The 144,179-nt window shown below is 44.0% G+C and overlaps 1 protein-coding gene across 10 annotated transcripts; it reads left to right on the forward strand.

Annotated features, from left to right (window-relative positions):
- The first annotated feature begins 24,981 nt into the window (after positions 1-24,981).
- DCUN1D4 (defective in cullin neddylation 1 domain containing 4) lies at positions 24,982-111,401 on the forward strand. 10 transcript variants are annotated; one of them, XM_017337668.3, is made up of 12 exons: positions 24,982-25,081; positions 25,254-25,314; positions 62,908-62,978; positions 63,162-63,201; positions 71,383-71,497; positions 74,331-74,422; positions 83,506-83,576; positions 90,039-90,130; positions 95,522-95,630; positions 105,792-105,896; positions 107,820-107,922; positions 108,032-111,401. In XM_017337668.3, the coding sequence occupies exons 1-12, from the start codon at positions 25,076-25,078 to the stop codon at positions 108,085-108,087; spliced, it is 921 nt and encodes a 306-aa protein (XP_017193157.1). In that variant the 5' UTR covers positions 24,982-25,075; the 3' UTR covers positions 108,088-111,401. The 10 variants fall into 10 exon arrangements, 9 of the variants coding, with proteins under 9 accessions (XP_017193157.1, XP_051687563.1, XP_051687558.1 ...); XR_011386232.1 differs by lacking the exons at positions 24,982-25,081; positions 25,254-25,314 and adding exons at positions 37,677-37,860; positions 103,700-103,755; XM_051831603.2 differs by lacking the exons at positions 24,982-25,081; positions 25,254-25,314 and adding an exon at positions 37,239-37,261.
- Positions 111,402-144,179: the final 32,778 nt, after the last annotated feature.

Here is a 144,179-nt window from a genome sequence, read left to right on the forward strand (position 1 = left end):
CACAGTTCTTAGGCTGCTGGGCTAAGGCCTGGTAGCTTGTGAGGGTAGGAAGGTGCCATCCAGGGAACTGATGGGGACTGCTTTGATAAAGTGGTTGAACTTGAAATGGTTAGTAAACTGGTATAATCTGTGAACTCAGCACAATACAAAACATTCTTAGCTCTCCTTACTTTTAAGCTTTCTGAGGGAATCTATATGTTAGAAATTGAATCAATTCTATGGAAGCGTGCTGTGCTTGTTAATAGCAGCGCCAGAGTCACCAATGTTCTGTTGCTGGGCCCCGGATGACTGGGAGTTGTGGGGACCTCGTTCCCTTTGATTGCAGCTTATTCGAGGAGGAGCAAAGTGTTGGGGTCTAGCGGTTGCACTGCCCACCAATGGAGCAGAGCACTGAGTAAACACTTCTGATTTTTTTCACTATAGCAAACTTTCCAGCAATACCTCCATAGACATTCCCGAACATTCTGCCAGTTTTTCTTTCGTGGTGTTTCATTTCGTTCCCTCTCCTGTCTCTCTCCCTCTCTCTCTCTCTCTCTCTCTCTCTCTCTCTCTCTCTCCTTCTTTCCTTCCATATCTTCTTCCTTCCTTCCTTTTCTCTTTTTGAAATTTAGCTGTGCACTAAGATGTTAACTTTGGATGTCCCCCCTCTCTTTCTTCCCCCAATGCTCTTTTTTTTTTTTTAATTTTTTTTATTTTTGACAGGCAGAGTGGACAGACAGTGAGAGAGAGAGACAGAGAGAAAGGTCTTCCTTCCGTTGGTTCACCCTCCAATGGCTGCTATGGCTGGCGCGCTGTGCTGATCTGAAGCCAGGAGCCAGGTGCTTCCTCCTGGTCTCCCATGGGGTGCAGGGCCCAAGGACTTGGGCCATCCTCCATTGCCTTCCCAGGCCACAGCAGAGAGCTGGCCTGGAAGAGGAGCAACCGGGACAGAATCTGGCGCCCCGACCGGGGCTAGGATCTGGGTGCCGGCACCGCAGGCGGAGGATTAGCCTAGTGAGCCCCAGTGCTGGCCCCCAAATGCTCCTTCAAGCTAAGGCAAAAACACACACATTTCTTGAAAGCATCCTTATGATAGGTCTCCCAGCCCAGTGACTCTCAGCCTGGGGTGTTGTGGTCTATAGATGAGTAACGCAGGTTCCTGTGAGAAAATGGAACATCCAATCTCTCCCCGACATTTCTCTCAACAGTCCAGCTTTCCTCCTTTCTGGGGACCACGCCCTTCTGTTCTGCCCCACTTGCTCCTCAAACAGCGTCCACTTAGGGGAATCTGGCAATGCAGGAGGTGTTGTTTTCTGGCTTCCTACTTCTCACCCGTTTTTTGAAGCCAAGTAAGCTTTGTAGATGAAACAATGGATTCTGCAGATAATAGGCAAGATGAGGAAGTAGAAAAGTGGTATAATACTGAACTGTGAGGCCGGCACCGTGGCTCACTAGGCTAATCCTCCGCCTGCAGCGCTGGCACACCGGGTTCTAGTCCCGGTCGGGGCGCCGGATTCTGTCCCGGTTGCTCCTCTTCCAGGCCAGCTCTCTGCTGTGGCCAGGGAGTGCAGTGGAGGATGGCCCAAGTGCTTGGGCCCTGCACCCCATGGGAGACCAGGAGAAGCACCTGGCTCCTACCATCGGATCAGCGCGGTGCTCCGGCCGCAGCGGCCATTGGAGGGTGAACCAACGGCAAAGGAAGACCTTTCTCTCTGTCTCTCTCTCACTGTCCACTCTGCCTGTCAAGAAAATTAAAAAAAAAAAAAAACTGAACTGTGAATTCCTTCTTTCATCCAGTTGAATCCATGATTTCATTATCCATAGTTTCAGTTAACCCATAGTCGACCACATCCAAAACTATTAAATGGAAAATTGCAGAAATAAATAATTCCCATTCTAAAGAGTATGATGAAAGCTCATGCCTTCCTGTTCCATCGTGATTTACATCCAGGGGTGTGAACCATCCCTTGCCGTACGTATCCATACCGTATATGCTATCTGCACATTAAGTCACTTAGCAACCACTGCAGTTATCAAACCAACTGTTGAGGTGTTACAGTGCTTGTGCTCAAGTAACTATTAATTCACTTAATAATGACTCCAAAACACAACACCAGTGATGCTGACAATCTGGATATGCCAAAGGGAAGCGATCATCTCACATCATCACAAGAAGGTGACTACAGTAGAATAAGGCATTGTTAAAAAAGATGATTTATTTGAAAGAGGTAGAGCTACAGCTAGAGCGAGAGAGTGAGAGAGAGAGACAGAGAATCTTCCATCTGCTGGTTTACTCCCCAGATGGTCACAATGACCAGGGCTGGGTCAGGCCGAAGCCAGGAGCCAGGAGCTTCTTCCAGGTCTCCCACATGGGTAGCAAGAGCCCAAATACTTGGGCCATCTTTTGCTGCTTTCCTCAGGCCACTAGCAGGGAGCTGGATGGGAAGTGGAGCAGCCAAGACTCGAATCTGCACCCATATAGGATGCTCATACCACAGGCAGTGGTTTTACCTGCAGAAATGCTGGCCCCAGAATAAGACATTTTTGAAGGAGAATGAGAAAGCAGATTAGCCTAAGTTTTTATTACAGTACAAGGACACTCCACAAAGTTCTTGTGTAATGGAATTAAAAGATAAATTGTGGTGCAAAAATGTTTTGAAATCCATGCATAGTTTTTCTCATGATACACATTTTCCAAGAACTTTTTGAGGGCTCCTTATTTATACAATTACAAATTTGAGGGAGGCATCAAAATAAACTTGCCTTTTAATTCCATTGTTTCCCACAACCTTTTTGAAGTCCCCTTTATATTTTGGGGGTCAGTACTATGCATAGTTTTAGGTGCCCACTGCAGTTCTTAGAATGTATCCCATTCAGGCCAGGGGTACTGCTGTAGCTATTTATTCTCTTGGATTTGGGAAGCATTTGATTATCTTAGCTATAGGTTCCTATGAACTAATATCAATACAACTTTTCTCCCTCCACCCCCTTCCCCCATTTCTTTCTCTCTCAGTTAAAGTACCTTGATCTCTATTAAGGACCTCTGGAAGAGTTAATGTCTTGAGCTGCCTTCATTATGTGAGCAGCAAATTGGAGCAGCAGCATTGTTGGGTAATTTCTGAGTAATGACATTAAAGAAGACTTAGAATGGGAACCACTTAGTCAAACACTGATCTGGTTGAATATGTTTTATGAGGCTTTATAACAAAGCAGCTACTTGGAATTAGTGGTGGAATTTTTTTAAACTCTAAAATGTGGTATAATATATGCAATATTACAACCTATTTGAGATTCCACTGCCTGTGTTTTGGAATATTACTGTCATTAATACATTATTTCCATTGAAAAATGAATTTTATGCTTTGAACATGCAACTTATAAATTTGCTTTTGGAATACAATCTTATCAACAGTTTGGATTTCCTGAACTCCTAAGGCAAAAAAAAATTACTAAAGCATTTTGGAAATATTTTAAACAAGAAGCATTGATGAAATTTTCAGATAATTACAATACCATATTATGAATGTTTTTATTAGCAGAGTTTATGTCTTTAAAATGCTCTAAAGTGAAACAGAGAAGGAAAGAAATCATTGCTCCAAATTCATTAGACAAGTAAGTAGCTTAGTTTTACAGGATGTTCTTTTCTCAGCTGACTCAAAGCCCTCACTCTCATCAAAGTAAACAAGAACTTGAATATATTTCATTTAATCTCTCCAGTTGCAACAGGATGGTGATTGATTTTGCATCCTTCAACAGAGAGTAATGACAGATGTCACAATTAATTACAATTAATAATTGTGAACATCTCTGTTCAGAGACTACATCTATTCTTTGGTATAATATTGAAAATGCTGGCCGACACTGCGGCTCACTAGGCTAATCCTCCGCCTTGCGACGCTGGCACACCAGGTTCTAGTCCCGGTCAGGGCACCGGATTCTGTCCCGGTTGCCCCTCTTCCAGGCCAGCTCTCTGCTGTGGCCTGGGAGTGCAGTGGAGAATGGCCCAAGTGCTTGGGCTCTGCACCCGCATGGGAGACCAGGAGAAGCACCTGGCTCCTGGCTTCAGATCAGTGCAGTGCGCTGGCTGCAGCGCACCAGCCGCAGCGGCCATTGGAGGGTGAAACAACTGTAAAAGAAGACCTTTCTCTCTGTCTCTCTTTCACTGTCCATTCTGCCTGTCAAAAAAAATTAAAAAAAAAAAAAAAGAAAATGCATGTTGCTTTGTAGTCTAGTAGTCCTTTTCCATATACTGTTGTCCCTCAGTATCCAGGAGGCATTTATTCTAGGACCACTCTTGGATACCAAAATCCCTCGATGCCCAAGCCCATTATATAAAATGGCACAGTACTTGTCTATAACCTACAGAACCCTCCTGTATCATTTAAATCATGTCTAGATGATTAATAATGCCTAATACAATATAAATGTTATATAAATAGTTCCTACATTATATTGTTTAGGGAATAATAACAAGAAAATAGTTTCTGTATATTTTGTACTGACACAATTTTTCATTTATTAGGCTTTTATTTATTTGTTTGAAATGTAGTTATAGATAGATAGGGGTAGAGACAGAGAGAGAGAGAGAGATCGATCGACCTTCCATCTGCTGGTTCACTCCCTAAATGGCTGCAGTGGCCAGGGCTGTACTAGATTAATCCAGGAGCCTAGAACTCCACCAAGGTCTCCCATACAGGTGGCAGGGGCCCAAGAACTTGAGCCGTCGTCTGCTGCCTTCCCAGGTACATTAGCAGGGAGCTGGATTGGAAGTGAAACAGCCAGGACTTGAACCGGTGCTCCTATGGGATGCCAGCATTGCAGGCAACAGCTTAACTTGCTACGCAACATTGTGGGCTCCTGATTATACAATGTATTTTTGATTCACAATCTTTTTTGAAAGCTAGTGTTCTGGGTATCTACTGTTACATAATAAGCTCTATCTCATGATTTTGTGGGTTAGGAATTTGGGCAGACTTAGCCGGGCAATCAGTCCTGCTCTGTGAAAAACTGACTGGGGTCACTTGCTGATGTCTGGATGGTGGCTGGGCTGGGCTGTAAGGTCCAAGCTGGTCTCACCCACATGAAGATGACTAAAAGACTCAGCCCCAGCTGATTTCTTTATGTAGTTGGGCTTTATGTATGATGGCTCATGGCTCCAAAAACAGGTGTTCCAAGGGATAGAAAATGGAAGCTTCCAGAATAGTAAGACTCAGAAATTGGAACAATATTACTTCTGCTGTAGCCTAGTCACAAAATTAATTGCTAAATTCAAGGAGAAGGAACCAAGATCTCACATCTCAATAGACAAGGCATCAAACAGTGTGTGGCCATTTTTAACCCATTACAGCTAGACCTTAAGGGGCAATATGACTGTTTGCATTTTATAGATGAGGGAAATAAGACTAGGCTAATGAGACCACTTTCCCAGTATAGCCAACTTACTAAGTGGTGAAGGGGGGCACTATCCAAGGACTATTGACTCCAAAATCAGTGTATTTTCTTTTTAAATTTTGTTTAATTGAAAAGCAAAGAGAAAGAGACATATATCTATATATATATCTATATATATGTCTCTCTCTCTCTCCATATATATAGAATATATATATATATACACATATATATACATATATATATGGAGAGAGAGAGAAAGACAGACAGAGACAGGAGTATTTTCTTATATATATATATACATATATATATATATACATATATATATATGGAGAGAGAGAGAGAGACAGAGACAGAGACAGGAGTATTTTCTTCTATCCACTGGTTCACCCCCCACAATAGCCAGGGCTGGGCCAAGCTGAAGCCAGGACCCAGGAACTCCATCCAGGTTTCCTACATGGGTGGCAGGAACCCAAGTATTTGGGTCATTATATGCTACCTCCTAGGATGTACACTTGCAGGAAACTGGATAGGAAAGAGAGAAGCTGAGACTTGAACCAGCACTTCAATATTGGATGTCGGCATCCCAAGTGATGGCTTAACCCACTGAGCCACCATGCCCAGCTCACTAAACAGCATGATTAAATGCTTTTAATCACTGCACCAAATTCTCACCCCAAAACTCAATGTATTTTCCACCCTCCACTGGTATGCATTATGCTGGACACTGTGTTGGACCCAAATAGTTTCAGAAGAACATAACTTGATAATTATTATTTCTATTTTGCTCTTTGTCTTTTATAACTTACTGAGGACTTTAAGACAGGTGAGAGCCCAGATGGGCCCTTCTGCTGGCACACGCCCCAGTGTTTCTCTTTTCCCATTTGACTTACAGCTCGTTTTGGAGGTGGGATAGAGGTGACGGCCAAGAGGGGAAGAGGCCCTTTTCCTAAGGGTAAAGGGTTGGGATAATAGTAGCAATGCCAGAGGCTGTCTTTACTAGATGGAGGTGAGTGAGTTACTACCGAGTTCTGAGCAAGCAAGGGGCTCACCTGTGGAGGAAGCACCATTAATTTGAGATGAATGGAGATAGGAAAGTAGTCAGGAATTAAGTAGCCATGGGGTGAAGGAATACGTCTGAACCATTTTGTCGACAATATGAATCAGTCCTTTGGAATCTGATCTTAAATTGAGACATTGTCTAACAAGAGGGAGAGTGTGTTTCACAGCAGTTTTCTTGTACATTACAAATGACTTTTGGCAGAGCAGCTCCCGGCACATGACATTTGCTCTGTGGCTCAGATTTGGTTGCAGGAAATCCTGGGGCTATCTCTGGAAGATGGCACTTTGTCTTTGCTAATAAGCTATGTTTTCACTTTTTTTTCCCCTCAAAACTCCAAAAGATGTTTCCTTTCTCTTCCAGTGAAGCAGTGTCTAATGCCAACCCTTCCTTTTTTTCTTATTACAGTGGAATTTATTGCCAGCCTATCCCTTAGTTTAAATTCATGCTCTAAGTCTCCGCAAATACTGCCTCTCCTCTTTCAAAGTGCTGGGATTTGTTTTATTTACTGCCTGTAAACCTGCCCCAATTTTCACCATGAAGCAAACGCACTGTATACCCTGGCACTCTACATCACATGTGAGCAGGGAGACATTCCCTTCCAGGTGGTTCTGAGCGTAATCCATGCTGAACAGCGCATTGCTTATGCAGAGCCAGGACTTCAAAGTTACAGCAAAAGGAAAGTTCAATCAGTGTCATTCCCTTGGAACATTTTTGCTTTGTGGATTTCAAGTACCCCACGTACTTGTGATGACTAGAATTTCCATAAAAGGAACAACAGGAGTGCTCGATTGCATTACTTAAAACTGATGGTAGCTGTTATTACAAAGGGAGAAAATGAAGGTGGAGGAAAGATTATGGGAATAGAGTTAGCTGGAAATGAAAGGCAGAGTGCCTGAGCACTACAGGGAACATGAGTTGGCCTATGAGCTGTGCCCATTTGATGTGTCCCTCCTTTATCTGCTTTATTGGCTGTGTCTGAGGCTGGGAAACTTGTGTGGTCTGTGATGTGCCATCTAACTCGTCTCTGACCAGGAGAGCCAGTGTGGTGCTGTTGAGTGCAATGTTTTTCCAAAATGAGCCTCTCACTTCTAGGTCTGCATAAGATTATTATCTGGCATGTAGAAAAACCATTAATTAGAGTTACTATTTTATTCCATTGTATTTCAAATGTCTGTTTGGCGTTATGTTTATAGCAGTGCTATTCAAAGGAAATCCATCACAGGCAGCACCAGCATCACCCAGGGACTGGTTAGATAGGCAAATTCTTGGGTCCCATCTCAAATCTACTGACTGGCTCAAACTCAGGGGGTGGGGCTGATGAGATCTGTGCTAGAACAAACTCTCCAGACGATTCTGATCTTGTCAAAGTTGCAAGAGCAAACATATATGAGAAACAGGCCCTGAAGGCTTACTGATGGGCTATTCAAACAAAACAAGTCTGAAGATGATTCAGTAGTGGAGACTTGCTGACTCAGGAACCACACATTCTCTTCTCTGGTTTCCTCATTTTGCTATGTAACCCTGGGATCAAGATGGTTGTTTGCCGCTTTCACTTCCTGGGTAAGGTTAAGCAAATAACTTAAATCACCCTGAGAAATGAGAATACAATGAAATAGCACAAATTCCACGTGACTGTTGTGATGCCCACAGCATGCAGTGAGCCTTGAGCCCAAAACAGGTGCTTGGTTTCTCTTGTCTCGGGTAGCAGTGGACTCCACCACCAGGATAAATTCTTCTGCCTGTTAGGAAACATATTAGTCCTCAAATAAGTCACTGTGTTGTATGTGTGAAAGCCAAAGTCTCTTATGATCTGTTACAGCCTGATGTATCACATGTGGTGAAACCTTGACAATAAAGGCAGATGGGGTGAGCACTGTGCAAGGATGTTTGACATATATTTACGCTTTCCAAGAGCTGCATGTAATTTTCCATTAAACTCCAAGCTGCAGGAAATAGCAGCATATGATTCTGTAGATGACCAATATCACATTGTTGTAGGAACAACTAGGCAAGCCACACTACTGATTATCCTGCTGGAACAAGTATCTAGAGTCTGTCTTAGGCTGTGCCTGCTTTAGTCTTGCAGTTGGCAATAAATGAGTGCATTCATGGGAGATAATGAAGTGTTGGCCAAAGCTTTTCTCCAAGAGACCTGGGACAGGGCTCCTAACCTTTTCCATTCATAAGAATCACCTGGGGAGCTTGTGCAGTTGGCACATTTTGGGCCTCACTCTCAGAGCTTTTGATTCAAAATGTATGAAGTGGGCCTAAAAAACCTGCAAGCGTCACAGGTGATTCTGCTGCAAGTGGTTCACACAGAAGAGAATTTTTATGACTTGAGTCACAGATGTTTTAGAGGCAATAAGCACTTTTGAGCTCATTTGTAAGATTTCTTAACCTTTTTCCGTTCCTAAGAGCCAAAACGATTGCCATTAAGATAAATGCATGACACTTTCAAGTTAATATATTCAGGTTTGACAAAACCACAAATGTTAGAAAGGAAAAAAAAAAAAAAAAAGCCACAATATGAACAGTAGTAACTCATTGCAGAATGAGGCATAGGTAAGGTTGTCAGTGTGCTTTGCTCAATTCCCCACTGTTGAATTTAACATTACCTCTCAAGAAAACTTATCAGAATGCAAGGGAGAGAGAATAAGTGTTAACACAGGGATGACCTTGAATCCACTCATGTTTTTAAAATAGTTCATTAGTAATCTTGGACACTTGTAAAAAAGAGATTTTTTTTTTTTTAATTTGAAAGGTAGAATGACAGAGAGGGAGAAAGGGAAAGACGGGGGCGGGGGGAGGGAGCGAGGGAGAGGGAGAGGGAGAGAGGGAGAGGGAGAGGGAGAGAGAGAGAATGTTCCATCCACTGGTTCACTTCCCAAATGGTCTCAAATGTTGAGGCTGGGGCCGGCGCCACGGCTCACTAGGCTAATCCTCCGCCTTGTGGCGCCGGCACAACGGGTTCTAGTCCCAGTGGGGGCGCTGGATTCTGTCCCGGTTGCCCCTCTTCCAGGCCAGCTCTCTGCTGTGGCCAGGGAGTGCAGTGGAGGATGGTCCAAGTGCTTGGGCCCTGCACCCCATGGGAGACCAGGAGAAGCACCTGGCTCCTGCCATCGGATCAGCGTGGTGCGCTGGCCGCGGCGGCCATTGGAGGGTGAACCAACAGAAAAGGAAGACCTTTCTCTCTGTCTCTCTCTCTCACTGTCCACTCTGCATGTAAAAAAAAAAAAAAAAAAATTGAGGCTGGGCCAGGCTGAAGCTAGGAGCTTGGAACTCCATCTTGGTCTCCCATAGGGGTGGCATGGGCCATCTTTCACTGCTTTCCCAGGTGCATAGCAGGGAGCCGGATCACAAGCAGGGTAGCCTGGACTCAGATTGGCACTCTGATACTGGATGTGGGTGTCCCAAGTGGTGACTTAACCTGCTATGCCACAACAACAGCCCTGGACACTCTATTAGTATTAGATTACCTGGCGATATAAGGCACAACCGAGACAGCATTGTTCTGGAGTGCAGTAGTGGTTCCCAGATATTTCTTTTTCTCTTTGACTTATGTAAGTACCTCATTTTAACTAGGCATGTAGACACTCAGAATAAAAGACTGTTTTTCCCCCATCTCTTGCCACTAGGCATGGCCATGGGACTTTGCCAAAAGGATAAAGAGGAAATAGTGAGTGTGACTTCTAGAAAATGTTCTTAAAGAGAAGAACACGTTTTTTTCCTTTCTGCTGGAGGTGGAATGTGGAGGTGAAGCTACAGCAGCCATCTTGGACTATGATGAGGAACCTTTGTGTTAAAGCTGGCGAGGAAAGAACCACATAGAAGGAATCTGGGTTCCTGAAGATGCCGGAGCTGTCATGAGAGTCCTGGGTTGTTTATGTGTGGATTTCATTTTATCTTGCTTAAGCCACTGTTATTTCTGGCTTTTCATTTGATGTTGCAACTCTAATTTATTTTTTTTAAGTTTTTATTTGGGGCTGGCACTGTGGTGCAGTGGCTTAACGCCCTGGTCTGAAGAACCAGCATGCTATATGGGTGCCGGTTCGAGACCCGGCTGCTCCACTTCCGATCCAGCTCTCTGCTATGGCCTGGGAGACCAGTAGAAGATGGCCCAAGTCCTTGGGCCTCTGCACCTGCATGGGAGACCTGGAGGAGGCTCCTGGCTCCTGGCTTCGGATCGGTGCAGCTCCAGCCGTTGCGGCCAATAGGGAAGTGAACAGGAGGATGGAAGACCTCTCTCTCTCTGTCTCTCTCTGCCTCTCCTCTCTATATAACTCTGACTTTCAAATAAATAAATAAATATTGAGAAAAAGTTTTTATTTAATGAATGCATTTTTAATAGATACAACTTTAGGAATATAGCAGTTCTTTCCCCCATACCCTCCCTCCCACCCCAACTCCCATCCCACCTCCCTCTTCCTCTCCCATCTCCTTCTTTGTTATGGTTCATTTTTAGTTTGATTTTTATATACAAAGAACCAACTCCATGTTAAGCATAGATTTCAAGTTTGCACCCATGTACACACACACCATATTGTGTACATTGTGAGAAAAAGATTTGCAGTTGATTCTCACAGTACAACTCATTAAGGACTGAGGTCCTACATAGGGAGTAAGTGCACAGTGACTTCTGGTGTTCTTTAACAATTAACACTCTTATTTATGATGTCAGTGATCATCCAAGGCTCTTGCCATGGGCTGCCAAGGGTATGAAAGCCTTTTGTGACCATAGACTCCATCGGTATTTGATAAGCAAAGTGGGTGTTCTCTCCTCCCTTCAGAGAAGAGTACATCCTTCTTTGATGACCCTTTCTTTCCACTGAAGTCTCACAGAGTTCCTCCGTGTAGGATATTTTTTCCACAGAGTCTTGGCTTTCCATGCCTGAAATGCTCTCACAGACCTTTCAGCCCGACCAGGAAGCCTCAAGGGTTGATTCTGAGGTCAGAGTGTTATTTACAGTGAATGTCATTCTAGGAGTCTGCTGTATGGATTGCTTCCCATATTGGACTTTCCTTATTACCAGGCACTTGATGTTATTTATAGGATACACTTAAACCTATCTATATGTTGACTTTCACATTTAATATGATCATTTTAACAGTTAAGATGGCATTTATACCACTGATTTTTATGGATTTGGAGTCCCGTGTCAAGTTTTTAGGCTGTACCCTTAGAAGTAAGTCTGTAGGACTGTATGCAGAACTATACAGCTTTACAGTTACAGACTACCTCCTCCCTCTCTATTCCCCCTCTTATTTTTTTAACTGGGATCTTTTTCCAATTGACTTAAAATACATATGGTTAACTCTATGTTACATAAAGAGTTCAATGTATGGTATGAAGAAGAGAAAAGGAAAAGAAAGAAAACAGAGGATATATAAAATAAAAAGTAAAAATAATAAACTGTCCTTCGACAGCAGGTCAAGGACTATTCAAGTCATTGATTCCAAAAGTGTCAATTTCGCTTCTAATAGCTTTCAGGAGTGCTATTAATTCTCCCAAATCAGGAGAACATGTGGTATTTGCTTCTTTGGGACTGGGTTATTTCACTAAGTATGAGGTTTTCCAGCTTGCTCCATTTTGTTGCAAATGACCAGATTTCATCCCTTTTTACTTCTGTGTAGTATTCCATAGTGTACATATCCCACAATTTCTGCCTCTCTGTAACTCTGCCTTTCAATAAATAAATCTTACAAAAAAGAACAAAGCACATGGTCTCAAATGCTTATACATGAAAGCGTATGGCAATGGGGCTTGATAAAAATGAAGTTTTTTTTTAAGGTCAGCTCCCTTATAGTTTGGTTTAGTAGATCTTGATTTGGGCCTAGGTGATTCCGATGAAAGTGGTCCATAGATTTCACTTTTGAGAAACACTAGCGTGGTGGCATGGTAACAAACATCATGAGTTTCACTGTTAATGGGTCGAAGAAATAAGACGTTACAGGTATCTTTGAGACTTAGATAAAATAGATAATTGAACAAAGGCAATTGAGAGTAATACACCCTTCAAAATAAGCCAGTTGATAGAAGAGGGAGCAGAATGAATTTTGTATCTAAAAGTAGACAACTTGGAACAACCCACACATCTGTTGCAAAACACAGTGGTGAGCACTCTATTAGAAATTAAAATGAAGAGAAACAGAAGTACATCTTTATGGGAGTTCTGCAGATTACATGGTCTTGACATAGTGTGAGATATGTTAGTTGGTTATTTGTAGTAACAATGGAATGCCTATTTGAATGTTTCAGTTTTTAATTGAGGTGAAATTCACAGAATATCAAGTTAGCTATTTTAAAGTGATCAGTGGAATTGAGTCGATTCATAAAGTTGTGTAATAACCACCTCTGTCTAGTTCCAAAAATTCTTATCACCCCACAGTAAAAAACTGTACTCATTAAATAGTTACTTTCTACTCCCCAACTCCTGGCAACCACCAATCTGTTCTCTGTCTCTATGGATTTATAGGAATGTTTCCTATGAATGGAATCATACAATATGTGACCTTTTGTGTTTGGCTTCTTTCACTTAGCAAAATATTTCAAAGGCTCATCCACATGATATGTATCAGCACTCATTCCTTTTTATGACTAATGATATTCCATTACATTTACAGTACAATTTGTGTATTCATTCATCCCTCTGTGAACATTTGAGTAGTTTTCGTCTTTTGACTATTGTAAATAGTGCTACTGTGCTACTATTCTTATACAAGTATTTGCTTGAGTACCTGTTTTCAGTACTTTTTGGTACATACACCTTGGAATGGAATTGCTGGGTCAGATGGAAATTCTATGTTTGAGTTTTTGAGAAACTGGCCAGCTATTTTCTATAGTAGCTGAACCATTTTACATACACCAGAAATGGATTAGGGCTCCAATTTTTCCACATCCTTATTAACAATTGCTATTTTCTTTTTTTTTTCTTCACTGTAACCATGCTGGTGGGTATAAGCATCTCATTATGGTTTTGATTTGCCTGTGCCTAAAGACTAATGATGTTGAAAATGTCTTTATTTGTTTGTTGATCATTGTGTATCTTCTTTGGAGAAATATCTATTCCAGTTCTTTGACAGTTTTAAAATTTGGGTTGTTTTGTGGTGTTCAATTTTAAGAGTTCTTTATATATTTTGAAATGATTTTCAAATTTTTTTTTTTTTTTTTTTTTTTTTTACAGGCAGAGTGGACAGTGAGAGAGAGAGACAGAGAGAAAGGTCTTCCTTTGCCGTTGGTTCACCCTCCAATGGCCACTGCGGCCGGAGTGCTGCGGCCAGCGCACTGCACTGATCCGAAGGCAGGAGCCAGGTACTTCTCCTGGTTTCCCATGGGGTGCAGGGCCCAAGCACTTGGGCCATCCTCCACTGCACTCCCTGGCCACAGCAGAGAGCTGGCCTGGAAGAGGGGCAACCGGGACAGAATCCGGCGCCCCGACCGGGACTAGAACCTGGTGTGCTGGTGCCGCAAGGTGGAGGATTAGCCTAGTGAGCCGCGGCGCCGGCCCTTTTTTTTACTTGACAGGCAGAGTTAGACAGTGAGAGAGAGAGAAACAGAGAGAAAGGTCTTCCTTCTGATGGTTCATCCCCCAAATAGGTGCTATGGCCAGCATGCTGCGCCGATTCGAAGCCAGGACCCAGGTGCTTCTTCCTGGTCTCCCATGCAGGTGCAGGGGCCCAAGCACTTGGGCCATCCTCCACTGCCTTCCCGGGCCACAGCAGAGAGCTGGACTGGAAGAGGAGCAGCTGGGACTAGAACCCGGTGCCCATATGGGATGCCGGCACCGCAGGCGGAGGATTAGCCAAGTTAGCCATGGAGCCAGCCCTGAAATATTTTCTTTCATTCTATTTTTTCAAAATAAATTGGGCATATTCAAATTTATCTTTATATTAACATCAATTTCACTCCTTTGCGTTCTAATGTTCTTGAGTGGAAGACTTGCTTAGGGCCCTGAGCATATGAAAGCCTATATATTTATTGCCTCAGTCCTAACCTTAAGAAGTCTATGGAAACAAATGGCTGATAGGAACACCATTTTTCAAGTGTATGGTAGAAGAAAATGATTGAGAACTATTTTTCCAGGCCATGTATCCAGATTCAAAAATAGAAGTGTGTATTCCTGATTCCTGGATATCAGAAACTGGTACACAAATATGAAATAATAACAGTAGGAAACACCACCTCACGTACTGGTCTTCATTCTGTTCTATTATTTCCCTTAGCAACACTGAAGGAATTATATATTTATTTATAAAACTATTTTGTTTTCTATGTCTCCCATTGGAATATATGCTCCATGAGAGCATGGAGATTTTAATATTCATAGTGTTATTGAGATGTAATTAACATACTAAACAATGTATCTACTTAAAGTGAACAATTCAATAGGTTATAGTATAATCACAAGTTAGTCCAACTGTCATCACAATTTTAGATTATTTCATTTCTCTCTCTTCCCAAAACCCTTATTTCTGTTAGCAGTCACTTCTCCTTCTTCCTGTCCTCAGAAGTAATGAGGAGTCCACATTCTGTCTCTGTGGATTTGCCTATTCTGGACATTCCATGTAATTGGAATTATATAATATGTGTTCTTTATTGCTGGCTTCTCTCATTTTGTGTAGTCATTTTCAAGGTCTACGAGCTAGTAAACATTCATACTTTATTCTGTCTTATTAATAAGTAGTATTTTGTTGTACTGCTATAGCACATTTTATTTATCTATTCATCAATTAGACATGACTAGTGTGCCATGAACGTTCATGTGAAGTTTTGTGTGGGTGTATTTTTTCCGTATCTCTTGGATGTGAAACCTAGGAGAGGAATTACCAGGTTGTATGATAGCTATGTTTAAACTTATGAAAAGCTACCAACTGTTGTCCAAAGCTGTTATATGATTTTGCATTCTCAGTAGCAATGTATGTGGGTTCCAATTTCTCCAACACTTGCTGTTCACCACCACTTTTGTCAAGACTTGCTATTATTTAACTTTTTTATTATAGACATCCTAGTTGGTGTGAAAATCTATCTCATTAAGGTTTTGAATTACACTTTCCTCATAACTAAGATCTAAGTAATTTTCTCATGCGCTTATTGGAATTTGAAGATCTTCTTTGGTAAGACATTTATTCACATCTGTTGCCTGTTTTTAGATTGCTATTTGCTTTCTTATTATTGATGTGAGAGTTTTTTATATAGTCCAGATACAAGTAACTCCCTTTATGAGATACAGATACAGGATTTGAAAATACTTTCCCCATTCTATGGGTTGTCTTCTTACTTTGTTGCTGGCATCTTTCGAAGCAAACCTACCTCCCTGTAACTCTTTAAAATAAATAAAATCAACCTAGAAATAAAAGTTTTGGGATTGGTGCTGTGGCAAAGCAGGTAAAGCCACTGCCTGTGGTGCCAGCATCACATATAGGCACTGGCTCAAGTCCCTGCTGCTCCACTTCTGATCCAGCTCCCTACTTATGTCCTTGGGAAAGCAGTGGAGGATGGCCCAAGTGCTGGGACCCCTGAACCCATGTGGGAAACCCTGAAGAAGCTCCAGGCTCCTGGCTTCAGATAGGCCCAGCTCTGGCCATTGAGGCCATTTGGGGAGTGAACCAGCAGATGGAAGACCTCTCTCTCTCTCTGCCTCTGCCTCTGTGTAACTCTGCCTTTAAAATTAATTAATTAATTTTTAAAAAGTACAAAAGTTTTTAATTTTAATGAGATTTAATTTTTTTGCTTGTGCTTTTGGTATTACATCTAAGAAACTGTTGCCTAATTCAAGTTCACAAAGATTTATTATTATCTATACAAGTTTCACAGTTTTAGATTTTACACTTACCTGTGATCTGCTTTGAGTTAATTTTGCATATGGTGTGAGGTAGCAGCTCAGCTTTATCCTTTAGCCTGTGGGCACCCAGCACCATTTGTTGAAAAGACTGTCCTTTCACCATCAGGTTGTTTTGGCACCCTTAATGAAAATTAACTGCCCATAAATACTCATATTTTTATTTTAGTGCTCTTAATTCTATTCCATTGATCTATATGTCTACCATTATGCCAATGTTACATTGCCTTGATACTGTAGCTTTGTGATAAGTCTTAAAATCTGGAAGCGTGATGAATCTCCTTGGGTTTCCATATTTCAATTTTCATTTGTTTTTTTTAATTGCTGAATCCCTAGAGTAGCACAGTGCTTTGTACATGGTCAGTGCTAAGGAAGTATTATTTGAAGAATGAATAAATTCTCATAAAATAACCATAAAAATAATTATAAAATAGATGTCTTTTAAAAATTTTCCTGCTTAACATTCCTTCTCCCTGTTCTTCTGGAAATAGCACTCATGGTTTTTTGGGGGAAACTGCCCCTTCCTTACTAACTTCATATTGTTCTTTTGTACCCCTCAAGTCATGGTATCAAATACCCTAGCTCCAGAAGACAGCATATGATTCAGACCTGGACAATTCTCTTTCATCCCCTACCATATTGCTAGGCTGATACCAGCAAGTGATTTAAGCCCTGTCAAGCAGAGTTCTGTTCTGGGATTACACATATTTTTTAAACTTTTATTTAATAAATATAAATTTCCAAAGTACAGCTTTTGGATTACAGTGCCCCCCCCCCCCAAAACTTCCCTCCCACCCGCAACCCTCCCATCTCCCACTCCCTTGCCCATTCCATTCCCATCAAGATTCATTTTCAATTCTCTTTGTATACAGAAGAACAATTTAGTATATATTAAGTAAAGATTTCAACAGTTTGTACCCACATAGAAACACAAAGTGTAAAATTCTGTTTGAGTACTAGTTATAGCATTAATTCACATAGTACAACACATTAAAGACAGAGATCCGACATGGGGAGTAAGTGCACAGTGACTCCTGTTGTTGACTTAACAAATTGACACTCTTGTTTATGGTGTCAGTAATCACCCTAGGCTCTTGTCATGAGTTGCCGAGGCTATGGAGGCCTTTTGAGTTTGCCACCTCCAATCTTATTTAGACAAGGTCATAGTTTTTTTTTTTTTTTTTTTGACAGGCAGAGTGGATAGTGAGAGACAGAGAGAAAGGTCTTCCTTTGCCGTTGGTTCACCCTCCAATGGCCGCTGCAGCCGGCGCGCTATGGCCAGCACACCGCACTGATCCGATGGCAGGAGCCAGGTACTTCTCCTGGTCTCCCATGGGGTGTGGGGCCCAAGTACTTGGGCCATCCTCCACTGCACTCCCTGGCCACAGCAGAGAGCTGGCCTGGCAGAGGGGCAACTGGGACAGAATCCGGGGCTCTGACTGGGACTAGAACCCAGTGTGCTGGCGCCGCAAGGTGGAGGATTAGCCTAGTGAGCCGTGGCACTGGCCTAAGGTCATAGTCAAAATGGAAGTTCTCTCCTCCCTTCAGAGAAAGGTACCTCCTTCTTTGATGGCCCGTTCTTTCCACTGGGATCTCACTCACAGAGATCTTTAATTTAAGGTTTGTTTGTGGTGTTTTTTTTTTTTTTTTTTGGCAGAGTGTCTTGGCTTTCCATGCCTAAAATATTCTCATGGGCTCTTCAGCCAGATCCAAATGCCTTAAGGGCTGATTCTGAGGCCAGAGTGCTGTTTAGGACATCTGCCATTCTATGAGTCTGCTGTGTATTCTGCTTCCCATGTTGGATCATTCTCTCCTTTTTAATTCTACCAGTTAGTATTAGCAGACACTAGTCTTGTATATGTGATCCCTTTGACTCTTAATCCTATCACTATGATCAATTATGAACTGAAACTGATCACTTTGACTAGTGAGATGGCATTGGCACATGCCACCTTGATGGGACTGAATTAGAATCCCCTGGCACATTTCTAACTCTACTATTTGGGGCAAGTCCGATTGAGCATGTCCCAAACTGTACATCCCCTCCCTCTCTTATTCCCACTTTTATATTTAACAGGAATCACTTTTCAGTTAAATTTAAACACCTAAGAAAATTGTGTGTTAATTAAAGAGTTCAACCAATAGTATTAAGTAGATAAAAAAAATACTAAAAGGGATAAAGTATTAAGTTGTTCATCAACAGTCAGGACAAGGGCTGATCAAGTCACTGTTTCTCATAGTGTCCATTTCACTTTAACAGGTTTCCTTTTGGTGTTCAGTTAGTTGTCACCGATCAGGGAGAATATATGATATTTGTCCCTTTGGGACTGGCTTATTTCACTCAGCATGATGTTTTCCAGATTATTCCATTTTGTTGCAAGTGACAGGATTTCATTGTTTTTGACTGCTGTATAGTATTCTATAGAGTACATGTACCATAATTTCTTTATCTAGTCTACTGTTGATGGGCTTTTAGGTTGATTCCATGTCTTAGCTATTGTGAATTGAGCTGCAATAAACATTAAGGTGCAGACAGCTTTTTTTTATTCGCCAGTTTAATCTCCTTTGGGTAAATTCCAAGAAGTCAAACTCTCCCTCTTTGCAGATGATATGATTCTTTATTTAAGGGATCCAAATAACTCTACTAAGAGACTATTGGAACTCATAGAAGAGTTTGGCAAAGTAGCAGGATATAAAATCAATGCACAAAAATCAACAGCTTTTGTATACACAGGCAATGCCACAGCTGAGAAAGAACTTCTAAGATCAATCCCATTCACAATAGCCACAAAAACAATCAAATGCCTTGGAATAAACTTAACCAAGGATGTTAAAGATCTCTATGATGAGAATTACAAAATCTTAAAGAAAGAAATAGAAGAGGATACCAAAAAATGGAAAAATCTTCCATGCTCATGGATTGGAAGAATCAATATCATCAAAATGTCCATTCTCCCAAAAGCAATTTATAGATGCAATGCAATACAATCAAAATACCAAAGACATTCTTCTCATATCTGGAAAAAATGATGTTGAAATTCATATGGAGACACAGGAGACCTCGAATAGCCAAAGCAATCTTGTACAACAAAAACAAAGCCGGAGGCATCACAATACCAGATTTCAGGACATACTACAGGGCAGTTATAATCAAAACAGCATGGTGCTGTTACAGAAACAGATGGATAGACCAATGGAACAGAATAGGAACACCAGAAATCAATCCAAACATCTACAGCCAACTTATATTGGATTAAGGATCTAAAACCAATTCCTGGAGCAAGGACAGTCTATTCAATAAATGGTGCTGGGAAAACTGGATTTCCACGTGCAGAAGCATGAAGCAAGACTCCTACCTTGCATCTTACACAAAAATCCACTCAACATGGATTAAAGATCTAAATCTTTGACCCAACACCATCAAATTATTAGAGAACATTGGAGAAACCCTGCAAGATATAGGTACCGGCAAAGACTTCCTGGAAAAGACCCTGGAGGTACAGGCAGTCAAAGCCAAAATTAACAATTGGGATTGCATCAAATTGAGAAATTTCTGTACTTCAAAAGAAACAGGAAAGTGAAGAGGCAACTGACAGAATGGGAAAAAATATTTGCGAACTATGCAACTGATAAAGGATTAATAACCAGAATCTACAAAGAGATCAAGAAACTCCACAAAAACAAAACAAACAACCCACTGAAGAGATGGGCCAAGGACCTCAATAGACATTTTTCAAAAGAGGAAATCCCAATGGCCAACAGACACATAAAAAAATGTTCAGGATCACTAGCCATCAGGGAAATGCAAATCAAAACCACAATAAGGTTTCACCTCACCCCGGTTAGAATGGCTCACATACAGAAATCTACCAACAACAGATGCTGGCGAGGATGTGGGGTAAAAGGGACACTAACCCACTGTTGGTGGGAATGCAAACTGGTAAAGCCACTATGGAAGTCAGTCTGGAGATTCCTCAGAAACCTGAATATAACCCTACCATACAACCCAGCCATCCCACTCCTTGGAATTCACCCAAAGGAAATTAAATTGGGATTTCACATTTTAATGAATGAACTGGAACTACAAGATGAGAAATGTGGAAAACAACAAACAAAAAACATCACCACAACAAAATAAGTCAAAACATAGATGGAAGTAAATATGAAACGGAGGCCTGCTGAATTCTAGTTCCTGGAGCTAGTGGATCCTGAAGGTGTACTATCTCTCTGCTGAATGAGGCAGGATTCTTTGACTCCAGTTAAATTATGTGATGAGGAACTCAGTGGGAGAGAGTTGGGTACCTCACAGAATGCCTGGGGAGGCTGAAAAATCTAGTTCAAGCAAGAAACAAGCAAGTCAGAATCTAATCAAGGTCCTGCCATGTAGAAGTGTTCTGGGGGCTGGCGGCATGGCGCAGTAGGTTAATCCTCCGCCTGCAGCACTGGCATCCCATATGGGCACTGGTTTGAGACCTGGCTGCTCCTCTTCCAGTCCAACTCTCTGCTATGGCCTGGGAAAGCAGAAGATGGCCCAAGTCCTTGGCCCCTGCACCCACATGGGAAACCGGGAGGAAGCTCCTGGCTTTGGATCGGCACAGCATCGGCCATTGTGGCCATCTGGGGAGTGAACCAGTAGATGGAAGACCTTTCTCTCTGTCTCTCTCACTGTCTATAACTCTACTTCTCAAATAAAAAAAATAAAATTTAAAGTGTTCTGCTTAGGGTGTTGCTGTTGGCACCATGATTCCCAGACATTGCTGCACAATGACGGACTCTGCCATTCTTGAATTGTCTTTGCCACTGTGACTTTCTCTAATTCCCCTTACACCTTTGCACCACGCTCCGCAGGTGCAAAGTCCTGGGCAGGAACATCTGTTTTTTCTTCTGTGGCCTCAGGTCAGCTACCAGGCCTCCCTTCAATACCAGGTCCAGGGCTCAATAAACACATTTGCTTCACTATTAAACCTGCTTTAACTTGTTTTGATTTTGCGGTACAAAACAATCACATAAGCAAACATAACTTTCTTTAAACCTTAGCTATATTATAGCAAAAGATACAGAGTGAAAGGCAATAAAATTATAGGAACAGCTACCACAATTTATGGACTTTTACCAGGTCCTGGGATCAGTGCTTTACATACTGTGTTAGTTTCTTATGGCTGCTGTAACAAATCACCCAAAATTTAGTGAGTTGACATAGTACACATTTATTGATCATTTTAAAGGTGTTGAATCAGAAGTCTGATACGGGTCTCCCAGGGCCTGAAGTTAAGGTGCTGTCAGGACTCTGCCCCCTCTGGTGGCTCTGGAGGAATCCACTTCCTTGCCTGGTTCAGCTTCTAGAGGCTGACAGCTCACACGTGGATATCCTTAGGGACCATTATTCTGTCTGCCACGTGTATAGTATCTGTTTTAGCCTTCACACGCCTCCTGTGATGTAGGTGGCAGTATTGTCCCTGCTCTGGCTTGAATACATGCATCCCTTTCAAACTCCTACTCTGAAATCCCATCATCCCTGACCCCAACTGCTGGAATGCCATAGTACTAAGAGGAAAGGCCCTTAGGAGGTGAGTAAGTACTGTTGTTAAAGGGCTTGAAGGGTGGGGGATCCTGGATCCAGCTTCAAATGTGGATCCTGAGAGATAGTGAGTGATGGCTCCAATAGTTGGGTCCCTGCTTCCCACTTGGGAGATCTGGGTTGAGTTCTTGGCTTCTGGCTTTGGCCTTGGCCCAGCTCTGGCCATTGTGGGTACTTGGGCAGTGAACCAGCAGATGTTCTCTCTCACTCTGTGTGTGTGTGTATGTATGTGTGTCTCAAATGAATGAATAGAATTGTCAAGGGTGTGCGGTTACTGGCCAGGCCCACTTTGCCCTTCTGCTTTCCACCATTTGAGGTCACAGTGTTTGTCCTTCCTGCCTGTCTTCCTTCTGCCATGTGAGGACACAGCCAGAAGCCCCTCAGCAGACACTGAATGCCAGTGCCTTGATCTTAGACCCTCCCAGCTTCCAGAAAGGGAAGCAATCAATTTCTGTTCTTTATAAATAGTCTGTGGTGTTTTGTTACAGCAGCCGACATGGACTCAGAGACTCTTAAAGTTAAGGAATTTTGCGCAGGGAGGTCTGATGAGTGGACGAGCCAGAGTTCAACTCTTGACTGCTTCATTCCAAAAATATGAGAATGGAAACTTTTTGTAACTCCTCTACCTGACTGCAGCAGATCCTCTGGTTCTGCAGTTCTGGTGAAGAAAGTGTGGCTGGGATCTGACGGATGCATCGTCTTTGCATTCTCCTCTCATCTGATAAACTGGGGGGAAGAATGGCAGTCTTCTGAAACCCTTGGATGCCCGGAGCTGGTGAAGAAAAGCAACCTCATTCTGTGATTCTTATTCCCAAATGTTGGTGGATGCAGCAGCCCCCATAGGACAGTCTGGATCTCAAGCCAATCGTGTCTGGCTTATGAGAAAGGGACATGAGTTTCACAAAAGCCTCAAGTGCCAGCCTCTTTAACAAAATCAGTAGCAGCAGCAGCAGCAGCAGCAGCAGCGTGAGATGCAGTATGAAGTCCCGCAGTTGGGGAGATCTGCCCAGAACAGGGGCTGCCCTTAATGTGGGAATAACACAAAGACCAAAGAGAAAGCAGACTGATTTTTGCTGACAAAACCATAGAGGATTTCAAGTCGCCTGACACCCCCCCCCCCCAAGAAGGCCCTAACAGATACAAAGCACAGAGAGAAAACCAGCTTTACTATTCTGCTCTAGGCTTACAGATCGGATCGAGAAAGCCCCTCATCTTAAAGGCTGTCCACTGGCACTCAGCATGCTGAGTAAGAGCTGCTGACTCTCCTGCTATCATGAAATCAATCCTGGCCGGTGTCGCGGCTCACTAGGCTAATCCTCCGCCTTGCGGCACCGGCACACTGGGTTCTAGTCCCGGTCGGGGCGCCGGATTCTGTCCCGGTTGCCCCTCTTCCAGGCCAGCTCTCTGCTGTGGCCAGGGAGTGCAGTGGAGGATGGCCCAAGTGCTTAGGCCCTGCACCCCATGGGAGACCAGGATAAGTACCTGGCTCCTGCCATCGGATCAGCGCGGTGCGCTGGCCGCAGCGCGCCGGCCGTGGCGGCCAATGGAGGGTGAACCAACAGCAAAGGAAGACCTTTCTCTCTGTCTCTCTCTCTCTCACTGTCCACTCTGCCTGTCAAAAAAAAAAAAAAAAATCAATCCCTTTAGCAATCCATAGCCAAGTTTTAGACACATCAGAGCCACCCATTAACATGCGTATAAGCCCAAGCTTGCAAATGCTCAGGGACTGTAGAAACCCATGGGTGGTCTTGGTGGGTGATGAGAGTCATGGAAAAGGGCACCTTGTCCCTCCAGCCTTCACTACTTCACCCAGCTGTGGTGGACAAAATGAGCACTAGTACAGAGTCCGTCAATGCTTGATGTGTGAAATGCTTCCTGAGGATCTGTTATCTGCTGGAGACAGTGCTAAATCCCAAAGACAGAGCCTTTACTCTGAAGAAGAGGAGGTCACAGAGAGTAGGGGGTCCTGTCGTGAAAACATGGGGCCTGGCACAGATAATAGTGGGAGGAAGAACAGCTGGACAAGCTTTGCTCTCTGAGCCAGGACTCTCCCAGGGGTAGGTGACCAAACTCTCACGTGACCTACAGGCAAGGGTTATAATGGCTGCCATGAGACCAATCCTCTGGAAGGACAAAGGCTCAGCCAGGCTTCAGGAGCCACCAAAACTGGGGACTGGAGTGCCATCAAGACAGAGCTGTTGTATGGGTCGTGCCTTTGTCTGGCAAGCTCTTCCCTCCCACTTGGCTAATCTCGTACTCATTATTCATGAGACTCTAGTCACCGCCTCAGAGGAACCCCGCTCCCACCACTCATGTCCCTGACTGGATCACACCCAGAGTCCTGACTGGTCTAGTCAAGCCTTTGGGACAATTATAAGCTGAGCCCTTTGGGAAGACAGTGCCAGTGTGTGAAGAACAGCATGGCCCTTTTTCTGGACAAACACCTTCTCCCCAGGGCGCATGGGTTGGTGATAGAGTCTAAGTGGGCTTTCAGCTCCTTTCCCACCATGGTCTCTGCTCTTTTGTGCAGTGCACAAACTGTACAACAGAATACAGCTGCAGGGCCAGATTCCCAGCGCACCACGCCGATCCAAAGGCAGGAGCCAGGTGCTTCTCCTGCTCTCCCATGGGGTGCAGGGCCCAAGCACTTGAGCCATCCTCCACTGCACTCCCTTGCCACAGCAGAGAGCTGGCCTGGAAGAGGGGCAACCGGGACAGAATCCGATGCCCCGACCAGGACTAGAACCCAGTGTGCCGGTGCCACAAGGTGGAGGATTAGCCTAGTGAGCCGCGGCGCCAGCCGTTAATTCTTATTTTTAAAATGCCAGTGAAGGAGGTTAATTGGTCTGGCTGAGACCACATGCTTACTGGACAGGGAGGCCCTCTGAGTGGAACCCCTATCAAAGCTTTGTGTGATAAATGACATGGGTGAGCTGCTCCCCAAAAGAAGAGGGTGTCTTTCCCAGAGAGGACAGGACAAAGCAGAAACAACTCTGGGTGTCCCCCACACCCACACAGCCCCTCAATGTGCCATGGGCTGTCCCTTGGGTGTCTCTGTCCCCTCATCTGAGAAATGAAGGAATGTTCTGAGCTCACTCAGAGATTGTCCAGCCTCAAGATTCCACTCCTTGTTGTTCAGGTTCCGGTTCTCCTACCAAATTCCATTCCAGTGCTGGCAGCGGTCAGTGGACAAAGACATGACTGTGGGCAGCTTCAGTCAAGGAAGGCTTCATGGAGGTGAGCTTTCAAGGGAACTGAATGTGGAGGGGGAGGATAAGAGGCTTGGAAGAGTGGGAGTTTGGCTTGTGGAGTATGTTAAGTGTTAGTGTTGAGACATGTTGAGTCTTTTATTTTTCTGTACTGTACATACCTTTATAAGGGGTAATATCTATATTTTCTTCTCAATTAGCTTATCCAAGAACAGCAAGCTGGTCATCCAGAAGGATCTGAGGGAATGACACATTGGACAGGTACATTTTGATAAGGGCAAGTTAATCAAAATAGGTCCTGTTACACGGCATCTCTAGGGTCTATCCACCAGGCTGACCGTATTGGGTTCTAATCTTTGTATATGTGTGCTGGGGCCAAGGGGAATGGTACATGTGCTCCAGCAGCACAAACTGAGGGTGACTCGGGGAGGCAGGCAAGACAGAAGTATGTCCATTTCATGACACTAAACAGACATGATCCCTCTCATACACAAAAGGCTCCCAGCCTGTGGGGAGCGACTGGGAGCAACTCGGACTAGACTAAGTTACTGGAATTAAGACTTATTCTATGCATCTGCTTTCCCACAATATGGCGCTGAGAAGGGAGTAACAACTTCTACGCAGCTGCCTCCAGTTCAACCAATAAACTGTAGGACTTGCTCCTGATTGGAGGAGAGCAGCGTACTCGGCATGTGGGCAGCCGAGTTGGGATTGGCGGAAGAGGACTATAAAGGAGGAGAGAGACGGCATGCACCAGGAACATCTAAGGGGAACACCTGTGCAGCCCCCGAGAGAGCTGGCCGGCGGTGTGCCGCTCCCCTGCGGAAGTGGGGAGTGTGGCAGGGGGAACTGCCCTTCCACGGAGGTGGAAGGGACAGTAGCCAACCCGGGAAGAACCAGCAGCAAACCCGGGGAGGGCCGAGCAGACAAAAGAACAACGCAGGGTCCTGTGTCGTTCCTCCACGAAGAGGGGGAGCGACATAATGGTGCCGTGACTCGGATATGAAGCCTAGGCAGGGCTTAGTGTCGTTCCTCCACAAAGAGGGGGAGCGACACCAGCCTTCTCTATTAGTCAAGTTTTCATCACTACAACTAAATAACAGACACAGGATACTTATGAAGGATGTCTTTGGCTCATGGTTTGGGAGGTTCAAAGTCCAAGATTGGATGGTGTTTGATACAGGGGTGGAGGTGGCTGGCAGAATGTGTGTGCAGGAGAAGGATCACATGGTGAGGCAGGAAACAGAAAAAGTACCTGGGCCCATCTCGGGCTTACATAACCAACCCTCTCAAGTTAATTATCTTCAGAGGGTACCTTTCTGATGACCTAAGGACCTCCCACGAGGCCCACTTCCCAATCCCCATGGTTGGATCCAACTTGCCCATACACTACCCTGGGGCCCAGCCTTTAACACATGGGCCTTTGTAGAACACTGAAAGTAACATCCACACTATAATACCTTCCCGGAATCGCCAAGATACAGTAATTCTGGTGCCTGGCAGTTCCCTTTCCAACTCTTGAGGCTACCCACTCTGTGGCTTTCCTCAAGGATGCTGTTCAAGCTGATTTTAGTCGTGTTCAGCCTGTGACCAAGGTTAGGGAACGAACAGGTTTGCTTTCCCCTTCTGAGGACAGGCTTTATCCTGAAAATGAGAGCGGTCTGTCCTGGGCGGCCATCTACCAGGAGCCACGGTGAGGAGCCCTGGGCACCCAGAATGGAGAGCTGGAAGGGAAGAGAACTCTCACAAGGGAGATGTGGGAGGAGTAGCAGCAAGCGGCATATGTGTGACCCGTGTACCCTTCAATCCTTTGAAGCTACACTGCTTATGGCCTGTCACAACACTCTGCTACATTGGGCCCCTCTCTTACATACCCCAACATGTGGTCCTGTTTCTGGACCCCCTAATTCGTTTAACCAGGAATAGAATAAAGATCCATTCCCTGGAAGAGTGTTTCATGTTGCCGTTAATGATAAGCAGAGGGAACACAGAATTGCTTTGGCTTCTGAGGTCTGTGCTGAGTGCAGCTGCTCATTGGTGCTCGAAAAATAGGCACAGAGGCTACACTAAGGGACCTGTCTATGCGTCAGTCTCTTTATGTGCAAAATGGATTTTTACAGAAGTATCTACCTCATGGGACAACTGGGAGGGTTAACAGGATTTAGAACAGTACCTGGTACAAAGGGAGCAGCCCTAATTCTATCACCCAATTTGTTATCTATGAATTTGAAATGTTTCCCAGTGCTAAAGTTGTTAACATGTGAGTGGAGGTTTACAACAGACTCATGTTGTGAGAGAGTTTTGAAGTCAGAAGAAGTGATTATGAGATGAAGGCATGAAGAATAATACAGAAGTTAGAGGGCTCAAGTTTGGACTTGCAGGATACACTGACTGTGGGGGTGGGGCAGGGCAGCTGGGAGGCATAGAATGCCATGGGAGCTTCCAGTTCTGGGGCTCAAGGAGCTGACCAGAGCATCAGGTCAAGGGATGAGGGGATGAACCATTAGATGAGTGTCTTTGTCTGTTTTCTGTTGCTGTAACAGAATACCAGGGACTGTGTATTTTGATTTTATTTATAAAGGAAAGAATTTTATTTTGGCTCACAGTACCGTAGGCCAGGAAGTCCAAGACCATTGCGTCAGCATCTGCTTTGCTTCTGGTGAGGGCCTCGAGTCATCATAATACTGCAGAAAGCAGAAGGGTGAATGGTGCATGTGGAAAAAACGAAACACCGAGGAAGGGAACTTGCTTTCTAACAATATGCTCTCAGGGTAGCTACTCTAGTCCCAGGAGAATGGCATTAATCCCTCCTAACAACCTAGTCACTTCCTAAAGTTTATACCCCTCAACTCTCAACTTTCAACATAGCAATAGGAAAAGGCAAAGAGAGACTGTGGGTAAGTGAGACCCAGAGTCTGGGTGTGGGTAGCTGAGGAAGAAGCTGTTTTGACTTGAACCTCGTTTGGAAATGTAAGTGAATAAAATCTGGAAGGAGATGTTTATTCTCAGCATCTCCTCTCCAAAGAGCATGTCTCCCCTGCTCCATGTTTGATCACACTTCTTTAAAGATGCTGGCTCTGAGTCAAGTCTTCCCAGGAACTCCACCATTGTCCCACATTTTGAAACTGTTTGTCTTACCTGCCACTTCCCAAACAAAATTCAAGTTATTTGAGCACAGGCTCAGATGTCAGCCAGGCTCAGGAGGAAAGCTAACAAAATGGAGCTAATCTCTCACTAAAGAAATTATGGATGGCACCAACTATTCCCTAAAGTCCCCGAATGTTAAAAAGGAAATACCTATTTACACAGATGAAAGTCTACTCTTGAAATCCTTAATTTAGGGGATGGTAGAATGGGCATAGGTGGGTTTCAGGCTTTTGCTAGAGCAACATCATTTTCACTGATTCTTAAAGGGTTCTGTGACTCCAAAATAGAAGGGGAATTTGCTTTAACTTATATTGGCTAAGGCAGTGTAGCAAAGTAAAATATAGCATAAGCTGGAAGAAGAGATTTTTCAATTGGGTAAGCTAGTGATTTTTGTGTGTGTGTGTGCACACACACGTGCACAAAGGTAGGTCTGCATAGTAGCTAAATATGTAACTCCAAATTATTTTCTGTTTCAATTTTGAAACCATAGATTTTTCTTAAATGTTTGGATCTACTGCTTTTCCTCCCTCCAACATGGCTCCTGTAGTATTTTCAACTGGAAGTTCAGGTTTGAATGTTGGGAGGCACAGGGTGGCTAAGGCAGCTGTAGTAGAATCTGAAATCTGCTTAGTCATGGATTTTTGACATCCTACATACTCTTCCTTTCCAGAACAGGAAGTTCTTATTTCCATAGCGTGTTATGATCCCAAGGAAGTAAGCATGTATTTTCTACAGCTCCCACCCTCCTCTTCCCTCCCCTTCTTCCTGCCTTCTCCATCCTGCTATCTGCCTTCTCCATCCACTCTCCCAGAATGCTTCACTTTGGGATAATGAGATGCTCGGCTGCCTTGCAGCTACTGCCGTCTGGAGATGGATGGGGTCTCCTGTACTGCACAGAGAGAGATGTTAAAAAGACATTGTATTCATGGAAACGAGCTAGAGAAGTCGAGGAGAAACGAAGAGCCTGACAGCACACAGAAACCAATGTCTAAGTAAATGGTTATTCTTTCTGTCCATCCCCTGCTAGCTGAAGTAATTGAAGCTATGCTGTATTTATGGAAGACACCATAAAGGTCATTCATTGTTTAGAGTCAATTGGAAAATTATACCTTCTGAGATCGAATTAAATGCAGCATCATTAGGATTTGATTAGCTCAATGTGGAGTAAGGTGAAAATACCCAATTTTAAAAAGAATATGCAGTAATGAATGAGTACATTTTTATTCAAATACTGTTAATTCTCTAGGTAGGTATGATTTCCATAAAAGAAGAGGCCCTGAGTGAAAAAGGAAGAGTCAGTTTAAGCATTTTATAGCTGTGCTGGAGAAAAAGATCGGCAAAAAGACATGAACGCCATGCTGATAGTCATGTGTTCAGAAACCTTGGAAGTTAGAAATAGTTTTCAAAATAGATGAAATTTCCTTTATATCTAGGAGAGGCAAAAAAGATTCATTGTTAAATGAAATTTAAATTGAAACACTGATGTCAAATCTAAGTAAAAGTGGCAAATTCTTAGCTTTTCTGAGATCCTTAGGATGCCTACTTTCTTCAAGAAACAATGCAGAATTTTCTAGAAAATTTAAAAGTACAGATTCATTTTACTTGAAATCGTCCCTAAGCAGAAAAATTAGACAGGTGTCCCTCACATGATTGCAGTAGGTTCACAAGGAAACATGTGAAGGTGTCACATAATTGGTTCCCATGCATTCATTCCTGCTTCCCTCTTCTACTGTTGTACATGCTTTTACATATTTTATCTTGTTTAGCCCTTATTTATCCCTTGAAGATATTATTTCCATTTTTATAGATGAAGGAACTGAGGTCCAGATGAGTTTAATGCCCTGTTCACGAGTGTAAATGGTAGAGTCTGAATGTTAATCCAGGCTGGCCCAAGGGGAATACTTAAAAACATTGGCCTTCACCTCTGGTATAGCAGATGAAAAATGTTTTAAGTGAATAACCACGCTCTCAGGGAAGGGTAATATTACTTCAAAGTGCTAGGAAGAGAAATTATTCATTGTGGGAACACACTAGGTGTCTCTATTCACGTGGAGTCTGCTGTAATTTACTACCATCTGTTTACTTTTTAAGGACACCATCCTATAGTCACAGGAATTTTCTGTTTCCTTATTCATTTGAACTCTCAGTATCAATCAATTCTCATTAAGCTAGTTTTCAAGGAGTTTGAATGATGTAATATTACTGTTGGGTTTCTCTTTTTTTCTTTATTGTGTAAAGTTTCACATTTCAGCTTCCCCACTGGAGGCAGACGCCAGTGAAGGACGTTTTTACATTCTAACTCAATGTTGACCATAAACTCTAGGAGCCAGGGAAGAAGGAAGTCAAGTAATAAAACATAGCGAAAGCAGTTTTATATATCCTCAGGGAAGAAGAGGGGTTAGGTTGGAGGAAAAGCAAGATTTGGGGTGACAAACTGGATGCAATGGGACAGGGATGTGATGGTACTGTAGAGTGTCACAACACTGACACTAGCATTGTTTATTAGGCATTAGTTGAGCATTTCTATGTGCTGGGTATTTTTAAGAGCTTTACTTAGATTTATTCATTTAATCCTCACAACATCCCCTGAGGATATGTGGAAACTGAGGCACATAGCTATGAAGTAATTTCTTCTTCTTTAGTGGTAGAGGCACCAGAATTTTAAACTAGGCCATCTGGCTCCAGAAAATTTATGTTTGCTTCTGAAAAAATAGCAAACGTGCTCCCAAGGCTAAAATGTGCAGTGAAAAGTTGGTTCCCAAAGGTTCCCTGCCATTCTATCTCTTAAAGTTTTTTAATTTTGGGTGATACATTACAACATCAATGGAGGATGATTGGAGAAAAAAAAGAAAAAGAAAAAGGAAGTCTCTTGAAGTTGTATTGTAACTCCACATTTCAGGAGCCTGTCAACTGTATAAACTGTGGTGATTAGAAAGAAGTCACTTGCTTGTTTTTAAGGTTCAACTTTCTGCCCTCTAGAAGCTGATGCAAGAAAAAGTATATTAGGGCCAGCGCGGCGGCTCAATAGGCTAATCCTCCACCTAGCAGCGCCGGCACACCGGGTTCTAGTCCCGGTCGGGGCGCCGGATTCTGTCCCGGTTGCCCTCTTCCAGGCCAGCTCTCTGCTGTGGCCCGGGAGTGCAGTGGAGGATGGCCCAAGTCCTTGGGCCCTGCACCCCATGGGAGACCAGGATAAGTACCTGGCTCCTGCCGTTGGATCAGCGTGGTGTACTGGCCGCAGCGCGCTGCGGCGGCCATTGGAGGGTGAACCAAAGGAAAAGGAAGACCTTTCTCTCTGTCTCTCTCTCTCTCTCTCACTGTCTACTCTGCCTGTTAAAAAAAAATCAAAAAGTATATTAAAAGAAGACACATGACAAATATTATCCTTTCAGCTTGTCAGTCACTACCACTGTGAGGAGAGGATGTCCTCATTGGCATAGTGAGGGAAACGTCTACTTCTATGCTCTTTCCCTTAACCTGGTAGTAGGGACCTGACTGTATACAGGTATTGAAAAATGAAACTAACATTTTATTATCCTATTAGCATCTGGTAAGTAGTTATCTGCAAAACTGTTTCTTGAAAAGCAACATATGTTATAGTGACATTCTTTTGTTATTATAGACTTGAGATGAAACTGAATCCCAATAACGTAGGTAACAATGGCTGACAGGTTAATAACAGTAAGACCAAAGAAGCTGCCCTTCTCAGTAATATATCCAAGTAAAAATTTTGGGGCAGGAATCTGATTTAGCCATTCAGATGCTTCTATTCCATATTGGGATACCTGGGTTTGATAACCTCCTCTGGCTTCTGATTCCAGCTTCCTGCAACTGCAGACCCTGGGAAGCAGCCTTTATGGCTCAAGTAATTGTGTTCTTGCCACACCCATGTGGGAGATCTGGAGTGAATTGTCAGCTCCTGGCTTTGGCACAGCCCAGATCTGGCCCTTGTGGGTATTTGGGGGAGTGAACCAACAAATGGGAACTCTCTCTTGGTCTCTTTTTCTCTCTCTGCCTCTCAAATTAATACATTTTTTAAAGATTCATTTATTTATTTGAAAGTCAGAGTTACACAGAGAGATAAGGAGAGTCAGAAAGAGAGAGAGAGAGAGAGAGAGAGAGAGAGAGAGAGAGAGGCTTTCCATCTGCTGGTTCACTCCCCAATTGGCCGCAATGGCCAGAGCTGTGCCAATCCAGAGCCAGCAGCCAAGAGCTTCCTCCGGGTCTCCCATGGGAATGCAGGGCCCCAAGGACTTGGGCCATCTTCCACTGCCTTCCCAGGCCACAGCATAGAGCTGGATCGGAAGTGGAGCAGCCGGGATTCGAACCGGCACCCATATGGGATGCCGGCACTACAGGTGGCGGCCCTACCCGCTATGCCACAGCACCGGCCCCTAATAATTTTTTTTTTTAAAAGGAGAATGATTTACATTTAGCAAACCCTGATCAGTACACTGGATGAATAATCTCATTAAATATGGCAGAAATCTTTCTGACTCATTCTTTTCATAATATTTATCTACAAAGGCAGTCTGGGAGGATACGTGTTCAATACTGGAAAGAGGTCTGGTTTCATTATTTGTTTATTTTTAGATTTTTAATTTTATTTGAAAAGCAGAGTTACCGAGAGGGAGAGAAAGAGAGACAGAAGGAAAGAGAGAGAGAGAGAGAAAAGAGAGAGAGAGAGCGCGCATGCACTCCCATCTTCTGGTTCTCTCTTCTAGATGCCTGCAACAGCCAGGGCTGGGCCAGGCCAAAGCCATGAACTTCTATCTGGATCTCCCACGTGGTGGTAGATGCCCAAGTACTTGGGCCATATTCCATTGCCTTCCCAGGAGCCTTAGCAGGGAGCTGGATCAAAAATGGAGCAGCTAGGACTTGAACTGGCGCTCATATGGGATGCCGGCATCACAGGTGATAGCTAAACCACTGTGCTGCAATGTGAGCCCCTTATCTTTTACACTTGATCTTAGCCAAAAGGCCGAGAAGCGATTACCTGTTACCTTTTAAAAGTACATTCACATCCATATTATTGTCTCCTTATAAATACATCTCTGAGGTATGTAGGGGTTTTCTAAAAGTTAATGGAAAATGTATATTATGAAAAAAACTTACATGGATTTCAATATTTTCGTTATCTTTTAATTCCATTTTCCCCCCCCACAAATGTCATGAAGTACTCTTGTATTCACCTCATTGAAAAGAGAAGGAACTGGAGCTTGGCAGGGGACTATTATATCCTGAGCATTTGGCTGCTTAGGGTAAGTTTTACTTATTAGGTGGTTATTGAAGCTCTCTAAGCCTCAGTTAATTTACCTTTGAATTGAGGATGATATTAATACCCCTTTGGGTTGCTGTGAGGTTTGGTAGAATAGTTTATAACTAGCACACAATTAGAGTAGTGTCACATAGGAGGCATGAAAAAAAAGTAGCCATCTTTGGGGAAAGGAAATTGTCAGTTATGAGTTTGGAGAGAAAAACTTTCCTGTTCTCTATGGATACATTTACTATTTTTTGTTTTTCATTTCCATATCCTGGAAACCCAGTTGGTCTGACTTGTTATAACTACAAGAGTTCCACATATTCTCTCACTGTAATCTAAGGTTGAATTAATTATTCCCTGCTGTATGTTCTTTCTTGATCTCTTCAGATCTTACAGAGGCATATTTATCTGTCTGAGCAAGCCTAACTGTATTTCAGTCTTTTTTTTTTCTTTTTTTCTTTTTGACAGGCAGAGTGGACAGTGAGAGAGAGAGACAGAGAGAAAGGTCTTCCTTTGCCGTTGGTTCACCCTCCAATGGCCGCCGCGCTGCAGCTGTCGCACCACGCTGATCCGATGTCAGGAGCCAGGTGCTTCTCCTGGTCTCCCATGGGGTGCAGGGCCCAAGGACTTGGGCCATCCTCCACTGCACTCCCTGGCCACAGCAGAGAGCTGGCCTGGAAGAGGGGCAACCGGGACAGAATCTGGCGCCCCGACCGGGACTAGAACCCGGTGTGCCGGTGCCGCCAGGCGGAGGATTAGCCTAGTGAGCCGCGGCGCCGGCCTGTATTTCAGTCTTGAGGACAATGTTGTCCATTCTCTATTGGACAGCACAACTCAAAATGCACAAGAAAAGCATGCACTAGTGGGGTTTGTGAAATCTGTGGATAAGTTTAAAATTTGATGGAAGAATTCTGCTGTTTTTCTCTTACTAGATTTTTCCATATTAAATTCTAATATAGGCTTAGGGTATTTCAAAATATATCTGGTTAAAATTAACATTGTATACTTAATAAGAAAAATTTCAATTAAATTAGGTATTAGTTAACATAAGGCCACTGGATTAAATACTAGGTTAAAACACTCCTGGCTCTACTTTGGTTCCAGCTTCCTGTTAATGCTCACCCTGGGAATTAGCAGTGATAGCTCAAGCAGTTGTGTCTCTGCCACCCACATGGGAGACCTGGATTGAATACTGGGGTCCTGGCTTCAGCCTAGCCCAACCCTGGCTGTTGGGTATTTGGGGGAGTGAAACAGAGCCTGAAAATCTCTTTAACTTTCTGTTTCTGTGTCTCTCTCAAATAATTTTAAAAATAACTTGTATCAATTTGACATAATGATTTATAAATGGGAAAGAGACTATTTGCCCATTTTGGAATTTGGAGCTTTGCTACTGGTGTGGTGTAGGGGAAAAGTGTAGTTGTGTGGTGGAGGGGACAGGAGCTGGACTGGGAGTTGGGAAACTTGAATTTAAGTATTACTTTGTTAGTAACTAGCTGAGTGACTTGAATTAGACATTTAACTCCTCTGGTCCTCAAGTCTCATATTCTTAAAATGAGGAAGGTGGATTCCATAATCTCCAAAGTTCCTTCCAGATCTAAAATTTCACATCAGTCAACATTCAGTTTACTTTAAGGAGCAATTAACCTGTGCCTCCTTCCAAGTGCTCTACCAGGTGCTAGGGAAATAAAAAGATAAACATAACAAGCTTCCTGACCTCAAAGGTTTTTTTATCTTGTGGATTATTAAAATGACTAGGTAATATTTGCAGACCAGTATGCTGTCATTTTATTATATCTGTTTTATTATTCATAAAACATGTGGGCCAGAGAGGCTCAGAAGACTGAGCTTTGCCTCTCAATCCTCAGGCTGTAGCTAAGTCTATTTTTAACTTGAAAATAATCATACTAACCCAATTTGCAGCAAAGCTGAGAAACGACAAACGAGGTGTATTCTATACATTTTTATGGACACCATGTAGGTGCCAAGGGAGTGCTGACAGCTAGGGAGAAGGCAGCTAGCAGATCCTTCACACAGCTTAAGCACATAATACATGATTAGAAAGTTTGCCCTTGAAGTACCACCATAAACTACAAAACAACAAAAACAAAGGAAAAACCCCAATTTTCTTTACACAAAGATTAGAAAGTTGTATAAATCTACATGTAATTAATATTCTCTAGATTTGATCAGGCTGAAAACATGGCTCCGAGCAAGGGCAGACTTTCTTACAACTAGATCAGCCTGAGAAGGCATTGGCCACCTGAGTCCAGAGGTACCTACCCATCTCTGTGGGGCCAGCCGAGGTCAGGTGCAAGGAGATCCACAAGGGACGTTCTTGTCTTGAGAAGGATCAGAATTCTGTGACTAGGTGAGGCCGTTCATAAGTGTATGAATGACGAAAATAGGACAGGTAAAATACGAAGGATGCAATTGACTAAGAAGTTAGGGGACCTAGAGATGGAGCAGGTTACAGTGGGAGTGGTGTCGGTTTCTTTGAGCCCCTTCTTTGAATCTCTTGCTTTGCGAGATACCTATGTCCTGATAAGAAACCTCAATTTCAGACACCGGCGCCTCAAACGCCTTGGCTGTAGAAATCTATCACCCAAACGCATTTTGTTCCCCGCGGCTAGGGGTGTCACGCATTCTGAGGTGGCATCGTGGGGACGCCCAGGCTGAGGGGCTGCGGTGCGGCCTTGGGATACAGGGAAGGAGTGTGGGTCGCTGTTGGATTCCAGGAGAGGGTGATCCTTCGCTCACGTCGCAAAATGTTACTCCGCTATCGTCGTGTGGTGGTGGGACAATTTGGTCACCAAACACCGAACACCCAGGGCGAAATTTGGAAGCCTGGTGTGAATTCTTGGCGTGGGAAACCCCAGGCGCGGAATTCACCTCGGCTAACAGCCTGCCTCTGTTTCGTTTCGTGGTCGCCCTCTGCGCGTCCCGCCTTGGGTGCCCTCCGGTGACGCTGCTCTGGGGTGGGCTGGCGACTCGCCGACGCGCCCGAGCGACCCCAGCCCTGGATTTCCGGCATGCTGCCCGGGGCACGCGGACGCGTGTGGCAGACAATGCTGTAGCATTCGAAGCCTTCGTGACAGCCCAGCTGGCACTCGCAGGGGGAAGGAGTGGTGTAGACTCTGGGAAAGAAGCGCTTTTCCAAAGTGTGGAGAGGGCTGAGACAGCGTTTTGTTCCCACCGGAGGGTCTGCTCGGAATGAAGACCCGACAATGCTTGATCCGGTTCTCTGTGGTAGGAAAAAGCCGGCAAGAGAAGTCCCGGTCCAAGTTCGGGCTCCTGCAGAGTCCCTCTGGAGTGCGGGACGGGGGACGGGAAGGCCGGACGCGTCGTGCCAGGCGCCAGGAGTGGGCTGTCCTCCCTACTCCCTGCAACTCGAGACAAACTGCCCCAACTGCGCTTCCCCTTCTCAGTTCAGGGAACACTTTGCATGCTTTGTTTCAGACGCCGACCCATCTTTCTCAGTTGGTCTCCCGCTCCACCAATCCCGCCCGTCACGGGGCGGGGCTTCAGGGTCAAGGTGGACCAATTTCCCCAGCCTCGCCCCTACACGCGCTTTCGGACCCCCGGGGATGACTGACGGCAACCGGGTCCAACCTGCTACTCCCGAGCGTGGCCTCCGCTAGGGGCGTTACGGAGACCAGACACCGGGGCCAATCGCTTTGGAGTCCAGGGGGCGGGGCCTCTTTGCCAGTTCCAGACCGGCGCTATCGGCACTCCTTCTGTCAAATCAGAGACGCGAAGAGGCGGTCCCTTGGTCTAGGCTCAGCCAATGGAGGAGGCGAGGTGGGCGGGCCCGGAGTGCTTGGCGGCGGGTCCTTAGCTCCCAGCCGAGGTGCGGTGAGCCGGTGGGGGGACCGCGAGGCGAGCGCGGGAGCCCGGGAGGCGAACGGGGTGTGAGCTGCCCGAAAATGCACTCGGATGCCGCAGCTGTCAGTGAGTTTGGGAGAGCCAGCGGGCTGGCGCTGCCAGCACTTTCCACTCGGGTCCCGCCAGTCCCCGCCCCGTGCCTCCCGTCCCGAAACGCGCCGGCAGCCCCTGCCCGGGAGCCACCCCTTCCCCTCGGGGGCCGGGGCGGGCGGTGACGCTGCGGGCGGCGCGGGGCGGAGGCGGGCGTGGGGGGAAGGGGCCGGCCTGCCGGGGGAGGGCGGAGGTGAGGGGGGTGGGGACTGGCTCCGTTTCAGTGTTGGGGGAAGGGGGGGCGGGACGTGCGATGAAGGGCCCGGACCGGAGTGTCCTGGGTGAATGGAGGTGGAGGCGGCTGCGGGCGCTAGCGGGCAGGGCCGGGGCGGGAGAGGGGGGGAGGGCGCGAGCGAGCGAGCGGAGCGCAGGGGTGAGGATTTCCAAGGGGCTGAGCGGTGCGGGCGGCTCCGTGTGGAAGGCGGGTGAGTGCGAGGGGAGCGCGGGGGCGGGGACAATGGGAAGCAGGGCTGGATGGCGGGGGTGGGGGAACAATGGGGCGGGGGAGTGGGGGCCACCCGAGCGGGGCGGGAGGGCGGGCAGGGGGCGAGGGCTGAGGTAACGGGAGAGCGAGGTAGTTGCGAGGGCTTGGGGTGCGATAGAAGAGTTGGGGAGTCCGGCGGGCGGGAGGGGCCCTGGGAGGGTGGCAGGGTACCGGAGTGATGGGAGGGGACGATGTGGTGGTGATCGGCCGGTGCCGGTGTCGGGACGGTGGGGGTCCCGGGGATGGTTTGGGGTGGCAGGATGGGGGCAGGGGTCCGGCGAGGAGGCGGGGGTGAAGAGCTAGTTGGGGAGGAAGGGGAGGCGGGGAGGGGCTGGAGCCGGGGCTGGACTGTCACGTCCAGATTCGGTCCGGCTCTGGGCTGGGGGGTTGCGGGACTGTGTGTTTGGGGGAGGTGCTGCCTCTCCGGGTCGAGGCAGGGTCCCTGGAAGGGGGGGAGCCCAGACCTTCGGCGTGCGGCGAGAGGAGGGGGCGGGGCTGAGGTGGAGGGGCCGGGGGAGGTGTCCCGAGGTTTGCTCTGGCGGCGGTTCCCGCGAGCGGCGGGAAGCGAGGTCAGCGCTGGCGCGGGCTCCGGCTGCGGGATTGGGAGGCGGGGCAGAGGCGCGGGCTGCGGGTTTTCCGTGGCGGGAGCCGGAGAGGTCGGGCCCCGGAGTCTGGGTGGGGGTTTTGCGCAGGGGAGGTGTCGGGGTCCCTGGCGATCCGTGGGTTTGGCAGTCTGTGACGCAGTTGTCTAATTTCTGGCTGTCAGGTGTGGAGGCTGATGGCTCACGACCCGCTCGCCTGCAGGGAGAGCTTGCCCGGAGGCCTCGCGCAGCGCCCGACGGGCGCGACCTCTCCCTGGCATGCGGGAAGGGCGCTTTAGGGGTTTCCTTAGGGTCTGGTTCCAGTAGCCGGGTGTGAAGGGGAAAGGCAGTCCGCGGAATTCTGGGACTTGTAGTCCCGGCCGCGCCGGGCCGCGGTTGGGTTGGGTGCACGTGGGTAACTGTGGAAACGAGTCCCACAATGCAGCGCGCCCCCGGCGCCTCCCTGCTCTGCCAACTCGTGCTTTATTCCCCAGCTGACCCGAGCTCGCTCTCTGAGTCGCCCCGGTCCTCTGGGACTGGAGCGGTTCCCTGGACCTTCTCCTTCTATCTGCGGGAGAAGCAGAGCCTGAGCAAAGCCCAGGTGCTTCACACTGGAGTTGTTTTTTTTAGTCTCCCGGTTAACTATTTCCCCGTGTTGCGTGGCCTTACTTATACGATAAATTCTAAGTCTTGGACCATCTAGCGCACATACTGTGGAAGACATTCTTTGGCAGCACAATCTGAAGCAACGTTTAGGGTGGTGTATTTGTTGTGGCACGTAGGTTAAAAGGCTGTCTTACATAATATGGGAACACAGCAAAGATGACTATAACCCTCATGAAGATAATATCAATGAAGGGTTGATATTTGTTGAAATGTTTGGTTTGCTCAAAGATAAGAGAATTTTTTTGAAAAAAAAAAAAAGATCTTGAAATGAATTGAGCAATGGAGGTGTCTTTTTGGAACATCAGGTGGAAATTATCCCATTCATAAAGCCAGGATGAAAATGTGAAGGTGAACAAAGAGAATATGTGATGTCTTCAGTTTTCAAGAAGCTTGGAAAGCAAATGAGACCAGAGGACGACAAGCTGTATAAAAGTTGGAGAGCCTTAATTTTTTTGTGTGTATTTGTTTTGTTTTAAGATACAACTATAGGCCGGCGCCGCGGCTCACTAGGCTAATCCTCCGCCTTGCGGCGCCGGCACACCGGGTTCGAGTCCCGGTCGGGGCGCCGGATTCTGTCCCGGTTGCCCCTCTTCCAGGCCAGCTCTCTGCTGTGGCCAGGGAGTGCAGTGGAGGATGGCCCAGGTGCTTGGGCCCTGCACCCCATGGGAGACCAGGAGAAGCACCTGGCTCCTGCCATCAGATCAGCGCGGTGCGGCGGCCATTGGAGGGTGAACCAGCCGCAAAAGGAAGACCTTACTCTCTGTCTCTCTCTCTCACTGTCTACTCTGCCTGTCAAAAAAAAAAAAAAAAAGATACAACTATAATTCTCTCTTTAATGTTAGAGACCTTCTTCTCAGTCTGTAGACTCTCCCTTTACCATTTTTAAAAAAGATTTATTTATCTGAAAGGCAGAGTTAAAGAGGGAGGAAGGTAGAGAGGACTGGAGATCCATATCCAGATCTTTTGTCAGCTGCTTCACTCTTCAAATGGCTGCAATGGGCAGGAAAGCCAAGAATCTGGAACTCCATCTGGGTCTCCTGCATGGGTGCAGGGGCCCAAGCACTTGGGCCATCCTCCACTGCTTTCCCAGATGCATTAGCAGGAAGCTGGATCAGAAGTGGAAAGACCTGGACAGGAACTGGTGTCCATATGGGGTGCTGGCCTCCCAGGTGGTGGGTTAACCCACCTGGCCACATCACAGGGCCCTTCCTTTACCATTTTTATGTGGTAATTCAATGATCTATAATGTAGAGCAGCAGGAGATTAGCTTAGAATTGAAATATAATTTTTATGTGCTGTGTAAGGTGTTAGGAAACAGTTTTAACATAGTCTCTAGAAGAATGTTCTAATGACCCTAATGATAAAAATTTTACCAAGCGTCCTCAGACTTGGACACCTTTTGCTATAATTACAGATATACTGAACATGCATACCTGATTGTATGATGGTTCTTTTTGTATTGTCTGAAACATTGAGTGTTTTGAGGAAATACTATCTCTGTCATATCTTACTTAAGCCAGCAGTGAAATACCTAGCAACTCTTGGTAATAAGTAATATGGACATTTTTCAAAAAATGTTCATTTGTGGAATTTGCTCTTGCAAAAGGTAAGGTGATGAGGTTGAAAAATATTCATGAGCTATAATTGTATTCAAGAAAGTATTTTTAAAGAAAATATTATGCTAGTCATATCCATCATTTTTTCTTTTGTTCTATCGCTAAGCATAGATGTCCTCTCCACACACATACCACCTGCTGCTGGCCCGCCCCAGAGCCCCACATTCCTGCACACATACACTTTTGGCTTTGGATTTCAGGTTACTCTGATTTTTGGTTATTGAGGAGGTATTTTCTTGTGAACCTAGTTATGCATTTAAACAGATACTTGTTATTCTTTATCCCAAATTTTGAGAGGATTTTTAGGTAATCTTTTCTGTAACATTCCCAGAAAAGAAAGTCTTCATTTTTGTCTTATTCTATTGTCTCATTCATCTGTACTGGACTTCAAGAAATATCCTTATTGGAACTTGATCACACTTCTTTAAACTTTATCTTATTTCTTTTTCTGTTTTTATTTTTGACTGTTCCCAGCAACTCTTACAGCTTATTGCCTCCTTTTCTGCTATAGTTTTGTGTTATCCTCATCTCAATCATCATTATCCTCATCCAGGTAATAATAGCTAATAATTAATAGCTAATAATCCTGCTAACTCAGCAGTGTAAAAATCAACCTGTCAAAACAGACTTTTGGCAAGTAATAATACTAAAAGTGGCCCATTTTACTTAAAAGGCAGAGAGACAGAGGGAGATATTTTATCTGCGAGTTCACTCCCTAAATGCCCACAGCAGTCAGGGCTGGGCCAGATTAAAGCCAGGAGTCCAGACCTTGTTCTAGATCTCTTGCATAGGTGGTAGACACCCATGCACTTGAGCCATCATGTGCTACTTCCTAGAATGCACATTAGCAGGAAGCTGGATCAAAAATGGAGTAGCCAGGACTTGAACCTGACTTTCCAGTATGGGATGTGGGCATCCCAAGTGGTGACTTAACTTAAATTTGGCCCTATTATTGGCTGAATGCCATGCCCAATATAAGCAGGCTAATTATTGTCTAAAGATAGGTGGTTCTAAGACTGTGGCAGTGGCTTCATGGTGCTGCAAGGTTAGGTCTTTGGATCTTCTTCTCTATATTGTTAGTATTTTGACTTTTGTTGCTCAGGTTCATTGCTTTGTGGTTGTGGTATCATTGGTGCAGCACCACACGTCTTGCCTATGTAAGAAAACTGGGAGGAGAGTTGGTGCTGTGGCGTGGTGAGTAAAGCCACCATCTGAAGTGCTGGCATCCCATGTGGGCACAGGTTCAAGTCCCGGCTGCTCCACTTGCTTAGGGGACCAGGAAGAAGCTCCTGGCTTCTGGCTTCAGAATGGCACAACTATGGCGGTTGTGGCCATTTGGGGAGTGAACCAGCAGATAGAGGATCTCTCTCTTTGCCTCTGCCTTTCTAATAAATAAATCTTAAACAACAACAACAAAAACTGGGAGGCAAGGAGCATATCGCCTCATAACTCCCTCTTAACACACAGGAATATTTTCCAGAAGCTCACCTTGGGGACTTTCATCACAGTGTCATTGGGTAGAAATGATCTCATGCCGCTGTCATGAGGGCAGCTGAGGAAGTCATTCTGGCGTTTTCTGTTGCGGGCTGTGGGCTTTGCTTGAGTGGAAGAAGGGTGAGGAGAATGCTCTGGATTGGCCACCCACTGGTTATAGCCTGGAACCAGGTGCTTGGACTGTCTTTGGCTTGGTCTCGATTTTTTTTAATCTGCTAAGTTATTTTTTTGTATTACTGTAAAAAAAATTAGTGCTGACTTACTAAATACAGATAAAGTCTTGTCAAGAAAAGGAAAACAAATTATATATAGACTTAACAAGGTGCAAAGAAAATGCTTAAAATGCTTGCCATGTGTTGGAAATAATCCATGTATTTGGTTGAGCTCTCTAGCAGTCAAAGCAGAAGAAAATAAGACCAATTAATTTTATTCATTTGGCAATGAAACTGCGGTAATTTTAATAACCGTGTTGGAATCCTAGACATTTTCCATCTCTCTTGCTTTCCATGTCTGTCCTTTCTTTTCCTTTTTACCAGCGACCCAGCCTTTCTTCTATGTGGTAATAGCCAATAAGGCTCTGGCCAGGCTTGGCGTCCTCTCTCACCCGTGTGGAGTGGTATTTATTGCTAGAATTCGTCTACTTCAAGAATCTTGAAGGTTTCTAGTTCCTTACTTACATTTGGACTCCTCAGAACCTGGGTAGGCTTGATCTGTAGTTCAACCCCTTTTTTCAACCTCTTTTCTGACAAACTGTCTTCAGTGATACGGCCTGGAACTGGTCCTTAATTTGAGATCCTCTCTATTGGGTTCTCCCTCCCTGGCACCTCCAAAGCACTGCTCAGTTGCGTGTTATATAACCATAGCTGCCTCTATACTTGCTTCTTCCCTTCCCAGTTTGATTTTACCCCCTTGAGAGAGACCTGGGACCCCTCATCCTACTTAGTTTGCTGTAGTGTTGTGTGGTATCTTGCTTAGGTCCTCTGATAGGAGGTACTTGAAAAAGTTCATGGAAAATAGAATTAAAAGATTAGTTTCTGGTTTAAAAAATATTTGGAATCTGTGCCCATGGAGGGTCTGCAAAAAACTCAGAGGAAATGCATATTATGAAAAAAACTGCATGGATTTCCTACTTAAATGGATAACTATTCAATAGTGAATTATCTGGAAAACATAGTTCTTGCTGCTATCCAACATGCTTTTGGATCCTGTTTCATTATCTTCAAATTTTTCTTCAAGCCTCTCTCACTGTCCACTCTGCCTGTCCACAAAAATTTTTTTTTCTTTAAGCAATACAAACTATCACTTATTTCATTTACTGCCTTTTTATTTATTTTATTTTAAAGATTTATTTATTTACTTGAAAGTCAGAGTTACACAGAGAATAGAAGAGGCAGAGAGAGAGAGACAGAGAGATCGATCTTCCATCTGCTGGTTCACTCCCCAATTGGCTGCAATGGCCAAAGCCAGGAGCCATGAGCCAGGAGCTTCTTCCAGGTCTCCCATGCGGGTACAGGGGCCCAAGGACTTGGGCCATCCTCTACTGCTTTCCCAGGCCACAGCAGAGAGCTGGATCGGAAGTGGAGCAGCCAGGTCCTGAACCGGCGCCCATATGGGATGTCAGCACTTTAGGCCAGGGCTTTAACCCGCTGAGCCACAGCGCCAGCCCCAGCCTTTTTAATTTTTAAAGTCAGCAGTATGAACACTAATTTAAATGGTCTTTTTAAAATTTGTGCAGATAGCAGTGTTGAAGAGGGTCTATGATATGGAAAGAGCAAACTGCTGGGGCTGTGCCGGGAGCAGGAGGAGTGTGCGTCCATGTGCGGTGCCCATCCAGATCTCCTGTCACAGTGCTGCTGTGTGTGGAAGGCTAAGGCGGGACTGCAGGTCTGATGTTGAAGGGCCTTGGCGTGTTTCTACTTTGTCCTGCTTATTTGTTTTTAATGACTTAATCCTGGTTCTATGAACTTATTTCTGAACAGTTTAGTGTGGTTGCTTAAAGCCTTCTTCATTTGGAAAAGGACAGTAAAATATGTAAGTTGAAGGTAAAATTTAGAGTAAAAAATTTTTGTGGTAAATCTAACATTGATGCTGATAACTTTTTATAGTTGGTCAGCTTGAATTTATGTTAATGGCTTTTCATAGCTTGTTTTTTTTTTTTCTTATTTTGAAATTCAGGTTAGAAGTGCCTCTTGAGAATCATTCTTTTAAGCAGAATACTCATTTAAAAATATATTTTAAGAAAACACTGATACATTTTAAGTAGAATTATGTACTTCAGCAGTCATTGCATGGCATTTTCAGATTAAAAATTTTTTCCTAGGGTATCTAGCATTCTAATAAGTTTTCTGCTACTTCAGGTTTGAATTGCTTTTCTTTTAATTAGAAAACACTACTAATGAAGAATTACTTTCAATCTAGAAAGAATGCTTGTTGATTTTGAAAATAATATACTGAATAAAGAAACAACTAAATTATTTCTCCAGATAGCATTATCTCTGGGTATGATGGTTTGTTTGTTTAAGTTCTATCAGTGAAGATTTTTTTCTTGTGAATGTTGTGTTGAAACCCTTTGTTTATTTAAGTTCTATCAGTGAGGATTTTTTTCTTGTGAATGTTGTGTTGAAAACCTTTCATTACTTGCTGGCCTGCACTAGTAGGATTTGAAGCAGCAGGAGTAAGCCAGTTGTATCTGTAGTAGGCATTGAGAGTCTTCTTGCGCCCTGGCTCTTCCTCTGATTGGACAGTTCTTGCCTCAGCGGGCAGGGCTGCCCAGATGCACATTCCCCAGGGTGAATCTGAAGAGGAGGCAATGGGAAGGTGCCAGGAGCCCCTGCAGGCAGTTGTGGTATGTGAACAGGGGTGGCGAAGGCTGTTCCTAGAAGCCAGGCTGGGCCTGGCTATGTGGACGGTGCACTCTGCCATGTGCCATTAGGCATTGTTTGGTGGTGCAGCTGATAGGCTTGGTTCTTTGGGTTTCCTAGAGATTTTATGAACTCTTCAGTAGCTCTTTTAAAAATCAATTTCCTGTGTAAATCAAGCAGAACTGGTTTGTGATGCTCACAACTAAGCGTCCTAACACTAACACACCCAGACAGGTCATTGGCCATGTGTGTGGTCTGGCCCTTGTGGAGAAGAGCGGTAATTTACCTTTTCACCCTGGCTGCCTGTGGGCTCTGTTCAGACGTGACCCAAAGGACTGAAGGACACAGGCCATCACAGCAGTAGGTCACAGTAGCTGTCTTTGCTGGCAGTAAGGCCAGCATTTAATGCTCTTTAGGACTGGCTTTGTCCTAATTAACTGTCCCTAAAAAGTCAACTACACACATATGAGACCCATTTTTAAAGATCTCACTTGGGAATATTAGCTATGGAAGTGATAATGTCTGGTGTTTTTGGTCTGTAAGGAATATTTTATTTAGCTAAAAATTGTATCTGATACTGCTAATAGACTTCTTAGTCAACTCCATTGAAGTAGGACTTACATATTAACAAATTATACCCATTTTAAGTATACAGATTGGTAGATTTTGATAAATACATGCATATATATTTATTCTGGTATAAACACTACTAAATTAAGATCAGGACATTTTCTTTAGTTCCTTTGTGCCTCCTATAGTCAATAGTTCCTCACCAACCCAATGCCATGGTTGGTCTGCCTGCCTTCCTTCCTTCCTTCCTTCATTTCTTTCGATTTATTTATTTATTTGAAAGGCAGAGTTACAGAGAGGCTGAGGCAGAGAGAGAGAGAGGGAGGTCTTCCATCTGCTGGTTCACTTCCCAATGGCCACAACGGCCGAAGCTGCATCGATCCAAAGCCAGGACAGGAGCTTCTTCTGGGTCTTCCATGTGGGTATAGGGGCCCAAGAACTTGGGCCATCTTCTACTGCTTTCCCAGGCCATAGCAGAGAGCTGGAATGGAAGTGGAGCTGCTGGGACTCAAACTGGAGCCCATGTGGGATGCCGGCACTGTAGGCGGTGGCTTTACCCACTGCGCCACAGCACTGGCCCCAGCCAATACCATGGTTTTTGGCTTTTAACATATATTTTCTTAGGCTGCCTCCATATTAGTTGATGATTTTGTCACTTTGCTGTTCATGGGAGATATTACAGTCTAAGGTCATCATATCAATCTCTTTTTTCATTTTTCTTCCCACCTAACAGTGCTGGACATTCATATCTAGCTTCTTGCTCATGTACCTAGGAGGCAGCAGATATGACCCAAGATACTTGGGGTCCTCCTGTCCACTTGGGAGACTTGTATGGAATTCCTGGCACTTGGTTTTAACCTGTCCTAACCTTGGCTATTGCAGGCATTTGGGGAATAAACCAGTGAATGGAAGACCTCTGTGTGTTTGTGTATCTGTCTTCTGTCATTTTCCCTCTCTCTGCCACTCTGCTTTCAAATAAAGCAGTCTTGAAAAAAAAGAAATAAATGAAACCCAGTTGGTGATTTTATGGGATTCCCCATAAAAATCACAAAGAAAAAAAAAAGAAAAACTGTCAGTGCTATATGCTATAAAAATTATAAATCTATTATTTAGGACTTTACCATATGGGATTGTCTTGAGTTAGATCACTTTGTTCTATTTGCTTTCCAGTGGATGACTTTTGTTTTTCTTTTTTTCTCTCTCTCTCTATTTCTTTCTTTCTTTTCTTTTCTTTTTTTTTTTTTTTTTTTGGCAGGCAGAATTAGACAGTGAGAGAGAGAGAGAGACAGAGAGAAAGGTCTTCCTTTTTCCGTTGGTTCACCCCCCAAGTGGCCGCTATGGCCGGTGCGTTGTGGCCGGTGCACTGCGCTGATCCTAAGCCAGGAGCCAGATGCTTCCTCCTGGTCTCTCATGCAGGTACAGAGCCCAAGGACCTGGGCCATCCTCCACTTCACTCCCAGGCCACAGCAGAGAGCTGGACTGGAAGAGGAGCAACTGGGACAGAGTCTGGTGCCCCAACCGGGACTGGAACCCGGTGTGCCGGCGCCGCTAGGCGGAGGATTAGCCTAGTGAGCCACGGTGCCGGCTCAACTTTTGTTTTTCTATGGCCCAAAGACATAGAATGCTAGCAGTTACTGCTTGGTTGTGATGATGTCTCTTATTGCTACCTGGGTCAGGTTGGGAGGCAGGAAAGTCTAGCTGCTAGTATAGGCAATAGTCAAAATGTCTAGATTCAGATCCTTGCACTGCTATTATCCATAGATGAATTTCTCCTCCACTCTGTGCCCTTCAAAGTCCTCATATATAAACACTACCTAGTGTGGGATCTGGAGTTGTTTAGTCACCAAGTGTTTATTGAGCACCCACTGTGTACCAGGTGCTGTTCCAGGCACTTCTGCAACAACCAGGACTGCGCCAGGGTCACTGTGTTGAAGACTTCTTTGAGTGAATTCACCTGTGGAGACAGTAGAGTAATGGGCAGCTGACCCACGAATGATGACAACAGAGCTGGGTGATATGGATTGTCTCTTTTGCTTTTGGGTCTTCTTGGCATGAGTCCCAGCCAGTTCAGGATCTAGAATTTCTGAATCCCTTCTTGCCTACTCTTTTCTGTTGGTTTGCTTGCATTTATAGTAGGCCTTTATACTGATTCTAACTGGGCAGCTGAAGAATTATAGCTTTTTCATACTTCCTCCGCTCACTAATGAAAATTCATTTTTAGTTTTCTTAGATTTTATTTAAAATAGATATGTATTAAAATAGTCTTGAAATACTTGTTATATTCTTTTTAAATATAGGAGATATCAAACTACCTTGTAGAAAAGCCAGGGAACATAAAACTTACCTCCTAGTAGAGCTACTAACTAGAGTTTTTGTGTAACATTTTTGAAATTATTTCTTCTTTTTATAGTTTAGGGGTTTTCCCTCCCTTTAATGTCTTTCTACAGATGCCATTCCCCAAATTATACCACAGGCAACTGAGAAGGACAGTTGTACACTCTTACTCCAGTGGCTATTGAATTAATAGGTTTGAAGACCCATCACATTGTTAATCCTGTCCTGTCTTTACTTTTTGGTGCTCTAGGTTCAGTCTGTCTCAGTCTCTTCTGTGTTTAATAATAATGGAGATAAAATAATGAACCTTGATTGGCACACAGTATGGGCCAGCACTATGCCAAGTCCTGGCATGCACCATCTCATTTAATCCCCATAATACACTCATGGAGAGAATCCCACTACTCCTCTTACACTGTTGAGAATTCCGAGGCACAATGAAGTTGGGTAACACATACAGGGTCACCCAGACAGTATGTGACAGAGGTGGGACTTGAACCCAGGGCCTTCTGATGCCACAGCTGGCATTCTTTAACCAGTATCTGGGCTCTTGTAACGTCAGTAAGTTTAAAGGATGATTTTTACTCCGAAGGACCAAGTGGATCTGTGTTCTCGGTGGTTAGGTGGGTGAGAAAGAATCTAGGGCTATTTGTACCTTGTCATATTGGGAATGCAGCCAAACCATGTGTCCTGAAGTGACTGATTCCTTTGAGGTGGCACCAGCAGGCACAGCCAGCGTGGTGGGTGATGGGAGCTAGGTGGCAGGCTCTCTTCCTGGGCAGCTGGATTCTTGTCCCAGCCTCTTTTACGGGTTCTGTGAGAGTCAGGAAAAGCCAGCAGCTGTGGACTTGGGTGGCTTTAACTTTGGGTCTTGTGCTCAGTGAAAATGCTGAGTCACCTACACTGACCTGCTTCCCTTATCTATTTACCCTTTTCCCGGGCTCCTCTTTGGCTTTGATGCCTTGTAAATAGCAAATATTTACTGAGGAGGAGAATGAAGTTAACACTGTCCTCACTTGCTAGTTGTTTCCGTTCCTTTTTACTCAGCTTTTCAGCTCTGCCAGTTTTTTTTTTTTTTTTTTTTTTTTTTTAAAGATTTACTTAATGTTATTTGAAAGGCAGAGTTACACAGAGGGTGAGGCAGAGAGAGGTCTTCCATCTTCTGGTTCACTCCCCAGATGACCGCAGTGGTCGGAGCTGTGCCGATGCGAAGCCAGGAGCTTCTTCCCGGTCTCCCACATGGGTCAGGGCCCAGGGACTTGGGCCATCTTCTACTTCTTTCCCAGTCTATAGCAGAGAGCTGGATCGGAAATGGAGCAGCCAGGACTTGAACCAGCGCCCATATGGGATGCCGGCACTGCAGGCGGCAGTTTTACCTGCTACTTCACAGCACCGGCCCCAGACCTGTGAGCTTTTCCCTGGAACTTGATGTTCTCCCTCTCATCCCACCCCTTCCCCCGCTGCTAATGGGATACCCTTGAATAAGTGAGAGTTCTGTCTGGCTTGCACTTAGGTGGCTTCGGGAGCACTCGCGGCTGGCAGCTCAGGGTTTGAGTGCAGGGCGAGGGACAGAACGCGGCTCTCCAGCTGCACGTTAGACTCAACCGGGCTGCGTGAGAAGATGGAGGCCCTGCTACGTTTCACTTAGTTGGTCTCGACTGGGGGCCTTGACAGAAGTGTGTATTTCAGACGATCCAGAGACTCATGTGCAGCCAATGAATGTGTTTTTATTTTCTTTGTCTTTTGGATGGAGCTCTTGCATGGGCCCTGCACCAGGCGGCTGGCACGTTTCCTGCACACCTTGTGACGTCATGGCCAGCACTGGGTGGTGCACTGCTGCCCCCTTCTCCCACCCCTTGCTAGCAACTGTTCTGTGCGCATAATCTTATGAAGTAGGCAGTGTTGCTATCTATGTTATGGAAAAAAGAAGTTTTTGTTGCTAGCAATGAAGGGCATATGGACTGAAGCTGACCCATAATCCAGCTTTTAGTTTTTCCTCATTTTGCAGAATGGGAAATTCATTTCCAATCTTTGTGCTTTAATAATTTAGCCTCAAATGTGAATATATGTGTGTGTATTGTATATATGCATATATAAAATAAAGATTTATTTGAAAAGCAGAGTTTATGAAAAGAGATAGGGAGGGATTGAGAGAGAATCTTCCATCTGCTAGTTCATTCCCCAAATGGCTGCAATGGAGAGACCTGGGCCAGGAGCCAGGAGCTTCTTCTAGGTCTTCCATGTGGGTGCAGGAGCCCAGGAACTAGTTGGGCTATCTTCCGTTGCTTTCCTAGGTGCATCAGCAGGGAGCTGGATTGGAAGTGGAGCAGCCAGGACTCAAACTGGTACCCATGTGGGATGCTGATGTTGAATGCGGCAGCCTCAACCAGTGTGCCACTACCTGGCCCCTGTATTTGTTTTTGTAAATGAAACAGACTCATGCCATTTCATAAAGCTAGTAACTATATATGCAGAAATTGAGCATTGATGTTATAGATCATTTAATATGCTACGTTGAAGTAGACTGCACTTAACAGTAGATTTTATTTTCTAAGTCATTTTGAGGTAAAATTCGTTTTAATGTAATACTTATTTACTTACAGTTAGATTTTGTACTTTTAAAACCATATGTACTTTGTACTTTTGAACTCATCTGTAGATCTGCACTGACTTGTGACCTGACCTACCTCTTCACACTCAGGCTCACACCTGTAACCTTCCAGGACACTAAGCGTGTCTCACATCAGGTTTTCAAACATGTTCAGGTTCTACCATCATAAAACCCAGTGTCAGCACTTAAAACTGCATACATATCTGGTTGCCTTCACAGCCAGACTTCTTGGGCAAATTGTCTGCATTTGACTTAGTCTGTCTCTCCATCTCTGTTCTCTCCTCAGCACACTTTTTGGCCACAGTTCTGTCAGTGTCGTCTTTGCTGAGATTATGGGGTAACAACCATGTTGCTAACTCTAGTGATTTTTTTCTTTAACATTTATTTTTGTATTTGAAAGGTAGAACCAAAGAGAGAGAGAGAGAGAGAGTGAGAGAGAGAGCTATCTCATCTGCTGGTTCACTCCCCAAGTGCCTGCAACAGCCAGGAACCAAAAATTTCATCCAGGTCTCCCATGTGGGAGTCAGGAACCCAAAGTACTTGGGCATCATCTACTGCCTCCTGGGCATGTAAGCAGGAAGCTGGCTCAGAAGTGGAAGGAGAATTTGATCCAGGCCACTCCAGTATGGGGTGCAGGTGTCCCAAGGTGTTGCTTAACCTACTGTATGACAATATCCACCCCAGTGACTCTTAAAGCATTGATTCCCCTATTTATTGGTACATAAAGCAAAAGAAAGTCTTCAAGGAGCTTGGGCTCTAGGGAACATGACAAAAATGTAAATATATATATAAAATATAATGCAAGTGTCATGAAAGACCTCATATTATATGATTCTATTAATGTAAAATGTCCAAAATAGGCAAATCTGCACAGATAGACAATAGGTTAGTTGATTGCCTAATGTTGAAGGGCAAAGGGAGAAATGGGGACTTTCTACTGAAGGGGTGATAAAAATGTCTTATAATTAGATTGTGGTGAATATACCACAACCATTGGTTCATATACTTTATTTAAAAAAATTGTTACGTTTTGTTTGAAAGGCACACTCACACACACAGACACATACACACACATAGATAGATATCTAATAATCTACTGGCTTACCCCGAAACTGCCTGCAGCAGCCAGGGCTCGGCCAAGTGATAGTCAAGAGCCTGAACTCCCATTTTACTAAATGGGTGCCAGGGACCCAAATATTTGAACCATTATCTTCTGTTTGCCAGGTTTTGTATTAGCAGGAAGCTGGAATTGGAAGTGGAGCTGGTACTTAAACCTTGGGACTCTGATATGGGGTCTGGGCATCATGACTGCTAAGCCAAATGCCTGCCCCTGCCCCATATAATTTAAATGTATGAATTGAGGGGCTGGCATTGTGGTGTAGCAGGTAAAGCTACCACCTGCAATGTTAACATCCTGTATGGGCACTGGTTAATGTCCTGGTTGCTCCATTTCTGATCCAGCTCCCTGCTAATGGCTTGGGAAAAGCAGTGGAAGATGACCCAAGTGTTTGGGCCCCTGCCACTCACATGAGAGACCCAGATGAAGCTCTTGGCTCCTGGCTTTGGCCTGACCCAGACTTGGCTGTTGTTGGATGTCATGGGAATAAAGCAACAGATGGAAGACATCTCTCTCTGTCTCCCTCTCTTTCTGAAACTCTGACTTCTAAAAATATCTTTTTAAAAAAGTGTGATTTGTTTGGTGTGTTAATTATATCTCAGAAAGCAGTGAACCAATATATTATCAAGAAGTGATGAGATCTGTGAAAAAATTAAGTCCAATAGGGAGGTGGAGGTACTGCTTTGAATGGGCAAGACCTCTGATGAGGTGCCATGGGTATTTTAATAAAGACGATTGTCAGACATCAAGGGTCCTGGAGGTAGAAGGCATAGTAAATGTAAAGGCCCTGAGGTAGAATTTTATTTGAATATTCAAGGAAGGATGTGGCTGGAAGGGAGTGAGCAAAGATAATAGAGTGGCATGACTTAAGTTAGATCATTTAAGGCTTTGTAAGGGCTTGCATTTTTTTGTTTGTTTTTTTAATACTTTGGTAAGAAGTCCAGAACCTCAGTGATTGCAACCAGAAGCTGTAACATGTGCTTTGTAGATTGGCGGGGATCGCTGCCCCACGTCCTTTGTAGCTTCGCCCTTAGTGTATTGAAACTCATAGGAAAAAGAACTTCTGTTTCTAGAAGGAAGACATCAAGCAGACATCCATAGTGGATCCCAACCACAGCACGCTCTGGACTGTAGCAACACTTTGCTTCCTTTTTCTGTATCACTTAGTAAAACAGCTTTTCAGGAGAGGGTTGCCATGTAGCCCTTGGCTTGGCACACCCACAGCATTCCATGTTGAATCTCAGGGAGGCAGTGGCCTGCACCACTGGATCCCATTCTGTTTGTGGTCCAGAGACATTTACATTGAATGCTGATGTTCATAGCTTTTCATTTAGCTTAACTTTTTTTTGGCAATAACATGGTCATTATTCAGTAACCCTCCCCCTTCCCTCCTTTTCCGGTTTATTTAATCATTTTCCTGATCATCACAAAGCATTTATGAAATGCGTGGTGTTGTATTCAAAACTTTTGTACCCATTTGAACCTTGCTCACTAATTGACTGGCTGGAGTTTAGCTAATAATGCCTTTGTGAATGTTTAGTGACCAGAAGAATAGAGTATATTTGAAATAGAAATAACAATTGGCATTATATATTTCTCCTGCACCACTTTTTTTTTCTCTAAAAAAAGTGTGGGTAGATTGTTTTAGATTTCACTAAGTTTGCGATGTTTTTCTTTAATATTAAGATTGTGTACTTGATTACTAATAACTTTGGGTAGGAAAAGTGCTGCTTTTCTCCCTCTGTGGAGGGTGAAGATAGCTGGAAGAAGTTGCTTTGGGTTGGGAACCAGAAGATGCCAGTTTTTCCCAGGTTGGCTGTGGCTGGCTGCTATCTGACCCTGCTTGAACTAGTAAGATGAGGAGAATCAGACTAAAGGACTGGATATATCCAACACTTGTCTCTATCTCATCTCCCACATGCTGTCCTATTGGTGTTTCCTTACAGTGTGGTCACATTTTATAGAGAGGCTGGTCCTAAAGTCCCTAGGTAAGGTGAACAGTCACATTCATTAAAGTGCCCCTGGAAATCCTCCGAGACAGTAGCTCACTGGAGAGCGTCTCAGAGATTTCGGCTCGACCAGTGCTTTCCTGCACTGACTCTGCAGTTGAGCACCAGTTGAAGCAGCTGGCTTGCCTGTAAGGAGCTGTGTTTTATGAAAAATACATCTCTTTAAATACTAGACTCTTACATGTTATAAGTTGCATAAAATGTGATTGGCACATGAAAACTTAGACCAACTGAGGGACTATCCATGTGTCATGTGTTGTGCTTAGTAAGTAGAAGGAAGGGCAGTTAGTAGGACAGCTGAACTTTCTCCTTTCTCCTCCCCACACCTTCTATTTTGGCCAATTAAAGAGGGTTGAATGTCTATTCTCTGCAATTCCAGGGTACTCAGGGCCTCTGCTCTCCGCTTGGCCACCTCCTGAGGACCCTAGTCATTTTTCACCTCAGTTACTTCCAGTTGTCTCCATAAAGGGCCATTCTCAATCCAAGTCATTCATTATCACATCTTATACTTGTCCCAGAGCTTTCTAAAAACTGCTGATTAGAACACTTTCATGGCACCCAGGCTCCCATGAGTGCTTCTCACACTTCACCCACGTTCTGTGCTGTGGAGGCCAGTGAAGTAAGTAGCCTTAGGGTATTGGGAGCAAATATGCACGCCGAGTGGGGAGATTTCTTTAAAGTCATGTGCCATAATCATTTTTTTCTTTCATATAAAATTGTAAATGAAATACCATTGGTGCTGCTGGAATGTGCCACATTTATCCATTACATTTGTATACATACCCTTTGGTGGTCTAGTTGGAAATACAAATGCTTAGGAGATTAAATCTAAGTTTTCAAGCAGGATTCACAGGTTATTCATTTTCTGACCTTTACCTTTCTTTTGAGATTCCTCTTTTTCCACATTTCTCATTTGAAGATGACTTGAAATACCCTGAGCATATTGTATTTAAGTCTTGATATCTTGATTGAATACTTATTGAGCACCTAATATATGCCAAGAACTGTTCTAGATATTAGGGATATAGCAGCAGGGAAGACCATGTTGCTAGCCTTTGAGGAGTTTACGTTCTAATGGAGCAGAAGATGACAAATACATAGTGTCAGGTGGTACTCATGCTAGAAAGAAAAGTAAAGCATGGCACAGTGGTGAAGATGGGGATGGGGATGTTTGTTGGTCTGATGAGATTCTCTAACGAGGTGATATTTGAATGGAAAACTGATACAGTGTGAGAGCAAGCCATCTTGCTGTTAGCGGGAGGAGAGCTTAAAGCAAAGAGAACAGCGCATGCAAAGGCCCAGAGGTAGAAGTATGCTTATTCACAGAATAGCAGGACGCTTTCATTTGAAAAAAGAATGAGTCAGCAGAAAATGAGTAGGAGATGAAATTGGAGAGATGGATAGAAGCAGAGTGTACAGGGCCCTAAGCCTGTAGTGAGTTTGTTTTGCCTTGAATGCCTTTCCCTTCCATCTGTGACTTTTGGGTGAGGTTGGAGTTAATTTTAGTTTGTTCCACATCTTAGCTAGTTGCCATTAAATATACTGAATACTCTCCTATTGATTTTTTTTAAATTTTTTTGACAGGCAGAGTGGGCAGTGAGAGAGAGAGAAAGAAAGGATAAGTACCTGGCTCCTGCCATCAGATCAGCGCGGTGCGCCGGCTGCGGCGGCCATTGGAGTGTGAACCAACAGCAAAGGAAGACCTTTCTCTCTGTCTCTCTCTCACTGTCCACTCTGCCTGTCAGAAATAAAAAAAAAAAAAAAAAAAAAAAAAGGTCTTCCTTTGGCCGTTGGTTCACCCTCCAATTGCCGCTGCGGCTGGCGCGCTGCGGCTGGTACACCGCGCAGATCCGAAGCCAGGAGCCAGGTGCTTCTCCTGGTCTCCCATGGGGTGCAGGGCCCAAGGACTTGGGCCATCCTCCACTGCACTCCTGGGCCATAGCAGAGAGCTGGCCTGGAAGAGGGGCAACCGGCACAGAATCCAGCGCCCTGACCGGGACTAGAACCCGGTGTCCCGGCGCCGCAGGTGGAGGATTAGCCTATTGAGCCGCGGTGCCGGCCCCTATTGATTTTTTTTTTAAGGATTTATTTATTTATTTGAAAATCAGAGTTACACAGAGAGCAGAGAGAGAGAGGGAGAGGGAAAGGGAGAGAGATCTTCCATCCGCTGGTTCACTCCCCAATTGGCCACAACGGCCGGAGCAGTGCTGATCTGAAGCCAGGAGCCAGGAGCTTCTTCCAGGTCTCCCAGGCGGGTGCAGGGGTCCAAGGACTTGGGCCATCTTCCACTGCTTTCCCAGGCCATAACTGGGAGCTGGATCGGAAGTGGAGCAGCCGGGTCTTGAACCAGTGCCCATATGGGATGCTAGTGCTTCAGGCTAGGGCATTAACCCGCTGTGCCACAAGGCTGGCCCCTATTGAATTTTAAAATGCCATTTTATTCATACATTAACATGCTTTAACTGTATGTATATTTATACATATATATGTATGTTTAACAAGTATTTTTCATTGGCTTACCTCTTTTTAAAGTAAAAATGTGTTTATTCACACTCCTTGAGTAGTTACTATTCCTTTGAAAAATTCTTTATGAATAAAAAGCCAAGAAAAGTTACAATAGTAGCTAATGCCAAACCAAAAATATACATCTGATGTATACAAACTTTAAAAAGTATTAGCACAGGCAATGCATTGCTTTCTCTTATACATGTACTATACTGTTAAACTTACTGTATAACAAGAATTGTCAAAAACAATGGCCCACAGGCCAAATATGTCTCACTACCTAATTTTTGTAAAGTTCTATTGGAAAGCAGCCATATTCATTTTATATACTGTTTATGGCTGTGTTTGAGCCACAGTGGCATAGCTGCAACAGCGATGTGAAATGTCTCTAGAAAGACTAGAAATGTGGATGCTCTGGCCCTTTACAGAGAGTCTCCCAACCTCTGCTGTACACTGTCTGTTGGTATCTTCTTCAACAATTTTTCCGCCATTCTAGTGTATTTGTTCTGAACTTGAGTGTGAATCTGACAAACTTGCCTGACTCCCTTCCTTTTCCTCACTTCTTTTTTGGAGTGGAGAACTGGGGAGCAGGCAAAATAAAAATTTGGTTGCATTTAATTTGTAGGTTAAGGAAGAGGGCTGGATTGCTTTCCCATGTTGGGTCTTTTCCATTCCAGGAATATATCATCTCTACATTTCTATTTTTCAGTAAACTTTTATTGTTCCTTATTGTTTTATTGCTTTTTAAAAATGCTTTATTTCCTATGTGTACTGTTGCCTTTGTTGCTGTTATAACTGAGATCTTTCCCCAGTTATGTTCTATAAGTGACTCTGATATAAAGGAACATTTTTGCTTCTTGAGAATTTAAATTCTGTTTTTGACCCTCTTGGGGGCATAGATTTTTAGGACTGTTATTTTTTTAATTGTTAATTTTAATTTCTATTTATTTGAAAGGCAGAGTGGCACAGATCTCCCATCTGTTGGTGCACTCCCCAAACGCCCTCAGAGCCAGGCCTGGGCCAGGCCAAAACCAGGAGCTGGGAACTCAGTCTGGATCTGTAACTTGGATGGCAGGGACCCAAGTACTTGAGTCATCACCTGCTGCCTTGCATGGTGTTCTTTAGAAGGGAGTTGGCATTGAGAGTGGAGCAGGACTCAAACCCAGGTCCACCATTGTGTGATTCAGAGGTGACTTAACCACTGTGCCATATGCCTGCTCCCAGGACTTTTCATTTTTAAATGGTTTCTTTGGCTAGTTGTCATTGTCTTTACTGGTAGTTGTTTCATCCTTCATATTTGTGTATCTGCGTAAAATGGGGCGTTCTGTTGCTAGGGTGGTTTAGGGGACTGGTCTTTGACCCTCTAGTGGTGTTCACTTTTTCCTGTTATATTGCACAGGGCACAATAAATGGGAATTAACAACACCACCAAGCAATATGCCTAGTCAGCATGTATTGATAGTTTTAAGACTACTCAAAAGATAATTAGGGCAACCTGTTTGTCAAGCAGGCTGTGCCATTTTGCAGAGCCAGTTGTTGCTTTTAATATGGAAAACGGAATTTGCATGCCACGTAAGAAAGTCAAACCCAGTCACTACTATACTGTGGCAGGCCATTTGAGCATAGAATAGTTGACAATCTAGCATTTATCCTTTGGAATTGAAATATGAGCAGAAGGAGATTTTTATGAATCACTTAGTGCTTTCCTAAATAGGTTCTCTGCAAAGCATTTGCTCTTTACCTTTAACGTCTATGCCTTTAGGATTTGAAATCCATTTTAGATTTTAAGGTCTGTTGCTTGCCCTGAGCACTAAACAGATGAACTATAAATCCAGTATATGTTAACCTTTGTGAGTCTATCTTTTAATGTCAGTTTTTTCTTTTATTCCCCTCTGAGTTTGTGTCTTCTTATGTTGGTGAAACTAAAGAAAAATTATTTTTGTTGCTGGTTTTATTTTTTTTTTCTTTTCCTCCCCTCTCCCTTTATTTGGGTGAAGTAAAGGTGGTTGTAGGGATTGAATATGGAAATGGGTAATTGCTGACATGTTATCTGGCCTGTGATGTGAACCAATAGTAAAGTGAAACCCCACTTGCAGAACCTGGTATGTTTTTTGTATTGTGTTGCGATTACCTGTATCTATAATTATAAATATCATTTGAAGGCCTATGAATATCACAGTGCCATCACAGACTGAAGAGCTGTGTCAGGCCTCCTGCTCCAATCACAGAGGGAGCTCTGACTTTGGAGTCTTTGATGAGGGACTAGAGTTGGACCAAGGCAAGATAGAAACTATTATAAACAGCTGTGTGGTGCAGAGAACAATATAAGCAAATGCAGTGCTAATTAGTATCTCTGTTGAGCACTTACTATGTTCCAGATATTGTGATGGGTGCCTGGACACATCTAGGCATTGTACTAGGTGTCTGAATATGTATTTTCATCCTTACAACAATACCATAAACAATCATTTCTTAGCCTCATTTTACAGATGAGGAAATTGAGGCTTAGGTTAAATAACTGGTAGACCTAATTTTTTTTGGTAGTTCCATTTTTTATTGTTTTGAGGCTTCTCTATACCATTTACCACAATGGCTATACTAATTTACATTCTTACCACATTGCACAAGTGTTGCCTTTTCTCCACATCCTTGCCAACACTTGTCTTTGGTCATTTTGATAACAGCCAATCTTGCTGGACTGAGATGATAACTTCATTGTGGTTTTGATGTGCATTTCCCTGATTACTGGTGACGTTGAGCATTTTTTCATGTACCTGTTGGCCACTTGCAAGTCTTCCTTTGAGAAATGTCTGTTTAGATCTGTTGCTCATTTTTTAAAATAAATATTTGTTTATTTAAAAGTCAGAAATAGAAGGAGAGAAAGAGAATCTTTCACCTACTGGTTCACTCCCCAAATGGCTACAATGGCCATGGCTGGGCATAGCCATGGCCATAGTTAGAAGCCAGGAGCTTCTTCTGAGCCTCCCATGTGGGTACAGGGGCCTAAGGACTTGGGCCATCTTCTGCTGCTTTCCCAAGCACATTAGCAGGGAGCTGGATTGAAAGTTTAGCAGCCGGGACTCAAACCGGTGCCCATATGAAATGCCAGCACTGCAGGTAGTGGCTTTACCCACTACATCACAGCACCAGCCCCTATTGCTCATTTTTATTTGGAATTTTTTTACTGGTTTAAGTTCTTTATATATTTTTAAAAAGATTTACTTATTTATTTGAAAGGCAGAGTTACAGAGAGTCATAGAGAGAGAGAGAGAGAGAGAGAAATCTTCCATCCACTGGTTCACTCCCCAAATGGCCATAATGACTGGAGCTGGGCCAAAGTGAAACCAGGAGCCAGGAGCTTCTTCCAGGTCTCCCACGCAAGTGCAGGGGCCCAAGCACTTAGGCTATCACCTACTGCTTTCCCAGGCCATAACAGATAGCTGGATCGGAAGTGGAGCCACCGGGTCTTGAACTGGCATCCATATGAGATGCTGGCACTATGGGCAATGGCTTTACCCACTAAGCAAGAGTGCCAGCCCCAGTTCTTTATATTTTAATTTTTGTTAAGGTAAACAAATTTCATGTAATTTATGTGTACAGATTTAGGAACGTAATGATACTTCCCACCCTACATTCCCTCCCACCCTTCTTGCTCCTCCTTCTCTTATTCCCTCTTTTCATTTTTACAATGAACTACTTTCAGTGTACTTTATGTGCATAAGATTAGCTTTACACAAAGTAAAGAGTTCAACAAATGGAAAACTTTTCCTCAACAGTAGAGACAAGGGCTGTAAGCAATCATCAAATCTCAAAATTTCATTCCTACAGATTACATTTTTGATACTCTATTAATTACCACAGATCAGGGAAAACATGATATTTGCCTTTTCAACTGGCTTATTTCACTAAGTATAATGGTTTCCAGTTGCATCCATTTTGTTGCAAAAGACAGGATTTTATTCTTTTTTTTACAGCTAAGTAGTATTCCATTCTCTCTCTCTCTCTCACTCTCTCTCTCTCTGTATATATATATATATGTCTCTCTCTCTCTCTATATATATATATATAGATATATCTATCTATCTATCTATCTATCTGTATATATATATATATATACACATACCACAGTTTATCCCACTCATCAGATGATGGACATTTAGGTTGATTCCATATCTTAGCTATTGTGAATTCAGCTGCAGTAAGCATGGGGGTACAGATGACTCTTGTATATGCTGATTTCATTTCCTGTGGGAGGATTCCCAGGAGTGAGGTTGCTGGTACACCTGAGATTTGAATGAGGTTTTAGGCTCCAGGTAATGCAAAACGGTATTTTGGGCAGGAACAGAGTTTGTGCATGTGTGCCTGCCTGTGCATGTACACTGGACTCTGTGGCAGACTGGTGTTGGAAAGAAGGCTTTTGTGGAATGATTTGGTGACTGGGAAGTTTGGAAATATTGGTTCAGCCCAGTTTATGAAATTCCAGGAATTCCAACATGAGGACAACTTGAAGGGTTTCTTACCTCTTCCACTTCTTCCGAATTCATATAAAGGAGAGAGAAAGGTGTAACAATTTCAGTTCTTTGAGATGCTCTTCTGTGAATTTTGACAGTTGAGTTAAGGGCAGGGTGGTGAAATGACAGAGGCATAGCGTGGGGAATCGTGAGAGACCTCGCTGCCGCAGTGGCCTTTGGGAAGCCCCTTTCTGTTGTCCCTCCTGGGGCTGCAGGGCAGGGCAGCGGGGAAGCTCAGTGAAAAGAGAATCTAGAGACTCAGGTTTTCTCAGGTTTTGGTTTTGCTCTTCCGGAGGCTTGGGAATTTAATTAATATTTTAAGTTGATAGTGGTATGTTTGTCTTCCATTTTTAAATGAACAGAGTATTAAAGGGAGTTATGGCTAGATAGTAGATGGGAGGTGTGTGTGTGTGCAGGAACTGGGTGTTTAAACTCCTCATGCCATCTTGCAGGTCAAGGGAGGGCTGTGTCTTCTGGCTTGAAAGGCCTCTATCCAAGCTTGTGAAACATAAGTAAGTGCGTCCATACACTTGCATTTGCTCACACACCTGCGTACTTTTCCATGCAGTTGTACTCAGTAATACGGAAACTCGAGAATTCCATATCCCATCGTGTCATCGTTTATCTTTAGCGCGGCTAGACTATTCAGATGCCAAACAATTGACACATGTCTCTATTAGAGGCCCAAATAGAGCCTGAAGCCCTGCTTTGGCTGTCTCTCAGCCCCAGTCCCTGGTTCTTGGCTGTCTGTGTGGTGTGAGGCTATTGGCTGCTGCTGGGCGAGCTGCAAGCAGTGCATGTGTGCGTGTACAAGTATGGCCTGCAGCTCCTGACACCCACGTGTGAATGTCAGGGACTCCGCTTCTGGCCTGCCCCTCTGTTAGCAGGAAGGATCAGATTGCTTTCAGGGCTCCACGTAGTAGTGCAGAGAAGGTCCAGCCTTAGCACAGGCAGCTTCTGTTGTGGCATCTGCTCTTGGCATCTGATACGTGGTGTCCCAAATAAAAATTCCAGTAAAGGGTGATTTCTTTCTTTCCTTTTTAAATCAAAATGGCATAACCTGGAGAGTTACAGTATCTTTTCAAGGTCACTTTCATACTAACCTTTATGTTAGGAAAAGAAAAGAAACTAATGTAAATCCTGATGTTTCATGACAGTACCTCTGTTGATACTCATCCGTAAACTTTTGACTCGTATGCGTAGAGCCTAATAGTATGCAAGCATACTTAAGTTTCTGAGAACATTGGAAGTAGATGAAAGCCTATGACTGAACCGAGTGCTTCATGACGTGCAGCACTTTCCGACGGAACAGCTTCGTTTACCTTTTGTGCATGGCTTGGGGTGGAATTCGGAAGTGTGTAGAGATGACACGTGCCTCCTCTCTTTGATCCGGATATGTTCTGGAGGAGAGAGCTCTCCCTCCGTCTCTTGTGCTGCGTGTGCTTTAAATTGCAGTGCTTGCAAGGAACTCAACAGACTGTACCCCTGGGCTCTGCTTTCTGAGACTCGGAGCTTGCAGGACACGGGTGTTTTTTCATACATGTACAAGTACAACTGTGGGAGGGGCTTAGATTTTGTTTTTGCCCTCTGTGTTGTATACACAACAACAAAATAAAAACTCAAAATATGTATGAGTATTTCATGTTAATCAAAATTAAAAAAAATACTCCTATAAGAAGTGTTGAACATTGTGATTTTTTTCTTTCATTTTCTTCCTGGGAGTTTACTTATTGTACCAGAAATTCTGGGGAAAGGAAAAGGGAAAGTGAATGCTTCATTGGAGATCTCTCTTCTGCTTGTCTCATTCATTTAATTTGGTAACATTATTGATATTTTTCTATTAAATTCTAGTTCACTGTTGGAGGAATTTTGTAGCTACTGAAGTATTTTTGTTTTAGAATTCACATGAAAATTTCATGAGTTTTAACATTTGGTTGGGAATTTAACCTTATTGTCAGACTTTATTTCTGGGAGATAGATTAGTAATTGTATGTTGTTTTTAAATAAGTATCAAATTAATTGAGATAATATTCACTGTGTCAAAACCTTTGTCTTTTTAAGTCTTTTTTGCATTTGGGAAATAATAACATTGAATTTTCTTTTTCTTTTTAAGACTTTCAGCTGAACTCTCATCTCTCAACACTGGCAAATATTCATAAGATCTACCACACCCTTAATAAGCTAGTAAGTCAGTCTTCTCAAGCTAAAAGTACCGACTGTATAAAGTAGCATTATATATTATATGTAAGTGTGTTTGATGAGAATTTAGATTATAGATATCACTGCATCAATTGCTTATGAAAATAGTAAATTTTAAAGCTGCTGTGTGGTGTGCAATATCTTTAATAATGAACATGTTTCTTGCAGAACCTAACAGAAGACGTTGGCCAAGACGATCACCAAACAGGTATTCATAATGTTAACTCTACGTAATTTGAAATAAACTTTCCAGTATAAAATTGTGAAAGAGAAGCATTAGCCACAAATACTCTATGGTGCCATAATAGACTCCATTAACAAGTTGTCACTTGATTGAAAATGCTTTTCAGGGTACAGTGAAGGCAGCCATATTATAGCTCCTTCCCAGTAAGAAAATCTCTTCTAGAGCTCTACTTTAAATTCCCTTAAAGCACTGGGGATTCTCTCTAGTGGTTGTTGTGGTTTTTTTTTTTTTTTTTTTTTTCTGTACTGAAGTAATCCAGTTTGAAAGGTATTCCGTTAAGTATTTGTTAAATTGAGCTGAAAAAAGATTTGATCAGGAGGTGTGTATGTGTGTGTGAGAGAGAGTGAGCATGCACACAGGTACAGATGCATGTATGTGTGTCTTGCATAGGTCCTGAAGATTTAGGAATTGGGAAGCTTTGAAATTTTATTATTATAAGTTATTCTCTAGCCCTGTGGTTCTCAAAGTTCAACAACATTGTGATGACCTGAGGAAGACTTGTTGAAAACACAGATTGCAGGGCAGGCACTGTGGCGTAGCAGATTAAGCTGCTGCCTGTGACACCTGCATCCCATATGGGCGCTCATTTGATTCCTAGCTCCTCCACTTCTGATCCAGCTCTCTGCTAATGCCCCTTGGAAAGCAGCAGGAGATGGCCCAGGTGTTTGGGCCACCCACTTAGGAGACCCGAATGAAGCTCCTATCTCCTGGCTTCAGCCTGGCCTAGCCCTGGGCATTGGGATCATCTGGGGAGTGAACCAGCAGATGAACTCTCTTCCCCTTTCTCTCTGTAACTTTACCTTTCAAACAAATAAATAAAACTTAAAAAAATATTAATTTATTTGAAAAGCAGAGTTAGAGAGAAGCGGAGAGGGGAGAGGGGTCCTCCATCCGCTGGTTCACCCCTCAAATGGTTGCAATGGCCGGAGCTGCACCAATCCAAAGCCAGGAGCCTGGAGCTTCTTCCAGGTCTCCCTCGTGCGTGCAGGGGCCCAAGGACTTGGGCCGTCTTCTGCTGCTTTCCTAGCCATAACAGAGAGCTGGATGGGAAGTGGAGCAGCCGGGACTTGAACTGGCACCCATATGGGATGCTGGCACTGCGGGCAGCAGTTTTACCTGCTACGCCACAGTGTCGGTCCCAATAAATAAATCTTTAAAAAAATATATTGTTAGGCTCTACCTCGAGAGTTTCTTTTAAAATAGTTTATTTATTTGAAAGGCAGAGAGAAGAAACAGAGAAAGAGAAAGCTGCCATCTGCGGATTCACTTCTCAGATGCTCTGTAAACAGGCTAGGCTGAAGCCAGGAGCCAGGAACTCTATCTGGATCTCCCATATGGGTGGTAGGGATCCAGTTATTTGAGCCATCTCCTGCTGTCCTCCCCCACTCCCGCCGGGTGCACATTAGCAGGAAGCAGGAATTAGGTGTGGGGCCCCGGCTCTAACTCGGGCCTTCCTTTATGGGATGTGGGCATTCCAAGCGATGCCTTTAACTATTTGCAAAATGTTTGCTCCAACGCCCAGAGTTTCTGAATCTTTAGATTTGGGATGAGCCTCAGAGCTTGCATTTCTTTTCTTTCTTTCTTTCTTTCTTTCTTTTTTTTTAAAGAAAACTGTTTTCATTTTATTTGAAAGAGAGACAGACACACAGAGATCTTTCATGTGCTGGTTCACTCTCCAAATGCCAGCAACAGCTAGGGCTGGGCCAGGCCAAATTCAGGAGCCTGGAATTCATTCTGTGTTTCCCATGTGGTGGCATGGACCCAAGTTCTTGGGCAGTCACCTGCTGCCTGGCAGGATGTGCATTTGTAGGAGGCTGGATGGGAAGCAGAGAAACCAGATCTGGAGTTTACATTTCTGACAAGCTCTCACATGGGGCTGGTGAGCTGGTCTGGGACCACCTCTCTGAACTGCTGGCAGCCATAAAGCTCCGAAACTTGCAGTGGACCCATAGTTACTGAACTTTCAGGAAAAATTATTAAAATGCATTTTAAGTCTTTTGAAAATTACCACAGTAATATAAGAATCTATGTATGTCTTAGTCTCCTTGGGCTGCTGTAACAGAATTTACCTTAGATTGGGTGGCTGATAAACAACAGAAATCTATGGCTCACCATCTGGAGGTGGGGAAGTCTGATGCGGAGGCCCAGCTGATGGTGTGTCTGGTGAGGGCCTGTTTCTCGTCGATGGTGCCTTCTGGCTGCACCCTCACACAGCAGAAGGACAGTCAGCTCCCTCAGGCCTTTTTGTAATGCTTCTGTGACTCTTTTGGGCCAGCAGGAGACCGAGCAGGATCTGTAGTTACTGGATTCGGAGGAGCCTGTGTCTCCCTGCTGTCTTCGCCCACACTGGTCATTGATGCTCCCAATCTTCCTCCCTAGAATAGGTGAGAGTGAGGGAGGTAGAAGAGGAAAGACAGAGAGAGACAATAAATCTTGAAGTAGCTCAAATAGAGGGTGTGAATTAAAAAAAAATATGAGGAAGGAAGATACAGGTTTCAGAAATAATGTTTAGAGAGAAAGGAAAGGAAGTTTTCTTTTGTTTTAAACAGGTTAAAAATTGTGCATTTAAAAGCTAATAGTTTCACTCAAGCAAGTAAGTAGTTCAATGATCTGTTCCAGAAGATGAAATAAAATATTAGGTACTGATAAGGGTGTCTTAAAATGTGACCTGTTTATCAATTTAAGTTACTGTGTCTTTGTGACATTGTTCAGTAAAAAGTGAGTAAAATAGCTATATAAAAAGTACTGAAGTGGCAGGATGATCCATGTAAAATGTTATTCAGTGAAACAAGGCTTTGATACAACAAGCCCACTAAAGTGAAAAATTAGACAGTGGGGTTTTTGTGTTGGGAACTTGGCATTTGTACTAAGTTTGGATAAGTCAGAAAAATTCTCTGATTGTGTAGACCTGTGTGAGGGTGCTTGGCAATTGGGCACACAGTTTGATCTGTGAGAAATTAATCCTGACAGGGACCCTTTTCTTAAGGAGCATCAAGCAAAAAGATTATTAAAAAAAAAAAAAAAAGGCAGTGAGGCACCTACTTAGACACCGTTTATTGAGAATAGTCTGCTTCGTTTTTATCAAAACAGCAAGCTGCCTGGACAGTAAAGAGTCCTTGGTCTGATCCAGGTGAACTCAGGATGCCCTTGAAAGTTGATTTTCTGGCACAGATACTTAGATAGAGTTGCTGAAAAATGTTGGCGGTATTTCTGATTGTTTAATGTAGGATGAAAGGCTAAATTCAATGACTCTCTTACTTGAAAGATGGTCAGTTAGAAAATACTTCATTTGTTTATATTTAATTTTGTCAATATTTTCATCCTAAACATTTTTTCTAGTTTAGTTTGAAGTAGTTTAGGTGTTGCAAATTCTGAGTGAAGTTTAAATTTAATGATATAAGTGAATGCAAATTTATAGGACTAACTCATTTAAATTCATGTATTTTTATTATAAAAAAACATTGCAGACCTATATTAAGAAGCAAACATTCTTCAAACATTTGTTTAAAAAGAGTCCTGCCTGAGAGGAAACTTAGGTTTTTTTCTAAACAGATAGAGGAAGTTGAAATACTAGTGTATTATATATTTGTTAGGTGTTTTACATCTCTGGAAATGTACTGATTTTTTTAGCAGAATTTGACTTACATATGTTTTAGGTACACATTTATTCAACAACTACTGATTGGGGGTCTGCTGCAGGACTCAGTAATGTATATATCTTATTACTGTAATGAGCTCCTGTGTCAGCTGCTGGGTATGTAGTGAACCAATCAGGACCCTGCAAGCCAAGATATGCCTTTGTACGAGCACTTAAAAAATCCTAGCTGTTGCTCCTGCCCAGTTAGGATCCTGGCAAATAGCCTCAGTTGTGTGCTCTGTGTGTTTGGTTGATTTTAGTTCATGTAGGCAAATTATTATTTTAAGTCAACTTATTTTCCATAGCATTAAAAATATGCTTTTTTATACAGCCTGAATTTTTCACTGTCATTATGGGTTCTAGGGTGGTTCTGTTTTTTTTTTTTTTTTTAAGATTTATTTATTCATTTGAAAGGCAGAGTTACAGAGAGGCAGAAGCAGGGAGAGAGAAACAGAGGTCTTCCATCTGCTGGTTCACTCTCAAATGGCTGCAATGACCAGAGCTGGGTCTATCCCGAGCCAGGAGCCAGGAGCTTCTTCCGGGTCTCCTAGGCGGGCCATCTTGTACTGCTTTCCCAGGCCATAGCAGAGAGCTGGATTGGCAGTGGAGTAGCCAGGACTGGAACCGGTGCCCAGATGGGAACCTGGCATTGCAGGCGGCAGCTGTACCCACTAGGACACAGCGCTGGTCCCGGTGGTTCTCTCCTAAAGAACCAGGCTGTCTGGTCCTTGGGACCTTTCCTTGCCTGCTCTGTGTTTGCTTCATTCTTCCCGTGAGGCCGCTGCGAGATGGTCAGTGAGTCTGAGAGTGCCCGTGGTGGACATGAGTAGACATGTGAACGATGGCCCCGTAAACAGTCTCTTTGATGCTGATGATTAGAGAGAGCTAAATAAAAGTCTTGCCTCATAGCTAAAAGATAACATTAAAAAATCATTGTCATTTCATTTGAAAGGTGAACAGACAGAGAAAGAGCTAGAGAGAGCTCTTCCATTTGGGGATTCGCTCTCCAAACGCCTGCAACAGCTGGGGCTGGGCCTGGCTGAAGCAAGGGACCTGGAACTCAATCTGTGTCTCCCCCGGAGTCTGTAAGAACCCCAGTACTTGAGCCGTCACATGCTGCCTCCTAAGATGTGCATTAGAAGGAAGCTGGGTTGGAAGCGGAGCGCTGCGACTTGAACCAGCCACACTTACATGAGGTGTGGGCATTCCAGGCTGCGTCTTAACTGCTGCGCCAAACGTCTGCCCCTAGGACATAGAAATTTTGAGTAAATGAAAGAATAAATTGCCAAATGTGGGATGGTTTGTGTTTCAAATATGAATATTTTACACAGACACAAGAAAAATATTTCATAAAACTGTTAGCAGAAAGTGGTCATCCATTTAAAAACGTGAGAGGAAATGGACAAAGTTGGTTAACTTAGGATGTTTGTATGCTTACCAAAAGCATGCTATTCTTGACAAGTAGGATATAGTGAAAACCAGAACACTGACAGTTGTTTCTGTGAAGGAGCAGAGGGTGGAGGGGCAAGTGAATTAACTTTTTTTTTTTTTTTTTAAGATTTTATTTTTTTATTTGAGAGGTAGACCTACAGACAGAGGGAGCAACAGAGAAAAAGGTCTTCCATCTGGTGGTTCACTCCCCAAATTGGCTGCAGTGACTAGAGCTGGGCCAATCTGAAGCCAGGAGCCAGGAGCTTCTTCTGGGTTTCCCATGTGGGGGCAGGGGCTTAAGGACTTGGGCCATCTTCCACTGCTTTCCCAGGTCGTAAACAGGAAGCTGGATCAGAAGAGGAGCAACTGGGACTCAAACCAGCTCCCATATGGGATGCCAGAGACCCTGGTGGAGACTTACCCTACTACGACACAATGCTGACCTCTGGATTAACTTCTAATGGTTGTTATTGGTGCTGATGTGATTTTCAGCAGTGTTTGTCTTCTCACAGACTGAAGAGATGAGTGTATTTTCCCCTGTGTTCAGCAGGTGCTGTGGAGACCAAGCTTCAAAGTGTAGGACTTTTTGATTTCTGGGTGTATAATTGCTTCACACCTAGGCAAGCTAGACTTTTCATTCTGTAAGCTTACCCCAGGGAAGTCAGCAGAATGAGTCTTGTATGCTGGCAGGCTACAAAAGCTTGAGTCATTGCAGTTCTTTGGCCCTTTTAGTATATCAGTGTTTGTAAACAGGATACTGTTTATAGGGAAGATGGATGGGGTGTGTGGCTGGGTGGCAGCCCTCTCTCGGGCTCCTTCTCTTCCAGTTCTTGCTGCTGTCATGGGGAGAAACAGGGCGTCTCTACTCCTGCTCTTTGAAGGATAGGGTCGAGTTGGGCCCCTAGGAGAGGTGGCCGAGGATTCTGTGTGGACCTGTTTGCAGTCTGGTTGTGCAGAGGGAGCAGCTAGGGTCTTGGCCTGTGCACTGCCAGTAGCAGGCTGTGGGCAGGAGCCTCACTCTGGGTTGCAGTTGCTCGTACACAGGGGCTTCTGGGTGCTGTGTTCCTGAAGCATGTCATCTTAGGAACTTAGCACGGCGGTAGAAGTGGCGATCAGAACCGGGATTCGGAGTCCAGTTCTGATCATTGCTTTTAGCACAGTTGTGACCGTTGGCTACTGCCAACTCCTTCCTTGCTGTCAGAGCAGATGTCTTGAAGGAAGCTGTCCGCCTTCCCCATGTCCACTTCCTCACCTCGCATCCGTCCCTGGCCTGCTGCAGTCTGGCCCCTACTGCTCGCCGTCTCCTGCGTGTGCCTTCACTCCTCACCTCCGTGCTGCAGTTGAACACCCCCTCCTTGAAGCACACTCTTACCCTCTGGCTGCCAGGGTACACACCCTCCCCCTGAGTTCTCTCCCAGCCCAAATTTGCACCTTCTTTTTGCAGTCCCTTGAAAACCCACGCTCCCCACGGCTCTATTCCTGGTTCCTTGCTTCTCAGCCTCTGTTTCTGTAGCCTTATAGAAGTGGCAGCAAACAATGGCTGAGAGTTTGGGCTTTGCTGCTGGGCTGTTTGGGTTCACACCTCCTCCTGGGCTACTGCTTTCCAGCTGTTACTTATTCTCTCTTGGCTTCAGTGTCTTCATTTGTAGCACTGGAGGTGCTAATAATACCTCCATGCCAGCATGTTGTGATGGTTCAGGCAGCACTGTGGCTGGCTTGAGTGCTGCCTGCATGCCTCTGTGGGGCCACCCAGAACCTGGTTCTTTATGTGACCGACACGAAACATAGTACTTGGCACCTGGGCGCTTACTGAATGGATGTTTTCATAAAAATCTTGGGAGGTAGATGTCACAGTTCTCATTCTTCAAATGATGAATGAGAAACCCAGAATGGGTTAGTGATTGAGTCACATAGTTGCACGAGGAGCTGGAGCTCACTGATGGCAGGTCGTTGCAACCCTAGCACCCTTACGCTGTCTGTCTGTCCACTTGGCTCAGTGTGCGCAGAGGGCCTTCACCGAGCACCTAACAGGAGCAGACCTTGGGGTCCAGTTCACCACTTCTGACTTCTGAGACCTTGGAAAATCACTTGAATGCCTAAGTCTTAGTTTCTCCTGTTAAGTAGAGATAATCTTTGCCCTGCTTGTCATTCCATGTTATTGTGTGAACCCAATGGCATATTTAATAGCACTGTTGCCAAGAATGGGATATTTTAATTATCTCATGATTATCTTGTGATTTATAATGGTTTGTCTGAAGTGAGGCTGCCTGGATAGGAAACCCAATTTTGCCACTTAACCTGTCTCTGCCTCTGTTTTCTGGCTTGCATGAGGCCCTAGCGGTTCTTTCTTCAGAGGCTTGTTGTGAGCTTAAACGAGCTAATACGTGCAAGGTAAGAGCAGGGCTTGTTTTACAGCAAGGACTTGGTAAGTGTTCAGTGTTATTATTGTCTGTTGCTATTGTATTTTAGTATTTCCTGCCACAATCAAGCTTCTTGATTGAAAACCGTGACTATAAGTGGCAGGATCGTCTTCAAGTAATAGAAACAAACACATAAAATTGTTGTGGAAGTTTTGTTTAAGGTCATGTCAGATTTCTGTCACCAAAATCCAAATCCTGTATTTTATCAGCTATCCCTTGAAGCATAGAAGTGTTGGGATTGATGTGGTTGTATGTATTTCAGAGTCAGGGTTACTGCTTGAGCTGACCTTGCCTCATGAAGTGCATAAATGAAATAGCAGCACAATTTCTGTTGAAGGAACATGGACAGTAAGAGAAGCGGAAAGCTTAGATTACTTATATCAGGGTTTTTTGGAGAGTAAATAAAATTGTGGCCACTTTTATTTCTGGTATGATTTGAGGCAGTGGAAAAAATGAACTTGTCATTGTCAGGTTTATTTCTTGACTATAACATTTTTCAAAAAGGAACTAAAAGCCATTTTATTTCTTTGTAGCATTTGCAGATAACATCTAAACCTTTTACAAGCCATGGCAATTTTTAAACTTAGCAGTAATAGACTTTGGAAGTGTTATGATGTGGCATACCTTAATTCTTTGCACTTTGAATTTATTTTGTAGGAAATCTGCGATCTTGCAGTTCTTCGGACTGCTTTAATAAAGTGATGCCACCAAGGAAAAAGAGAAGACCTGCCTCTGGAGATGATCTATCTGCCAAGAAAAGTAGACATGATAGGTATGGTGCCGAGACAGTAGGTCAGAGTTGATGACTTGTGAGGTGGGGGATGTGTGTCTCCAGTGTGGGTCTTCCAAGTGTGCAAATGCCAACTGGGGTTTGTTTTAGTTCTGCCAGGCAGACATTCAAGGTGTAATTTTTAATGATGCTCATTTTATATCGGGTTTATAAAATGTAAAAACAAATTAAATAATTTGAGTTCTCAGACATTAAAGTTTTGCTGCAATCCATTGATCCACCAAAACTGGGACAGAGTTGATTTCTTTTAAAACCTTGCTATCTGTGCCTGGTGAGAAATTTGTCTCTGTTCTTTCAGGGGGCTCAATAAATATGGTGACAGAGATGGAGAGAGTTTCTTATACTGAGTGCTCTACATGTGCTTGGAATACCAGTAAAGTTCAGGTTTATTCTCGTATAGGTGAGAATTGATAGGAACCAAAGGTGTTTAAACCACTTCTCTTTCAGACAAGTGAACTCTTAATTTTGGTAACTCCAAAGGCCTGTTGATTTGTTTACTTTAGATATGTTTATGATATGTTTATATGTTTAGATATGTTCACTGCACGCCAATTCTAGAACATGTCCATGGTCTCAATCAGATTCCTGATGCCTGTTCACAGTCACTTCCTGTTCCCAGCCCCAGCCCTAGGCAACCAGTAGTCTACTTTTTGTCTCTACAGATTTGCCTTTTGCGAAAATTTCCTATACATGGTCTTTTAGGCCTTATTTCTTTCAATTAACATGATGTTTTTGAGGCACACCAGTGTAATAGCAAATATGAATATTTCATTCCTTTTATTTGCTGGATGGTATTCCATTGTATGGTGTCAGTGGTTTTTTGTGTAGACTGTTTTTAAGTAATTCAGATATTGTAGTGTCGTACATAGGTCTCCACATTATTGACCATTTACAGGCTTTGAGCTGAGATAGGGATATCAGGGCCCCTGGGGTGGGGCATGTTTGTTTGGACCCTTTGGCCAGTACCCACCCTTGTTTCCAGTAGTACAATTGCCTTTTGTAAGAGAAATACACACCTGGTGGTTTCCGGGTTCATTAACTTAATACCTATAGCCATGTTCTTTTTTGGTGTTAAAATCCAGAATCTAGGGTTGGGTGTTTGGTGTAGCAGTTAGGATACTGTTTGGGATGCCTGTATCCCATACAGGAGTGGCAGGGTTTTGAGTCTCAGCTCTGCTCTCTATTCCAGCTTCCAGTGAATACACACCCTGGGAGGCAGCAGGTGATGGCTTAAGTGTCTGGGTCCCTGCTACCTATGTGAAAGAGTAGATTGAGTTCTAAGCTCCCAGCTTTGGCCTGGCCCAGCTCTGGCTGTTGTGGACATTTGGGGAGTGAGCCAGTGGATACCTGATCTCTCTGTGTCTCTCAAGTAAATAAAATAAATAAACAAATAAAAATTAAAGCTATGAAAATGTCTTCCATGGAGGGTTTAAAAAAAAACCACTGGAATCTTTAATCAGAGACATATGCAGATAATTTGGTGTATGTGTAGGTTGTGAATAAATGTTTGATTAGGAAAAAAAGAATTATATGTGATATTTATATTATGTTCTATATAAATAAAAACTGTATTTATAAGTCATTATATACATTACTAGTTTACATATCAATAAGGGATATATAATGTATACACTCATAATTTTTATATCCAACCCATTATTTTAATGCTTCTGCCTCCTCCCCCCTTTCTATGCAGGGGCTATCTCAGTGCTCAGCCCCTGGTTGTTAGTAAGGTAGGAATTCCTGCAGAAGGTCGTGGAATTGCTCTACTTTGTGATTCAGTTGTGCAACATTTGCTGGGCTTGTGCATACTCTATAGAGTTTTAAGGCAACAGCAAGAGCCAGGGTTTTCCATACTTCTCTTTTCTAAGGTTTTAAAACTGAGATTAAGAAACCATACGAAGGCTTTCTGTCATTAACCTTATGCCAGAGTTTATTTTCTTCCTGGAAGCTTAGCCATAAGTTGATGTTCCTTTTTATTTGCTTCATGTTCTTATGGATTATCTTTGTTTATTATTATTTTTTAAGATTTATTTATTTTAAAGTTAGAGCTATGGGGGCAGGGGCAGGGAGAGAGAGACAATTTTCCATCCACTGTTTCACTTCCTAAATGGCCTCAATGGCCAAGGCTGGGCCAGGCTGAAGCCAGGAGCCAGGAACTTCATCCAGGTCTCCCTGATGGGGTAGCAGAAGCCCAAAGACTTGGGCCATCTTCCACTGCTTTTCCCAGGCCATTGGCAAGGAACTGGATTGGAAGAGAAGCTGCCAGGACACAAAACGGTGTCCATATAGGATGCTAGCATCGCAGACAGTGGCTTTACCTGCTACACCACAATGCTGGCCCCTCATGGGTTATCTTGATACTGACAGATTGTTCCTTAGACTGCTCTGTGCCCATCTTGACTTTGTAATAACGCAGACGTCAGGAGAACTTCATGGAGAGGCATAAGTGATCTTTAGGGTGGACAGTTGAAGACAGTGCCCTTGACATTTCTTGCTGTATCTCACTAGCATTCTGCAGTTAGTTGCACATATTGAATACCTGTTCTATTCAGTTTTGAGTGATTATTTGTTAACCAGAGAAGAACAGGAAGTATGTGGTTGCTATTTAATTCTTTATTAAGGTATTGCTGTTTTTAAGCACTGTAGTTATATGGGTTGAAGCTTGCTAATGAGGGAAGTAGGATGTTAAAAATATATTGAAATACTGATTAAATAAATGTGTGGTTTCAGTAAAAGAATAAAAAGTACCTGCTATTTGAAACAATTCAGTATCTTTACTTAAAATAACTTACAACTGCTTTTCAATTTCTAGCATGTATAGAAAATATGATTCAACTAGAATAAAGACTGAGGAAGAAGCCTTTTCAAGTAAAAGGTGCTTAGAGTGGTTCTATGAATACGCAGGTAGGTAATCATTGACTCCATCTTTGCCTGATCCGTATGAAAATAAGAAATATTTTAGAGGGGATTAAAAAACTTAAAGATGTACTTTTCAAATACAGTGTGTGTATGTGTGTGTGTTTGTGTAGGTGTCTCTGTTGGAGAGAGAGGGAGGGAGGGACATAGTTGAAACAAATCACTGAATGTCCTATTTATAGTCAGCAGCTAAGCCGAAGAATTCAGAACACTATAAGGGAGCTGAACAGATGAAATGTACTTGGAAGAAATACTTTTGATTGCTAGGAAACGTGTAAGCTTTGCTGCTTTGAACTTTAATGTAGTGCCATGAAATTTCTTTATACTAAGTGTCTATTTTGAAAGATCATTTGGCAGAAAATATTTTGTTGTTTAAAATGTCTTAAATTCAGTCTCATTTTTATAACTTACCATAATTGGTTAAATAATATAACATCTTCATAATCTAGGACTTGTTTATTTTTGTCACCATGTGTGGTATTAAAAAATAATTTCGGGCCTGTTTGAGCTGAAGGCTCTGTTAGCCTTCTTCTCCCTCATCTTAATTCAGGCTGTTTCGTAATCTGTCAACTTGACTCTTCCAACAGCCATTGAACCAATTTTCTTGTCATCAGTCTCTGCTCCAGACCAGGTACCTGTGGCCCCTGTTGTGTTCTTAAGACAAGTAAATAAACTACACAGATAATGCAAATCATTCCCTAATAATTCTGCACATCGCCGCTAAATGCAGGATGAATGACAAGTAACTTGCTGTCTTTTTGCCAGGCCAACGTTTCTCCACTTTTCATCTGACAAATCTCTATGTTTTAAGCCCATGGTTAGGTTAATAGCCTTCTTTGTACTCCCATAGGACATTGTTCATACTTTTTTTTTTTTAGTATTTTATTTATTTATCTGAGAGGTAGAGTTACAGAGAGAGGGAGAGACAGAGAAAAAGGTCTTCCACTTGCTGGTTCACTCCCCAAATGACCGCAACAGCTGGAGCTGAGCTGATCCAAAGCCAGGAGCCAGGAGCTTTCTCTAGGTCTCCAATGCAAGTGCAGGGGCTGAAGCACCTGGGCCATCTATCCACTGCTTTCATAGGCCATAAGCAGGGCGCTGGATCAGAGAGGGGCAGCCAGGACTAGAACTGGCACCTATATGGGATGCCGGCTCTGCAGGCAGAAGCCTAGCCCACTACACCACAGCGCCAGCCCCCTCATAACTTATTTTGATCTCCATTTATTGTGAATCAGCATGAGGATTTCCCCTTGTGGCCCGAAAAGCCCTTTCACCCCTCCCCCTACTACTTTTGTGTGATAGGAGCCTTGCTCCCTTGGCCACAGAGATTGGCTAGCTGGCAGGTAACCTAGACCACGCCAATCACAAAGACTTCCTGGGAATTTTGAGAATGATGCTGGGAGGAGAGTGCTATTCTCTTCAGGAGGTGGACTGGGAAGGATCTAGTCCTGATCCTTTACTACTATGGATTTTTGTGAGCCACCCCAGTATCTTTCTAGTGAATTCTCCTTTGTTACTTTATTTGGTTCACTGGGCATGGACACAGGCAGACACACAGCCTTAAAGTTTGTCTGTTTCTCTGCTTACTTTATTAGAAGTATCTTTTCTTGAATGCATTTTGTTGTCCTGGTGAAGGTGGTTGACACTGCTGGGGAGGGGCTCGCTCTGTGGATGCTGAATGAATGAAGAGTTTTCTCATATTCCTGTTACTTTGATTATGGAGATCATTGCTTTCCTGCAGTGATTCACATTTCGTGTTATGAAAATATATTGTAGAAAAGAAATTTAAAAGAAAAACCCATTAGCATAGGTACTTTGATTTTTTGGGGGGGGGGATGTCTTCCTTTATAAGCAAACATAAATTTTCCTGCTTATTTGCCTTTTTCTGGCTTCCAAAAGGTGATATTTTGGGAGTGAAGGTTAAGCCATATGATTTGGGTTCACAAGGATTCCTGCTGAGTGATTTCTTGTGGTTCCTCCCTGCAGGAAGAATGTACACATGTGGCTATCCCTAGTTCGCACCCCTCCCACCTTCTAATTTTGCTTCTTTTCTTGTGTCTTATCAGTGGGGAAAATGGCTTGAAATTGGAAGTAACTGAAGGCACTGGTTGGCACCTGCTTTCACTTTGAGTCCCAACAACCTCATAAATTGAAAGCATAAGGTCAGAATTGCTCCAGGAAAGTGATTTGTGAGAAGCACTGGGATGAGCGAGAGATGGTGTTGTAGGATAAGTTTGTGGGTGTCGGTTGTGAGGCTATAGCTCCCCTTGTTACTGTGAGCGGCCCTTAGTGCCCAGGCTGTGTTCATTTTCCCCAGGAGAGAGCCAGCTGACTTGGGCAGTAGATAAACTGACTCCCAGTCTGAAAACCTGGTGGAATGTGGGACGGCCAGGGCCCAGGCACGCTGTTGTTTCCCGTGGATAGCCCCTTGGCCCTTTTCTGAGTTCTCGGCTCCACTTCTCACCTGCCCTCTGATTTTCTTTTTTTTTTTTCTTTTTCTTTTTTTTTTTTTTTCTTTTTTTGACAGGCAGAGTGGACAGTGAGAGAGAGAGAGACAGAGAGAAAGGTCTTCCTTTGCCGTTGGTTCACCCTCCAATGGCCGCCGCGGCCGGCGCACCGCGCTGATCCGATGGCAGGAGCCAGGAGCCAGGTGCTTTTCCTGGTCTCCCATGGGGTGCAGGGCCCAAGCACCTGGGCCATCCTCCACTGCACTCCCTGGCCACAGCAGAGGGCTGGCCTGGAAGAGGGGCAACCGGGACAGAATCCGGTGCCCCGACCGGGACTAGAACCCGGGGTGCCGGCGCCGCTAGGCGGAGGATTAGCCTAGTGAGCTGCGGCGCCGGCCCCTGCCCTCTGATTTTCATGCCTCCTGCGGCCCACTCCTCCCAGCTTCTGTCTGGCCAGGTAACTTGAGCTGTTCTTGGTACATCCAAGAAGCAGCTTTTCTTTTTTTTTTTTTTTTGAAAAAAAAAGCTCAATATCGGGTTCTCAGAATTTAAATAAATAGCCCCTTCCACTAGAAGCTCTTCCTCCTGTTCGAAGAGGCTGTAGGTTTAGTCCTGTTTGCACTAAAGTTGTCTGTGACTTTAGAATTGGCTGGAGGGTGGCGGGAGTGTGTGCTGTTTAAACCACTCCATCTGAAACTGGAATCTCATTTATTTTCACTTGAATTGAAAGAACCAGTTTTATATAAATCATTTATCAAGAAACTTCCCTTTCTGAAATATATCTAAGAGCACAGAATTAAATCAAATACAAGGGCATTCAAAAAAGTTGGTGGAAAAAAGTATATTATGTGAAAATTGTGCATGGATTTGAGAATACTTTGTACCAAATGAATATTTTTAATTGCATTTCTTATGAACTCTTTGAAGTACCCATATACACAGGTAGGTGCCAACACTGATTTTTCAGAGTTAACCAAAACTCATAAATCTGAATCAGCCCAGCTCCGGCCATTGCAGCCATTTGGGGAGTGAACCAGTGGATGGAAGACCTTTCTGTCTCTCCGTCTCACAGTCTGTAACTCTATCTCTCAAATAAATAAAATATTTAAAAAAAAAAAGCTGCATTTCAGGAGAGAATTTGTAAAGCCATGACTGCCAAAAGAATATTTTAACCTAAATATATTATAGTTTGTCAATAAACATGTTTAAGAGAGATCCATAATCCTTCTATTTTATTTTTATTTCCCACATCTAAATCTCACTGTAATCATAATGTTCATTGGAATCGTGGTTATATTTTACCCATAATTTATCAATTCACCTGTAGAATTAAGATAACTTTTGTCAGGCAAGATAATGATGCCACTGGCTAATGGCTAAAAAAGTTTCTATCTACAATAATAAGCTAGGGAATAACCTGGCTTATTATACCCAGGAGCCTCTTCCAGTTCTCCCATGAGGGTGCAGGGGCCCATGCACTTGGGCCATCTTCGACTGCTTTCCCAGGCCATAGCAGAGAGCTGGATCGAAAGAGGAGCAACTGGGACTAGAACTAGCGCCCATATGGGATGTTGGCGTCGCAGGTGAAGGATTAACCTACTGTACCACAGCACTGGCTCCAAATCTAGCTTTTTAAAAGACACCGCAGGAGGCCGGCACCGTGGCTCAATAGGCTAATCCTCGGCCATGCGGTGCCGGCACACCAGGTTCTAGTCCCACTCGGGGCGCCGGATTCTGTCCCGGTTGCCCCTCTTCCAGGCCAGCTCTCTGCTGTGGCCAGGGAGTGCAGTGGAGGATGGCCCAAGTGCTTGGGCTCTGCACCCGCATGGGAGACCAGGAGAAGCACCTGGCTCCTGCCTTCGGATCAGCTCAGCGCGCTGGCCGCGGTGGCCATTGGAGGGTGAACCAACGGCAAAAAGGAAGACCTTTGTCTCTCTCTCTCTCTTTCTCTCTCACTGTCCACTCTGCCTGTCAAAAAAAAAAAAAAAAAAAAAAAAAAAAAAGACACCGCAGGGCCAGCACTGTGACATAGTGAGCTAAGCCTCTGCATGTGGTGCTGGCATCCCAATTGGATGCTGGTTCATGTCTCGGTTGCTCTCTTCCAATCCAGCTCTCTTCTATGGCCTGGAAAAGCAGTAGAAGATGGCCCAAGTGCTTGGGCCCCTGCACCCGCATGGGAGACCTGTAAGAATCTCCTGGCTCTTGGCATCGGATTGGTGCAGCTCCAGCTGTGGCAGCTATTTGGGGAGTGAACCAACGGAAGGAAGACCTCTCTGTCTCCCTCTCACTGGAGTCAGGAGCTAGAGTCTGTAATTGAACTCAAGAACTCCGTTGTGGGATGCAGGTGTTTTTTTTTGTTTTTGTTTTTTTTGACAGGCAGAGTGGACAGTGAGAGAGAGAGACAAAGACAGAGAGAAAGGCCTTCCTTTTGCCATTGGTTCACCCTCCAATGGCTGCCGCAGCTGGCGCGCTGCGGCCGGTGCACCGCGCTGATCCGATGGCAGGAGCCAGGTACTTATCCTGGTCTCCCATGGGGTGCAGGGCCCAAGCACCTGGGCCATCCTCCACTGCACTCCTTGGCTACAGCAGAGAGCTGGCCTGGAAGAGGGGCAACCAGGACAGAATCCGGCGCCCCGACTGGGACTAGAACCCGGGGTGCCGGCGCCGCAGATGGAGGATTAGCCTAGTGAGCCGCGGCGCCGGCCAGGATGCAGGTGTTTTAACTGCTAGCTAAATGCCTGAAAATATTCTTTAAATCAGGAAAAATAGAAAGTAAAGAAATTGAAAAAGAATTATAAAGTAACTCTTCCCCCCAGGTCTATGCAGTCATCTCCATGAAGGCAGATACCCCCCCAAAAAAAAAAAAAAATCTGCTCTTAAAAAAAACCTCTGAACAAAATAGGAATAGAGGCTGTTTCCTAATCAGAATAGTTATTTAATCTCACAGTTTAAATACTTTACAGTGGTGGAATGGTGGAAAGAACTATGACACGTATGGATACACACTCATACGTCTTATAAAAAGTATTGACCGCCTGGTGCTGTGGCTCACTAGGCTAATCCTCTGCCTGTGGCGCCGGCACCCTGGGTTCTAGTCCCGGTTGGGGCGCTGGATTCTGTCCTGGTTGCCCCTCTTCCAGGCTAGCTCTCTGCTGTGGCCCGGGAAGGCAGTGGAGGATGGCCCAAGTGCTTGGGCTCTGCACCCGCATGGGAGACCAGGATAAGTACCTGGCTCCTGGCTTTGGATCGGCTTGTGCGCCAGCTGTGGCAGCCAATTGGGGGGTGAACCAACGGAAGGAAGACCTTTCTCTCTGTCTCTCTCTCTCTGTCTAACTCTGCCTGTTTAAAAAAAAAAAAATTATTTACCAGCACAAGCAAAGTAGATATACAGCTACTCTCACAGGAGGATTCCCAGGCACATCAGTGGGAAAAGCAAAGTGTGGATTTATAGGTACAGCATGAATCCATGTGTGTAGATAAACAAGTTTAAAACTTGTATTTTGTTGTGTATTTGAACTTACATAAATGCATGCAAACAAAAACAAAAAAATATATAGCAAAAAGGTTTGAAAGGATATATGCCAGACTGGTAAAGAAAGGGAGAAGGAGGCTTGCTTTTTTTTTTTTTTTTAACTATTTTACTCTGTATCTTCTCTATTTGAAAAATGTGCATAATACATACATGAGCGCACACATATTTGCACTCTCAAACCCAAAGCTGGTGATATAGGAAATGACAAAATGGTAAGTGTATTCTCATTTACATCAGGAATGGGTTACGTACTCTGATTCTCACTACTGTTACTTGCAATTGTTTTGGAAGCTGCTAGCTAGCCAGTGCTGTTAGATAAGAGAAAGGAATGGGGGCATAAATATTGGATGTGAGGAGGCAAAAAACATCATTCATTGATGATGACATTAAATTACTGAATCTCTGGAAAGCCAAAGAGAATTGCCTGGAAAAATGTAGAGACGTTGAATATATATATATAATCCGTGCATGTGGAATGCTGTAGACAACTGATTTTTGTCTCCAGGGAGAAGGGAGAAGGTAAAGGGAAAATTTACTTCTTTAAGTATTTTTATTTCCACCTCCAAGAGTAATTTTGTATCATGTTTGTATATTAATGTACAAAACCCCTAAGTTAAAAATCGTTTCATTTGATTTCTCCCCAGTAATTGAGAAAATTAAGAAAACAGAAAAAAAGATAGAGTTGGGGGAAAGAAAAACCCCATGAAAAGGTTTGAAAGAACTTAATCTGAAACAAAACATTCTGTATCAGACTTGCACATTTGTGATTAAAAGGAAAATGATGTCATGGAGGAAAAGTCCTTGCTTTGGCCAGAATATGAGGAAGGGCCTGAGTCTGAACTTTGGAGGGGATGTGGAGAGGGACAGCTTGGAAGCACAGACGTGACAAGACTTTACAACAAGCACTCTTGGTGGTGAACATTGGTGGTAATCCTGAGAAGACTGACCTTTGTTGAGGACAGCTGGTACTTTTTTTTTTTTTTTTTTTTGTAATCTAGTTATTACTTTGTATTGAAATTACCCCTACGCCTTGTCTGCCTTCATGGAGGGCAAGGGTCTTTGTATTGAAGCAACCGACACAGTGCATAGCTCCAGGATGTGTCTATTAATGGTATCTGAACAAATGATGGGTTCTGCCAGATTTGGCAACTTGCTGGATCTAGAGGCTATGGGAGGATTGTCAAGTGACTGCTTTATTCTAGTATTCATTTATTTGTTAAATAAACTTTTATTGCTGGTATGCTGAAATTGTAAAAGGAATAAAATAGCTTTTGCTCTTGAGGAGGTCAGAGAGAACCACAGAGGGGCTGGGACTTTGAAAACAGTGGGCTCAGTGTTAAGAGAACCATTCCTAGTGTTGCTTGGAGCTGGTCCCCAGGACTGCCTGACCCAGGCTCAGCAGGTGGGAGGATTGGAAGGATGGCCTGTGTGATCTCAGGGATAAACATTGGATGAATTTGCCAGGGCTGACTGGGGCCGGGGAGGGAAGATGGGCTGAGCCAGCAAGAGTAGGGTGGTGGTAGGTACATGTCAGGACATGGGGTAGAGTGAAACCACAGGCAAGCAGGTGTTCCTTGGGCTTGTTTTTATTTATTCAGCAGTATCTGTAGATTCATTGATTCATTTGTTCTAAAGAAACTGGGAAACATGTTTTGTGTGTGGAAGGATATGAGACTTAAAGGGAAGGAAGGCACTAGATCATACAGAGGCTTATTTGATGTGCCACAGAGTTACAGTTTATCTTTAGGCATAGGGAGCCACTGAAGGAGTTCAAGCCAACTTGGGAACTGTGTTTGAGCTAGGCCTCCTGGAGGGCTGTGTGCAGGATGGGTTTGAGTGGGAGTTGTGGGGAAAGGCTATGGCATTGGGAGATTCCAGGGAGACTTCTGTGAGAGAATAAATCCTGAACCAGGGTGGTGCAGAAGTGCAATTAGGTCATGTTTAGAAGATGAATTGGCAGTACACGTGATGATTGATTGTGGGAAAAGGGAGGAGGAATACAAGATGACTCCCAGGTTTCTATTTCTGTTGGCGCCACCAGCTGAGACAGAATACAGGAGGATAAGCAGGCTTGGCCTGGGGAGATGACTAGCTCAGCTCACTGCAGCAGTGTTTGAGAATGTGAAGTACTGGAGAAGGAAGTGTGGGGCAGAGATACATTTAATTATGGCAGTGAAACAGGAGGTGGGACAGCCAGGTGGTGACGTGAAGCTGTCCAAGAGTAAGGGGGAAGGACTGGGCTAGACAGAGATCTGGCAGTACCTGGAACCTTGGGTGTGGATGAGATTTCCTGCAGGGTGTATAGAATGGACTAGAAGAAATTTAAGGAAGGAACTCTGCTCATCAAATTTAACGAGAGAATCAGTGGAACCCATAGGAAGTGAAAGAAGAGAGGAAGGAGGAGAACCCGATGAGAGAAGGTGCTTCACAGTTTTGTGAAGAAAGAACTTCACATTTTCAGATATCACAGAGAAGGCAAATGAAGGTTGACTGTGTCGGTTAGATTTGACAGAGGATTATTGGTGATCTTGGCAAGAACACTTTCAGTGGAGAGAACAAAGCAGGAGAAACCAAATGGCAGTGGTTGAAGACTGAACATGTGGACAGTTCTTTCTGGAGGAAGCAGCCAAAGCTAGAGAAGAGCATTTATTACTAAGAACTAAACAAATGTTTCTGTGTAAAAGAAATATTTATGTTATTTCTCAATTAGCTGTGTAGGAAACACTGTGTGATTCTTTACTGTGTTACCAGAAATTATTGTGTGCATTGAAATTATTATGAAAATAAAAGTAGAACTTTAAGCTACTTTATAGAGCTGGAATTGAACTTGGTATCTTTAAACAAAATGATATGAACCCTATTCCAAAGGTTGAGGACCTGGTGATAAATCGATTTAAAGGATTGTACAGGGAACAGTTTTATTTCAGTAAAATAAAACTGAAATTTGAAACTATTTTTCAATTTATACCTGATTTCTTTCTTCCACAAAAAGTTAGGACTTTGAAGTCTTATTTCATGACAGTGTTATACTACTACAGTAGGAATAGTGGACATGGTTAGGTTTAATTTATAGAAGATGTATTTCATTGCAGGTACTGATGATGTTGTAGGTCCTGAAGGCATGGAGAAATTTTGTGAAGACATTGGGGTTGAACCAGAAAATGTAAGTCTGACTGAGTTGAGTGAACCATTTATGTTTCTCACTGAAATTTTTTGTCCCTTAACAAAAAAGCAATCATAAAGAAGTAATGGTATGCTAGGTTTTATGACACAATCTAAGAAATAAGTTTCAATTCTACTTTGATTTATAAGTAAATCTTTTTCATGTGAATGCTATGGTGTAACTGTAACTATTCTCTACCCCACGCATTTAATTTCTTATCTCTCAAAGGTACAGTAATTTTTTTAAAGATGTATTTATTTATTTGAAAATCAGAGTTATACAGAGAAGGGAGAGGCAGAGAGAGAGATTGGTCTTCCATCCGATGGTTCACTCCCCAATTGACCGCACCAATTGCGCCAATCCGAAGCCAGGAGCCAGGAGCTTCTTCTGGGTCTCCCATGCGGGTGCAGGAGCCCAAGGACTTGGACCATCTTCTACTGCTTTCCCAGGCCATAGCAGAGAGTTGAAGAGTAACAGCCAGGACTCAAACTGGTACCCATGTGGGATGCTGGCATTGCAGGCCAGGGTGTTAACCCGCTGTGCCACAGCGCTAGCCCCAGTAATTAAACTAGATGTTTAACAAGTGGTGTGGGCATGTGTCCTAACAGTGACAGGTCACCTGGGGGACTGAGTCACTGTGTGCTGTGCACCTTTGCCTCTGTTGTATAGTTAGTGCAGGACATTGAATAATGATACATTACAGTCTTAGAGTAGGTTGTAATTATGACTTCTTCACAGGTCTTTCACTTCCAAATGAATTTAGCTCAAAAAGTAATTGCTTTTTGGTGGATAAACCCTAAATATTTTCTTTAAGAAGCTCAAAGTACTTTATATGATTAATTGTTTTTGATTAATTCTTAGCTCCATGTTGTTATTGAATATTAATTTTTCCCTTGTTCCCACATCATTTCTAACACTTAAGTAAAAATTAGGCTTTTATGTGTCTTGACTCAGTAACTACAGTTTAATTTTGCTTTAGCCTCCAATTTAACAACTGTGACCTGGATCCTAAATGAATTTATGAACTGGAAGAGATCATCCTCTTCATTCAGTCTATTTCTGAGGCATCTGGTACCCAGGCATATAAGTCATGCTTTTAAAGAAAACTGGCCAGCATTGTGGTGTAGCAGGTAAAGCCGCTGCCTGCAATGCCAGTATCCCATATCAGCATTGGTTCGGGTCGCAGCTGCTCCACTGCTGATGCAGCTCTCTGCTAATGGCCTGAGAAAAGCATCAGAAGATGGCCCAAGTGTCCGGGCCCCTGCCACCCGTATGGAGATTTGGAAGAAGCTCGTAGCTTCAGTCTGGCCTGGTCCCCTGTTGTGGCCACCTGGGGAGTGAACCAGCAAATGGAAGATCTCTCTATCTCTTTTTCTCTTTAAATTTGCCTTTCCAATTAATAAATAAAAAATAAAACAAAATAAAAGTAGGGGAGCTGGTGTTGTGGCTTAGCCAGTAAAGCCTCCACTTTTGATACTGGCCTCATATGGACACTAGTTCATGTCGGCTGCTCCACTTCCGATCCAGCTCCTTGCTAATGGCCTGGGAAAAGCAGTGGAGGATGGTCCACACGTTTGGGCCCCTGCTACCTACATGGGAGAACTGGATGATGCTCCTGGCTCCTGGCTTCAGCCTGGCCCAGTCCTGGCCATTGTGGCCATCTGGGGAGTATACTGGCAATGGAAGATCTCGCTCGCTCTCTCTAACTGACTTTCAAATAATTAAAAAAAAAAAAAGAAAGAAAGAGAACTAGAACATGAGGCTTCATACTATTTTTAAACTTTTTACTATTTCTGGTTCTTTGTCACCTACAGCTCTTCTCCCACCCCCAAATGACACTTCAGATTTTCCAAAGAGCCTTTAGAATGTCTTTTACTTATTGGGTGGTTTTTGTCTTCCTTTTTTTTTTTATTTTTCTTAAAGATTCATTTATTTATTTGAAATGTAGTTACAGAGAGGCTGAAGCAGAGAGAGGAGAGGTCCTCCATCTACTGGTTCACTCCCCAGATGGCCACAACAGCTGGAGCTGCACCAATCCAAAGCCATGAGCCAGGAGCCTCTTCCAGGTCTCCCACATGGGTGCAGGAGACCAAGCACTTGAGCAATCTTCTGCTGCTTTCCCAGGCCATAGCAGAGAGTTGAAGAGGAACAGCCAGGACTCAAACTGGTGCCCATATGGGATGCTGGCATTGCAGGCGGCAGCTTTAACTGCTATGCCGCAGCACTGGCTACCCGCCCTCCCCTCCTTTTTTTTTAAATTTAAGTCTGTTCCAGATCACACCTTGATAAATTATTCAAATTGGTGTAAAGGTTTGGGGACAGCTGGGTCAATAATATTAAACCTGATCAAGTCCGTAGACATAGGAAAAGTTCATTTTCTGCTGGGAGCCAGGCCCTGCTTGCAGAGTGTTTTCTGCAGGTCATCACCAGAAGGGTGGGAATTGGACTTGAGGGGCTCTGGAGGTTTTCCTCAGAGGATAGTCATCAGCTGTAAGATCAGGGCAGCAGGCAGCAGGGCCTGGGGCAGACAGTGAGGTGCTGGCATGGTGAGGGTTGGGCTGCAGGTATGCCAGGGATCAGCTGAGTGTTTAATTCTGAGGTGGAAAAGGCAGGCTGGTGTCTGGAAGGGCTTGATTCTAGCTGAAGAAGAGCGGAGGCATCGCTCTTCAAAGTTCCTCACCCCAGATACCAGGACGCGGTGGCGATGACGGTCATTAATATTCTGTTGTGGCGCTCTGAGTCCTTTCTGTAGCAAGAGAAGCAGTTTTGAAGTGTTGAAGCATATCCAAGATGAAAAGGCCAAATTCAGACGATTCTTCCAAGTGTTTATTACTGTTCTTCTGTTCCAAGATGCCACCAATGAAAGTTGTGCTATTTTATATCATCACTGAGACAGAAAAGGTGTTGCTGAGTAAACTCTGCCTTGCCCTCGACTGGGCGGCTACATCCCCGTTTTAGAGGCACTAGCATTTGAAAAACAGGCCGTGAAATATGGTGTTGATGAGCAAGTGCTTAAAAAGTATTTAAAACCTTCACCTCACCTGATATTTATAGCTTACAAAATCCAAGCAGGCTTGTAAAATTCAAGTCTAAAATTCAAAATCCCTCATTGAAATGGTTACTGTCCTCATTAGTCAGTGGTGAGAAAGTGCTTTGTACAAAGGTTGTTTGCTGTTGTGGAGGTTGACTTCAGCTTCAGCTGGGGAGCTGTGTTTGGCGTGCGCTTGTATATATTCCCGCACCCTCACTGGGGTTTTTGTTTCTTCCGTAAGTGTTTGTGTAGGATTATCAGTCTTTTCAATAGAGGGTTAAATGGAGATGTAGTTTGGGAAGGCATGTAGTTTGCATTAGAAAATGTGGATAACATTCACCTAAGTAGATTGATACACAGGAGTCAGAATTCCAAGAAACCTGCAGATGAGGAGAAAACCCACTTATGTGTGAATAATTTGAAGAATGTATAGTCCTTTCTTTTTTTTTTAAATTCTCAGAGCCTACTGATCTCTAGTTTTAACTTATTTATTAATCATTTTTAAACTGATTTAACAGTCACTGCTTGTCAGAGTGATTTTTTTTTATCTAGCCTAATGGCTTGGAAAAATGATAAGTACAAATTTTTTTGATGAAAGGATACTAGAAATTTATTTTTTGTTCTCATTTATTTTAAAAGATTTATTTATTTATTTGAAAGTCAGAGTTACACAGAGAGAAGAAGAGGCAGAGAGAGAGAGAGAGGTATTTCATCCACTGGTTCACTCCCCAAATGGCCACAATGGCCGGAGCTGGGCCAATCCGAAGCCAGGAGCCAGGAGCTTCTTCTGGGTCTCCTACGGGGGTGCAGGAGCCCAAGGACTTGGGCCGTCTTCTATTGCTTTCCCAGGCCATAGCAGAGAGCTGGATGGGAAGTGGAGCAGCCGGGACTTGAATCAGAGCCCATATGGGATATTGGCACTGTAGGTGATGGCTTTACCCGCTACGCCACAGCACTGGCTCCAGTTCTTATTTATTTTTAAAAGATTTATTTACTGGGGCCAGCATTGTGGCATACTGGGTAAAGCACCTCCTGCAGTGCCAGTATCCCATATGGGCTCTGGTTCAAGTACCAGCTGCTCCTCTCCTGATCCCGGTCTCCTGATCCAGGCTTTGGCCTGGCCCAGCCTTAGCCGTTATGGCCATTTGGGGAGTGAACCAGCAAATGGAAGATATCTCTCTCTCTCTGACTTTCAAATAAATAAATAAATAAATATTTGAAGCTTCCCAGATGACTGCAATGACCAAGGCTGGGCCAGGCTGAAGGTAGGAGCCAGGAGCTTCTTCTGGGTCTCCCACGTGGGTGCAGAGGCCCAAGCACTTTGGCCATTTTTGCTGCTTTCCCAGGTGCATTAGTAGGGAGCTGGATTGGAATTCGTGCAGCCAGGACACAATGCAGTGCCCATGTGGGATTCTGGCATCACAGGCGGCAGCTTTACCTGCTGGGACACAGTGCCAACCCTGGTTCTAGAAATTTAGTAGGTTCTCAGTTAATAATTTCCAAAGTAGAAAACTATGAAGTGAGCATCAAGAGAAAGCTTTGCATTAGATTAGTCAAAGCCAGAGGTTCCTAGCCCATGTACTAAGTTGCTGGCAGGCAGATGCAAGAACAGATCTTCCAAGCCCCCTCAGTACTCTTGTGGAGTTTTTGAGATACATACCGGCTCTTTGACTTCTTGCCTCAGTATTTCTTGTTTGGGTTCTCGGATAATGGTCTGTGGTTTTGAACAAGTCACCCAGTAGTGGAGGTGAAGCCTTGGTTCTTTGTGAAGAAATCAAACTCACTGCTCAATACACAGTTTCCTCGTCCTTGGCCAACTGTTTGCCAAAATCACCTATTTCTACCCATTGCCCTTCTCTGTTACAACAGATGCCTAGCGCCCATCAACGGTGCATGCCTGATCCAGTTTGGGACTTGGGCATCCCTTTTGTATGAATAACTGTCCTTAGATAGCCAAACCCGGAGTGGCATGCTGATCTCAGGTCTCCCCCTTCTTGTTTATCTTTTTAGGACCACTGTGTCCTTTTCAGTTATTCCTCACCTTTCCTTGGGTCTCTGAGTTGGGTGAGAGGGAAGACTCCCAGTCATGGGTGGCCTCAGCCCTGTCCCTTGCAGGGCCTTGGATAGCTTGAAGGTGGAGCCTGTTTGAGATGTAATCGTCTTCACACCTTCGGGTATTTATGATGACTCACCATCAGTGCTCTGTGATGTTCTTTTCTCTAAATTAGCTCTGTGAAAAAAGTGATAGAGCAGTGGCATGAACCAGAGTTGTTGCGGTTACTGATCACTGCAAAGTTTCAGAAGATTGACTAAAAGCGAGAGTGGGACTGCGGACCTGACCCCTACTGAGGAGTGATTGGGCCTTGCCACTCACCCTCAGCCCATTGCAAGCAAAGTACTGGTTAAGTGGCATGTTGGAGGGCGGGCACTGTGGTGTGGCGAGTAAAGCTGCTGCCTGCAGAGTCGGCATCCCATGTGGGCGCTGGTTTGGGTCCCAGCTGCTCCACTTCTTATCCAGCTCTCTACAATGGCCTGGGAAAGCAGTAGTAGCTTGCCCAAGTCCTTGGGCTCCTACACCCGCATGGGAGACCCAGAAGAAACTCCTGGCTTCTGGCTTCTGGCTTCAGATTGCCTCAGCTCTGGCCGTTACAGCCAAGTGGGGAGTGAACCAGCGGATGGAAGACCTCTCGCTCTCTCTCTCTGCCTCTGCTTCTCTCTCTATGTAACTCTGACTGCCAAATAAATAAATAAATCTTTGAGGAAAAAAAAAAAAGTGGAATGTTGGGTCATCTTACAATGATTTCCCTCAGGGGATAGTTGGATTCACAAACGTTAATCTACTTTAATCTACTTGTGTTATAACCCCACTGTATATCTCCCACTTGTTGTTAACATACTGTTCTGTACCTTGCTATTTCAGTTAATAAATCTTGGAGATTATTCTGTATTTGTCCATTTGGTTTGTCTTAATGGTGTTGTAATATTCCTTTTTGTGTAGTGTGTTCAGCAAATCTTTGTCTCTTATTAATGGACATTTGGTTATTTTCTATCTTTTATAACTACATGTAGTATTATATTGAATATAGTTGAATATACATCTTGTGTGCATTTGCAAATGTATCTGTAAGATAACTTTCCGTGAATGGAATTGCCAAGTCAATAATTGGTTCTAATTTTGATAGACACTGCACGGTTGCCCTCTGGAGCGGTAAATGGCTTTTTACTTTGCCCATCATGCATGGTGAGAATACATATTTCTCTGAGCCCTTGTCAGCAGATTGTATAATCAAACTTTTTAGATAGTTCCCAAGCTAGAACCCACTTTGAAGTTCCCTGTGCATGTTTCATGAGCCAGCAGTTGAGAACAGAAGCACTGGTTAGAGGTTAGTGTATCTGATTGCTGAGATTTTGTCTTTCTTTTCTTTAAACAGGTAGTTATGCTTGTCCTCGCTTGGAAATTGGATGCACAGAACATGGGTTATTTTACTCTACAGGAATGGTTAAAAGGAATGACTTCTCTACAGTAAGTCCTGAGGCTGCACCGGTGGGGGAGGGGGATTCCTGCCCTCCCCAGTGGCTTGCCTTCCCTCTGGGACCTCATGATGCGACTGGCTGAATGGAAGGGAGTCAGGTGGTCAGGGCAAACTTCCCCTGTGGCCGAAGATGTAAAGACCAAGACCCATTTTGAGGACACAATTTATGGGTGAATTTTAACCATTTAGGTTTCTATATATATTGTGTGTATATGTGTGTCTACAGAGACAGAGTGTGTTAGTTTACTGAGAGAGAGCGCTGTCCAGTAGAAATGAAATAACGTTTTCTCATGTATGTGAGCCACATATGTAATTTAAAATACTCTAATAGCCACATGGGAAAAGAATCAAGTATGGTTAGGTTTAATATATTTAACCAAAAATAGCTAAAATATTATTGTTTTAACCTATAATATTTTATAAAAGCAGTGGGATATTTTGCATTCTTTTTTCATAGTAAGCCTTAAAACTGGTGTGCATCTTACACTTATTTGTATTCATTACGTTTCGACCGCTCAGTAGTCACATCTGCCTAGGGCTGATTGTATTGATTGGTGCAGGTTTAGAGCCTAAGTACCAAAGGCATCTGGTTTACAGTTAGAGAGGAAAAATTGAGTAATGTATAACTTTTAAGTGAAAACACTGATGTCTTCTGTTTTATATATATTCTGATTTTAGCTTTGGACAAATTTAGAACTACATTACAACAGTAATGCTAGTGATGATAATAACAGTAAAGATTCTATTTGTGTTACCTGGCCCAAATAAGAAAAGAGTGAGGTTTTATGTATTTGCTTTGTGCCTGTGTGTGTGTGTGTGTGTGTGTGCATGCATGCTAAGTTTCACTGCAGAAAATAAGTGGGTGTTGTGTCGTGGGCCATGAAGATTGTGCTTGAGGTAGGGCGCTGAACATTTCAGTTGGTACTGAAGGGGATGTGGTAATTCTTTGCAAAGGAGCTTTGATCTAAAGTGCTTTGCATGACCTTTTTTTTTCTTTTCACTTTAACTATGAATAACGGATCTTGTTTTTTATTGCATTAATTGGGGTTTGAAATGGTTTCATTTAAGTAATTTTGGCATTTGTCAGCTTGCATAATAGTATTATCCATTTGTCATGGTTAATCATGCTTTATTTGCATTGTGCTTTAATAGTTGATTCAAACTTGAGCCTCCTGGCTGTCTGAGGAGAGGGCAGTTCAGGCTTTGTTCTGGACATTTTAGAAATGAGGAAGCTGAGGCTTCGGGAGGCCGTGTGACTTGTGAAAGTGGTGGAGATGGGAAGGAAATCCATGACTTCGGATTCTTCATAAAAAGGAGTTTGAGGAAAAAGCCAAGCCGTCCTTTTGCAGATTCACTCCCCTGTCCGCATGCTCTAGAATTTTAGGGTTAAGTTCTCTATAGTCTCTTTCAAATTGGGTTTGTCTTGTTGGGGAATATCTCCTGATCGATTTTCAGCCTACTGACTCTTTCATTATTTTCCTCATTGCTTTTCTTTGTTGCTTTTCCAATGGAGCATGCGATGGCTGCTCTTTTGTGTGTCCTTGGAATGATGAATGCAAGGCCATTTCAGGATTTTATTTCAAGGCTTCAGAGGGGGCACCATCAACATTTCTTCAGGCCTATTTCCATTTGTCTTAAGAGGGTGTAATATCTATCCTGGGTTTTTTTTTTTTTTTAACTTTTTTAATATTTATTTGGAAGGTAAAGTGACAGAGAGGGAAGATCTTCCATCTGCTGGTTCACTACAAGCGACTGTTACCTGATGCCAGGTTTTTCCTGTGTGTTTTGAGGGCCATGTGTCCTGGGAGTGGAAGAAATAGTTTCCTGCAAGGGGTGTACATCAGCATTCCAGGTTGGGAACACTGCTTGCCACTTTGTGGGGCACAGGTGGTGGCAGATGTCACAGGTGGCTGCTGCTTGGTCCTTGCAGTTGAAGGTTTAGCGATGAGCCTGTGCATGAGTGAATCTGCATTGTCCCAGTGAAATGGAACTCTGAAATTGACTTGCTCATCAATGATGTGGACATAGTTATTTGGAATAACTTTTACATTTCTTTCTAGTTCAAAAATAATTTAACTTCATGTTTTAGTTACCTCTGCTCCCTGGGAAAATAAAACCCCAAAGCAAGACAGAGTTGAATAGGGGCAGGGGCTTAAAAACAATATTCAGGCCAAAAATCCAAAAACAATAACACCTCTCATGGTAATTTAATTAATTAAGTTAAGTACTGTGTTCGTGAGGGATATGTATCTAGTATGCACAAAAACTGAGAGGGTAATTATATGCTCTCAAGATAGAAAGTACTCCATCTTTTGAATTATCTCAACTTCTTTAAGGATTTTTCTCTTTTGCTTGTTTTAATTGTATTTGACTATCCACTGAAAGCTTTTGGACTCACACTGGAGTTAATATGCGTGACAAAACCTGTGTTTATGTACATTAGTATATGCCTTCTTCCCTTTGCATTGTTTGGCCTATAAACAACAGAGTATTATTGCCCATGTACTTGGGGACCATGGACTCCAAAATCAAGGTGTCTGGTGAGGCTCATTTTTGTTTCTTTAGATGGTGCCTTCTGCCTGTATACTTAGATTTTGAAAGATGCAAACAAGCTCCCTTGGCCTTCTTTTATAAGGGGGCTAGTGCTTACATGAAGGCTCTGTCCTCATGACCTAAATCACCTTCCAGAGGTCCCTCCTCTGCGTGCTGTCACCTGGAGGACTGGGATTTCAGCATAAGCATTTTGGGGAGACAATCATTCAGACAAGAGCAGTGTATTTAGTTAAAATTCAAGTTACAAATTGCTACTGTGCAGTGAGTGTACCAGATAAAGCCCATGAGTTTTCGGAACCATAGTTCTGGCGTGGTTCTGTTGCTTCCTGGTGTCTCTGGTAGCTCTCCGAACAGGACGGTTATGTGACGACGACATGTGACTTACACGTGGGCATTCAAAAATTGGTCTCCTTGATGCCATCTGGAGGAATTGCGTGCTTGGCCTCCCCGGGACCTGCCTGTCTGGGACCGAGTGGCGGTGTAAGTGAGGGCTGGAGACAAAGCAGCTGCACCCCCCCTTGTGATTGACAGTCAGGGGAGACACAGCTCTTCCTTGGACTGTTTTTTTATTTATTACCTTGTCCTGATGTATGGGTTTATGATTACTTCTGATAAGTTAAACTTAAGGCTGACCAAGCGAACTAGAATCGTAGCTGACTCTGCAGCTTCTGCAAGTCCGTTATGCATGGCACACAGAAAAGCATAGGGAAACACAGGGTGAAGATGGGCTGCCTTCTAAAGTCTCACTGTTTCTTCACAGGCCGTTTGTTAGCGCCCTGTTCTCTCTGAAGAGGTGCTTCTTGAGTGGCCACTAGAGGGCAGCCTGTGGCTCCACACTCAGCAGACTGCTTGCGGGAGCAGAGCCCTCTTTGCTCTAAACCTGTGTCACCATCCTTCATGCATACATGAAGTGAGATTTTACGTGTGTTTTGTATATTTAAAACACGAGGCGCATCTGTTTCTTACGCTCCAGATGAGCTCTTCGCATGTCTTTCAAACACAGGGACAGCTTTCTGCCAGGGCGGCTGGGCCCATTCCAGGCATGCTGCGGAACGAACTTCACGTTGCACCTTCCAGTTCTGCCCCCGAGTCACAGTTACTTTATTTTCTCTCAGCTGTGCAGCAGTTATCATAACGAGAGAGTCCTGCTTCTGAATTTGTTAAAGCAAACAGCTGTTCTTTTTGCTCTCATTGGATAGGGCTGAACTAGAATCCGGCCGGTTTGGTGGCTTTGGTCCTTGCCCCCCCTTTCTAGTGAAGAGCAGGGATCTGGCCTTTGCATGTGTGTGGGTTAGCTGGTTCGCTCCCAAGTTAAACAAAAAGAAAAGAAAAAAAAGCTCTCACTGTAGTTCACAACAGCTCTTTACGGGCTGACCTCCCTCTCGTGTTTCCCTCTTAGTCTATCCACTACATTCAGAGTGGGTTTCTTTTAGTCCTTTGAACTTGCCTTGCTCCCTTTGCAGTGGGTCTTTGCGCACGCTTTTCCTAGTGTTTGGAGAGCCCTTGGCACATCTCCAAAAACATCTACTTCCTGGTTAAGAAATCAAATATTTACTCTAATTTTTGGCTTTTAGATAGTTCATCAAATAAAGAGATCATGGAGTCTTATTTATAGTTAGCTACAAAAAAGGAGCTTTTGCCGATTTTTTGCTAAAAATAGATCAAGACAATCTATTATGAGCTGTATTTTAGTTATATAGCATGCAGAATGTTTATATTGATAATACTTGCTATATAAACTGTCTCTACTCAGTAGTAGGAAAAAGCTCTGTAGAGAAACACAAGGGAACACCCAGCATTGAAAAGGCTTAATATTGTTTAATAACAGTGACTCCGGGTTCTCGATTTTATGGGCTAGATATTGCGAACAGAAAATTCATTTTAAAAATAACCTATTAGTCTACTGCCTTATGAAAAGTAAACACTGTCACTTAGTGGTAAAAATAGGTGCCATCACTAGGGCTCTGCAGAGAAATGTCTGATGGCAAGGCTAGGGCAGGGAGAGAGCAAGGTGAGCTGGAACAGCTTGTGCCAGAAAGCAAGGAAGTGCTCAAGAGACGGGTGGGGGTGTGTCAGAGGGACCCTGGGGCTGAAGGGGCCTCTGCGGGAATAGGGGCAGCCTATGTATCAAACAGGATATAGACAGTAACAGATGATAACACTGAGTTAAAGCCAGAAATCCCCAGCCCCATACAGTGTTCCTGTCAGAAGTGTTCTGGTGTAACCATGGGAACATACCTGACAAGTTGCCTTTCTATAAGCAAAACTAGCCTGGTCCTTTTGTAAGTGACATTGTCAAGACAGGCAGAAAAAGTAGAACTCTCTTGTAGAGACTAAGGAGGCTTGACAATTAAAAGTAATGCATGCTCCTTGATTGGATCTGAGATCAAAAACAGCTGCTATAAAGGAAAGTTGAACAACTGGGAAACGTGCCTGTGGATTGTGTATTAGCTATTGTAGACTTCTATATTAGAAAGCCAACAGTGATGTGATATTAAGAGTGATGATGATGATATTGAAGTGGTTGGGAGTGAAATGACATTGTGGTTGCCAGCGTTCAAATGGTATAAAAAGGCATGCTTGTGAGGCCGAATGCACACATGTGACAAAATACTCATTGCGGAAGCAAGGAGATGGATATATGGGTGCTTATTATTCTGTATGTTTGAAACTTTTTTTTAAACGTAGAAAAAGTAGGTCCTCACAGACACGTTCTCACTTCAGGATTTTTATCTTTCCCTTTGGTGATGTCTTTTGTAGTACCACCGTGATTGAAGAGAATTAAAAAAGACCTTGGGTTTTAATTTGCCTCTATTCTATTTTTCTAGATGTGACACAACAGAAAAACTCAGAAATACTTTGGATTACTTAAGATCATTATTAAATGATTCTACAAACTTTAAACTGATTTACAGATATGCGTTTGACTTTGCACGGGTGAGTTCTCTGGAGCCTATCCAGATGTTTCCCTCCCCACCCCGCCCCTCCTTTGCCTGGTGAGGTTTGTTTTGACATGCCCCAGCAAGGAACTTGAATAAATTGCTCACAGGGTGCTAGTTAGTACTTCTTTCTTCAGGTATGCTTTTAAGGCTAACTGATTTGGGGCAAAAAACTTGCTTGTTAGCAAAAAGCTATAATGGCAGACCTTTACTTGTATTTGGGTCTGGCTTGGAATTAACTGAAACACAGGCATGGAATAGACACTGTGTGAATATCACTCCAGTTAGTTTGAAGAAGCTCCTTTTTACAGAACAGTAAACCTTCCCCCTTCACTCACTATGTTTACTAGGATAAGCTAATCGTGTCTAATCCAGTTTTACTTTGGGTGCTATTAGTATATTTGGAAATCAGGTGAAATTCAGACCTAAGCTAATTATAGTAAACATTATTCAAATGTATTTTTTTAATCATCATTTTGAAGTTTTTATTCTACTTGTCACCTTTTGAGTCAAAGCCAGATGTGGAAGGATGTGACATAAGTTTGACTTGTTGGTCTGGCCACCATAGGTAGTGAAGTCTAGAGCACCAGTTGGCTTTGTGTTCATTCAGACAGCCACAGCCCATGTCATTGTACTTTAGTCTAGAGTGATGTTTTCTAGTAAGTCTCTGTCCTGTGGATTCAAGTGACTAAGCTTTCTTCATTGACTGTATTTTCTTTAAAAAAAAGATTTATTATTTTTTTAAGCAGAGAAATCAGTGACAAACAATTCTTTCTTCCCTTACTACTTTGCTGATCTTCTTAACTTTTCTGTTCTCTTTTGCTGTGCTAGTTCAGCACCAAAAGTTTATTTGATGAATTCTGATGCAACTGCACTAACACAGTGGTAGTTCTCTCTGGTGCCCTTATTCATGTATTTTTTTTTTTTCCATTTTCCAGCCTTCTAGTAGAATCCCAACATGCGGGAAAATGTATTGATGCTAGAAACGATCAGGCAAAACTCAGATATACTGCTTGAGTAAAAGGCATCTGTGTAACTGTATATGTAAATTATTTCCAGATGTTTTACAATAGACAAAATAGTTCCTAAGATGAAATAGTTTATTGATGAGGTTTATTTTTCCTTCCCAGAGTCAACAGTTCCTTAGAGTCAGAGTAGAAGTTCCTTTTGGCATCATCATGCTGTCTTCTCCGCCCAGATCAGCTGCTTGTTAGCTTCCTTGTTTGGGAGCTCCGAATTTTCCCAGACACCCACTACACTTTGACTGAGGTTCTCCTTTCCTCCTCCCCGGCTCCTGTCCCATGCTGGGTCAGTCCCAGGGGCCCACCTCAGGCTCCACCACAGCCTCAGCAGTTGAAGTCCTTGCTTCTCCCGAGCCGACTCCTGCAGTAGCCTTACTTTCTCACCCAGCATTTGCATCACTAGGGTGTCATTCCTCTGCCTTTGCCCCTTTGCTGCCCCCAAAGCCCCTCCGGACCTTCCCAGTGCTTTTATATTAGTATAGTGTTTCCCAGTGTTTACAGTACACTTGCTCTCATTCCCTGCTCAGAGGGACAGAGATGGTTTCAACCTACTGTCAAGAGAAAGTGGGCCTTAAGGAAGTGGAGAAATTTGACCTTGTCCTGTTGTGCGTGTAGACAGTAGACCCAAGATTCAAACCCCCAAGTCCAGCCTGTAGGTTACCCTGGGTCCTCTCAGTGGAGTCCCAAGCTTCCCCTTCCCATGCTGCAGCTGTGCCCTGGTGAAACTGCAGTAACTGTTGCTCACTGAACCTACTGTCTGGCCTTTCAGCCTCGCTACTCTGCCTTGGACATAGCAGGCCCTTGCCTAGACCTTGGTTTGTGCTCTCACAGCCCTATCCAGCTTCTGGGCCCAAACCACTTGCTTCTACTCTGTGCAGCTTCCCTGGCTCATCCTGTGCAGGAAGATAGTGCTGCCTTCACTTGCAGAGCTCTGTGTCCCCCCTGGCTTTGGCGTTGGGGTCAGACCTTAGTTTCTCTTGGTGGGTGTGGGACAGTGTGTTTTCTTCCTTCCTACAGCCAGGAGTAACCATGCTTCTTTGCTTTTAAGGAGCTGCAATAAATACTGGTGAATTAAGCCCTTTTATGTAATGATGAATAACAGCTGCCCACGTCTAATCATTATTTAATTACTGGATTGATTCAGTGCAGCTAAAACAGGCTGTAAGGTGAATTTAGCAGTCTTCATTTTTACTTCATTTTGCTTAGCTGTGCTTTAGGTTTTGAGATGTTGTGTTTTCATTTACATTCACTTAAAAATATTCTCCAGTTTCCCTTGGAGTTTCTTTTTTAAACCATTTGTTATTTAGAGGTATGTTTTTTACTTTCCAAGTATTTAAAATTTTGCAAATAATCTATTATTGATGCCTAGTTTAATTTTATTGTAATCAGAGAACATACCCTGTATGATTTTAATCTGATTGATTTATGGTCCAAAATATGGTCTGCTGGGAGGAATGTTTTATGTGTACCTGAAAGGAATGAATATTCTGCTGTTGTTTAGTAGAATATTCCATAAGTGGCTATTAGATCAAGTTGGTTAATAATGTTAATAACGTTACAGTCTTGTATCTGTATTGATTTCTGTCTACTTGTTTTGTTAATTGCTGAGACAGGGATGTTGAATTCTCCACCTTAATTATTTCTCCTGTCACTTCTGTAATTTTTTGTTACTTCGTATATTTTGAAGCTCTGATACTAAGTTTAGCCATACTTAGTATTATCATATCCTGGTGGCCAGTGCTGTGGCATAGTAGATTAAGCTTCCACATGTGGTACCGGCATCTCACATGGGCACCAGTTTGAGTCCTGGCTGCTCCTCTTCCGATCCAGCTCCCTGCCATGGCCTGGGAAAGCAGTAGATGACCCAAGTCCTTGGGCCCCTGCACCTGTGTGGGAGACCTAGTAGAAGCTCCTGGCTCCTGTCTTCAGATCGGTTCAGCTCCGACTGTTGCAGCCATTTGGGAAGTAAACCAGCAGATAGAAGATTTCTCTGTCTCTCCCTCTCTCTGTCTGTGACTCTGCCTCTCAAATAATAAACAATTAAATCTTTAAAAGAGATAATAATTGTCATAACCTCTTTGTTCTGAATTCTTTATTCTTTGCTCTTTATTCTTTACCCCTTGTTTTGAGGTCTGCTTTGTCTGATACAATTACTCCAGCTTTTTTTTTTTTTAACCTCTGTTGCTTTACATCGAAAGTGGATTTCTTTTTTATTCATTTGTTTGAAAGGCAGAGTATCAAAGAAAAAGGGCGAGACAGAAAGATCTTCCATCCAATGATTCATTCCCCAAGTAGCCTCAAATTCAGGGCTAGCTTAAGTAGAAGCCATAGAGCTAGGAACCAAGAACTCCATCTTGGTCTTCAACATGGGTGCAGGGGCCCAGGTGCTTGGGCCATCCTCTTCTGCCTTCCTAGGCACATTAACAGAGAGCTGGACTAGAAGTAGAGCAGCCAGGACTTAAACCGCACCGAAATAAGATACCAGTGTTGCAGGAGGCTTAATCCAGTACACCACAATGCTAGCCCCTCAATATCTATATTAATTAGGATGCTATAACTGTTTCCATTTAATGTAATAATTGGGATGGTTAAGTTTATATCTCATATCTTGCTGTTTTCCCCCTATTTGTCCCATCTTGCCTTTTGTTGCTTTTTTCTTGTCTTCTTTTAGATTTTTTTTCAATGATTCCATTTTTTTCACTATTGCCTTATTAGCCATATCTCTTTTTTCTAGTAATTGCTTTAGGTTTTACAATATACATCTTTAAATGTTCAATCTGTCTTCCCATGTTATTCCACCTTATAGAAAACACAAGAACGTTTACACCAGAATATTTTCATTTTCCTCTTCCATACTTTATACTATTCTTGTCTTACATTCTACTTATGCTATATAGATCACAATATATTATTAACATTTTTGCTGTAAATAGGCAAAAATCTCTGTTATGGTTCCTGAAATAGATCATTTCTGTGTTGTTTACTGCTTTTGTGTAAATCTGGATTTCTACCTGGCATCGTTTGCCTTTTTTTTTTTTCACTACTTTTCAGCAAGCTGATTATGATGTCCCTTGGCATAATTTTCCTTATGTTTATTCTGGTTGGAGTTTGTTGAGATTTTTGGAGCCGTGAGTTTATAATTTATGTTATGTTATTCAACTGTTTCTTAAATTTTTAAGAAAGTATTTATTTATTTGAAAGGCAGATTGAGAGACAGGGAAAGACACAGAGAGAAAGGGAGAGGGAGAGAGATCTTCTATCAAGTGGTTAAATGTTTTTCTTTCTGTTCGCTTATACCTTTGTTCAATTGCTTGATGTTATTCTACATGCCATTGATATTGCACTCATTTTTTCCTCCTCTTTGTTTCATTTTGGGTGTTTTTTTATTTCTGTGTCTTCCAGTATTAATCTTTCCTTTGCATTTTCTAATTTGCTGTTAATCTCAACTAGCATATTTTAAATATATTCAGATACTGTTTTTCATCTCCAGAAATTTCTTTTAGGTCTTTTTTTTAAATATTTCAGTTATCTCCTCACATGATAATGCTTCCTTCTATCCCCTGAAATAACTAGAACATGTTTATAGTAGATATTTTTTTAAACAAGCTAGTCTTCTGAGTCCATCATCTCTGTCATTTCGGGTCTCTTTTTATTGGTTGATTATTCTCTTAGTTCTCGGTCATGTTGTCCAACTTCCTTGCAGTTCTTACAGGGGTTGGTTTTTGTTTTTGTTTTTTTTTTTTTTTAATTGGGGCTGGATAATGTGAATTTTATATTGTTGATTGGTGGTGTTCTATTCCTTTAAATAGTGTTGGATATTTTCGCTCCTGGTACATAGTTAATTTACGTAGAATCAGTGTGATCCTTTGAAAGGGCTGTTCCGAAGCAGCTTCTATTCTAGAGATGAGTCAGCCCCTCAATGAAGGCTGAATCTTGAGGATTCTACCCAGTGCCCTATGTGTTATGCCCGCGGCAGCACAAACTGTTCCCAGCCAGACTTCTGCTTCCTCATTTCCAGTGGTTCTTCCTGCAGACACAGCATGTTTCCTGTCGCTGTGTGCTGATTAGTACTCAGCCCAAGGCCCCAGGAGACCACTCAGAAGGTCCCTGGATCTCAAGGTTCAACTCACACCTCGCTCACATTTTGCTCCACAAATGGTAGTCGCCTCTGCCTCCCTGAAGTCCACTCTGTCGTCTCCAACCTAGCGCTGCTGGCCTTGGCCTGGGTTTCCCTTTCCTCTCTGTGGCCTGGAACCACCTGCATGCAGTGAGCTGGTGTCTTACGGGCCCTGCTGTAGGTCTCCTGCTGTCAGGGCTTGCGGTGCTGTGCTGCCCGTTTCTCCATGTGTGAAATCCATCACTTCGACCTTTTGTCCTGTTTTCTGGTTGTGAGTGAAAAGGGAAATCTGGTCAGGGTGGGTCCATCTTAGTTGGAAGCAAAATTCCAGTCTCCTCACCTCACCTTCCCCCCTGCCCTGGCTCTATTTTTTTTTCTCCTACTTAAAAATTAGGACTTCTAAAAGTAGTAACTTAAAATTAACCAACACAGCAGACCTCTTAGAAAGCGTACTTTAAATGAAAATAGAACTTTCTGGTATAGTTTTTTTAATATAAAGATTTATTTATTTATTTGAAAGGCAGAGTTGTTACAGAGAGGTAGAGAGAGAGAGAGTGAGAGAGAGAAAGGTCTGCCATACGCTGGTTCACTCCCCAGATAGCCACAACAGCTGATGCTGTGTCAATCCAAAGCCAGGAGCCAGGAGCTTCCTCCAGATCTCCCTCGTGGGTGCAGGGGCCCAAGGACTTGGGGCATCTTCTACTGCTTTCCTAGGCCAAAGCAGAAAGCTGGATTGGAAGTGGAGCAGGCAGGACTCAAACTGGTGCCCATATGGGATGCCAGCACCTCAGGTGGTGGCTTTACCCACTACACCACAGTGCCTGCCCTTCTGGTATAGTTTTAATACCCTAATTATTTTAATGCCCTAAATTACTTTTAATACATTTATACCATTTCTTGACTGGTACTAACTCCCCATGTTCAGTTTCCTTATTGATAAATTGGACATAATGACAGCACCTATGTGTAAAATGGGTTTAAGTGTAAGGCACTTAGGACAATTTCTGGGTCAGAGTAAGTTCTCAGTAGAAGTTAACCATAGAACTAGAACTAGTTGTTTAATTCTTCTTCATTGCCATGACTTAAGTGTATGCAAGCCTCAAGATTCAAGTAATGACTTATTTTCTGAGACTAGTGCTTGCAGTAATAGACTCCAAGTGTACCACGCAAAAGCAGTAAGGAAAGACTGTGCCTGTTGGCAAAATGTTTTTCTTTTGTTTTATAGGAAATGTCAATAGTTGAGCTTTAATTAATTGCCTTGCAGACATTGTTATATGTAAACCAGTGTTAGCTAAGTTCTAAGAGCATAATTATTTTAATTGTATTAGATATATTTTTCCCAGTGGGAGGCTATGCCTGAGTTTCAACTTTTTGCTTTTTAATATGTCTTTTAAAAAAACTAATTTCCATTAAACCAATTTCCGTTTCATCAACTGAACTGTAGTATTTGAGATTGGAGTTCTTCGGGTCTGCTGGTTCTACCTCGCATCTGTGTAGGTAGCTGAGCTGAGAAGGCTGACTGTGCTTGTGTCAGCGTCATCCCTGTGGTCACACGAGAGTGCGTGGTGTACGTCATGGTCTTTCCTTCAGGCCTTTTGTTTTCACATGCCAATTTAAGACTAGCCCTGGCCGTGTATGGTTGGAGTCATGATTGCTTACATATTGTTTCTTGAGTCTAACTCACATCTTTGGAAAAGCTTTAAAATTCTTTCCTGTTGAAGCTCTTTGTTAAAATAATTTCAGTAAAGTAAGGTTCCTCTTTTCACACCTAGTCTCAAGCTATTAAAACTTGGTGAAAATTGGAAATTTTTAATCTGAAATAGTTAGGGACCTCTGATACCTCAGATTATGGGTACCTAGGTATTTGAAGATTAGTTTTGGCAATGTCATATTTATACTCACATATTTATAATTAACTTTTTTTGTTTGTGTTTCCTTATAGTTGTGTCACTTTAAGAAAAAAGTGTTTAATTGTCCTATTTTATAGGAGAACTGAAACAGTTTTACATAAGCATAGGCACTATTTTTATTGTTTACTATTATACTGTGACTCCAAATCAGACCTTAATAAATCTTCCTTATTCTCTCTTTAGCTGTTTGTTGCTAGTCTCTGACTCTGGAAGTGCATTTAGTCCACATGTAAAATGTAACTTCTTAGAAATAGGACCCTTTGATTTTGCAGCTACACTGTTAGAGCCTTGATACCCTTTGGTTCCTGTGTTTTCAGTCTAAGGCAGAGATTAATTGTGTATTGTAGGGGATTGGTACATCTATCCAGTTCCTGTTATTTTGAAAAATGACACAAAAGTTGTTTATCTGAGAAAATTAAAGTTGGTGGAGTATATGTACACATTTTCAATCACAAGATGAATGGGAAGAGAAGTTTCCATTTCCTTCTCTCTTCCTCTTGACGGGCCCTCTGAGGATGCTCAGTAGCTCTTGGCAGGCTGTCTAGGTACTTCGTGCTTAGGTGCAGAAATCTGTCGATCTCCTTTTTACCCCATGAGCAGAGGGTCACAGGGCTGGTTTTGACTATACTGTCTTCACTTCTTACAGAGAGCTTTTGGCTATCTTTGTGTACTCCTTTAAGTTGTTAAGGTGGTTATCATTTTTAAAATGCCCATTTGTTGATGGCTGCCTGGTTGCATCCTGGGAGATTCATTTCACTTCTGATTGGGAACTCCTTTGCAGAGAATGCCTTTGGGACCCTCAGTTATCAGAGAACCCCCTGGGAGTGTCTCCATTTTCAAGTTTACAGTTGTTGGCTGTGGGATCTCTCCACTGTTGGCGCCTAGGAATTATTTGAGTGTTTCCAGTGATGGCTGCTGGCACTTAACCCAAGTCCACCCACAGGCAATGCTGGTTATCAGGGAGTTGCCACTGTTCAGACTGTGAGTGCATCCATAATGTCTTTCTCTTATTTGCTAGGCAGAAGATGGTGTTAGTGATTGCGAGCTGCTGGCTGGCACCCTTGCAGAGCAGGAGTAAGTGAGTGCTGCTCAGCTTTCCGGTCCTGTGAGTCTGATCCTTTCCTCCATGTTTTGGCACCGCTGCCAAACACATACGTTGAAATCCTTCATGATCGTCATCAGTTTGTTGGATGGTTATATTGTTGCGAAGAGTCTGTCCAGCTCCTTTGTATCTTTTTTTCTTTTTTGTCACCTTAGTGTATGTCCACTGTGACGGGGACATAGGAGTTGATGATGATGATGATGATGGAAGAAGACACAGTACTTATCAAAGCAAGACTAGAGATTGGGCTTCAGTGACTTGAGTACAAACTCTCCCCAGGGAAAACTTTTCCAGAGGGCCAGTGCTGTCAGCCCCACGCTGCACGAGCTCTTGTGTTGACAAATGGACGTGGCCTGGTCCTGTGGTGCTGCTTGTGTTTCCTAACAGTTTTTCTTGTAGATTGCTTCATAGGATAGTATGCTAATGCCGTCTGCCGCACCTGTGTTATGGAGTAAGAGGAAGTTGCCATTTGCTTGCCCAGTGTATCACTGAAGTATAAGGCCTTGAAACTCAACTAACCAATGAGGCTTGATTGGCAAAAGGCAGGCAATCTCTAGAGCGCCTCTTCTACTGTCCTCTTCTCCACTAGTAATAAATGCACCCCAGAACAGGCAGTCTGCATGGCCAAGGGATGGGTGGAGAATGCCTTGGAGAGGAGGCCCCACTTACTTGCGTAAACTGGGGAACTACAGCATCCCTGCCATCTTGAGACTTCAGCTGCCTGTCAGCAGAGAAGGGTGACTTGGAGCCACCTGACCTCTTCTCTTTGTGAACAGTGGTCACACTTTATGACTGGGACCAAAACTCAGATCTACTGCACATCTCCGTTAAGTAGCACGTCTCTGTGTCTTCATCTCCCTTGTGTGCTGTTATTGACTAAGGCCCTTACATTGGCTGTATTGTTTCTTCACTTTTAAAGTCAGTGGCATGCCTCAAATTCTTTGTATACTGAAGAGCATTTCACTGTTTGAGTCCTTGAGGTGACAGTTAATTCTACCTGAAGGGACATGTAGTTGCATGCCACAGCATCGTCCCTTACTTTGGTGAATATTTAGATTCAACTCCTGTGGGGTAGCCAGGCACTTTCTCCCTTTGTCAAAAAATATGTTTACATATTTTCTCTCTTATTAAGAAACCATGTGGTGGCCAGCTTTGTAAGGTTACTACCACTAGTCCCAGGCCCTCCATCCCTTTCCATAGAAACTACCCCCTTGTGGTTCCAGAATGGAAACTTGTAAGAAAGATGAGAATGAGGAATCAGGATCGTTAACTGCAAATGTAAATGGACTAAACGTAATCTAGGTTTGTGTACTCTCTCTTCTGGTTTCCTAGGAAATATTGTCCTTTGCTTGTTTACTAGTTTGGGGGTATTTGGTTAGGAGATTCAAGTCTGAGAACTCCAAGGTAAGCAGGGCTTTATAGGCAGACATCCTACTTGCCCCGGAGCCTGTGGATGAACACATCCTTTGATAGGGGAGCCTCAAAGCCCCAACGATTATTAACAATTTAATTCTAGCATGCTTAGGTATGAACAAAAATTTACCTCATAAGGTAAAACTATTGGAAAAAATGATTTGTTTTTGAAGGAAACCTGATTCCTAAGCATGCAAATCAAAACCTTTAAATTAAGTTATAGGCTTTAAGATCAACAATTGTGATTTTATAATTACAAATGTCAAGTCAAGCTATCGAGTTACAGATTTTTATTTTTCTTGGGAAATGAGTACTGGTACTACATAACTCAGTGATTTTGCATCAGGATCATCATTCAGTAGACATGAGTTTCTTACAGTAAATTTATAATTTATATAGTACTGACACGTTCAAGCCTTCCGCCATGTTTGACTGCCTTCCCTCCCCCGCCTTAGCTTTTGAATCAGGGTTTTTGTGGTTATATGGTAAATGAGCTGTTTACTAATTTCTTGTTGAAGTGAAATACAAATTTGGATGATTGGAATTTGTTATTTTGGGGGCATCTGGCTCATCCTTGTTTTTGTTTGTTAAACAGGAAAAGGACCAGCGCAGCCTAGACATAAACACTGCCAAGTGCATGTTGGGACTGTTATTAGGAAAAATCTGGCCCCTTTTTCCAGTTTTTCACCAATTCTTAGAGGTACCAAATTGTTATTTTATGAAATGTATGTTTGCTTGCTTAGAACTACCAAATATACTTTAACCATTTTATGTAATGTTTTTGTTTGTTGTGCTTTCTGCCTGTAGGAATTCTGGTGACAAACTTGCTGTCATTCAGCAATGACCTCTCTTCTCGGAGCGCATTTGTGTATGCGTGTAACACTGTGTTGCATCACTCCACGTTACAGATATGTCAGAAATGGCCACAGCTCTGTCCTTTCCTCTCCTTTCTCATCTCCATTTTAAAAGCTTCATTTTGTTTAGATTTCCTGCTCCTTATAACAATGGAGAAGACCGGCTTTCTTTTGGAGGAACTTCCACTTTTATTAAGTAAAGGTTAAAAAAACAGTCATCTGCCTTCTTACTAAAATCAGTTTGTTGTCACTTCTTGTCTACTTTTATCTCTAAGGACCTTAGCTCAGTCTAGTCCTAGGCAAACTGACAGTATCTCCTTTGGTTTAACTTTTCTTCAGCTTTGTATCAGAAAGAATCCATTACCTTACACCATCATTGTGTTTTGTTGAAGTATTGGTGACTGAATATTCTGGTTGTTGTTGAAATGTCATCATGCAGGATCTGGAGGGATCTGAGATACAGACTGGAATTACTTGGGTTGTCATGTATCTTGGCTAAGCCCTTTTTTTTTTTTTTAAAAAAAAAAAATGCCCTCAGCCTGCAGAGATGTGGGTGCTGGGTCTCTGAGAAAGTCCAGGGCCTTCCCTTGGCTCCAGCTTCCCTCTTGAAGTCATCCTTCTTGCGACTTACTTTGTGTAATGGTCCAGAAAAGCTTAGCAACAGATACCGTTCTTTGAGGACTGTTATTAAAGTTGGTCTTAATGTAAGAAACATTTGTTTACACACTAGTTCATATGTACATTCTTGTATGGCTTGTTCTAATTTCTCAGACAACCCTATGAGATAAATTAGCACCATTCAGAAAATAAATGGACTCGGTTCTTGTTCTCAGCAAGCACAGCAGGACCTGAGCCTGAGTGTAAAGGTTTCTTTAGCCGAAAGACATTGCCAATTTGACTTTGCACAATTCTGGGAGCATTGTCAACTATTTTAAGACTGGTTTTTATTTTTAGGTGCATAGAAAGCTAAAAAAGAAACAGTAATTTTTTGATTTCTGCTTTTCTTGTGTTTGCATCCTTAAAATCATTGGTAACTCTCTGGGCTTTTTATGTACCTGTATTATTTTATGATATTTCTTGATCTCAGTGGTGAGGATTTATAAATTTTTGGCTCCAGATTTTATTTCTAAATTTATAATGATATAAGGATACAGTATTTAAAATATAACTATGGCTTATTTCTTGTCTAAGAGGAATAGAAACACCATGCCATGGCTATTCTACTTCTTTTGTGATGAGATTCATGTTTTGAATGACTAGAACAGTCACTTTCTTCTATTACAAGGGCATCTAGTGCCAAGACCACTTGTAGCACTTACAGGTTTTCATTGAGTGACCCACTGCTGCATGTGCTTTAAGCCAGTGACTTGGCAGTGAGCAGTGCTGATCATGGCAGAGCTTATTAATGGATCCTATACATGAATTACATAGATTATCTCTTTTAATCCTTGCAATGTCTCCATGAAGTAGGTGTTGTCCCATTTTATATAAAAGGACATTTGCCATTTAAGAAGTTGCACTTCCAGAGGTATGAAAGTGTGTTTCTTTGATGTGCTTACCATTTTATGTGGCTATAATATTTTTGTAATGAAAATTGTCATCTAAAGTTCAACTCTTGCTCTCACCCACCATCCTAGATTGATACTTAACACACCTCAAATGGAAAGAAGCCCCCCAACAATGAACTTGAAGTTGATTCATACAGCAGTTTAAACCCTCCCCTTTGCTCATTTTCAGTTAGTAATTGCTATTACTTTCCCATTCACCAGCAATCAAAATACAAAGTTATTAACAAAGACCAGTGGTGCAATGTGCTAGAGTTTAGCCGAACAATTAATCTCGACCTGAGCAACTACGACGAAGATGGAGCATGTAAGTACTGTGGCTGAGTGTTCACTCCCGCCTCTCCCAGCATGTGTATGTGCATGTCTTTCTCCTTGGAAACAGCCTCAGAGCCACGTTGTTTTCTCTCTCTCCCCAGGGCCAGTGTTGTTGGACGAGTTTGTGGAGTGGTATAAAGACAAACAGATGTCTTAGGACTTTATACATAGCAGCGAGAGAGTCACTGTTACCACAGTTATGTCAACCATTAGCCATAAATTGCTGTTTGTATCAAAGCGCATGCTGCTTTTCTTGCACTGTCTCCCTTTGGCAGGGATGTTTTGGTGTTTGCTATTGACTGGACCAGCTCTGTTTGCTGTGTAGCATTGTTCTCTTGAAAGGCTGCTTTGCAGTTTGTATTTACACTACAGATTGGTGAATTTGCCAACGTCCTCACTGTGATTATGTGTATATTGCTGTTTAAATTTTGTATATGTGTATAAAAAGAAAAAGCTTCACCTAGAGATTATTTCTGCAAAAATGTATTGTACAAATAATTTTGTGGCATATTTCTAGTCCCTTTTTTCAAATGAACCAATTATACTTCATTTGGTCTCAAATGTAGCATTTCAGAAGATGAGACAAAACAACCTTAACCATGAGCAAACATTGCCAGAATTAACCTTACTGTTTAAGAGGCCAACTTTTGGAAGGGGGTGGGAGTCCTAAACTAACTTTTCAGTGGCATAGGCCAAATCCCATTTGGTTTACTTAACAATATTAGCATCTTAAAATGATGAACGTTATCGACATGTGTAACATGCCACCATTCACTTCCACCATGCAAGGTATGGTTTTTTGTTTTGCAGTGTTAAAACTGTAGCAGCTTGGATTTAGGTATAAATGACCAAATTAAAATGGCACCTTTTTATTTTTTAAATTGGGGTTTAAATTCTTATGAACTTTATTTAACGGTATTTTCCCTCCCTCCATCCCTTCCTACCCGCCCTCCCCCCCCCCCCCCCCGGCATCCTTTTAGCCAGTGTTGGATCTGCTGATGCTTTGTATGCCATGCTAAGTAAAGTTTATTTTGCCTCCTCCATGGAAAAAAAAAAAATCTAATGGTTTGCTGGCCATTTATAACTGCTGAGCACTTTTAGTTGTGGCTTGAAATTTCAGTGAATCTGTGTGGTGTCTGATTTTCTAGGGTTTTTTTTTTTTTTTTTTTCTTTCAAAGAGCTGTGAGAGGAGTGTGTAGCTTCCTTTTAGTTTGTCCTCCTGGTTTTGTTTCTTTCATGCTAGGCTTTTCCTGGCAGCACGTCCATTGCTGGCAGTGGACACAGCCACCAGCATTGAGCTCACCTGTCACAGGCGAGGACCTTTCCTGGAGGGGCCGTTTGTCATTCCCTGAGTCACTTGTACAAAGGGGGGCTGCCGTTATTTATGTAGGTGAGAAAATAAGAGTAATAAGCAGGATCATATTTTTAGGTTTGTGTTTTATGGGTTTTTTTTTTTTTTTTTTTTTTTGCCTTCTTGAGAAAATGTGTAGATAACATGTTTTCGCCCAGCTATCTGGTGCTATTGATGACTAATTTAGTCTCTAAAGTTTTATGAAAACACAAAAATCTAGTGATTTAACCCAAGTAAAGAGCTAATGGTACATGTGGACAAGTTAAATGCTATAGTTCTGAGCAAGATGCACGATTGAGCTTGTAATGATTGGAAGAAGTTTGGAATCATCTCGAAATCTGGCCAAAAATATCTTCTAGCATAAATGTGAATGTTTAAATGGCATTAAACGAGTAAAGCACACTGACAATGCTACTCTTTGACCACTGTTGTAGTTTCTTTGCAAACAGTGTTCAGATTTTCATATTTTTCCCTAACGGAACCACCAAAGACAGACATTTTATATGTATATACAGTGTGTGTGCATATACAAAATCATGCTATGGTAGAATGCAACTACTTCCTTTTTCTACCAAATAGAAAAGGTTTGGTTTGCTGTGAAATAAACCAGAGGTTTAAAAAGCTCTGTAGTGATGAAGCATACTGAACCATTCCTTGTTTGTACTCTTCACTTTTAACCTTACAATCTAATAGCAGTTTGCATAAATTAATACCTGAAAGAATAGCAAATGTTGATAGCAAGCAACAGCTATTGAGATCATTCTGTGGACAAGATTCTGATGGATATGCGTGTGTGTGTGTTATAGCAGTGACTAGCCATGGGCAGACTTGGATCTATGGAGAATTGATTCATTTTCTAAAGTACCCCAAAACAGTTCAAAAAATTAAAGTTTAAAGGCAGCAGTTATTAAATTTGATCAACTTTAGTTTTGTTTGAAGCAAATATAAATCATAGGTGAAATTATTTTAAATATGATATTAGAATCTAGAGAATCTTTTTAACACTAAGCACAGTTAGTCCTAAAATAACAGGATTATTAGAAGGGAGAGGTGTTAGCATTTTATTGACAGTGAACGTATTCAGGACAGGAGAACCACCCAGGGAAGAACCATCTCCAGATGTGTGATATGTAAGCAAGCATTGCACAGGGACAATCTTGCCTGTTCAGAAAACTCTAAATCATCTTTAAACTGCCTTGAAGCACAGACTTCTGTGACTATGGGGTTGCAGAGTGCTTGCCCTCGGTTTTCTTGATTTCACGTAGTTATTTTTAAGAGGAGAAAAAGGAATCGGACTGAGTAATAAGATGCTTTTTCTTAGACTTCCCTAAGTTACACAGAATTGAACATCATCAGCCAGTTGTTGACTGGCTGATGTTAAGTACGTGAGGGTGCCTTCTTCCGAGTTTACTCCAGTACCTGAGTCTGCACCCTTTCTCTCTCTTTTCTATTGTGTTTTGAACTCCGCGTTACAATACTCCATTGTAATGGAACACAGCTCTTAGGTGTTTACTGCTGCTGTAGGTCAGGAATTTTATCATTTAAGTTGCCACAAACATCCACTGTAATGTTTCTTGCACCTTTTTGGAAGCATGAACTCCGAATTAGGGTTTTATGAATCTGACTAGGCAAACCTCTAAATTTTGGTTCAGATTTCTGTTGCCTGTCAATTTCCATTTTAACAGTGCTTTTGAAGTTTATACAGAAAGCTTTAAAAGTTAGTTTGTGCCCTTGGTTTTTATTCTTACAACTGCTAAAATACCTCTGTAAGCCTTATTCTATATTCTTTCATATGTTGTATAATAAATGTAAAGAATTCATTGACCAACTGAAATGTTGGGTGTCTGTAAATGAGACCAAAATGTGGGTTGCTTTTTTTCATAAAATAATTTCTATTTGGGGGTTACTGTTTAATGAACAGCAGCTAACCTATAACTGTGAATGCTTCGTGTCGTCAGTATTTGCATTACATTCATAAAAGTGTGCAAGTCCTGTGACTCCCAGCTTAACTAAAATACTGTTATGCCACCTACCTTGAGTTCAGCAAACTGGTTTTAGGTTTTGATGGAATTGATGTAAAATGATATCCCATAAATAAAAAGTATTTGTGTTTGGTTTCAGAACTGATTAATAAATCCTTTATTCTCTCTGACTTGTGCTTAAAAAAAAAAAAAACTGTTTATAGTAGTTTTAAAGTATGTTATAGTTTTCTTTTTCCTCTCAACTTTTTCTGTTGGGGATGTTCGGAACTATAGAAGAAAATGCAACAATAATACACTACAATCCCTATGCCTACCACTTAAATTTTTCTAGTAAACATTTCGCCTCATTCCTTGCCCTGCTGAGTGTTTGCATGTGTTTGTGAGTGTGTGTAAGTGTGTGTGTGTGTGGGGGGGTACTTCTCTGTATGTGTAGATAATTAAATATACCTTTTTTATGAACTATTTGAGAGTAAGTTATATTATTTGTGCCTGATTTTTCAGAATAAAGACATTCTCTCATAGCCATAATAGAGTGATCACACTCAGGAAGTTTAACAGCGATATAGTACATTATCCAATATGCAGTCCAGATTAACATCCCCCTATTTGTGCCAATAATGGCCTTGATAGCGATTTTATTTTCTATCCAAGGATACCATTTGATTGTAGAATATCCAGGTACACCCCATTTAAATTGGTGCTGTAGATGGTTCTTTCTACCATAATTGTAGCTAAAAGCTGAGAATCAAACCGAGAAGATCTTTGTTCTTCTGGACACCCAGAAAAGGGGTGGGGTGGGGGAGAGGTGTGTGTTGGTACAGGAAAAAGCTTCATCCCACATTGATGGAAAGTACTGGGAGGTGACAGGACTTACCACAGAGAATTCTTAACCTGGGATATGGCAAGCTTAGAAACTCCAGAAGCACATCATCCAGTAACAGAAAATAAGACCACAAGAGGCACTCTGCTAGAGGTTGCTAGTAATCCAAATATAAATGAACAGAAATTGAAATAAAGTTCTCCTGCAGTGTAATTGGAACAAAACAGACTGGGGAGAGAGTAAGTCACTAATACCCCCTGAAGACAAAATTGCAGCCCAGATGCACTGCAGATACACTCGTGAAGGAAGAAAGCTGTAGGCAAGAAGAGCATTAAATGCTTCTTAAAATTTTAATTATTCAAGAGGCACAAGGACTGACAGAAACAGACAAACAGAACCCCCGCTCATTGATTCTTTCCTCAAAAGCCTACAACAGCCAGGGTTGGGCCAGGCTTGGAGCTAGGAGCCAGGAACTCAAGCCAGGTCTTCCACATGGGTGGCAGAGTCCTAATTGCTTGAGCCATCACTGCTGCTGTCTGCATTGGTAGGAAGCTGGAGGCAAGAATCAAACCCAATGCAAGCATCTTAACCGCCGTCCGAACTGGCAGGCTAAACACCTGCCCCAGGAAGAACGTATGGAAGCTCTTTGAAATAGCAAGGTAGAGGCCGGCGCCACGGCTCACTAGGCCAATCCTCCGCTTGCGGTGCCGGCACACTGGGTTCTAGTCTTGGCTGCTCCTCTTCCAGTCCAGCTCTCTGCTGTGGCCCAGGAGTGCAGTGGAGGATGGCCCAAGTCCTTGGGCCCTGCGCCCCGTGGGAGACCAGGAGAAGCACCTGGATCCTGGCTTCGGGTCAGCGTGGTGCATCAGCTGCAGTGCACCGGCCACAGTGGCCATTAGGGGTGAACCAACGGCAAAGGAAGACCTTTTTCTCTGTCTCTCTCTCTCTCACTGTCCACTCTGCCTGTCAAAAAAAAAAAAAAAAATAGTAGGGTAGAGAGGAAAATGAACTTAAAAAAAAAAAAAAAAAAGAAAATATTCTCCACAAAGAAGTGAAGATTGTTGGGTCCACCCCAGGCTGCAGAGGTGAGGTGGAAAATTGTCTGTTCTGGAGAGCAACTTTCTTGTTAGCACCCGCAAAGGCAGGACATGTTTTTCATGGTTACCGTAATAGGTCACACCCAGGTGATTTACTGGAATGTTGTCTGCATATCTTTGTGTGAAGAGTGACTTTTATGCAGAAGATTAGAGACACTATTATATTCCTTTAGAAAAGAGCTGTCTTTAGAACTTTCGGAAAAGCAAAACAAAAACACCTGTCCCATGAGTAAATAACAACAAGGGAAACAACCCATCAAGCATCTATCCCTGTCTGGTCCTCCAAGCTCCTGAGGTAGAGGATGATCCCCATGAGGACACAGGCACATTCAGCAGAAAAATATTTGATTTTTCCCCCCCTGCCTGAATTTGTTCTTAGCGCTGGTCTGCCATTGCCTTAACAGAAAATGAAACCATCACATACAGAAGCGCTTGCTCGAAATCATGATGAGTAGTAAGTAGGCCGTGCTGAGAAGAAAAACCGGAAACTGGAAAACAAACTGGTGATTAAACCAAAATTTTGAGAAACGTGACTTAAAATATACATCTCTGCTGAAGAAATGTAATTGGTTCTTTGAAAGAGATCCTTTCGCAGCCATCACTCTGAAGAATGTGGGTTGTGAAGAATCCTGCCTGTGAGCGAGCCGGCTAAAGAGGGCTGGGTTTCTTCCCTCTTGACACTTTCTAGTAGAGCCATCTCAGAATTGCCCTAATTTGAATATCCACAATCACACACGAGTATTCTCTAGAAATCTTAGCGTAAGTATGTGATTATAAAGACAGCTGCAGCTGTACTCACCGCTAGTGCACTGACATGCTAACATGTTTTTAGCCAACTTTTGATAGCATATTGAAAGCCGCTACTCTCTACTTGCCAGTTTATTTTGGATTCATTACCTGTAGGGGCTCCCATGGACTCCACTTTAGGAGTAGAATTTGGACCAGGGTTCCAGTCCTATCATACATTCCCTCAAATCATGAGTATGTCAAAGTGCGCATAAATCCTTCAAGTCCTTCCTCTTCCATCAAGATTCTCAGATTCTCGGGATAATCCGTATTTGTGTCAGCAAGTTTTCATGTTGTGCTAGGCAGAATTCCTATGTGTAGTTAGCAATGTAGGCATTCAAGTTTACAAGAGTGCCGAGAGGAGAAAATGAACAAATTGAGGAATTCAGGACTCAGAATGGGAGGTCTTTATGCCTATTGAGTGTAAGTGACACCAGCCACTTACAAATGGTAGACCAGAAGGTCACTCAGCTCAGTAGACACTGAGAGTTCCTTGTGGGGAACAGATTACTATAGGGATAGGTCAGAAGTCCATGTAGGGCTGGGTTTTTTGCTTGTTTGAAAGGCAAAACTACACAGAAAGAGAGATCTTCCATTGCTTCTCGGCCTTTTGGCTAAGATAAGTGGAGACAGATCTTCCATCTGCTGGTTCACTCCCCAAATGGCTACACTGGCTGGAGCTGGGCTAGTCTGAAGCCAGGAGCCAGGGGCTTCTTCCAGATCACCTACATGGATGGCAGGGGCCCAAGTACTTGGGCCATCTTCCACTGCTTTCCTAGGCACATTAGCAGGGAGCTGGATTGGAAGCAGAGCAGTTGGGACTTGAAGCAGTGCTACAGGGCTGTTCTTGGGTGTCACATGCATACTTGCAAATCTTGTTTGGAGAATCACTGGAGCCTATCAGCAAACTGCGATGGATTTTAGGGATGAAGCCATTTGGTGACTTACATCGTTTAGCTTCTTTTAGAAGAGAAGGCAACAACCAGGCAATGTGCCATACACTGACCTCGTTGACGACCTTTAAACACACGTGAAGCATGTGGAGGAAACAGGTTTGGAGCCACTAAGTAGTCCGGAAGCTGAGATGTCAGCCCAGATCCATCTCCACCCAGGGGAGCCACGAGACGTCAACAGAGGTCTGCCAGCAGCTAGGAGGGTTGAGCTATGTAAGCTCTGGGTGCTGCTTGGCTTGTTCACGAGTCTGCTGGTGCCCTTTGTAGGAAGTCCTCTCTCCCCACTCCCAGGCCCTTGCATCCTTTGTGGTCTCTTCTCTCGACTGCCACCCTGCTCTCTCCCCAGAATGTTGTATAAATGCAATACCACAGTTTGTAGCCTTCTGTTTTGGACCTCTTTCACTTACTAAAATGCTTTTGGGATTTAGGCACAAACTGTAGGTTCATTCCTACTTATTGTTGAGTGACGTTTCCTTTTGTGGATGTGTGACAAAGTGTTGATGGCTATTGGTTGTGCCCGGTTCTAGGCAATTATGAATAAAACCGCTATAAATATTCATATATGTATCTTTTTGTGGACATAACGTTTTTATTTCTGCTGGCTACTCTGGAATTCAGCGGGATTGCTGGGTCATATGGTAAGTGATGTTTAATTTATCAGAAATGAGCAGATTGTTTTCCAAAGCTGTTCCATTTGGCACTCCTACAGCAGCGTATGAGATTCTAGTGGGTCCCCATGTCCTCATCAGCATTTAGTATTATCAGTTTTCATTTCAGTATAAAAACGTTGTTAGCCTTTTTAGTAGGTATGTAGTGGATGCTTTGACTCGCAAAGTATATCGAATATATACTGGTGGGTTAATTAATGCCAGGCCGATTAATTCATTTATAGTTTGAACCAATTCAGTTTCGTATCACAAACAAGCTCTGTGGATTGACTGGGTAAGTGCAGTGTTCTCCAATGTGCTTTTCAAAGACTGTGGTCAGCTTGTTCCCTGTAAAGCTACGTAGAGCTGCAGTCTGTCACTTCAGAGAACAACCGTTGAGTATTCTGGGATGCCTCTTACTCCTTTATAATGCTGTAGGGAGAAGCTGTAATTCTTGATAACTAGAGATTGCTGATACATATTTCAGTGCAAATGAGCCTTCCTTCACCTTTGTTCACAGCAGCCCCCTGGTCACCCTGCAACCCTCTCTTCTCATCCTGGAGAACCAAGTTGCTCCACTCACATAGATTTGGAATTCAGAGTATTTCAGTGAGATTCTTCCCTTTCAAGTTTTGGAGAACTTCTTTTTTGACTTTTAACCAAGGGTTAAATGTTTGAAAGGCTTTTATACATAGTTTACAAAGTGCTTTTTATGCACTTTTTATGTGAATGATTGTACCCTGTTAAATCAGGTGTAGACAGAGGTATTCAAAGCATGATGGGGGCAAAGTGGGTAGATGGATGGGTATATTAGGATTCTCCAGACAAAAGAAGCAGCACCAATTGTGTGTGTGTGTGTGTGTGTGTGTGTACGCAGATTTATTAAGGGGCTAGCTCATGCAGTTATGGAGGCTGAGAAGTCCCAAGGTGTGCAGTCAGTGAATGAGCGAGCCAGGAGAGCCGATTTGCATTCCAGGTCAAATCTGAAGGCCCAAGGACTGGGCGAGATGATCAAGTGTGTTGCAGTCCACCTCTGACGGCCTGAGAACCAGGAGATCAGATGGGCTCAGCTCCAGTCCCAAAGCCAGCAGCCTGACGACACCACCAGAACTGACTCTTCAGTGCAGTCTGAAGGCCTGAGTGACCCGTGTCCTGGGGCCCGCAGTGAGATGGGACGTGTCCCCCTCTTACCACCAGCCTTGGCATGCTAGTTACATCTTCCCTTGGGTGGATGAGGCCCACTCACATTAGGCAGTACAGTCTGCTCTACTCAGTCGTCCAGTTCACATGTTCAATTCAGCCAGAACACACCCAGGATAAGGTGGGCCGAACACCTGAGGACCTTGTGGCCCACTATCAAATAAACCATCACAAATCCACCTTTGTCCACTCAGCACACATATATGTCTCCTTAGGACCATCAGCTTCAGGTAGACAGTGACAAAGCCATACTTCTCCCTCCCATGTGACAGAAGACACTCTGGCTTCCTTCAGAAGAGGAGGTGAAGGATTTTGAGTTGTATTTACTACTCTTCTCCTCGCCATCCGTAGCTTAAATGCTGTGATAGAAAATTGGCAGTATGGGGTGGGTGTCGGGCACAGCAGTGAAGATGCTGTTGTAAATGCGCACATTTCATATCGAAGTGCCTGAGCTCGAGTCCTGCTTCCGTCCCTGCTTGCAGCTTCCTGCACCCCAGGAGGCAGCAGGCGACGGCTCACATAGCTGGGTCCCTGCTACCCACGGAGGAGATCCAGAATGAGCACCTGGGCCCTGGTTCCTGGCTTCACCCTGGCCCAGCCCTGGCTCTTGTGGGCATGTGGAGAGTGAACCAAAGCATGGGAGACCTTTGTTTGTCTTTAAAATAAATTGTAAGTAAAAAAACACAAGTAACTATACTTAAGTCCTTTGATTAAAAATGTAATATATCTTGTTACAAAATAAGGAAATTAGAGAAGGAAGAAAAACAAAATTTTTTTTAGAAACTGAATGTTTGTGACCTCTCCAAAATACCCTGTTTTTTTTTCCCATCATCAATATTTATTGAGCATTTACAGTGTACTAGGCACAATAGAACATACAGAAAACACTGTCCTTGCTCTTGAGACGCTTAAGAAAAAAAATACACCTTTTTTTTTTTTTTTTTTTTTTTTTTGGACAGGCAGAGTGGACAGTGAGAGAGAGAGACAGAGAGAAAGGTCTTCCTTTGCTGTTGGTTCACCCCCCACAATGGCCGCTGTGGCCGGCGCACCGCACTGATCCGAAGGCAGGAGCCAGGTGCCTCTCCTGGTCTCCCATGCGGCTGCAGGGCCCAAGGACCTGGGCCATCCTCTACTGCATTCCTGGGCCACAGCAGAGAGCTGGCCTGGAAGAGGGGCAACCGGGACAGAATCCAGCCCCCCGACCGGGACTAGAACCCGGTGTGCCGGTGCCGCCAGGCGGAGGATTAGCCTAGTGAGCCGCAGCGCCGGCCAATACACGTGTTCTTAACAATTAGGCTTGGATTGAAAATTTCCTAAGACATTACACAAAACTAGCTGTCATCTCAAGTTATTTCCCTGTAAACTATTTTTACAGCACATGCGTGTTAGGCAAGTATCAAAAAAAAATCACAAAAGCAAAAAAAAATTAAAAAAGTTAAATACATGGGTTTTGTTTTACTGCTGTGCTTGATACACATGAAGTAATGGATATCAAGCGATTCATTTTTACTGCATCTTTACTTTTACATTTGTTCTCAGGTTGCCTGAAACATTTAAATACAAATAAAATGAGTGTAGCAAAAATAATGAAAGCAGACAGCAGGTAACTTTACAAATAATGGAATGCGAACCGTTTCTGCCCTTATCCAGAGTAACTGGGGTCCCGACTTTGTCTAAAGGAACACGCCCTGCAGCTGTAGCCCAAGGTGTGCACACTGAGACAGTTCCCGCATGTCCACATGGCTCGACGCGGAATAGCCTTGGGCTACCAGTGTCTCCCACAGCCGTCTAAGTGCTCTGAACCTAAAAGTACCCACAGTAACTACACCTGTGACTGGAACAATTACCCCTTTTATTCCCCACCAGGACAAACCAATGTGCAGGCAGTTTTGTTTAGACACGGAAGCAGTTTTAACACTGGCCCTTGTGAAGCCACAATGTACCAAAAGTACTATGCCAGACATTTATAACTTGTATAAAAATTCCACACCCCTATATTGGCCACCTCAAGATGAAAACAGGTAACTCCCTAGATGTTAACTGGCTCTACTTCCCTAATATTAAACGTAAAAAACGCATGGGAAATATAGAAATTCAAATAGCAGTTACATAAAGCTGTCATAAATCGTAAACAAAAAAACTATTTGTGGGACAGCATGGATGACAAATGGTCTACTGTGTAAATTTGAGAATGAGGCAGACACACATCAGAAGGCCGGTTAGTTCTCCCCTCCTTCTCCTGCTTCAGCTTCATCTCCTTGGGTGTCCGATGTCCACAATGTCAAGTCGTCTCTCAGTAACTGCATTATTAGCGTGCTGTCTTTGTATGATTCTTCACTTGGCGCATCAGGTTCAGCAATGGCTTCCTCAAAAGCTGTCTTTTCAAGAAAGCAGTCTTTCTCTGGGCAATTTAGAATCTCCTAATAGAACACAGAGAAGTTAAGGGCAGACCCAATCTGATAGGATGCGTTGGTTGCATTTCCTTTTTGCTGATTTCAAAAGCTTCGTGGTATGCTTGTTGTGGCAGATCCACAGTCCCCTTGTCATCCCCAGCAGCAACCCCAGCCAGGTAACGCTAGTAGTCTGCTTGCATTTTCAAATAGAGGACTTTGCTCTCTGCTTGTGAAGCATTAGGGATCAAGAACTTTTCCAAAAGAGACTCAGAACTTGTAAGGCCGATGTGCGGATGGAGATCATGGAGCGTTCGGTGGCGTGGAAGGAGTTCTGGAGGTGTGTTTTGTGACTGGCAGAAATCCAGGACCCCAGGGCAGCTCAGATCCCCAAACGGAGAGTAAAGTCACCGGGGGACTCTGGATCACCAACCTAAGATTTTCCCGGCCAACGCACCAATGTTAGGCCGTCACAAAACACACCAAACACCAGAGAAAGGGAAAGGTTTATTGGGGAAAACCCAGCAGGCTGGAGAGAAGGGGCGAAGAAGGAGAAAGAGAGAGAAGGAGAGTGTAAGAGAGAGAGACATTGAAGAGAAAGCTAGCGAGAAGACGAGAGAGCAGAGAGAAAAGAGAGGAGGAGAGGAGAGCAGACGAGAGGAACCAAGAGAGCAATACCCTATGTTGGAATCCTAACCTCCAGGGTGATGGTGATAGGGGATAGATCTTTGGAAGTAATTATGTCATAAAGATGGGGTCTGCATGAATGGGATTAGTGCCCTTATGAAAAGGGATCCCCGCAAGCTCTCTGAACCTCTGTCCGCCAGATAAGGCTCCAAGGAGAAGCGACAATCTTGAGCCTGGAAAAGGGCCCTCACCAGAGCCTGCGCATGCTGGCACCCTCACCTCAGACTAACTCTGAGAAATAAACGTCTGTTGCTCATGGAGCACTGTCTGGTGCTTTGTTACAGCAGCCTGCACTGACCGTAACATTCACATCCACATCCACACACACACACACACTGCTAATGTTGACAAAGTAACGAGAAGATACTCATCACAATTCCAGTCCTCGTTGCTGTAACTGGTCACGTGGTTATAGCTGGTATTTATAACTACCTTCTTCTATGACCTATTCTGTGCCTTCAACAAGCACATCTGCTGGTCATTGTTCATCACCTGGGAAAGGGATCCAGTCCCTTATTCCTGAAGCGTCTTGGCCATGAGTGGGCCCGCCTGGGTGGGGCTGTTGTAGTTTTCCGTGGATCTGAGTCACAGGGCATGGCAACACTGAGATATCTCTGGGATCTCCTGTGTTCCAGGCAGGCCTCTTCCTTACTTCTGTTGTGGAGAAGAATGCAATTTCAGCTTAGCTCGCACTGCAACTCCCCTTCTTTAATCTCTTCATTCAGAAGTATGGGGAGCCCAGAGTGGCCGGAGGAATCTTAATCTCCAGCCCAGTGGGATCATTCACTGTCTGTCTCCCGGCACGAGTGTTCTTCCCTTTGGCACTAAGATCTCTGGGTCAGCAGAGCAAAAGTCACAGTAACAGGAAGCAGAGGCTTTGCTAGTGAGTCACCAGGGGTAATAGTGAGTGGTGCCACTCCCCTTCCCACCCCTGCATTCTTGAGCCCATGAATCACACGGAGAGAGCACTTCATGGCTGGTGCTGAATCAGAGCAAATAGAACCTTCTGGGGAAACTTGCCCTGGTCCTGCAAGGTGTTGCCACATTGTGAGTATTCAAAAGGCTGTTCCACAGTCCTGCTGAGCTGGCTGCTTCAGGGTAAGACCTGTGAATCCCATGTGTGTTGGCCCATTGCTGTACTTGTTTGGCTGTGAAGTGAGCTCCTTGATCAGTAACAACGCTGTGGGGAGTACCGTGTCTGTGAATGGTACATTCTGCAAGCCCATAAGTGCTAGTTTTGGTCAAAACATTGCATGGAGAGAAGGCAAATTCATATCCAAAGTAAGTGCCTATTCCAATAAGAACAAAACACTGCCTTTTCATGATGGAAATGGTCCAGTGTAATCAGCCTCCCATAGGTGCCTGGCTGATCACCTGGGGGATGGTCCTTGTCCAGGGCTCGGTGTTATTCTATTTTTGTTGCTGTTTTTATTTATTTGAAAGTCAGAGGGGAGAGGGAGGTGGAGAGGGAAGGAAGGAAAGAAAGGGATAAAAGGAGGAAAAGGCAAGGAAAGGGGTAGCAAAGAGAAAGAGCGAGAGGAAGAACAGAAAAAGGGAGGCAGGAAGGGAAGCAGAGAGAACTCCCATCTATTGGGTTACTCCCAAAGCTGGGGCTGTGCCAGGCCAAGGCCAGGAGCCTAGAATTCAATCCAGGTCTCCGGTGTGGGTGGCAGAGACCCAACGATTTGAGCCATCTCCTGCTACCTCCCAGGGTGTGCATTAGCAGGATCTGGGCTAGGAATCAGAGCTAGGACTGGAATCCAGGCACTCTGAATGAGATACAGGGTCCCAAACCATGCCTTACAACTGCTGGGCCAAATGCCTGCCCCTCAGGGTTAGTCCTTGCTGCTGGAAGACTGGGCACCCAGCACTGGCTGTAGCTAAGTTAGCCTTGGTGAGGTTGCTGAGTCCATGCATATAACCTGCCTCCCTGCCACCATGTTCCTTGTTTATGAGCCCATTGGGTGGCTGGAGGACAGTCTGAATGGTATCCTCAGAGGGGGTCATCATACCCACCTAATTACTAAAATCTCTACTGAGGTCACCATTGGGTGGGCATTCACATAGGAAACAAATAACTTCAGAATTTGTGCCCAGGGGCCAGTGCTATGGGACAGCAGGTAAAGCCACTGCCTGCAGTCCTGACTGCTCCACTTCTGATCCAGCTCTTTGCTATGGCCTGAGAAAGCAATAGAAAATGGCCCAAGTCCTTGGGCCCCTGTACCTGCATGGGAGACCGGAAGAAGCTCCTGGCTCCTGGCTTCAGATCAGCCCAGTTCTGGCCATTGTGGCCATCTGGGGAGTGAACCAGCAGATGGAAGACTTCTCTGTGACTCTGCCTTTCAAATGAATAAATAAATCTTAAATTTTTTTGTCCATTCAGAAAGGTCAGAGGTCAAGGGGCCATCTAGCGAGGGCCTTTTTGAGGTGGGAAACTGCAGAGTCTTGAGGTTGTCACAGGGTAAAAGATTGTAGGCTCTGTTTGGGAAAGTGAGGGCAAAGATGAACAGTTTTTTTTTTACTTTTATTTAATAAATATAAATTTCCAAAGTACAGTTTATGGATTACAATGGCTTCCCCCCCCCATAACTTCCCTCCCACCCGCAACCCTCCCATCTCCCCCTCCTCTCCTATTCCATTTGCATCAAAATTCATTTTCAATTATCTTTATATACAGAAGATCAGTTTAGTATACATTAAGTAAAGATTTCAACAGTCTGCACCCATGCCGAAACACAGAGTGTAAAGTACTGTTCAAGTACTAGTTACAGCGTTAGTTCACGTTGTACAGCACATTAAGGACAGAGATCCGATGGACAGTTCCAGCAATCTACTGGAGTCACTTTCATTGAGAGGTTCTGGATCTGTAAACTGGCTCAAGTCAGAACTGATTGAATGACCACATTTCTTGAATGATCTGGAGGTGGAAAAGCAGTTAACCAAGAGTCTAACCAGGTAGGAGACAACCACTCCAATGGGAAGCCATCTAGAAACGGCAGTGGTGATGAGTGGGAAGAAACAGGGGGAATGGCCTGGTGGCTTCGTCTCTAGACTACAGCATCAGCATAGACGTGACAATACATTTAATCAAGGAGGAAACAGGTTGACCTCTCCCATCATTGTTAAGCCCTGTGCTCCCCAAACCATGATGTGGAGACTAGTGGAGGAGCTCCGCAGGCCCCAGAGGTCTCAATATCAGGTCTGTACGAAGATGGGAAGCTGGGGGCCAGGGCTGTGGTGCGGCAGGTTGAGCTGCCACTCTGATGCCGGCGTCCTGTATCAGAGCGGCAGGCTGAATACTCTGCTTCTGATCCGGCTTCCTGCTAATGTGTCTGGGAAGGCAGCAGATGGTGGCCCAAGTGCCTGGGTCTGGGTCCCCCATGTGGGAGACCTAGATTGAGTTCCTGGCTTCTGGCTTCAGCCTGGCCCAGACCTGACTGTTGTGGCCATTTAGGGTGTGCATCAGTGAATGGAAGATTCCCTCTCTCTCACCCTCCCCCCGCCATGTTGCTCTGCCTTTCAAGTAAATAAATAAATAAATCTTAGGGGGAAAAAAAGAAAGTAGGGGCTGTACCTGAAGGTAGTAGTAAAGTGGATAGGTTGAAAACATGTTCCCAGACCTCCTTCAGTATGTGACGTCAGAACGAAGAAGACCTTGCGTTAAGTGAAGTAAGCCAGACACGGAAAGACAAATACTGCATGTCTTTCTCATACATGGAAGCTTAAAAAGTCCATCTGAACACAGAATCGTGATTACTAGAAGCTGGGAAAGGTGAGGGGGGATAGAGGGAGGTTGGAAATGGGTTCCAAAACACAGGTGGAATGAATAAGTCCCCAGTGTTGGAAACACAGTGGGGTGACTGTTGTTCGGTGTCCTGTTACACATTTTCTGAGCAGATAGAATAGAGGGGTTCAACGGCTCCAACCATAAAGTAATGACAAGGAGAGAACATTAGCACCCAGATGGTGTCAGTAGACTTTGTGTACAATTACTGAAGTGTCACACTGTACCTTGTGATTAGATATACTTCTTGTTAATGTGAAATTTTTAAGAACATGTTTGAGGAGATGGACATGCTAACTAAATGGATTTGATCTTCACACGTGGGATATGTGTATTGAGCTATCACACTGTACCCCATAAATAAATACAGTTAATAATAATACTTTTTGACTTAAAAAATGACAGCCAGATGACCCCTGCTGCTTTGCAAAAGGGCCTCCTGTTTGGTGAGAAATGTCTGAGAATGACTCACATGAGAGCCAGAGTACATGCAAAGCCGGGCTGTGGCTGGAGTGGCTCTGATCATGGAAGCCAGCCAGAACGCAGTGTGGGGTTGGGCACAGAGGGACACAACAGGAGGGATGAGAGTTTCCTTTCTCACATAAAGATCCTCGTCACAATCGTATGATGGTGAAGAGAGCCCACTCAAATCTTCTGTATTTGTCCCAACTATCCCATTAGCTTAACACTTGTCATTACCCATATCCCAGGCTGAGTGAGGGATCATGGCCCTCATCAAGTTAAAAGCAGCTGGTGTAGGGGAGGTGTGTATCACACCAAGACATCCCTTTTTCTCACAGCCCATTCATCAGTGGCTCAGGCTGAACTTGGAGGGGGGCGCCTCTCCTTATGGCAAGAGTCACTATGTGCCACAAAGACGGATGTTTTCAAAAAGCTCTTAAGAAAAGTCACCAGGTGCAGCAGTTCCTGTAAAAGCCAGCCTTAAGATGTTCCTTTGGGGCTGGCACTGTGGTGTAGCAGGTAAAGCCGCTGCCTGCAGTGCTGACATCTCACATGGGTGCTGGTTCGATTCCCAGCTGCTCCACTTCTAATCCAGCTCTCTGCTGTGGCCTGGGAAAGCAGTAGAAGATGGCCCAAGTCCTTGGGCCCCTGCACCTGCATGGGAAACCTGCAAGAAGCTCCTGGCTCCTGCCTTCAGATCAGCCCAGCTCCAGCCATTGGGGCCATCTAGGGAGTGGACCAGCGGATGGAAGACCTTTCTCTCTCTTTGCTTCTCTGAGATTGCGCCTTTCAAATAAATGAATAAAACTTTTAAAAAAATGGTGACATTCTTGGTTAAGTGTATGAATAACATGGTAATGTGAGGTTTTGCTCCCAAAAGTGGTTAAGTTATGCTGGATAACCTTCTGATAAGAATTGGAAAGAATTGAAAGGCTATAAAGGAAGAGGAAGTCTGTGGGTAAAGATCTTGAAGAAGAAAGCAGCCAAGAGGGATGAGCCTAGTCTTTTTTTTTAAATATTTATTTATTTATTTATTATTTGAATGGCAGAAGCAGAGAGAGAGAGAGAGAGAGAGAGAGAGAGAGAGAGAGAAACAGAAAGTCTTCCATCCACTGGTTCACTCCCCAGATGGCCACAACCACCAGAGCTGTGCCGATCCAAAGCCAAGAGCCAGGAGTTTCTTCCAAGTCTCCCATGCAGGTACAGGGGCCCGAGGACTTGGACCATCTTCCACTGCTATCCCAGGCCATAGCAGAGAGCTGGATCATAAGAGGAGCAGCCGGGACTCGAACTGGTGCCCATATGGGATGCCATCACCTCAGGCGGCAGCTTTACCTGCTACGCCACAGTGCCGGCCTTGAGCCTAGTCTCTGAGGTCACCTTTCACCCTTCATCCAGCCACCAGTTTGAGTTTCTAAGTAGGGGCTCAGGGCCTTAGAAGATCTTCCAAAAGTCTCACTGGAGTAGAATGACAAGAACTGGAGTTCAGAGTCTGCAGAAGAGGGTGGGATCTGGCCAACGCCCAGACCTGATTAGGATCCTGGAAACCTGGAGGGGTCAAGGTCAGAGGGTAAGGATGAGTTAGAAATAGACCAAGGGCCGGCGCCGCAGCTCACTAGGCTAATCCTCCGCCTTGCGGCACCGGCACACTGGGTTCTAATCCCGGTCGGGGCGCCGGATTCTATCCCGGTTGCCCCTCTTCCAGGCCAGCTCTCTGCTGTGGCCAGGGAGTGCAGTGGAGGATGGCCCAGGTCCTTGGGCCCTGCACCCCATGGGAGACCAGGAGAAGTACCTGGCTCCTGCCATTGGATCAGCGTGGTACGCCGGCCGCAGCGCACCGGCAGCGGCAGCCATTGGAGGGTGAACCAACGGCAAAGGAAGACCTTTCTCTCTGTCTCTCTCTCTCTCGCTGTCCACTCTGCCTGTCAAAAAAAAAAAAAAAAAAAAAAAGAAAAGAAAAGAAATAGACCAGTACCCCTGGGGCGAAAACTCGCTTCTAAATCAGTCCAGTCCCTGATGGGATTGGGGTAGTTGGTCCTATCCTAACTGCCTGCCAGAACCAAAGTAGATTGTTTCTGGAAAAACACACCATCCATGAGTGATACCTAGGAATATATGAAATAAAATTGCATCACTCATGGAAGCAGAATCTAAACTTAAAGCAATGAGATGTACTTTGTTTTCAGTAACGCTGTCAGATGAACATAATCTAGTGACTCAGAAATGCGTTTTTTCACATCTGCCGGATATGGTTATCTTTGCCTTCTGCTGGGACTTCTAAGCGTGCTTGGTGCCTGTTCTCACCACGTGACTTCACACTTTCCCAGCTGTGGTTCCCACGGGGGACCAAGACAGGTCCCTAACCACTTTTGGTTTTGCTTTTGAAAGCAAAACCTCAGGTCGTTCACGTACTTCTCAAGAATATCTCCATTTTAGGATAAGAATTGGTGTCCCTTTAGTCCCTTCATATTATGGAAGATCTTACACCCAATTTTTCTAGCAGCTGTCCCACGGGGAACCAATAAAAGACTTAACAATGATTCAGTTTATGGTTTTTTGGACTTTGCAATGGTACAAAACTGATAGCCACTCAACAGAAACTGTACTTTGAATTTTGATCTTTTCCTGAGGCAGCACTACGTGTACAGTCTCGCTGTTGAGATTCGACAGTGGTAGTGAGCTGCAGGTTCCAGTCAGCTACACGGACACAGGGGTTAACAACCAGTATCCCACAGTGTACTGTGTTGGTAAGCTATGAGGTTTGGCAGGCTCGGGGTGTTAAATGCGTTTATGATATTTAAAATTTACATAAGTACATCTTATCAAGGTGTAACTCCATCATCCATCAAGGAACCTTTGGAAAGAGACTTGGCTCAGCCTTTCATATTCCTTTTCTAAGGTTCACTGCATTGGGCAGATGGTAGTAGGCGAGAGTGAATTCTTTTTTTTTTTTTTTTTTTTTTTTTTGACAGGCAGAGTGGACAGCGAGAGAGAAAGAGACAGAGAGAAAGGTCTTCCTTTGCCGTTGGTTCACCCTCCAATGGCTGCCGCGGCACCCCGCTGATCTGATGGCAGGAGCCAGGTACTTCTCCTGGTCTCCCATGGGGTGCAGGGCCCAAGGACCTGGGCCATCCTCCACTGCACTCCCTGGCCACAGCAGAGAGCTGGCCTGGAAGAGGGGCAACCAGGACAGAATCCAGCACTCCGAATGGGACTAGAACCCGGTGTGCCGGCGCTGCAAGGCGGAGGATTAGCCTAGTGAGCCATGGCGCCGGCTGAGAGCGAATTCTAGAATGTCATGAAGATGTGCATGCTGATATTTTGCCTTGCTCATATGTCAGTAACTAAGACGTGGAAGCTGGCTAGCAAAGACGAAGAGATATGAGGTGTGTGGTTCCTTAAGAGATGGACGTGGCAGCTTTAGTCTCCAAAGTTCTGAGTCCAGAATCCAGTTTTCCAGCTGTCTTTGCTCTGCTTTTTTTTTTTTTAGATTAATTAATTAATTTAAAAGAGTTACACAGAGAGAGAAGAGGCAGAGAGAGACAGAGAGAGGTCTTCCATCCAATGGTTTACTCCCCAATTGGCTGCAACAGCTGGAGCTGCGCCAATCCGAAGCCAGGAGCCAGGAGCTTCTTCCGGGTCTCCCATGCAGGTGTAGGGGTAGGGGCCCAAGGACTTGGGCCATTTTCTATTGCTTTCCCAGGCCATAGCAGAGAGCTGGATCAGAAATGGAGCAGCCGGGACTAGAACTGGTGCCCATATGGGATGCCAGCATTTCAGGCCAGGGCGTTAGCCCACTGCGCCACTGTGCTGGCCCCTGCTCTGCTTTTTGATGTCAGTTTTTAGATATCATAAGACTACTGAAGCCTTGAAGTAAGCCCCCCCTTTTTTTTTTTTAAGAAACTCATCCAGAGCCTCATATTATGTCCACATTTTCTTGAACATAATGTTAGCAATCAATAACATCTAGCCTAGAAAAAAGTAAGACCTTTTTTTAAAGGGGGAAAACAAATCAATGGAAAGAAGGCCCCTAGGAGATTCTAACATTACTATAAATATGTTTAAGAATGCCTACGATAGGGGCTGGTGTGTGGCACAGCAGGTTAAGCTGCTACCTGTGATGCCAACCTCCCATATGAGGACCAGTTCCAATCCCAGCGGCTCCACTTCTGATCCAGCTCCCTGCTAATGCACCTGGGAGGGCAGAGGAGGAGGGCCCGAGGGCTTGGGCCCTGCACCCACCTGAGAGACCAGGTGGAGTTTTAAGACTTCAGGCTTCAGGCCAGCGCTGTGGCTCGCTAGGCTAATCCTCCGCCTGCGGTGCTGGCACCCCAGGTTCTAGTCCCAGTCGGGGCGCCGGATTCTGTCCCGGTTGCTCCTCTTCCAGCCCAGCTCTCTGCTGTGGCCCAGGAGTGCAGTGGAGGATGGCCCAAGTGCTGGGCCCTGCACCCGCAGGGGAGACCAGGAAGAAGCACCTGGTTCCTGGCTTTGGATCGGAGCAGCGTGCTGGCCATGGTGGCCATTTAGGGGTGAACCAATGGAAGGAAGACCTTTCTCTCTGTCTCTCTCTCTGTGTCAAAAAAAAAAAAAAAAAAGAAAAAAGGGTGGGGGGGCTTCAGCTTGGCCCAGTCTTGGTCACTGCGACCATCTGAGAAATGACAAGCAGATGGGAGAGTACTCTTACTCCCTCTCTCACAATCTCTCTCTCTTGTTTTTCTTTTTCTCTGTAACTTTGCCTTTCAAATAAATAAATAAATCTTAAAAAAAATTCATAAGACAGAATTTCAACAAAAAACTTGAAGCTATGAAAAAAGATTCAAATGGGAATTCTAGAACTTAAAAATTCAGTATATGAAATCAATAACTCAGTGTATGGGATTTATCAGAAGATTAGACAGAGCGGCAGGCATTTAGCCTAGAAGTTCAGACACTGGTTAAGATGCCTGCATCTTGCACCTCTGCTCAATACCCAGCTCCAGATCCTGACTCCAATTTTTTGCTAGCACAGACCATGGGAGGTAGTGGTGACAAAGTACTTGGGTTCTTGTCACCCATGTAAGAAACTTGGATTGAATTTCAGGCCCCATTGCAGGCATTTGGGGAGTGAACCAGCAGGTGAGAGCTAGCTTTCTTCCCCCCAGCCCCGACCCTCAACTCTCTAATAAATTTTAAAAATTAAAAAGGAATTGGTGAATAGAAAATAGGTCAGAAAAAAAGCTGAACATAAGCACAGAGAGATCAAACACAGTAGAATGGAAAAAAGACGAGAGACTTTGGCACAAAGAACACTTAAAGAGATAGTGTTAAAAATTTTTCAAAAGTAGGGAACAACAAAAAGCCCCAACTCAAGTCTACTACAAAGCAATGAGCAGGACAAATATAAGGAAGCCAAGCTTAGGCACACACAGTAATGCTTCTGAAAAACAAAGACAGAAGACCTCCAAGGGAAACCCATGCACAGCTGGCAACTATGAACCAGACAAATGAAGAACAAGTGCCTGGAGACCAAGGAGAGTGAGCAAAAACAGCCAAATCTAGAGGGAAGTCGATTTCTGGACAAAGGGACTGGCCCAAGATGAGTTCCGCACTTTTTACAGCTTTTAGCCTAGGGCTCGCCACAGTGGCATCAGGTAGGTTGCTGAAATTTTGTGAGCAGTTTCAGTCTTTCAGAGAACCAGTGAGCAGGTATAAGTGCAATGACAGCTTCTAGAAAAAGAGGAGGGGAATCCCAGAAATAGAGACAAAGTGAACAAATCCCACCGCCTGGTATAAATTCTGCCCCAATATTCAGCTATTCCTTGAATAACGCATGGGCAGGGTAGACGGAAAGAAGCTCAGCTAAAGATATCACGACTGAAGTGGATTTTGAGTGCCTCTCAAGAGAGTTTGCAATTTGAATCAAAACAAATTAATCAACACTCTTTGGAGGAATTTAACACAATCCAGTTTCTGCAACAAAATAATGTCCCAGGGAAAAATATCAAGAATTAGGTAGTGTATGATCACCCAGGAAAATGCAACCCAGACTCCCAAGATCAAATGTCAGCAAAGATGCTAAGGTGATCCAGATGTTAGAATTGGTAGAGAAGAATTTTACAGGAAATCTTATTGCTAGCTCATTAACATAAAGCAAAATATGGCCACAATAAGTGAAAATAGGGAGAAAGCAGAAAATCAGGAACTACAAAACACAACTATAAATGGGAAATCTGGAGCTAAAATAATACAGTATCCAAAACATTCACAAGGGGAAGATTCATTGAGAATAAGCAAAAATCAATCTGATGTGAAGGAGAGGAGAAAGACCGCAAAAATGTCTGAAGTAACATCAAAGATTTAACTTAGGGGCCAGCACTGTGGCAGAGTGGGTTAAGCTGCCCCGCCTGCAAGCCAGCATCCCATGTGGGTGCAGGGTGGAGTCCCTCCTGCTTTACTTCCAACCCAGCCCCCTGCTACAGGAAACTCTTCAGGCTGAAGTAAAATTGTATCAGATATAAATGGTCAGAATGTAGGATAAGAAGAGAGGCAATGGAGTAATCAGATATCAGAATGAGGATAGGAAAGGAGATGAAATGAAGATAGAATATGTGGTTCGGGTATGATACAAACAGCGAGATGATTGGCTTGAGTAAACACAGTCATGCCACATAACAGCAACAAGCTACATGTGTGACAGTGGCCCCGTAAGATTATATAGTCATCTTATTTCATATCAGCACACTCTATGGTGCTCACACAGCCCCTTTCTTAGATTGTGTCCTTGTTGTTAAACAATGTATGACTACATATAAATAATATTAATTATTAATGGATAAATTATTCAGTTTTAAAACAGAGATCTTCAGAACAACACTACTCTACATGCAGCTTATAAGAGACAAGTCTTAAATACCAAAATAAATAAGTACAAGGGTAAAGACAGTCTATTTTCAACATCAACAAAAAGAAGCCTGGTAAAGTAAGTCTTATAGCAATAAGGCAAATGACAATACAGAACACAACTTACCCTATTACAATAAGGAGGAATGTTTCCTAATGGTAAAATAATTCAATCCATTCAGAAAGTAAGACAATTATAAATTTTATGCACATAATGATGTGATTTCAAAATGGAAGAAGTAAAAAGTGATAAAGCAAAAGGAGGAATATGCTGCCCTACAAGCACAGTTGGTGCTATTAGCATGTCTCTTGCAGTATCCGATAGAACAAGTAGGTTAAAAGACACTAAGGACAGTCACCCCGGGACAGCACAGTTGCAAGATCGGCTTACATAACACTCTGCTTTCAGTACTTTTGGAAAAGACTATTTTTCAAGTAACCATAAAACAATAACAAAACTAACCACGTGTTGGGGCAAAAAGCCAGTTTAAACAGATCTCCAGTCAAGAACCACAACAGCACAACTAAATCATCATCTTAGAAGTCCGGACGATGATTATCCTTTGGAAGGGAGTTAGTGACTGGCAGAAGACAAGACTAACATTTTGAAACTTGTTCTATAATGTCAGTGTAACCTAGGAATATAACAAAAAAGGAATATTTTTCTTTTGTGAACATAGGTACAAAAATCTTAAGCAAAATATTATCAAATTGAATTGAGAAAAATACACAGATCATCAAATGGAGTTTATTCCAGGAATGAAAAGTTATTTACTTTTGAAAATCCATCAATGCACTCTATTTACAAAATGAAGAGAAATATCCTAAATAACCTCAAGAGGTACAGAAAAAAAAGATCTAATACAATTAAGCAACAGTCATTTGGGAAATGCAAATAAGAACCTTGACAAGACACTTGGACCGTGACCCTAGAATGGCTAAAATTAAAAATAAAATGACTGGTAACACCCAGTGTTGGTGAGGATGTGGAACAGCTGGGACTCTTACACTTGGCTGGCCTGAGTGTACTTTGGCAGAAATGCCAGGCAGGGTTGTTTGGCGTTATCTGCTAACATTGGACACATACATGTGCTGTGACTCATCATCTCTCCCATAGGCATAGACTCATCAAACTCGCGGCACAGTGCACCAGATGACATTGAAATGAAGGCTCAGAGCAACCCTGCCCCATGCACAACAGCTTAGATGATTAACACGTTTCTATTATCCAGTGAAAGAAACCAGACTATTATATACTATTTTTTTAAAGATATTTATTTATTTATTTATTTGAAAAGTAGAGTTATAGACAGTGAGAGGGAGAGACAAAGGTCTTCCATCTGCTGGATCACTCCCCAAATGTCCACAATTGCCAGAGCTATGCCGGTCTGAAGCCAGGAGCCAAGAGCTTCTCATGTCTCCCACATGGTTGCAGGGGCACAAGCACTTGGATCATCTTCTACTGCTTCCCCAGGCCAGAATAGAGAGCTGGATTGGAAGTGGAGCAGCCAGGACTAGAACCGGTACCCATATGGGATGCCGGCACTGCAGGCAGAGGATTAACCTACTGCGCCACAGCGCCAGCCCCTTATACTATTTGTAAAACCAGACATTCTATCCTATTTGCAAACAGGAACATGAACATGGTATCAGAAGTGGTGACAGTGGCCGCTTCTGAGTCTGGGTGAGAAGAGAGCATGGTGAATGGGTATTTCTAAGGCTCTGACTGTGAACTCTGTCTGTCTTGGGTGATGGATATGGAGGCTTCCTCCCTCTGCGATAACTCATGGACCTGTACACTTAATATCTGTGCTCCCTTTGTTGCTACTTTCATAGAAGAGTTTACATTGACATGATACTATATGAGACTGCCCATTTTACTGAAGTTCTACAATCTTTACCTCACTATGTAAATGATGTTCACACTTCCTGTTCTGTTAGGCAGCAACAATTCATCCTGTGAGTATATAAACCTCATAGAGCCCAAGAATCCGTGTCGTGGGCTCTACATAGTGTGGTGTGTGAAGCATCCAGAGAGATCCCTGGGCTGTCACAGTGGGATCACAGAAATTGCAGGTTCTCAAAGACCGGGAGAGGACGATTTTGGAAAATCCTTTATGGAGCGGGGGCTTTGATGAAGGCTCAGTTAAAAGGATACCTTCTAGAGCCCTCAGACGTACCTGCCGCCGACTCACAGAGGGCACCTCCGGGGGCACAAGCATTCCGAGGGAAACTCTGACACCAAAGTAATTGCAGGCAACGTCTGCTCTCGTTGATCCTGGCCTTGCCCTGAGCCCTCTGCAGGCAGGGACTTGGCTTACTCCTCACCACCACCCTGGGAGGTGGGCATTAGGACAGTATCCTGCTCCTCACACGGAACGGTGGGCGTGGTCATTGTCATGACACCGATGACACTGACTGCTCCGTTACCCTGAGGTCACGGAGATAGTAAGCAAAGAGGTGAGAGTGAAAGCAGGCAGTCTGGCCGCACAGCTCACGCGTAACCTTCTGCACAGCGCCTGCGAGCTCGTTTTCCCTCCCACCAGCTGCTCTTGCATACGTGCTTGGCAGTGGTACGGCATACGTTTTCCCATGCTGGGCACAGCGCACTTCCTGTGCAGAGGAAGTATCGGTTTTCCTCCCTGGCTGTGGTTAGTAACGCACGGCACGTGTCGGGAAAGCCGGCGCTCTGGCAGCTTTGCCGTGGAAAGGAGGGGGCTGGGGAAGGAGGGAGGCTGCTGGCCGGGGCGGTGGGTGGGGGAGCGTCCTGCTCCAGGAGGACTTCGGTGTGTGAGCGGCTCTCTCTTCATCTCTGGGCAAAGCCGACTCCGGCCCAGGACCCTGTGCTGCTTCAGATCTGATCTCCTGGGAGGAAGGGAGAGCATAGACTGCACGTCACTTTCTGTCCTCCGATTTTTCTCAGTGGGATCCCATTAAGCACATTTGAGGGCGGGGGTGTCAGAGCGTCTTGCTTTTTATTGATCTATTTGAAGATCCCTGAGATTAAGTGAGGGCAGCTGTCGCCTCTCTCCAGAACAACCAGGGCCAGTGGGGGAACTGATGATCCCTCACGCGCCACCCCAGAGCCATTAAGAACAATTTGCTTTTCCAAACTTTCAAATTTCTGCCTCACCTGACTTCATCTTTTTTTTTTTTTTAAGATTTATTTATTTATTTGAAAGGCAGAGTTACAGAGAGGTAGAGGCAGAGAAAGACGGAGTGGCGGGGGGAAGGTCTTCCATCTGCTGGTTGGCTGCAACAGCTGGAGCTGCGCCCATCTTAAGCCAGGAGCCAGGAGCTTCTTCCAGGTCTCCCACACTGGTTCAGGGGCCAGTAGAAAGCATCTTCTACTGCTTTCCCAGGCCATAACAGAGAACTGGATTGGAAGAGGAGCAGCCAGGACTCAAACCAGTGCCCGTATGGGATGCCGGCACTGCAGGCGGCGGCTTTAACCTCTGTACCACAGTGCCAGCCCCCCGACTTCATCTTACAGTAGGGGAAAGCTAGTGACTTCTTCAAATTAAGTTCTAAGCATTTCAATGACTGAGCCCTAGGAATTTAATCCCAGCTAAAAGGTTAACATTTCATATCTGTTTGATTAATTTCTTTCTGGAAATGCTTGATTTAAAAACGTACTCTAAGAGGACTCAAATGGAACCCCGACTTGGCTCAGCTTGTTCCAGGGTGCCGGGCTGTCTGGGAAGGCTGTGATTTCAACCCAGGTAACCACTGGGCGTCAGCAGATGGCAAAGTGTTTGTTTGCTGGAATGAAACTTCAGTGAAGCCAACAGGAATTTTTCTAACTACTGCGATGTTTCTGCTTGTCCAGGCAAGGATTTCAACCTATGAGACCTGCTGCCTGTGGCTCCTCTCACGCGATGTAATTACGTGGGTCCTAATTTTACAGATACCCTTACATGCCGACTTGGTGCCAAGAATAACTTCATTTTTTTAGTCATTGGATAAAGAAAGAAGAGACATAGACATGCCAGGTTTACAGTAAGCCAGCATTTCCTCGATTTATAATTTCTGTTTCCTTCATTGGTTCACTCCCCAAGTGGCTACTAAGGCTGGCGCTGCACCGATTCAAAGCCAGGAGCCAGGCCCCTCCCCCTGGTCTCCCATGCGTGTACAGGCATCCAAGGACTTGGGCCATCCACCACTGCCTTCTCGGGCCACAGCAGAGAGCTGGACTGGAAGAAGAGCAGCCGGGACTAGAACCAGTGCCCATATGGGATGCCGGCGCTGCAGGCAGAGGATTAACCAAGTGAGCCACGGCGCCAGCCCCGTAATTTCTCTTAGAGAGGAGCCGACTCAGATTGCTGTCTGTGGAAGAGATTTGGGTTCTGCTGTTTTGGTGCTGGCTCCCCGAGTGCAGCAGCAACCAACGATGTGTGGCAGGGACGCTGTGCTTATTGGTCATGAGTTAGTGCTAAATAGGGTTTTGGGCCTTTCCACGACTTCCAACTATTTTTATCAAAAGGATGCATGGATGTGATTCTACGAGTTGCGTAATTCAGAAAGGCTTCCAGTGAAACCCAACAGTCATCTCACCATTCATTCCCAGCCTGCGCTGCTCCTTATTATGGTTTTTGCATCCAACAGCTCTTTGATGGTTTGTTCTCCGATTTCTGTGTTCGATTCAGTTGCGGTTTGTCACGGTCTCGCTCTTGAACAATTTGGGCCTCATTCAAATGAATGATGACCTGCCAGAAAACCACAGATGCACAATTGATTCTTGAAGCTGTTGGAGAGCTGACTTGCAGGACCAACAACTGACTTGACGTCTGAGGAAAGACAGGCACATCCAAGGAGGAACGGCCCTGTGAACCCGTCCTTGCCCAGGGCAGGTGCTGCTGGCTGCCATTCAAGTTGGTAAAAAGAATTTAATAATTAATTGAATGATACTGAAAGCTTAAATGATTTGCTAGAGACTGCGTGTGAGCTAGCATCATAATATAGAACCTTTGGGAGCTGCCCTCCTTGGCAGGTTCTTCATTGGAATTCCACAGGTGCTCACGAAGGCTTGGGGCAGGGTGAATGGTTTGTGTCATGGTCCGGGAACACTGCAGGGAGTCTAACTCCTTATACTAAGCCTGCTCTCTGGCTGGGGGAAGACATTTCCTCCTCCCACAGGCTGCTCCCTGAGAACACAGCCCTGACGAGTGGCCAGGGACCAGGTGAGGGCCTTGCATTCTTGGCATCCCCGGTGAGTGAGAACTTGTAGGACCTCCCTGATGATGGTCTCTCCCGACAAGGCCCAGGACCAGGCTCGGAAGCCTCGGCAGACAGCTTCTTCCACGGACCAAGGACGACCCCGTGTCTGTACATGACGCCCTGGCCACAGGCCTGCTGTTGAGGAGGGGAGGGTGTGACCATGGCAGTGAAAGTTGGAAACCTGCCCCTTCTGGTGCCGAGGGCTCATGGGAACAGATAAGAGAGGAAGCAGGAGTGGGGCAATGCTATGTCCTTCCTGAAGATGGTGGCGAGGATGTGGACTCAGGAGGCCACGAAGATGCTAAAGTCTTCCGTTAGGACTCTGGGGCTCAGGGCCCAGGGGTCCACCTGAGACAGCCCTGCACGCTAGCCTGGGCCACCGCAGCTAGGAGACTCAGGTGCAGCGTGGTGGGGGAGGGGGAGGGCTTCCAGAACTGCTCTCTGTGCACGGCAGTGCGGCCCCGACCTAGATAATCCCATGCTGGCCCAGTGGGTCTGGAGAGGAGGCCAGACCTTTAGAAAGCTGGGAGGAGTAACAGCCAGTCTCATCCAGAGAATGACAATAAGAAGAACAGCCATGGGCCCTTCAGAGACACCTCTTGCAAGACCGAATCTGAGGAGCCTTCCTCTCAAAGCCTCCGAAACAAAGGGTGGGCCTTGGGTACCCAGAGGTGAACCTGAGGACAAGAATGGGGGGCACAAAACTCCGAGATGAAGTCACTCCGACAGGACTGCCTACACCGGGCCTGAGGGAGTTCAATTGTTAACAGATGGAATTCTGAATAGAAAGGAGATCATTTAGATTGGAAGTGGTATATTTGAATGTTTGTCTAAGTTGCTCTGGCTGTCCAGCATGGTGGGGGTCCCACACAGAATGTTCTGGATGAAAAAAAGAAATTGCATTTGCAGGGCCGGCACTTTACACCAGGTAAAGCTGCCACCTACAGTGCCAGCATCCTATATGGGCGCCAGTTGGAGTCCTGGCTGCTCCACTTCTGATCCAGCTCTCTGCTGGGAAAGCAGTTAGAAGATGGCCCAAGTCCTTGGGCCCCTGCACCCATGTGGGAGACCTGGAAGAAGCTCCTGGCTCCTGGCTTCAGATGGGCACAGCTCTGGCCCTTGCAGCCAACTGGGGAGTGAACCAGCAGATGGAAGACCTCTCTCTCTCTCTGTGCCTCTCCTCCTCTCTCTATGTAACTCTGACTTTCAAATAAATAAATAAACAAATCTTAAAAAAAAAAAAGAAAGAAATCGCATTTGCTCTGCAAGTCCACATGCATTGTGAGTGATTTTTGTGACCCTGCTGTAATCTGTAATGTGCTGGGGTAATAGAAGAGAGCCTTTGGGGCTGGCTCTGTGGCACAGTGGATTAAGGATGCCAGCATCCCATATGGGTGCCGGCTGCTCCACTTGCCATCCAGCTCCCTGCTAATGTGTGTAGGAAAGCGGTGGAAGATGGCCCAAGTGCTTGGGCCCCTGCATGCATGTGGGAGACCCAAATGAAGCCCCTGGTTCCCGGCTTTAGTCTGACCCAGCCCTGGCCTTTGTAGCCATTTAGGGAGTGAACCAGCAGACAGAAGATCTCAGTCTTCTCTCTCTTTCTCTGTAACTCTGCCTTCCAAACAATAAAGAAGCCTTTAAAAAGAAGAGGAAGGAGAGGAGTGCTTTTGCTACGGGCCAAAACTGTGCCTACCAGGGGCTCTGGAAATGGCACTGGATGGGCAGACAGAGGGCGTGAGCATGGTGGTTTAGCTGGTGATTGAGAGGTGATTCTCGTTCCCTTTCAATGTGCCTGACCAGATCCATGAATGGAAGGTAGGGGTTGCAAACTGCAAATGCGCACAGGGGCCAGGCAGATCACGCAAATGGGCCCAGTGCGCACTTTGGTGAGCTGGAACGCTGGGGCCCCCATATAAAGGGACCCCTGCAGAAGAGGAGGATCCGAATGCCCAGATGCTAGCTTCCATTTACTATGTGTCAGGCAAGTTAGATGAGCTCATGGAAGCGCACAGTAACCTTCTGTAAGAGGCACTGTTAGTATCCCTACATTTCAGGTGAGGAAAATAACTTGTGTTGCTTCCAGTCCTAAGGCACAGGGAGCTTAAGTATCAACAAAGGTCTTTTGTTAAATATAGGAGTGGGAATAAGAGAGGGAAGAGATGTGTAATTCGGGACATGCTCAAGCTGACTTACCTCAAACGGTAGAGTTAGAAACTTACCAGGGGATTCCAATTCAATCCCATCAAGGTGGCATGTACCAATGCCATCTCACTAGTCCCAGTGATCAATTTCTGTTCACAATTGATCATAATGATAGGACTAAGAGCCAAAGGGATCACATAAACAAGAATAGTGTCTGCAAATACTAGCTGATAGAATAAAAAAGGGAAAGAACGATCCAACATGGGAAGTGAGATACACAGCAGACCCATAGAATGGCAGATGTCCTAAACAGCACTCTGGCCTCAGAATCAGCCCTTAAGGCATGCAGATCCGGCTGAAAAGCCCATGAGACTATTTCAGGCATGGAAAGCCAAGACACTCTGGGGGAAAAAAAAAAAAAACTAAATGAAAGATCTCCGCGAGTGAGATCCCAGTGGAAAGAACGGGTCATCAAAGAAGGAGGTACCTTTCTCTGAAGGGAGGAGAGAACTTTCACTTTAACCATGGCCTTCTCTAAATATGATCAGAGTCGGTGAACTCAGGGGGCTTCCATAGCCTTGGCAGCTCATGACAAGAGCCTAGGGTGATTACTGATGCCATAAACAAGAGTGTCAATTTGTTAACAACAGGAGTCACTGTGCACTTACTCCTCATGTAGGATCTTTGTCCTTAGTGTGCTGTACATTGAGATTTAATGCTATAACTAGTACTCAAACAGTATTTTTCACTTTATGTTTCTGTGTGGGAGCAAACTGTTGAAATCTTTACTTAATGTATGCTAAACTGATCTTCTGTATATAAAGAGAATCGAAAATGAATCTTGATGTGAATGGAGGGGGAGAGGGAGTGGGAAAGGGGAGGGTTGTGGGTGGGAGGGACGTTATGGGGGGGAAGCCATTGTAATCCATAAGCTGTACTTTGGAAATTTATATTCATTAAATAAAAGTTAAAAAAATGAAAAGAAAAAGTATCAACGAAGGTCAAGCAAGTAGAAAGTGACACAGTTGAGATTTACAATCCAGAAGAAGCCTGATAGTGACAGCGCAATTCTGCCAGTTTTTCATCATGAGTCAGAAATGGGGATTTAAAAAAAAAAAAAAAAACTAGATCTCCTGAAGAAAAAGTTCAAAATTAAAAAAAAAATACTCTGCTAAAGAAAACTCTGGTGTGGGCCAGATGTGGTTGCCAGCTTGTGGTTGGCTTTTCCAAGACAATGAGTTACGAGGGATCCTTGAAAAGCAATGCTTTTACAGTCCCCTTCCCCCAAATATTCATACCAGAGTTCAAAAACTTGGAGATTTTTCCTTTGGAGTAATCCAGCTGAGGCACCTACACACTTTTCCAGATAGTGCTACCATTGCTCAAAATATTTCCCCAATTCTTTTTTTGGAAGTACCTGCGGAAAGGTTTTCAGATCGGTTCTAGCATTTTGTAGCCATGTCTCATTTTCTGATAGGAATAGCATTTCTCTGCATGATTCCCTTTACCTTCAGCGGACTGACTGCCAGAAATCGAGTCCATTCTGAATGCATGCTGATGTCATGTCCAGGGGAGCACGCAGAAGCACGTGTTCCAAAATCCTTAAGATACGTGTATAGTCATCAAAATAACAACATTTAAAAGGACATACCCAGGAGGCTGGCACAGTGGCATAGCGGGTAAAGCTGCTGCCTGAAGTGCTGGCATCCCATATGGATGCTGGTTCGAGTCCCAGCTGCTCTACTTCTGATCCAGCTCTCTGCTGTGTCCTGGGAAAGCAGTGGAAGATGGCCCGAGTCCTTGGGTGCCCATGTGGAAGACCTGAAAGAAGCTCCTGGCTCCTGGCTTCAGACTGGCACAGCTCCAGCCATTGTGGCCAACTGGGGAGTGAACCAGCAGATGGAAGACTTCTCTCTCTCTCTGCCTCACCTTCTCTCTCTCTCTTTTCTCTAACTCTGACTTTCAAGTCAAATAAATAAATCTTAAAAAAAAAAAAGACATACCCTTTTATCTCTTCACATTCTTATTGGTTGAAAGACCAGCCACTAATGAGACTTCACCTCATTAGTTTTGCCTGGGTTGGATGTTCTGAATGGTGCTGTGATATTATCCCTTGTCAGTTCTGCCATTTGAAAGCAATTATATCTTTTTTGATGCTAAGGATTATACACAAGGGGCCAAAGCATGAATGGCTGTAGGTCTGCTCTAGGGTGTCAGCTGAAATCTTGAAAAGCTGGTCGTTGTAGTCAGTCTTTTTCTATACTATTTGCTGCGCAGGAGGTGTCTCTGTGTAACCTAACATTTCTAATGTACCTGTTACATGCAGGTTCCCTTTAGTCCCTGTGCTTTGAAACAAATTCCAGTGTAGTTATTGGCCACAGAAAGAATACAGTAAGTTATTTAAACAGGAAATAGAATCTAAAGACAGATATAAATTATGGTCCGTTGGATGGGTCACTCTGTTTTCTGTTGTGTCTAACCTCAGCTCAGGGCCTCAGTGGCCTGGGTGAGGTTGGAGGCTGCTCAGCCCCTGAAGTCTATCCAAGGAGATTAGGGTTGGTAAAATTGACTTTGACCTAGATAGTCTATTATTCTGTCTTTATTTTATCTATGATGGAGCCAATATATTTTCCGTCTTCTTGTCTTTTAAACACATTCTCTGCTTATCCCAGGCAAGTACAAGTGCATTTACTGTTCTTTCCTACACAGCAGGTTTTTAGATTTGGATTTCATGAAGTTTTTCTTTTATTGCAAGGATTGATGTAACCATGTCAGCTTTACATTTTTCCATATAAGGATATTTGGGGGGGAAGATGTTTATAATTGTCATCATTTGATGATAGAAGGAGGATTTTTAACTTTAAAAAATAAGTAAGACACTCCTAAAATAAAGGAAAATTGTATAAATACCTCTTTTTAAAAATATTTTATTTTATTTTATTTGAAAGCCAGAGTTACAGAGAGATGGGGTGGGGGGGTGTCTTCCATCTGCTGGTCCACTCCCTAGATGGCTGCAATGGCCAGAGCTGTGCCGATCCAAAGCCAGGAGCCGGGAGCTTCTTCCGGGTCTCCCATGCTGGTTCAGGGGCCCAAGGGCTTGGGGCATCTTCTACTGCTTTCCCAGGCCATAGCAGAGAGCTGGATTGGAAGAGGAACAGCTGGGACACGAACCAGCACCCATATGGGATGCCAGCACGGCAGGCAGTGGCTTTACCCGCCACACCACAGCATTGGCCCCTAAATATATCTTTTAAAAAACATCTCACATGCTCTCAGCTCTGAGGATGGTTACTATTTAAAAAAAAAAAATAGAATAGAAAAGAAAAGAACAAGTGTTGTTGAGGACGTGGAGATAGTGGAACCCTTGTGCACCATTGGAGATGATGGAAGCTGTGCAAAGCAGTGGCAAATGGAAGGTTCCAGGCCAGCGCTGTGGCTCAGCAGGTTAAGCCAATGCCTGCAGTGCCACTATCCCAGCATCGGTTCAAGCCCCAGCTACTCTACTTCTGATCCAGCTCCCTGCTAATGGCCTGGAAAAGCATCAGAAGATGGTTTAAGTGCTTGTTCCCCTGCACCCACATGGGAGAAGCTCCTGGCTTCAGCCTGGACCAGCCCTGACTATTGCAGCCATTTGTGGAGTGAACCAGCAGATGGAAGATCTACCCCCGCCCCGCCCCGTAACACTGCCTTTCAAATAAATAAATAAATAACTCTTTAAAATAAAGGAAATTGGAAGGTTCCTCAAAAAGTGAAAAAAGTAGAAGTGTCGTATGATGCAGCCATTCTTCATTGGGTAACTCAAAAGAATTGAAAGTAAGGATGAAACAGATAATTACATGTGCATAGTAACATTATTCATGATAGCCCAGAGGTGGAAGTAATCCAAGTGTCCATGGACAGATGGGTGGGTGTGCAGATTGAGGTGCGCACACACGGTGGAATACTACTCAAATGAGGTCAGCAGTTCTGACCTGTGCGCCACCATGGAGGAACCTTGAGAACATTACACTAAGTGAGCCAAGCCAGGTACAAGGTGACAAAGACTGTTGTCTCCCAGTTATCCGAGGTTCCTAGAGCAGTCAGATTCATGAAGTCAAGGGAGGATGGTCACTTCCAGGGGCTGGGGGAAGAGGGAACTCTGCATCCCTGCTTAGTGAGCCGCGTGGCTGCTGGGGGAAGGGAAAGCTCTCTAGATCTACTCACTGCAGGGTAGGGCGACGACACCTGGCACCACTGGACACTTTTATGTGTTCTTCACCACAGTGAAGATTAAAAGAGAATAAATGAATTTTTTATTCTTTTTTTAAGATTTATTTATTTGAAAGTCAGAGTTACACAGAGAGAGGAGAGGCAGAGAGAGAGAGAGAGAGAGAGAACCATCTGCTGGTTCACTTCCCAGATGTCCGCAATGGCCGGAGCTGTGCCGATTTGAAGCCAGGAGCCAGGTGCTCCTTCCCGTTCTCCCACGTGGGTGCAGGGCCCAAGGACTTGGGCCATCCTCCACTGCTTTCCCAGGCCATAGCAGAGAGCTGGATTGGAAGAGGAGCAGCGGGGACTAGAACCTAGTGCTCATGTGGGATGCCAGCGCTTCAGGCCAGGGCTTTAACCCACTGCATTACAGCGCTGGCCCCTGAGTTTATTTTTTAAAAAACTCTATGTTGTGTATTTCTGGCATCACTCACACCTCAGTAGGTTCCTCACAGTTGGGTGTAGCTCCTCCATGACTATTGGGAAATCACTGGGCCAAGAGTCTTCATGCCCAGTTTCGAGGCTAGAAACAGAAAAAGTGAAGTGTCCCAGGCTTCATCCAGCTAGGAGGTTGACCTGCGTCAGGGCAGCTGTGTGCGGCCAGCCTGGGCATGCCCCCCGCCCCCCGCCCCCTAGGCAGTGGAAGCCTGCCAGTCTCTATCCATCCTTAAGATGGAGCACACTGGCCAATACCGGCTCAATGCCAGCCTGCCCTTTGATTTCTAGTAAAACTCTTTTAGTCTCCAAATCCTGCTGTGCTGAACCAAGGGAGCAGGAGAATCATCCACTCCTGGAACAAGTTACGTTGGAGAACAAAGTGATCACGTTAAGGGGATGGGCTGGAGGGGGTGGCCAGCAGCTGGAAGGGGGTGCTCAGCAGCTGGAAGTGGTGGCCAGAAGCTGGAGGGGGAGGCCAGCACCTGGAGGGGATGGTCAGCAGCTGGTGCAGCTGGAAATTCAGGGAAGGGCCTGATAAGCTGTTGTTAAGGATGAGGGCAGAGGGAGGCGCTGGCGAGAGCGAGTGGGAATACACCCCTCCCTTCCTTCTTTCCAAGCGCGCAGGACTCAGGCCAAATAATTAAACCTTACAAAGGCTAAAATGAGGACACTTTATAGTGTCGCCTTGCCCCCACCACTCTGCTGGAGCGCATACTAAATCACAAAGCAGATTTTCTGAAGCCAGCAAGTCCAAAAATAGCTGGTCAGTTCAGAAGGTCGTGTTTGTACGCCTTCAGGTTCGACCTCGTCTTGGTATCTCTTGGGCATAACCTCAGTGCAACTTCCCTCCCCTTTGTCCATCCGGAGGAGAGGACATTGACAGACGGATAATGCGGAAAGCCAAACAGGAAGTAGACAGCAAAGGGCTAGGAAGCATCTGCGACGTGGCAGCCATAGCACCTGCTATGGAGAGGCTCTGAACATCGAAGCAGAGACCTGAGGCTCCTCCCCAGGGGGAGTGCTTCTTGGGCAGGGGGGAGGAGGGATGTGGGCGTGCACCCTCTTCTGTGCCCAGGCAGGCACGCAGGTGCCTCTGCTCATGTTTTGCTGATGGATAAACAGAGGCATGTGGAGAATGTCACAGGTCCAGTGCAACAGCTTAGTGG

Source organism: Oryctolagus cuniculus, chromosome 2 (genome assembly GCF_964237555.1).
Source record: "Oryctolagus cuniculus chromosome 2, mOryCun1.1, whole genome shotgun sequence".
Taxonomy (NCBI): domain Eukaryota; kingdom Metazoa; phylum Chordata; class Mammalia; order Lagomorpha; family Leporidae; genus Oryctolagus; species Oryctolagus cuniculus.

Excerpts from the sequence above, each read along its gene's own strand:
- DCUN1D4 (XM_070068204.1), top strand. The coding sequence starts at position 37,689 with ATGAAGGGCCCGGACCGGAGTGTCCTGGGTGAATGGAGGTGGAGGCGG. Across the intron at positions 37,861-62,907 it reads CGGCTCCGTGTGGAAGGCGG|ACTTTCAGCTGAACTCTCAT; the intron begins GTGAGTGCGAGG and ends TTTCTTTTTAAG. Across the intron at positions 107,923-108,031 it reads CTACGACGAAGATGGAGCAT|GGCCAGTGTTGTTGGACGAG; the intron begins GTAAGTACTGTG and ends CTCTCTCCCCAG.